This window comes from Bufo gargarizans, chromosome 2 (genome assembly GCF_014858855.1).
Source record: "Bufo gargarizans isolate SCDJY-AF-19 chromosome 2, ASM1485885v1, whole genome shotgun sequence".
Lineage (NCBI taxonomy): Eukaryota > Metazoa > Chordata > Amphibia > Anura > Bufonidae > Bufo > Bufo gargarizans.
In genome coordinates this window covers 646394620-646538798 of record NC_058081.1, presented here as the reverse complement: position 1 = coordinate 646538798, position 144179 = coordinate 646394620, and positions in this window count along the sequence as shown.

Below are 144179 nucleotides of genomic sequence, written 5' to 3'. Positions count from 1 at the left end.
TAAGATTTACATGATAAAACTCTAACATCTACCCAATGATATCTCCATGTTCTTTCTCTGTAGTGTGTCCCTAGTACAACTTGATTACTAGCTTTTGTCTGCTCTTCAATTGCTTTTTGGCAGACACCGCCACAACACATGGTTTCAGGTCTAAATTTGAACATAGATTGGCGTTCTGTTGCATTCTGAGCAGCAGGACCTGTCAGAACTCTGCCCCTAATTGGAGTCAATTAGGGCAAGCCCACGGTTTATGTGATCCTCCATCTTCTTCCTTCCTGTCCTTTTCCCTGTCAATTTTCACAGTAAAAATTGATTTGATTTAACTTTATGGTCATTACACATGTATAAATACAGGGTACAGAAATGCAGTTTGCATCTAATGAGAAGTGCAAAGAGCAGCAAGTGCAATAGAAACATGTTATATACAGATAAGGGTAGTGTAGAAGGTAGGAATAGTTATGCACAGATTATGTACAAATAAGTTAAAAATACAGGTGTTTATATTGCTATACAGAGAGCAAATATACAAATGTAATATGGATAAATATACAGATCTGCTGTTACGAACATATATACAGATATGCAGATGTGTTGATGTATACATATATACAGATAGACTGTTCTATATTGCTATACCAACGGGCAAATATACAGATGTACTGTACTATGAACAAGTATCCCAACTATAGCAAGTGTCCCAAACTATAGCAGTAACCAATGTGAACTTACAGTGAATGATGAGAATGAATGACAGTCATGATCATTATCATTGGGAGGATGAAGGGGAGGAGGAGTGTATAGGGTTAAGTGAGTGTGGATGAAAAGGTTCAGCGGGGGACTAAGTTCAGTAGGGTGACAGCTGTGAGGAAGAAGCTGTTCCTAAACCTGCTGGTTTTAGTCTGAAGGGTCCTGTAGCACTTTCTGGAGAGGAGGAGCTGTAAGAGTTTATTGGCAGGATGAGAGGAGTCCCTAAGAATGATGCTTGTCCGGCGTAGACATCTCTTCTTGTGAACATCCTCAATGGCAGGAAGTGGAGTCCCTGTGATGCATTTGGCGGTTTTCACCACCCACTGCAGTGCCTTGTGGTCAGCAACAGAGCAATTCTCATACCAGACTGTGACACAGTTGGTCAGGATGCTCTCTATCGCACAGCAGTAGAAGTTACCCAGTATGTTAGCAGACAGGTGGTTTTTCTTTAGTGTCCTCAAGAAAAAGAGCCTCTGATGTGCCTTCTTGACCAGGCTGGAGATGTTGGTTGACCAGGACAGATTTTCAGAGGTGTGGGTCCCCAGGAACTTGAAGCTAAAAACCCGTTCGACAGCCGTGCCATTTATGTGGATGGGGTCATGGGTGTTCCTCTTCTCCTTCCTGAAGTCCACAATGAGCTCTTTTGTCTTACTGGTATTCAGGAGTTATTGTAAGCGCACCACACTGCTAGGTGCTTTACCTCCTCCCTGTAGTCAGACTCATCGTTGTCACTGATGAGACCGATCACCATTGTGTCGTCTGCAAACTTGATGATGGAGTTGGATTCATACCTAGGCCTGCACTCATAGGTGAAAAGGGAGTAGAGGAACGGCTCAGCGCACAACCCTGTGGAGTGGCAGTGTTAAGTGTGATGGTGGTGGAGCAGTTATTTCCTGATCTAACATGCTGTGGTCTGTTGGTCATAAAGTCCATGATCCAGTTACAGATAGGGTTGCTGATTCCAAAATCCACAAGTTTAGCGATCAACTTGGGGGAATGACTGTATTGAAGGCTGAGCAGAAGTCAACAAACAGTATTCTTGGATAAGTATTGTCCAGGTGTGAGAGTACACAGTGAAGCACTGTAGATTCAGCATCTTCTGTACTCCTATTGCTTCGATAGGCAAATTGGTGAGGATCCAGTGTGGGGGGGGGGGGGGCAAGCATCACTTGAGGTGTGCCAGGACCAGTTGCTCAAAGCAGTTCATAAGTATAGGCGTGAGTGCTACACGGCGGTAGTCGTTCAGGCATGTTGGTGATGAGTGTATCGGCACTGGCACAATGGAAGTGATCTTGAAGAACGCTGGTACTACTGCCTGGGCAAGCGACAGGTTGCAGATGTCAGTAAAGACCCCTGCAAGCTGCTCAGCCGTCAGGGCCAGCAGCCTTGCGAGCTTGATGCTGCTCAGTGCGTTATGGACCTCTCTGATGGTGAGAGTAAAGGTATGGCAGTCATCAGAGGGTAGGGTTTTGACAAACTTCTCCTTGATGTCCTTGTCAAAACAAGCGTCGAAACCATTTAGCTCATCGAGGGAGGACACATTCATGGCTGTCTGTGTGGAATTACTGGGCTTATAGTCAGAGATCGCCTGAATGCCCAGCCACATGCGTCGTGGGTCAGAGTTGATGCCCCTCTTCAGGTCTGCCCTAGATGTACTGTAGGCCTGAGCATCACCAGATCTGAAGGCATTGTTACGTGCCTTCCTTGTTCATCCATGGTTTCTGATTTGGGTACATTGTGATCTGCTTTTCTGTGGTAACATTGTCAATTGTGGTGTTGATGTATTCCAGTACTGAGAACGTATAAGAATCGATGTTAGTGCTGGACGCTATTTTTGCGCAATTCGTCCAAAGCTAATAGCAAATTCGGATTTGTTTATGTGAAATTTTTAACAAATCCGATTTGTTTTGAATCAATTTGCATATCTTTAATATACAGTATATGCAATGTTTAGCATTTGTATCCATTTTCAGTGTGAGCGTTACCCTGTTTCACATCTGTACAGTCCATCCCACACGACGTCTGGCTTTCACACAATGCTTTTTTTTCGGCAGGAAACCCACAGACCTTTACAATATCGAAAGCAAAGGATTCTTTATGATCATGGGGATTTTCAAAAGATTTTTGCCAAAAGCATGTTTTTGGGATTAAACAGAAATCCTTTTAAGCAATCCATAAAATGGCAGGAAATTGCATCCTCTCCTGGGTCGTTAATGGACTTTAATTGAAGAAAAGATCTTGCACATATAATTCCTTGTCACCTTATAATGTTATGCGATGCTCTAAACCATACGAGGTGTTAATCTTCATGTTTCTATTTCCAGATACAGTACGGCTTCTGTAAAACCTCCATAATTAGGAGGGATGAGATTTTTGTCGTTTGTGCTTACACAGTAGAGATAGATAGCGAATAGAAGCTGACGAAGTGGAATTCGATCCGAATTTCAGGAATTATTCGATTCGCACCGAATCTGAATTTCCTCACGCTTTGTGTGAGGACATGGAGCAAGGAAAGCGGGATCACTCATAATGCCATGCATGCAGCCAATCAGCAGCCAGCCAGCCCTGTGATGTCACATTCCTATAAATACCCTCAGCCATCTTGGGTTCTGCCATTTTCCAGTGTACTTAGTGCAGGGAGAGACGTCAGCAGGCGCTAGAGACAGTGCTAGAAAAAACTTCATTGTGCTAAAAAAAACGATTTACAAGTGCAGGGAAAGATTATTCAAGGTGTAGGGAAAGGATAGGGAGGAATCATTCCACAGCATTTCTGTTGAATAGGGTTCAGTAGAGGAGGTTACAGCCTATTACACCTTGCTGCACTGACTGGGGATCCAAATTGCCATTATACAGAGCTATAATTCCAGCAAACTGTCCTTATTTGGGTGCAAGTGCTGTTTGATACAGCCATTAACAGGATTTATTACAAGGAAATATTTCTACGTCTTATTTGCCCTTGTGCGGTGCAGTTATATGTTCTAAAGCATTTCTTGGCTTGTATTAGTGGGGAAAAAAGGGCTTACTAGGCGTTGTGTGGCGAAGTGCGAAAATTACAGCCCTTTTTGCCATGTATTAGTGGCAAAGGAAAAATATATTTGCCGTTCAGCGGTGCAGTTATATGTTCTAAAGCCCTTTTTGCTGTGTATTTGTGGCAAAAGAAAAATATATTTGCCATTTAGCTGTGCAGTCATATGTTCTATAGCCCTTTTTGGTGTGTATATGTGGCAAAAGAAAAACATATTTGCCGGTTAGCGGTGCAGTTATATGTTCTAAAGCCCATTTTTGGCGTCTATTAGTGGCAAAAAAATATCTATTTGCCGTTCAGCGGTGCAGTTATATATGTTCTAAAGCCTTTTTAGTCGTGTAATAGTGGCAAAATATATTTGCCGTTCAGCGGTGCAGTTATATGTTCTAAAGCATTTTGTGGAGTGTATTAGTGGCAAAATAAACATGTATTTGCCATTCAGCGGTGCAGTTATATGTTTTAAAGCCTTTTTCGTCGTGCATCGACATGTAAGGCTGAGTTTATACTTGAGTTATTTGGTCAGTTTTGGCCCCATTACTGCTCAAATAAGTGAAGTGTGCAGTGATTCTAAGAGCGACGCCTGTCATCTGCATGTCATACTGACTCACAGTATTATTTCACTACCACACCAGACTCCCTATGCGTGTTACTGCAAGGCACAGTGTTCTACATCACTATAAGGGCTCTCTGCAGCCAGGAAATAGCCATTTTGTTACCATTTTTTTTAAGAACATTCATGAAGCAGGCCGAATCAAATAAAAAAAAAAATTGCCCATCTCTATTACACAGTTCCTAAATGATCCACAATGTTGGTGATATATGAAAGTAGAAGGAAGACGATGACATAAGAAAGAAGATGGAGAATAGATAGGAGAGGAGGAGCGGAGAGTAAACTTTCTACTAGATGAGAAAAAGATGTAGTTGTCATGACTATTCCCATTTAACTTTATATTCAAATAGTATAAAAGTAAAGCTTTTGTTTAAAGGGCTGTACAAAGAAAAACTTACATCCTATCCACAGAACAGGGGCTAAGCATGCTCAGTGGCTGCTCCATTTATTAAAGGGGTTGTCTCATCTCAGACAATGGGGGCATATCGCTAGGATATGTGGGGGACATAGGTATGGGTCCACAGCTGGGACCCCGCACCTATATCGGGAACGGAGCCCTGCAAAGTGGCTGCTGGAGGACTCCGGTCCAGCCACCACCAAACTCTCTCCCCATAAAAGTGAATGGGAGTGCTCAGTGCATGAACAGCCACCACTCCCATTCACTTCTATGAGCCAGCGTTCGGCTATTTTCGGTGGCCCCATGCATGCAAAGTGCACCCTCCACCTCTTTCAGACAATGGGGGCATATCCTAGCAATTCAGAAGACATGCATACTTAGGTGATCTAAGCATGCATGTTTATGGTTCAAATGGATAACTGCTATGTAAAATGTATGGACAGCTTAACTCTACAATAATGTCTGTTGTCCCTCACCATAGACATTAGATTCGCAGAAGATCCTACCAATACTGGTTTTATTTGCCAACAAATCTGAAGTCTTTAGCAAGTGTACTTCTTACACTATGTCTCACTCTAGATGCCAAATTCCTTCTTGCACTCCTGATCAAGTCACACCAACCATTCTTTATTGGAATGGCTACCCATACACAACCTGGATCTGAATAATTTTGTAATTAAAAAATGTAGTGTGGCCAACTGTTTGTTCTTTTCCTATTTCTTCCTCACTGTCCACCTTGCTGAGGTGGGCACACATGCTCAGTTCCATCCTTCAACTGCCACCAGCTGTATCTTCTATTAGAAGCTGTGACAGTTACAGATAGAGAGCTGCAGAAGAAAAGACACACCCACTGAGCTGCTATAGGGAGAAATCTACAGCAGGAAGGATACACCCCCCCTGAGCTGTGGTAGGGAAAGAGCTGCAGAAGAAAGGACATGTCCACTGAGGGAGACAGCTGCAGCAGTAAATTCAGACAGCTTAAAAATAAATCTAGCAGAGCAATTGGACCAATGAAAGGACAGTTCTATGGATCCATGTGAGGTACCGGTGCTGGTTCTAGTCTACTTAGAAAGATATTGCTATATACAATATTATGTCTGATTTTCAATGTTCACATTAATCATGACATAAGTGATACAAGAGGTTACGCATAGAGTCTGAGGGAATCATACAGTTTTGCTTTAAGGTATTCTCCAGGACTAGAAAAAGATTGCTGCTTTCTTCCAAAAACAGCACCACGCCGTCCATAGGTTGAGTGTGGAATGTAGCAGACACAACCTAGTGACGGGCATGTTGCTGTTTCTGGAAGAAAGCTGCCATGTTTTTCTAATCCCGGACAATCCCCTTAAAGTATTCCATCATTTATTATACAAGTCCTTCAAAAACATTTCTGGGTTACTTCTTCAATTTGATGTTGCCACTGTGCCTTTAAATATTAATCAGCAGTCAGTCAATAGCAGGAAATAGATGAAAAGCTGACAAGGAGTTGTTGTCCGTTTTGCTTTGTTCCTTATGTGGTTGAGTGCTTCTGGGTGTACTTGTTTAACTTGTCACAAATTATTTTGTGTTTATTCTTGTACCAAGAAAGCAAAACCTTCTCGAACCTTTCTCTCATCAAGTTGCTTTGTCACCTCATGGTGACCTCTCCTCCTGCACACTTTTATTTGTGCCTTTCCTCAAAAACAAAACCGGCAAAGTTTATTGTCACTTTTAGAGACAACGCACGTTCTGACTGCGGTGGAGAAATGCACTTTGTAACAATTTTTGCAGACGTTTTAGTTTCTTGCAAATACCTGTTTAAGTTATGTTTTATGCGTAAACCTCTTAAAGGGGATCTCCACTTTGAGTATAATAAGCAATTCCTATAATGTAATGACAGCATATAATTCCTATGATAAAGCTAAAGACCTCTAGGAAATTCATATATTTTACTGCTACACCATTAGATCTGCAAGCCTCATGTTTGAGATGTTTTTTAAACGTCATTGTACATAAATTTAGGCGCAAATGGCATTTCTATGCACCCCTGCTGCTTTCCCGAGGAGAGGGCATGGTAAGAGTGGGATGGAGAATGTCCCTATAGTGCCCCAGTATTAAAAATGCCCTCAGTACTCTAAGTAATACCCCTTATTGTGCCCTCAGTTGTAATAATATGCCCATAGTGTCCCCAGTAATAATTTCCCCTATAAAGCCCCCAGTAATGCCCCCTAGACTGTCCTCAGTATTGAAAATGCCCCCAGTGCCCAAATATGTGGCATGAGACACATGCGTCCTGGAGCAGGTGGTCACAATGAGATCGGGAGCATCAGATTATTTGTGTTTTTTTTGTTATGTACCTGGCCAGTAGAGGGAGGAAGGGCTCCCAGTAGGAATCTTCCTTTCTGTTCTGCCAATGATCTAAGATTAAACGTCTTCAAGGCTTTCCTCGAGCTGCACCATCTCTCTGGAATGCACTGCCCCAGACATTTATGTTCATTTCCAACTTCCTTAGCTTTAAACATACCATAAAAATACATCTTCAAAGGAAGGCTTATCACATCCCTGTACTGACTCTTCCCCATTTAACCCCCCTCGCCCCCTTATTTTTCAGCACCGAACCCCAACATCCAACACTAAGCCCTCTCAATTCATCGGTTCATGCAGTTTATCTGCACTACTCTCTTTGGTACATAGGTGGCTGGACCACTTTAGAAAACAATCAATTTTACCCTTTGAGTCACCCTCATTTCCTCATAGATTGTAAGATCTTGCGAGCAGGGCCCTCAACCCTAGTGTTTCAATTGTTTATTAGCCTATAGTCTTGTGATATCTATCTGAAATGTAAATCGCTTCAGAATATGGTGGTACTATATAATGTAATAAAATGTTTATTATTAGGGCCTATGACCAGTCAACCCTGGGCTATGAGCGATATAAACTGTATTTTCTCCAATTTGTCAGCCTTACATTATGATAAATATGCCATGTCCTCACCTGCTAAACCATAATCACAGTGCCAAGAGCTGTGTAAAGTAGGAAAAAGTGGCAATAATTGTATTTTTTTTTTTTAAAGCCTAATTGCACAAAATGTTGTTTCTTTTGTACAATTTTGTGCATAATAACTTCCCCTGAATCTCTTATCTTGATTCATAGGCACTATGTGTGGAATCACATATGGAAATAATCATACTCACATTTCTCTGGGCTCCAGTCCATCACTACCTAGTCACAGCAAGGTGGCCACCTCACAAGATCTATGGCATACAGCGATTGCCATCCCAACAACTAAGCCTGCATGCTCTATGTACAGTCAGGTCCATAAATATTGGGACATCAACACAATTCTAACATTTTTGGCTCTATACACCACCACAATAGATTTGAAATGAAACGAACAAGATGTGCTTTAACTGCAGACTGTCAGCTTTAATTTGAGGGTATTTACATCCAAATCAGGTGAACGGTGTAGGAATTACAACAGTTTGCATATGTGCCTCCCACTTGTTAAGGGGCCAAAAGTAATGGGACGATTGGATTCTAAGCTGTTCTATGGCCAGTTGTGTGTTATTCCCTCATTATCCCAATTACAATGAGCAGATAAAAGGTCCAGAGTTCATTTCAAGTGTGCTATTTGCATTTAGAATCTGTTGCTGTCAACTCTCAAGATGAGATCCAAAGAGCTGTCACTATCAGTGAAGCAAGCCATCATTAGGCTTAAAAACAAAACAAACCCATCAGAGAGATAGCAAAAACATTAGGCGTGGCCAAAACAACTGTTTGGAACATTCTTAAAAAGAAGGAACGCACTGGTGAGCTCAGCAACACCAAAAGACCCAGAAGACCACGGAATAGAACTGTGGGGGATGACCGAAGAATTATTTCCCTGGTGAAGAAAACACCCTTCACAACAGTTGGCCAGATCAAGAATACTCTCCAGGAGGTAGGTGTATGTGTGTCAAAGTCAACAATCAAGAGAAGACTTCACCAGAGTGAATACAGAGGGTTCACCACAAGATGTAAACCATTGGTGAGCCTCAAAAACAGGAAGGCCAGATTAGAGTTTGCCAAACGACATCTAAAAAAGCCTTCACAGTTCTGGACAACATCCTATGGACAGATGAGACCAAGATCAACTTGTACCAGAGTGATGGGAAGAGAAGAGTATGGAGAAGGAAAGGAACTGCTCATGATCCTAAGCATACCACCTCATCAGTGAAGCATGGTGGTGGTAGTGTCATGGCATGGGCATGTATGGCTGCCAATGGAACTGGTTCTCTTGTATTTATTGATGATGTGACTGCTGACAAAAGCAGCAGGATGAATTCTGAAGTGTTTCGGGCAATATTATCTGCTCATATTCAGCCAAATGCTTCAGAACTCATTGGACGGCGCTTCACAGTGCAGATAGACAATGACCCAAAGCATACTGCAAAAGCAACCAAAGAGTTTTTTAAGGGAAAGAAGTGGAATGTTATGCAATGGCCAAGTCAATCACCTGACCTGAATCCGATTGAGCATGCATTTCACTTGCTGAAGACAAAACTGAAGGGATAATGCCCCAAGAGCAAGCAGGAACTGAAGACAGTTGCAGTAGAGGCCTGGCAGAGCATCACCAGGGATGAAACCCAGCATCTGGTGATGTCTATGCGTTCCAGACTTCAGGCTGTAATTGACTGCAAAGGATTTGCAACCAAGTATTAAAAAGTGAAAGTTTGATTTATGATTATTATTATGTCCCATTACTTTTGGTAACTTAACAAGTGGGAGGCACATATGCAAACTGTTGTAATCCCTACACCGTTCACCTGATTTGGATGTAAATACCCTCACATTAAAGCTGACAGTCTGCAGTTACAGCACATCTTGTTCGTTTCATTTCAAATCCATTGTGGTGGTGTATAGAGCCAAAAATGTTAGAATTGTGTTGATGTTCCAATATTTATGGACCTGACTGTAGGTTGTGGTAGAAATAAGGTCTTTTCTTTAGTACACCAGCAGCCAACCTGAGGATCAAAGATGGCAGCAGTGCGACCCTGCATATAAACAAAAAAGAAACATATTTTTCACTTTTTTGGAAACTCTCAAGAAATTACCCCTTTCCAGTTAGGAATATGTGCTGTATGCCAGACAGGGTGTCAACTAACTATAAGCCATAACTAGGGTATTCAGACACTGGGCTTGAACAGTAAACTAAAGCTCTGCCCCAGATGTGAATTTTCTTTTATGCGTGTCCAAAAATATTTCCAATTAATAAATAGTTTTTAGTTGCCTCCTGTGGACAGCAAGTTCATTGACTATTGTACTACTGTGTAACTTTTCCGGTGTAGATGAAATGATCTGACCCCCTACTTGGAGAATTTTCCGCTGCCTGGTAAAGTTAAGCAGACTATCAGCTTATCAGATTAGTTACAGGGTTTTCCATTCTTAATACAGGGGTTATCTTTTAGCTCTTACTTTTCCCACACTCAGGTTCAAATACTGTTTGTTCTGGTTTATCAGGGTGGTGATTGCTAATTTCACATAATACTCTGTAATATGCAGGGTGGGGATACTACTATCCTCTATTGGTTTCCATGTAATGCATCTGCAGAGGAGCAGAAATTGAAAGTGCTCTTCATGACTTGATCATGAACCATGGAATCTCAAGGGATCTGCAACCTTTGGCACTTCAGCTGCTGTGAAACTACAACTCCTAGCATGCACACTTACGTAGCTATAGGAGTGAAAGAAGGATTCTGGGAGTTGTCGTTTCAGAACAGCTGGAGTTCTGGAGGTTGCTGATCTCTGATATAGAGCATGAATTACACCAAGCATAAAGCCAAAAGTTAAATTTTTTTTTTTTGTCTAAATAAGTTCTGTCTCATTCATGTTATACTATGTCTGTATAGCTCTTTGATTGAGAGCTTAAAATCTTCTCCATAAGTAAAGGGATATAGGAATAAATAATCCAATTCTGGCTACCTGCAACGACCACTAGAGGGAGCTCAGGAGCTTGATTCATTACTGAGTTCAAAGTATAAATAATATTAAGTATGCCCCTGAGCTTCCCCTAATGGTGGCTGCACGCAACCAGGATTTTATCATTGAACCGGTAGCGTAACTAGAATGTCTGGGCCCCACAGCAGATTTTGTAATGGGGACCTACCCCCCTAAGCAACCCATTCCTCCCATGCAACCCTCACTCCTGTGGCTAGTCAAGATAGCTTTCTCAGACCAGACCAGGCAGCCACTCCATCCATTTCCTACATGTACAGTGTCATGTCACTGTATATAGTGTCACTGTATATTATGTCATTGTATAATACTGTTGAGGGGGCTCTGACAATAAATATCTTTCAGTTCTCTGCCCAGGCAGGGCCCCTTCTGACTTTGGGACCTGTAGCAGCAGCTTCACCCACATCTACTATGCCCCTGCATTGATAATAAAAGATGAACATAATCTTGTAAAAATGTGAGTACAGCTCCAGACCAGATGTGAGGTGCATAGACAAGAATGTATGGAAATGTAAAAATATGGGCCCAGCTAAGAAATAACACTTTCATCTGTATCTTACTGCCATTCTCAAGAGGAGAGAGTAACTCTTTTAAAAGCTCGGAAAAAAATAAAATAAAAAATGATTTGCATTGCTGTATTCTGACACCAATAACTTACGTTATATTTTTGTCTACGTAGCTGTGTTATGCCTGTTATTTTTTTTGCGTGGTGAGCTGGTACCATTTTGGGGTATGTAAGACTTTTTTTCATCACTTTTTGTCCAAATCTTTTTGGAAGGCGAAGTAATAAAAAAATGTTGACTCAATTTTTTTTGGGGGGGTTTTTAAAAACTTTTTTCCTAGCCCCCTTAGGGGACAACCATTAGATAGCTTAAACCATAGATTGCAACAGTTTAGCATTTCAGTCTATAGTAAAATCACTGACAAGCAGGGCCCAATAGGAACTTTGTTATGGCAGGCCTGGGAACCCTTACAAGGCTCCCGGCTGCTGAAAAAAAATAAACGACTCCCGTGATCTCATCACGGGGAAGCTGTTTGGTCACTGCAACTGACCATGGCATTTGAGGTGTTAAAAGCATTTTCCAGGATTTTCCTATTGACGGCTTCTGCTCAGGATGGTCATCAATATGAGCTTGGCAGAAGTACGACATCCAGTACCCCCACCGATCAACTGTTTGAGGAAGCCAAAGTGCTCACCAGAGCTCCAGTGAGCGCCACGGCCTCCTCCCAGCTTACCAAGCACCATTCATTTGATAGTGGCTGTGCTTGGTATCCCAGCTCAGCCGCATGCACTAGAATGAGACTAAGCTGAGCCTATGTTACTGTATGTGACCAATGAAAATGATGTCAGGTGGCCTAGGAAGGCATAAGCTCTTACAGATCATCAATACAAAAATCTCAGAGAACCCTTTCAATCTTCATGATCGGAGTTATCTCCAATTACAGACCGTGCTGGCAGGTGTCTGTGTGGTGCCCTAGCCCAGGAGAAGCAGAGAAAATCGTGGGAGTGGCTGCAACAGTTGTTCACATGAATTACAGTGGCAATACTCACACCGATGCTCCTTTCGGCTAGAACAGTAACAGGAGGGCACACCCTTTCTTCCCTCGGGGCGCATCCTCATGTTGAGGCTCCTGCCTGATAATAGTTGGGGTGCCATTGATGTTATGAGCTTGCTATGGATGCAAGGCTGGAGATGTCGACACTTTTGCCAGTGAATGGTGCTGGAGTAAATTACCAGGCAAATTGTAGAAAATAGATAAGTCTTCCTCTACTAAAGTGCAGGATGGGAGTTGTATTACATACAATGGTATGAAAACAAAGTTCTAAACAATTTACAGTACAAATCTTACCTGACAGTAATGTATGAATATGAGAAATAATGGGGGTTGTAGTACTCCTTTCCTCTATCTTTCTCTCTCTCTCTCTGAGAATCTAAGGCTGGCAGCAAGGTCCTTGCTAAACTTGTCTGTAATTCCCAGCTGAGCGGTACAGAATTAAGATACGGCTGGCCAGGACTGTGTCACAGTGTGGAAGGGTGTATTAGCAATGTCACTCTCACTGCAGTAAAGTCTCTATCAGCCTTAGGCCAGTTTCACATCTCTGGCAGCATTTCCAGCAGAGAATTCTCCGGATCCTGCACTGCTGGATACAAATGGAATGCCTATCGGCACCATTAACTAAAATGAGTCCAGCGGAGATCCGGAAGCAATCTGTCAAATATGCTGAGAATTGGCCGGACAGAAATCGCTGTATGCTGTGGTTTGTGTCCGGCTAATTCCCAGCATTTTCTGCCGGAACTGACAATGCTAGAGATATGAAACTAGCCTTAAACAGCGAATACCTTACTGACTGACTCCAGTGCACAGCAGATTCTGGACCTTCTAGTTCTTCCTTTTCTCTCTCTGGAGTACGGTGAAGTGGAGATGGCTTTATTGATGCAAATATCTCAGAGATAGTGATTCTCTGGGACTTAAGCGTAGACTCAGGAGTGAGCACATGTAGCTCCTCTCCTCACACAAGACATCACTAAACTAGGAGTGGACCAAGGTCCATCTCTTAGCCTCCTACAAGGGCAGAGTCAGGATTGTTAACCCAGACTTATCCATACAAAACTATACAGGTACAATCGAATACATCAGAATATTACATAGAACCAAATAATATTTGATAAAAATAAACAGTTTGGCAAGTACCTTATTCTGGAATACTGCATGAAGGAGTTAAGAACCCCCTGAAGTCAAGTGCTTTAAATATGCTGCCAACTTGCTTTATGCTGTGAACTTGTAGAAGCCAAGTAACATAGCTTAAGGCTCCATTCGCACGTCTGCAACGTGTTTTGCGGATCCACGGATCCGCAAAACACGGACAGCGGCAAAGTGCTTTCCGCATTTTGCGGATCGCACATTGCCGGCACTAATAGAATATGCCTGCTCTTGTCCACAATTGCTATTTTTTTGCGGAACGGAAGTGCGGACCCGGAAGTGTGGATCCTCAATTCTGTATCCGGGCAGCACATTGTGCTGCCCCATAGAAATGAATGGGTCCGCAATTCCGTTCAGCAAAATGCGGAACGAAATTGCGGACGTGTGAATGGACCCTAACTGTATGAAAACAGGACTGTATGTGACAGGCAGGGGCATGATGTCAATGGTGCAGCAGAGCCTTGCAGAATGTCACAGAACAGGCCTCAAGCACATGACGGTATTATGACTGTGTACAACGTGTATGTACATTGCCATACTAAAGTGTGTGTTGAAGTTTATGGTGCCTTAGTGGAGTCCTTATCTCTCTGATTTCATATGGAGGCATCAGAAATTGGGTGTGGCACCTGTACCACGAAAGCGGTATTATGCATTCTACAGGAGAATATCTCCTATGTTATATGCAACCATATGGAGGCACCATATGGTGGTACACAGCGTGGCAGTATGGAGCTGCAGGGACACTGCTTGCCTCAGCGCACCCTGCTCTTCTGTATACAGGAGACCTGAGACTTGCATAGTAGAAGAAGCATCCATGAAACAGACTGTCATACTAATACAAGGAATGTCTATAATATTATTTCCATATATCACTCCTATTACTACATTAAAAGAATGTATTTTCTTGGCTAGTCTAAGTCTATTCCTTAAAGAATAACCCCACCCAATATACATTACACAAGTCCTTTATTCAGCTAAAATGGATATCCTACATTCACAGTTAATTACATTGAGAGCAGATGTACCAGAGGCGTGAACTTCCTGATGTGTGGGGTGTCCTGGGTCACCGAGGGAATATTAACATTCTGCTAGACAGTACCAGACTTCTGGAAAATCACATACATGCTCATTTAAAGGGACATCTAGGTATTTCTAGTCAATTACCATTTAGAGTTTTTTTTTTAATGGGTGCCTTATTTGCTGCAGGGGGCTATGCAGATGTAGCACTTGACATTGCATTATGTATAGCTGTATAAGGAACTGGTCTATAAGACTATGTTGTTTCTTCGCAACAGTGCCCCTGTCTGCTTAGTGGTTGAAAACTACCCTTAAAGGTACAGTATGCTTGTGGTTTCAGGCTACACTTAATGGCCCAGTACACTTGACAGTTGCTGAACAAAATTAATCGTTTCTGACTCATTGACCATGAGATACAGGTGCAACAGAGCTGGGATCCACAGTTTTGGGTCCTAGAAGACTCCCCTATACCACAGCCTGCACCATCTAGGTGTTTCACTTGAGGTTGCAACAGTCACTTTGTATTGGTCAATCCTGTGTTTTTTTTGGGTCCTCATGGCCATTGCATGGATTTGCCCAACTACTCACAGCTGTATGTGTGAAAAGTGAACAGGAATACGGTCCTGGAGTCTCATTTCAAGTCATTCTTAGAAAGGGATAGAATCTGTTTAAGGAGCACTCAACAACTACCTTGTAACCGCAGAATACAGCAGTAACTAGTAACAACAATTCCACATAGATCAATGGTATCTTGAAGCAGATAAACTTTAACTTGACACAGGTTAACATGGTGGCCCAAATCACATAGTCATTAACAATAAATAAAGACACCGACACCTTTAATTGTGGAATTATATGGCTGCAATGTTTATTAAGGATAACCTATAATAAATACACAAATTAGCATAATAAATAAATTAGCATACATTAATTAAAATTCATCCAATAATAAAACAACTATTCAACTTCAGAACACATATCCACCAGTCCACCCAGTATTAGCTCAGCGACAGATAAAATAAGGAAGGGCGGGTGAGGCGCTGATTCCAGGTCTTCTTTCTTCTTACAGGCACGAACCCCAGCGGAGCACTCCATTATAAAGGGAAATCTTCCCGCCATTAATCCTCTATCAAGATTACTGATTCTTCCCGCCTCAAAACTGGACAGAACCGGACAGAACCACTCATGCCAAGCACAGTTGACCCCAATATGACCAAGCTGGTAAGTAGCACTGCAATATAAGAGGGGGAGCAAAATAAGAGGGGGGAGAGAAGGCACAAAACTACATAGAAAACTGAGGCATAAGGAGAAGATCATTTCCTAATATTAAAATGACAGTGACTAGGCCACCATGTGTCCCCCAAGCAATTTGCTATTGGGGGCCCTTGACATTCTCTTGCAGTATACAATGCTATAGCCGAATCTTCGCTGTAATGCTTGGTTTATCTTCCGAGAGCCCAATGGGCTTGCTGCTGTCCCTCTTGAGTGCACCAGCCTGCTCTCCTGTGTTTGGAAGTTCAAGTCTTTCCCTGAGCCTCAGGGCAGCCAGTCTCTGTCGGCTGGTCTCTACATCTACAGTCATGTGAAAAAATTAGGACACCCTTTGAAAGCATGTGGTTTTTTGTAACATTTTTAATAAAAGGTTATTTCATCTCCGTTTCAACAATACAGAGAGATTAAAGTAATCCGACTAAACAAAGAAAACTGAAGAAAAGTCTTTTCAAGATCTTCTGTAAATGTCATTCTACAAAAATGCCTATTCTAACTGAGGAAAAAGATAGGACACCCTTGCCCCTAATAGCGAGTGTTACCTCCTTTGGCTGAAATAACTGCAGTGAGACGGTTCTTGTAGCCATCTACCAGTCTTCGACATCGGTCTGAGGAAATTTTACCCCACTCCTCAATGCAGAACTTTTTCAGCTGTGAGATGTTTGAGGGGTTTCTTGCACGTACAGCCCTTTTCAAGTCACCCCACAGCATCTCAATGGGATTCAAATCTGGACTTTGACTTGGCCATTCCAGGACTCTCCATTTCTTCTTTTTCAGCCAATCTTTGGTTGATTTACTAGTATGTTTTGGGTCATTGTCATGTTGCATGGTCCAGTTCCGCTTCAGCTTTAATTTTCTAACTGATGGTCTCACATGTTCTTCAAGCACCTTCTGATACACAGTAGAATTCATCGTGGATTCTATGATGGTGAGCTGACCAGGTCCTGCTGCAGCAAAGCAGCCCCAAACCATGACACTTCCACCTCCATGCTTCACAGTTGGTATGAGGTTCTTTTCTTGGAATGCTGTGTTTGGTTTACGCCAAACATGTCCTCTGCTGTTGTGTCCAAATAATTCAATTTTGGACTCATCTGTCCAAAGAACATTATTCCAGAAGTCCTGGTCTTTGTCAACTTTATCTCTGGCAAATGTCAGTCTGGCCTCGATGTTTCTCTTGGAAAGCAAAGGTTTCCTCCTTGCACACCTCCCATGCAAGTTAAACTTGTACAGTCTCTTTCTGATTGTAGAGGCATGTACTTCTACATCAACAGTAGCCAGAGCCTGCTGTAGTTCTCGAGATGACACTTTAGGGTTTTTGGAGACCTCTTTTAGCATCTTGCGGTCTGCTCTTGGGGTGAACTTGCTGGGGCGACCAGTCCTGGGCATGTTGGCAGTTGTTTTGAAAGCCCTCCACTTGTAGACTATCTTCCGGACAGTGGAATGGCTGATTTCAAAATCTTTTGAGATCTTTTTAAATCCCTTCCCAGACTCATAGGCTGCTACAATCTTTTTTCTGAAGTCCTCTGACAGCTCTTTTGCTCTCACCATGGTGCTCACTCTCACTTCAACAGTCAGGAGCACACCAAACTAAATGTCTGAGGTTTAAATAGGGCAAGCCTCATTCAACATGCAGAGTAACGATCTACTAATTATGTGCACCTGGTGTGATATACCTGTGTGAGATCTGAGCCAATTTAAGAGGGAATACATGTGAGGGTGTCCTATCTTTTTCCTCAGTTAGAATAGGCATTTTTGTAGAATGACATTTACAGAAGATCTTGAAAAGACTTTTCTTCAGTTTTCTTTGTTTAGTTGGATTACTTTAATCTCTCTGTATTGTTGAAACGGAGATGAAATAACCTTTTATTAAAAATGTTACAAAAAACCACATGCTTTCAAAGGGTGTCCTAATTTTTTCACATGACTGTATCTCTGGGTGCTTCCACAAACCCACATTTCTTCAGCTATGGCAACCACTAGTGTTGAGTAAATTGAAGTATCCAAAGTGGACTTCGATACGAAGTTCTGGAAAAATTTGAGCCGAATTTCCTAGCATTTCGTGGTAACAAATAAATTTTTCCTAAAATGGCAGCTGAAAATAAACAAATTATACTCACCTCATCCACTTGCTCAAAGCCTGAATGGCTTAATGTGAGTCACAGATGCCACAATTGAACTCGGCATCTGGGGGGTTAAAAGACCGGGGGGAAGGGGGCGGTGAGAACTTCACTCATCTCTAGTAACCACAGTCTCTCTTTCATCTCATTGGCTTCTTCGTGATGACAACAATCCTACCTAGCTGTGTCAGGACATCTGTCCTGCTGTGCATGTGTGCCTATGCGCATTCCCGGCCACCAGAGAGGCTGGTGCTTTTTCCTATGGTGTACAAACCCGACCACTGCTGATAGACTGTAAGGTGGTCCCCTGGAAATAAACAGTGTATGTGATGGAAAAATGAATCACGTCAGCAAAGGAGGCAATATGGACAATCACATTAGTAAGTGCCTTGTATTCACTTTTATGATAAATGCCTTTTGCTGAAGTGAAACAAGCTCTTGGAAGTTTTGGAATGGTCAAGTCAAAGTTGTGACCTTAAGCCAATAGAAATGTTGTGGAAGGACTTGAAGAGAGTTGTTCATGGGAGGAAACCCACCACAGCAGAGCTGAAGCTGTTTTGTATTGAGGAATGGACTAAAATTCCTCCAAGCCGATGTTCAAGACTAAACTATTTAGTTTCAGTTATTGCTGCACAAGGGGTCACGCCAGATACTGAAAGCAAAGGTTCACAAACATTTGCCACTCACAGACATGTGATATTGGATCATTTTCCTCAATAAATAAATGACCAGGTCTAATATTTTTGCCTCATTCATTTGATTTGGTTATCCTTATCTACTGATGTCGTTTTTAGGTCAAATATATGCAGAAATATAAAAAATTCTGAAGGGTTTACCACTGTCTATCAATGTGTCTTTCTCTAATAAATGCTACAAGAAAATTTAGACTAGCATATTCATAGTTGCAGGTGCACATCCATAAAGCTAGCATGCAGGAAGCAAACAAAAACAGGTATGGCAGCACACCATTACACATGCCAACAATAAAACTGGGAAATAGGGATTGTGCTAAATTAAAGTGGTATTGTACCTACTATAAATAAATAAAAAATAGAAGCTCTTTGTGAACATTTCTGATCAAACGTGTGTCGGGCCCATCTACCAGGTGTGAAGGTGGCTCCAGTGAGGCCGGACTGGGGCAGGGCTGAGAGAAGGCCAGCATGACGCTGGTTTGGTTGGTGACGGTCAGCATTTAAACAGTTAACAGCCCAGTAGCTGCTAGGAAGAGGGAGTTACTAGGGTAACTAGGAGGTGTGGCGGGAAACTTTAAAAAGGGTGGGTGTTGTAGAGTAACCGCCATTTTAGATTAAAATCAAACTCCACTCACCATGTCTGTGGATAAGCTGTTGGCCCGAATCAGGATGGAAGCAGTGGCATGGCGGAACGGTTGGTTGAGGGAGCAGTTAAGAGGCCTGTTGCAGGGGGCCCCAGTTGAGGTGGACATCCCTGAAGAGGGGGCTTGAGCCCCGACGCAACCCCCAGGATCAGGCGCTGATTGCAGAGCCCCTCTGGGGACCCTCCATGGCGGGGAGCAGCGCAGCAGGCTTCAGTGAGGCGCTCCCGCCGTGGGAGTAATCCGATGCAGCGGTGGGACACAGAGCAGAGTGGGGAGTTTACCCCTCCCCGCTCGCTGCAGCAAGTACGTCTGTGGAGCTTTCTGCCTCTGGGAGGTCCACTTGGCGTGGGAGCAGTTTAACAGGAGGATGAGCTGTGCAGGAGGCTGCCAGGGTCTTTTACAGGCCCCAAATGCTGCTGGATGAAGAAGGACACCCCCCACATGGCAGGAGACATCTTGGAGAGTGGCCTGAGCTCACCCAGTGGAGAAGAGGCTGCGATTCCAGACTACAGGGTCACCGTCGCAAGTACGTCCAGGATCCGTGACAACAGGAGCCGCGAGATACAGGAACAGTGGCTACAGGTTTCACAGCGTCCGTGCAGCCTACTGAGATTTCATGGGGTCCTATTTTATGTCTTCTTAGCTGTCCGGGGGAGTTGGACGTCCGGGGGAATTTGGAAGGGGTCTAGGGCAGCTTTTGGGCTAACTGGCAGGGTGGTAGACGGGTTTAGGGGCCTGAGGGGTGTCACTGCTACCGGCTTGGGGAATGGGTCACGGGAGTGGGGTGTCCGACGTAATTTTTGGCCAGTAGATCAGAGATGTCAGTGTCAGTACAGATTAAGGTGGGAGGGGGGAAGAATGGCAGGCCAAGGTTGGATGATGCGGCCAAGGTTGGATGATGCGGCAAAGGGTGAAGTGTACGTGTGTTTTGAGGGTCCGTTGGGGGCGCACTTGAAACAGGAGGTTAGGGAGAGGATTTGGAAAGGGGAGTGTAAATTTGTGGAAATTTGCTCCCTGCTTCCTTTGTAGAGATTTAATTTGGATAGGGGAAAGAAGGATGAGGGGAAAAAGGAGGTAGAGGAAAAGTGGCGGTATCGATTGATTTCACGCACGTTTTCAAACTGGTTGCAAGCATTTGCGATTTTGGCAAGCGTAATCGGGGAAAACACACCAAAATGTTACTCAGCGCTGTTCTGTTATATGGATGCGATAGGGGAGGCGTACCAGGTTTTTGGGGGTACAGGTTGGCTGCAGTACAGTATGACAAGCAATTTAAGCAGAGGAAGATGGTGCGGCCCAACATACGTTGGGACCACAAGGATATTAGTCTCTGGTTAAGGGTTGAGGCTCCGGTGAGAGCAGGGCAGCCCTTTCGAGGTAAGTCGGTGGGTCAGAACAGGGTAATGTTGCGGAGGTATCGGCAAAAGGATTGTGTTTCCTATTTAACGAGGGAAACTGTAAATTTGGGGAAAAGCACATCACATATTGGGGTCGTTATATTGACGACGTTCTAATACTCTGGGATGGCACAATAAATGAATTTCACGAATTTGTGAAGAATCTCAATGATAACACAATAGGATTAAAATTTACAGCTGAAATAGAGAAAAGTAAACTAAACTTCCTAGATATATCTCTCACTCTAATAGAAGATGGGAGTATATCAACTGAAATTTACAGAAAGCCAACGTCGACTAACAGTCTCCTACACTGGTCAAGTTACCATCCACAACCTATTAAAAGAGGAATCCCAGTAGGCCAGTATCTTAGAGCAAGAAGGAATTGCTCCACTGAAGTAGCCTTTGAATGTGAGAGCAAAATATTGTATCAAAAGTTCCTAGAACGTGGATATCCAAAAAAAGTATTGCATAAAGCATACCGAAAAGCAAAAGTAAGAGAAAGAAGTGATTTATTAAAAAATCGTAAAAAACCAACCACAGAAAAAATTGTGCGTTGTATAGGTACTTTTGACATAAAGCAACGCGAAGTCAGTAATATCCCAAGGAGAAAATAGATGCTTTAAGGGAATTAGACAATAGGGGGGAGACAATTCTGGAAAAGGGTCGATCGTCAATATGGGTAGAAAAGATGGCGCGGTTCCTAAATAGGTACCCAAATCAGGAGGCGAGGTTGATAGGTTGGGTTTTTACACTCCCTCTGTCTCGTCGCCGGGTGCCATTGTACATAAGAATCTGTGGTCGGCGCTAATTCATCCTGAGGTAGTGTCCGAAAAATTGGCCAAGGAGGTGGCGATGGGGCGTTTGGCGGGTCCATTTTCGGAGCTGCATCTGGCAAATTTGAGGGTATCTCTGTTGGGGGTTGGTCTCAAGAAAGAGTCGAATAAATTTTGGCTCATTCATCACCTTTCATTTCCCAAAGTGCAGTCAGTCAATAATGGTATTGATCCTGAATTATGTTCGGTGGTGTATACGTCATTTGATTTGGCTGTGGCTTGGGTAAGGATGTTGGGCCCGGGTACGTTATTAGCAAATACTAATATTGAGGCAGCGTCTCGTTTGTTACTGTTTCATCCAGAGAGTCTGCATTTGCTGGGTTGTTTTTGGGATGGGCGTTATTTCGTGGACAGATGCTCATTGTCTTGCGCCTACTTTGAGACATTTAGTTCGTTCCTGGAATGGGTAGTAGTTGACGTTTCTGGTGGTTCATTACTTTTTATGCCTTGGCCCGGCGTGTTCGCGTGTGTGTTCGTTATTGTTGCATACAGTGCAGTCAGTTTTTGAAGAGTTTGAGGTGCCGTTGGCGGTGGAGAAGACAGTAGGGCCTACGACCGAGTTATGGTTTTTGGGGATTGTGATTGACACAGTAAAAATTGAATGTAGTTTGCCAGATGACAAGTTGGAAACTTTGCGGTTAGAGGTCAGTAAGGCAAAAAGGGCGGCAAAAATTAGGTTAAGGGATTTACACTCCCTGTTGGGAAAATTTAATTTCACGTGTAGGATTGAAACTAGGAACCCTTAAACGGATGTTTCTGGAGGAGAGCCATACCTTATCTCTCGGCAAGAACTGAGGTTTTCTTCTTTTTCTGTCCGCATTCGTCTTCATGTGGGTCACTGCTTTATTGATGAAAATCTTGGTATCCTGCGAGATCTTCAAAAAATCTCTAAAAGAAGAAACCGCCCCTGGTATCCCAGAAGAAATAGGAACAGGGAGAGGAGTACGAGGATGCTGTCCAAAAATGACAAAAAAAGATGACCCCGTAGACTCACTAGTATGGGTTTTGTAGGAGAACTCTGCCCAAGGTAACAATTGTAACCAGTTGTCGTGTTGAGCTGGATCAAAATGCCAAAGGTAATTCTCCAATATCTGATTGACCCGTTCTACTTGCCCATTGGTTTGGGGGTGATAACCAGAGGAGAAGTCCAGGTCAACTTCTAGCAGTCGGCAAAGAGCTCTCCAGAGCTTGGAGGTAAACTGGACTCCCCAATCAGAAACAATATGCCACGGTAAACCATGCAGATGGAATATATGTTTCACGAACAGTTTAGTAAGCTCAGCAGCCGAGGGCAATCCAGTCAAAGGAATGAAGTTCGCCATCTTGGAGAAGTGGTCCACGACCACCAAAATCACGGTACATCCAGCCGAAGAGGGCAGATCTGTAATTAAGTCCATGGCAATGTGTTGCCATGAAGCATCAGGGACAGGTAGCAGTAACAACAGACCAGGCAGTTTGCTCCTGGAGATTTTATTTTGAGCACAGATGGTGCAGGCAGAGATATAGTCACTCACATTGGATAATGTGGGCCACAAGTAGTGGCGAGACACCAGTTCTGTGGTCTTACGAATACCTGGGTGACCGGCCAGTTTGGAGTTTTGGCCCCACGTTAGGATACATTTCCTTTTGGCAGATGGCACAAATGTTCTCCCGGGACGAATGTCTCTTACCTGGACAGGAGCCACTGTGATCAAGCGAGCAGGATCTACAATGAATTGGGGCTCCTCCTGCTGGTCTGCGAAATCAAATTACCTAGACAGAGCATCCGCCTTGATGTTTTTCTCAGCCGAGCGAAAGTGCAACTCGAAATTAAAATGAGAGAAGGAGAGGGTTCAGACACTGGGCTGTCTGCAGATATGTGATGTTCTTGTGATCCATGAATATTATCACCGGATGCTGGGCCCCCTCCAACAGATAATGCCACTCCTCCAAAGCAAGTTTTATAGTTAGAAGTTCTCTGTCACCTATACAGTAATTCCTCTCAGCCGGTGAGAAGAGTTTGGAGAAGAACCAACAGGTAAACATCTTGCCCTTGGAACCAGTCATGGTAGGAAAGATAAGGGAAGGAAACAGAACACGGCAAAGCAAACAAAACAACTGACTAGGCCCCAAATGCTAGGGAACAAAGGGGTCACCTCCTAGCAATCCCTAAAACACTTTCCCTAAGCTGCTATGCCCATGTGCATATCTCGATGGTAGATATGCACATGCCCATATAACACACTGAACCAAACCCTCAGCTGTAGGGAAGAGGGAAAGAGGCACCCAGCTCTTTCAACAACCGAAGGAGCTAGTGTCACCCTAGAGGCCTAGTCAAAATAGACACAGAAGGAACAAGGAAAAAGGACTTATCTAGAGATGTGTAGAAGCAGACGATCCACCAAACTTCCAGAGCTCACACAAGGCAGAACTATAACCCGCAAAGGCTATAGGGAGAGGGAGGAATAAATAGCCTCACCAATTACCTAAAGAGCATCACCTGGGAGGAGGTGGGATTCTGCTCAAACCCACAACAAAACAAACTGTCAGATTGAATCACGTGCAGCAACTCTGACAGATCTCCTCAGAACACCCATAGGGCAGGGCGTGACAGAACAGCTCTGTAGAAGAACAGCACCGGCTCCTATGGAGGAGGCTTCCACTTCTAGAAAGAATTGGTGGGAGATCGCAGATGTAAGGGATGAAAAATTTGAGATGAATTGCCGATAGAAATTAGCGAATCCCAGGAATCACTGTATAGCCCGGCGACCCTGTGGGCAGGGCCAGTCCATTACTGCCTTTAACTTTTCAGGATCCATCTGCAACCCGGCATCTGAGATGACGTATCCGAGAAACGGTACAGTAGTTTTTTCAAAAAGGCATTTATTGAGTTTGGCGTACAGACAATTTTTTCTACATAGCTGTAATACTAAACGTACATGCTTCCAGTGAGTGGTTAAATCCGGGGAATAGATCAGTATATCGTCCAGATACACTATTACACAGACATAAAGCAGGTCCCAGAATATGTCGTTTACCAACTTCTGGAATACCGCAGGAGCATTGCACAGACTCAAGGGCATGACGAGATACTTGTAGTGTCCGTCACGAGTGTTAAAACCAGTCTTCCACTCATCGCCCTTTCGAATGTGGATAAGATTATATGCGCCGTGCAGGTCAAATTTAGTAAGGACCTTAGCTCCCCAGATCCTGTCGAAGAGTTCCGAGATTAGCAGTAGAGGGTATCAGTTCTTTATTGTGAACTTATTCAGACCACGTTAGTCAATACAGGGCCATAAGGATCCATCTTTTTTTTTTGCACAAAGAAGAACCCGGCACCGCCTGATGAATTAGATTTCCAGATAAATCCCCTCTCGAGCTTTTCCTTAATGTACTCAGACATCACCACGAGGAGGAATGGTACCAGGCAGAAGGTCAATTGGACAATCATACGGACGATGAGGAGGCAGGGTCTCTGCCACTTTCTTGCTGAAAAATTCTGCAAAACTGGCGTACTGCTGCGGGAGTCCTGGCAGGTCTACTGGTACAAGAGGCGAGGAAGCAGGTCGGACCTCCGATAGACAAATGGAATGACAAGATGATCCACAATGTAGAATCTGACCGGAGTTCCAGTCCAGAACCGGAAAGTGCTAATGCAGCCAGGGAAGACCGAGGATAACCGGATTCACGGGCGCTGGCAACATGTAGAAGGAAGTCGTCTCAGAATGCAGAACCACAATTTGCAGCTTAAGGGGCATAGTCATGGCAATCCCTGGTTCTGGGAGTGGCAGTCCATTAACTGAGACCACTGACAAAGGCGTTTTTTAAGACGGATGGTAGGAAGCTGGAACTGATGGACCAGAGCTTGCTGAATAAAATTACTGGCCGACCCAGAGTCCAGAAATGCAGGCACAGACAGTGTGCCTCCCATGTGTGAAAGTTTCGGAGAGGACTTCTCTTTGTCTAGGACCACCTCTCCAACAAATCCTAGACATTGGCATTTAACGGCTTCTGGGGACAATTGCGCATGAAGTGGGCCTTGCCACCACAATACAAACACAAGTTCTCTGCTTTGCGGCGTAAAAGTTCCTGGTCAGACAATCGAAGGCGCTCTATTTGCATGGGATCTTCAGGTGGGGTGAACACTAGAGGAAGGACCAGCCTATGGAAGGATAGAGCCAACCAAGGTGGCCTTCTGGTGCATGCGACCTCCTTAGCATGTTCCTTGAAGAGCATATATATCCTTGTAGCCAAGATGATCAGGTCATTCAGAGTAGGACGGTCGCGGCCAGCTAGTTCATCCTTAATCCATCCAGAAAGGCCCTCCCAGAACACCGCCAGCTGAGTCTCATTGTTCCATGCCAGCTCGGCAGCCAGGGTATGAAACTGGATGGCGTACTGACCCACAGACGAGGAACCCTGCCGTAGACATAGCAGTGTTGAGGCAGCGGAGGAGGTGCGTTCGGGCTCTTCAAAGACCAGCCGGAAGGTAGCCAGAAAAGACTGCAGATTGGTAGTCTCAAGACATCCATGTTCCCAAACGGATTTGCCCAAGCAAGGGCCTCATCAGACAGCATGGACACAATGAAGGCAACCTTGGATCGCTCAGTGGGAAACTTCTGCCCATGCAACTCAAAGTGGAACAAACACTGGTTCAGGAATCCACAACAGGTTTTTGGATCTCCACCATAGTGTGAAGGCAGAGGGAGTTGCACATTAGTGGTACACAAATCCGAACTTACCGGTGTGGAAACTGCAGGAGTAGCAGAGTCTGACGACCCTGCAGTAGCTGGAGACGAGATGGCATCCAGATGAGCAGCAACATTTTGCAAGAACTGCATCAAGACATCCTGACGTTCGCTCTGGCGCTTTACTTCACGTAACAGTTCCTGGAAGACAGGCTTGGCATGACCAGTGGGGTCAAGGGCCTCAGTGTACTGTCACGGATCAGCGGGTGTGAACCCACTGTGCCACTGACTGGCTATACTCTGGAGGGGCGTGTCTAAGCAACTACCTGGTTTTCACTAGAGTCTCAGATGGTGAGGATTGACTTAAGGCATTAGGGTAGTTGCCAGGGGCTACTCCAGAGTAATCCCAGAGTCAGTGGCAGCTGGTCCAGGTGGACTAGGAGATACCTAGGTAGGTACCAGAAGTACACGCGTAGTCAGGCAGGAGGGGTCGTTACCAGGAGAAACAGAGCAGTACCAAAGTATGAGGCAGAGGCGTAGTCAGACAGGCAAAAGGTTAGGGCAGGCGGCACAGATACAGGTCAGGCAATCCAGATCAGCAACAGGAGAGACAAGGCAAGCAGGCAGGGATCAGATGATAAGCAGAGTCTAGGAACAAAGTATAAATCAAGAGCACACGAGAGTATCAGGAACCAGCAAACTCTAGGACCTTGACACTGAGGCCTCTGAGAAGAGGGCTGGGCCACTTAAATACCTGCAGGAGAGCCAGGGTCAACTGACCTAACTCATACAGCCCAGGGAGTGATGCGCTCCGCCCTTAGAGCAATGTAACATGAACCAGCCGAACTCATGCTGTGTCCAGCTGTGGAGCTGTGGAGCTGTGGAGTGGAATCCTCAAAAGCAATACCACCTACAGAAACAGATCCCAGGACCGCAGCGGTGAAAATGAGAAGCACCGACCACAGGTCACCGCTGAGCGCGGCGCCGTGGACCACAGCGTTAAGCGGGGAACAGCGATGTACAGTAGCTGCTGTTACAGTTGTTAATAATTTTGATTTTGAGCTATTTTGTGAAGCAGCCCGGGGGTTGGTTTTGGGGCGTACTGCCACGGGCAATTATGTGCGGGACGGTGGCCAGATTTGTGGGTGACTAAAGGATGGGTGAGAAATTTGGGTCTTCTAGAGCTTTTTCGAATTGTAATGGCGGTAGTGTTGTGGAAAGATACGTTCACAAATAAAAAGATTTGTTTCCATTGCAACAATCTGGGGATAGTGCAGGCAATAAATAGTTTGTCTGCATCATCTTCCCCGGTGGTTAAGGTGTTACAATATTTAGTGCTACAATGCTCATCCATCCATGCCTGGGTAGTGGCGGTTCATGTTCCGGGAGTTTTTAATGGCATTTTTAGATGCCCTTTCTCGTTCACAGTGGGAGTGTTTTCAACTGGCGCCAGGAGCAGATACCTAGAGGTTGAAGTGCCCAGCTTGTCTTTGGGAAGTCTTGGAAGAACAGAAATGGGGATTTTACGGGTGTCATTGAGTCCTGGCATGTGGGCTGCGTAAAGTAAATCCTGGGAGAATTGGGAGAGATGGTGTTCGTCATTATTATTATTTTTAGGTCACGTCAGGGAGGGGGGATGGTCTGTAGCACAGTTGAATTGGTGCGTTGCGGGTTTAGCGTTTAGTTTTAGTTGACGGGGTCTTCCTGATTTTACAAAACGTTTATGGTTAGGCAAGGTTGGAGACAGGGTAAGCGGACAGTGAATTCCAGAAAGCGTGTTTCTTTTAAGTTATTGGTAGACATGGGTTCAAGTTTGGGGTCGGTTTGTCGCTCGGATTGGGAGGTTAGTTTATTTAAGTCTGCTTTTTTCATTAGTGTTTTTTGGGGCATTTCGACTGGGGGAATTGGTGAGTAGCAGTGTCAGTAGGGCTGGAGGGCTGCGGTTGGAGGATGTAGATTTGTACGTAGATAGGGTGGAGATACGCATATGGAAATAAAAAACGGACTGTGAGGGCAGGGGAAGACATTTGACTTTGTTTGAGGTCCCGGGATGCGTACTTTGTCCAATTAGGTGTTTGCAGGAGTATGGAGGTGAGATCGGGAAGACACAAGGATGGATCATTTTTACAGCGGTTTCAATTCCTAGCGATTTTTAAAAGATGCTTAAAGGTATTAGGGATTAATTTGGCGGGTTATACAGGGCATTTGAGAAATATCAAAGCTAACGTGATGATTAAAAATCCCTTTATTATTTCAAATGGGTAAGGGTTCAGAAGTGCTCATAAATAAAAACGCAATGCCATATAGCTAGATACGGAAACAAAACAAGCTTCTACAAAACACTTCAATAGGATACCAGAACAATAATAATGACAAATGAATGGATGAGGGAGAACTATCCCTATTAGGCCCTGGATATTTCTGAGCACAGGGTTGCCCCCTGATGGTGGAGGTTCCCTGCACCCATTCGTAAATCTATTATATCCCTGTTAGAACCCTACATAAGAAAAGATACCTAAAGAAATAGATAAACAAAAAATTATTATTAATAATAAATTAAACCCAAAGCGTTTCACCTACGCCTGGAGGTTCATCAGGGGGTTATGTGAAGTAATGATGGGTATAAACTAACAAATATTACCAAAAATAGAGATTACCATAAATATATATATAGGGATGAAATGAAATTTGCAAATGATAGCTTGATATAAGGTAAATAACTAGAAGATGATACTTAGCTCCCGGATATGTAGTGGGACAAGATGACCGCCACAGATGCAATGAACCAGCGAAAACATAATAGCCTATGAACAAAAACATCAAAGTGACCCAGTGTCCTATATAAAATAAAATAACATAGAGTGGTTAACATAGTTAACTAGATTGCTTACTGGTGCGGAGGGCCCACTCACATACGTCCGTCAGGATGCAGAGCTATGCAGCTAATGACTTGCGCCTTGGGGATCCAGGGTGGGATTGAGACAGCCCTGAGAATGTGGAGGGACACGCAGACTTAAAGTTGCGCGTTGTTGGCAGTGGGAGGTCCTAGGAGTTGGTGGATATGGTGGTAGTTGAGAATGGGAGGGCCCCACGGGAGGGGCTGGACTCTCATGGGTGAACAGGAATTGAGTGCCTCCGAGCTGGCGTTCATCGGCTGGGGGCAAGATGGAGTTGCCAGTATATTTGGGTGAAATTATTTTATTGGGGCATCTAGAACCTCCCTCGTCATTTATTCAGGTTATTGGGGGTTAATGTTAAGTTATTCATGTTTTGGTATTTATATTTTATTTAATAAAAATGCCTGCTGTGGCGGATTTTATTCCGAACGGTTGTCTGGCTTTTATTGGTGGTGGGATTAAGAAAGGAAAGGGGTTTTAGGGAGACCAGAGCAGTCTAACCAATACTTTAGTCATGCAGATGGGTCCCTGCATGACTAACAGAACTGCCTCTCATAGGCTTGACCTAAGCCTACAATGTTCAGGGCAGTGTAGAAACCAGCTATATTTGTACTCTGCTCAGAAGCCCAGGGCAGATGGGCGGGAAGTGCTCAATCTAAAAAAGGCAGCTACCCTCAATATATACTACAAGAAAATTTAGACTAGCACATCCATAGTTGCAGATGCACATCCATAAAGCTAGCATGCAGGAAGCAAACAAAAACAGGAATGGCAGCACAACATTTCACATACAAACAATAAAACTGGGAAATAGGGATTATACTTTATTAAAGTGGGATTATACCTACTATAAATGAAAAGAATGCAAAGAACTTCTATTCTTTTTCATTTATAGTAGATATAATACCTCTTCAATTTAGTATAATCCCTATTTCCCAGTTTTATTGTTTACATGTGAAATGTTGTGCGGCCATACCTGTTTTTGTTTCCCTCTAATGAATAAACTTACATGGTGATACATAGTGTACAAAAATAATAATATGTTTATTAGTGCTATATAGGGGATGGGGGTGAAAACCTACAAAAATCATAGGACACTGAGTCAAAACCGTCTGTCCGGATGGTACCACCTATTCGCGTATTGGCAGGGATCCTCCCAACTATGGTGTGTTGGAGACCTACTGAGGTGTAACAACCAGATAGACGGACTAATATGTATGAAATAAAATTATATGTATATATCACCCCCGCACTATAAATCGGATTAGATCCTCCGAGAGACAAAGTGCTGCCTATCAATAGTAATGTGTGCTGGTGGAGTACTACAGGAGTGGTATGACCTCTGAGATTGTATTTGTATTTTTACAAAGCACTTTGTCTCTCGGACAAAGTATAGCACTAATAAAGCACTATATAGCACTAATTAATATATTATTATTTTTGCTCCCTTTTAACGTCCTTTCTACTAATATTTGTTCTGTTTGATAATTAGGGACGTGCACCTCTTATACCTTGTTGTAGTATTTTGATACATAGTGTACACCATATTTAAAAGCTTATTTTTGTATAACTAGAAGTTATATCATTTTCTAGTAGGTATATTATTCCTCACTTTTTTTCAAGATTTCTGCTTCTATCATGCTTACTTCTAGAAGATAAAAAAAATCTCTCCAGGTCATGTGATGATATCTACAGTATAGTCAAATGTGATCATCCCATGACCAGCACTAATAATCCTTCTATTCCAGGTTGCTGGTGGGGTAGTGCTTCAGCATGCCGAATATGAAGAGCCTAGAAGCAGTGTAAAGATATAAAGGCCATGTCCACATGTCGCAATATTAAAAATCATTATAAAATCACAATGTGACTGAAAGCGCCCCCCGCAAGAAACGAAAAATGGCACCTTGTGTGACCACACAGGTTGCACATAGCTGGAATGGAGCGGGGTCACCTCACTTTAGATACAAGTGGAATTTACAAACACGGACAACTTCTCTCAACTCTCTAACTCTCATTCCTTTCGACGGGGAGAGGCCAATGTGACATTTTAATGTCTGTCATAAAAGTATTCCCTAGAAAACCTCTTGAAAAGTTCTGCTTCACAAACAAGGACATTGTATGGAATTATTTCCAGTCATACAGAAGTTCAGAGAAACATCTGGAAAATGTAGATTTCTTCATCCCTAGGAGGACCTATAAAGATTTACAGTTCAAGTAGGGGAATCATAAAGCGGCTCTAGATTACGCTGCTTGTAATCTATTCTATTCTAATGTCTATATAACAGCTGAGAGGCCTTAACGTTTCCCAGAGTTTGTACTGCAGAGCAGACACCAGCAGTTCATTCATATTACATTGTCTATGAGGCGGACATTATAACATAATCTGCTTATATAATAACACACAGCTGGACTGATGTCACTAAGAATCAGTGTACTCCGACAAGGGGGAAGAAGGGGGTGGTAAACCAGATGAGCATCTAACATAACCCAAGTTTCGGTGCATGTGGACAGATAAGTTTAAAGGGAATCTGTCAGTAGATTTGTACCTATGAAACTGGCTGACCTGTTACACGTGCGCTTGGCAGCTGAAGCTCAAGTATTGGTCCCATGTTCATATGTGCCTGCATTGCTCAGAAAAATGAAGTTGTAATAGTGATGGACTTATGTCTTTTTTCAACCGTATAAGGCTACTTTCACACTGGCGTTTTGAGTTCCGTTTGTGAGATCCGTTTCAGGGATCTCAGAAACGGTTCAAAATGGATCAGTTCAGCCCCAATGCTTTCTGAATGGATAAGGATCAACGCTATATATGCCAGCATCGGTGAATACACCAATGTCGGTGTATTAATCCCTTGTATGCCACAGTCAACGCTGACCGTTTCTACTCTAGGGGTGCATCAGGGGGTCTTCAAATGCGACATGGCAATTTAAAATGATCCCACAGAAATCTGCCTTCCAAAAACCATATGGTGCTCTTTCCCTTCTGAGCCCTGCGTTGTACCCATACAGCAGTTTACGACCACATGTGAAGTGTTTCTGTAAACTGCATATTCAGGATAATAAATATTGAGGTTTGTTTGGCTATTAACCCTTGGTGTGCTACAGGAAAAAATTGATTAAAATTGAAAATGCAAAAAAAAAAAAGTGAACTTTTGAAATTTCACCTCCATTTTTCCCTAAATTCTTGTGGAACACCTAAAGGGTAAACAAAGTTAGTAAAAATCAGTTTTGAATAATTTGAGGGGTGTTGTTTCTAAAGCGGTGCAGTTATCTGTTGTAAAGCCTTTTGTGGTGTGTATTAGTGGAAAAAGAAAAAATATTTTTGCAACTCAGCAGTGCAGTTATCTGTCCTAAAGCCTTTTGTGGTGTGTATTAGTTAAAAAAGAAAAAATATATTTGCCGATCAGCGGTGCAGTTATCTGTTGTAAAGCCTTTTGTGGCGTGTATTAGTCATTTATGGGTGGTTTCTACTATGTAAGCCCCACAAAGTGACTTCATAATCTTAAAAATTTTAAGAATTGCTTCTAAAATTCTAAGCCTTCTAAACGTCCTAAAAAAATAAAATGGCATTTACAAAATGATGCCAACATAAAGATTTTATGAGGTATCATTATCTGCCTTAAAAGCAAAGAAATTCAAATTTCAAAAATTGTGATTTTTTCCCCCAACATTTTCTGTAAATTTAGGATTTTTTTAATAATATATATAAATAAAGGTAAAATATATTGATTCAACTTTTTCACTAACATAAAGTACAATGTGTCGTGAGAAAACAATCTCAGAATGGATTGGATAAGTAAAAAGTATTCCAGAGTTATTACCACATAAAATGACACGTCAGATTTGTAAAAAATCAGCCTGGGATTTAAGGTGAAAAGTGGCTTGGTACTGATGGAGTTAATCAAAGTGATGAGCGTGTGGCAGTTGCAGAGAGAGCAGAGCCTCTAGGTGTAACGGCAACACCAGTGGCATAACTAGAACTGACTGGGCCCCACAGCAAGTCTTTAAATGGGCCCCCCACCCCTTTGTCTTCATAATGCAAATCTCTTATGGGCACCTTTGTTCTTAGTGCAGCACTGTGCCTAGGCACTAACTACACTGTGACCTGACGTCACACAGCATCAGGTCATAGTGCACTCCTATGCACACTATTTCCAGTTCTGAAGCTGTGCACTGCCAGGACTAAAGAAAAGGACCAGAGAGCAATGAGTAATACCAGTGCTAGAACTAGAAGCACCATACTCACTGCTCCCTGAGAATAAATCCATTTGTCCTCCTCCTGGGCCCTTTCCTGAGTTTAGCCTCTGTAGCAGCCGCTTCCACTGCTTCCATGGTATGCCCCCATTGCCCCTAGAGGCTAATTTGCATATATTAAAACATCATTTTTTTCAGCAATGCGGACACATATGAACATGGGACCAACACAGATGCCTTCAGATGCCAAGAGCACATGCAACAGGTCAGCCAGTTTCATAGGTACAAATCTGCTGACAGGCTCCAAGGTGACTTTTTGGTGCAATGACCTGTCAGGTAAGAATCCCAAGGATTCCAACATGATCACTTGCAATTTTTTTCTGTATGGACAAACATTTATGGTATGCAGTTTTGTAAGCGAAAATCAGGAGTGGATCATAATAGGAGAGAAAGTATAAAGGACAGATACAACTTCTTTTTAACTTTCACTCTTGGTTTTGGCTTCCAAAACGGAATCAGGAAACCTGAATGTGTGCCCCTATCCTTAGATGTCTCAGCGGTTGGGGTAATGTGATATTATCATGACTCTTACGCAAAGGAATTCCCTATAGCATCTTTGTAATATATCCTTATAACCTTAATTAGCAGTTTTAGGTATTTATTCTGTGAACTGTAAAAAAAAACTACTACTACTACTAACGGAAACGGGACGGATCCGTTTTGCAGCCTATAGATTTCTATTATGACGGAATGAATAATGGAATGCCTCTAAAGGAATTCTGTTATGCATTCAATCATAGACTTGCATTATGGTCTGTGGTAACGGAATATACACCTTTTGTGGTGTGTATTAGCAGAAAAACAAAGAAGAAAGGGAAAACAGACATAAAACCACAAGAAATAATGATAAAAAACCCAAAACACAATAGTGAAAGATATTCAGATAACCCTAAAGTCAACATTGAGCCCTCTGGGTTTGAGAGTTTGTAACTCAAAGATCCAATAGAGTTCTCTTCTTTTTAAACATATCGTCCTATCTCCACCCCTTCTGGACAAAGGCACTTGCTCAAGGATTCTAAATTTCAAATCTCGCTCACAGTGTCCTGCCTCCTTGAAATGTTTGGGCACAGGTAAATCCAGCCTCTGTTTTCTTATAGTATATCTATGCTGGTTTAGGCTGGATTTACAAAGGAATCCCCTCTAATCATGTAAGAGCAGTTAACACAATTGCATGTAGAGCCAAAATACGTGCTGCAATCTATTTTGGAGGACCCAACATCGGCCCTGACTAACTTATCTCCTAAATTGCAAATCCTATGAAAGGAGCACAAAGGAGGAACCCTGAATTCCTCTATATTGTCAAACCACTGGCCAAGATCGACCAGTGTTTCCTGACAATAGAGGAGACCTGGGGACTGCTGATACAATAGTCCGTGACAAAAGGAATCCTCAACACCACAGTCTTAGGCTTCCTAGGATCACTATCCTTCATTCTGGTTATAGTTTTACTAATACTCTCAGAAATGAGGCTCCTAGGATAGCCTCTAGTCCGAAACTTAGTAGCCATTTCTGATGCTGGATTGCCATCTTGGATGTGGGCGTCTATGTGTTCTATGTGACAAGTAGTCTCGCGGGATGAGGAGTTTCCCACGCCTGCGCACTATGCAATTCCAGACGCCGACTGTGTCCTGCCGTCTCAAGCTGCATGTGAGGTTTTCTATTAGATTAATTACTTGTTTTTAATCAGCACGATCATGTACACTTTATTTGAATTATTGACCAATGATGTTGGGCACTGTAACTAGATGAATTTATGACCGGAACTTCTGACACATAGCACTTTATGATATATGATCGCTTTTTATTGATATATAATCATGTTTACTTGATTTACATTGTTTTTAATAGTGTTTTTGTATAAATTGATGTATAATTATGTAATCACTTTTCTAATCATGTTTGCTATATAAACACTTGATGTTGCACTATGTACTATGGCTTGACAAAGGCTCCATGGAGTGAGCTGAAACGTTTCTGTCTTTCACATGGGTGAATAAAAATACCTGTTTTCACGAAGACCTGAGTGCTGCCTTGGCCTTTTCATGTATTTATCTAATAAGACCGGGTCCGTGGTCTGCTTCAAGGAATTGCACTGCTGTGGATTTGTGTGCTGCTCATCAACTTTTCTACACATGGTATAAAAATCAGCTATTCCTCTCTATCATAGGGAGTTCCTGTTATCCCGCCAAGGTTGCTATGTTTTTAGAAACTTGTCATGTGTCCTATTCAACCAACTGGACAATTCCTCAAATTGACAGATTTGCTCCACTTTCAGCTTCCACCCCTGAACCATAGGGGGATTCTCATCTAGCCAATGTAGGGGTATTAGCAAGCGTGCAATTGCGAGTAAGTGTGTAGTGAAATCCTTTTTGGAGGGTGAGTATTTCTTTATGGATCTAGGCATAACCAAGATTTCCATTGAAATCTCTAAATCTTTGTGTGTAATCTTTTGTATTGCTTCCTGTACCCCGACCCAGAAGGGGCGTATTTTTGTGCAGTTCCAACATAAATAGGACAGGGATCCGACTCCATCCTGGCAATGCCAACACTGTGATGTCCCCAATAAACCCCTTTGATATAAGAATTTAGGCGTTCTATACCATCTGGATAATAAATTATAATGGCCTTCCTGCATATATATACATGACGAAAAACCATGTGATGTTGCCAAAACACTCCTGGCCTCCTCGTCTGACAACGTCAGACCTAGCTCTTTCTCCCACTCCCCTAGGAAAGTTGATCTCTCTCCCCTGGCTCCCCAGCAGCGCATAAATGAAAGAAATCTTCCTAGATTTCAAAGTTGGTGAGATGATTATCTTTTCAAAAGGGGTCAATGAGTCTCTTATGTCATATTTCTTCAGAGCAATGTGGCAGATTGTTCTAAAGTGGGACCGACAAAGGGTCAGAGAGGTTGGTGGTATTAAGTGTGCAGGGAGAGCTTCATGGGGTGGGAACCGAGGATTCTTGAAAAATTAGAGTGGTGGCCATAAAAAGATTCCAGAGTTTCCGGTATATCCCCAGAGGCGTTCCTATAAGGTCTGGTAAGAGACTAGCTGGCATCAGTGGGGAAAGTTCTTTAATATGAGCAGTGCGCAGTTTATGCCATGCTTCCCATAGACCCCTCAAAATAGGATCGCAACTCTCGGGATCAGGGTAAATCATGTGAGGCAACCACAGGTATCTCTGAAATAATGGACCTGTGACGAATTCCACTAACTTAGTTACATCAGTCTGTCTCCTTGGATCTACCATTTCTATCCATCTATTCAGTTGTATAGCCTGATATTATAATCGAAGATCGGGCATCCCCAACCCTCCCTCTTCCGGACTCCTGGTTAAAACCTAATACGAGATTCTGGATTTCTTCTTGTTCCAGAGATAGCTTGAGAAGGCACGTTTAAGGTCTAGAATGAAGCTTTTAGGTAAGCTAATTGGGACCATCTGGAGTGTGTATAAGATCTTGGGTAAGACGTATGCTTTAAGTACGTTCTTCCGGCCCATCCACGATAGAACGGAATGTCAGATTTCTTTAAGAGCTCCCTAACTGTTAATATCAGGGGAATATAATTCACCTCATATAGGTCCCTAAGATCACTAGGAATCTTTATGCCTAAGTAGGTCAATGGTCTTTTCGATATTGGAAAAGGAGAGACCTCACCCAGGCTAGAAAGTTCTTCACTGGATAGCATTATGTTTAACAGCACAGATTTAGTAGCATTGACTTTGAAGTCCAAAAATAAGCTGAACTCAATAAGTTTATCATTTAGGGCTTAGATCCCTACTCCTGGGTTAGTAACTAAAAATAGGAGGTCATCTGCGAATGCAGTACATTTGAGATCTCTCTCACCATATTGGATTCCTTTAATCAATGGATCTTGGCGAATTGACTGAATTAATGTCTCAATTACCATAACAAATAGAGAGGGGGACAGGGGGCATCCCTGTCTTGTTCCATTCGAAATCTCAAATGTGGGTGACATAATCCCATTGACTCTTAGTTTTGCATGTGGCTGACTATATAACCCAAAAATTGCTTGTATAAACATGTCAGGGATATTATATTTGCGAAGGGTTTGTCTCATAAAAAAGCCAATTAACCCTGTCAAATGCTTTTTCAGCATCAATACTTAACAGGACCAATGGGAATTTCTTCCTATGAGCCACGTGGATAGAATGAAAAATCCTGTGGGCATTGTCCCTTCCTTCTCTGCCCTTCACCAATCCTGACTGTTCACATCTTATAAGCATCGGTAGCACAGAGCTGAGTCTCAAGGCCAATATTTTTGCCCATATCTTAAGATCAATGTTCAATAATGAAATCGGCCTGTAACTACCACAGCTCATTGGATCTTTCCCTTCTTTGGGTATGAGCACCACACACAAATTCTGTGTCTGCCTGGGAGAAGACCCCCCTCTCAGCAGTCTATTACAAACTTCTGTGAAATGTGGGATCAGGCTTTCCTGAAACTTTTTAAAGTATAAAAGAGGGAAACCGTCTGGTCCTGGGCTCTTACCCGGAGCAAAGCTATGGATTACTTTCTGTACCTCTGCTTGAGTGATTGACCTTGTGAGATGAGCTCCCAGTTCTTCCGAGAGCGAGGGTAAGTTTAGAGAACTTAAAAATTGGGAAGTTAAGTTAGTTTTCCTAATCGATTCTTCTTGTGTGTTATCTTTATTTAGGTTATATAGTTATGAGTAGAACTCTTGAAAAGAGTTTGCTATAGAAGGAGTATCTAGTTGGGTGACCTCATCACAGTCCTTGATTTTAGATATGTAAGATGATTGTTTGGCTTTTTTCAAAAGAGAGGTCATCATTTTAGTACCTTTGTTACCGTGCGAGTATAATTTATGTTTTTAGTTACTCTCTGGAACAAGAGTTTTTTCAGCTCCACCCTAAGGGCTATTAAGTCCTCCTGCACTTTTATGGTAGTGGATTTTGTATGGATTCTTTCCAGTGTCGCTATTTGAGCTAAAATGGAGTCTATAGCTTTTTGCTTTTCCTTCTTAATCCTGGATCCCAGTGCTATGAAGCTACCCCTCACAACCGCTTTGTGCATTTCCCACACAATTGGATAGTTGCAACCAGGAGTGGCGTTAATGGAGAAGAAAGTGTTTAAAGTGTTTTTGATCTGCTCACAGTGTCTGGAGTCATGTAATAATGACTTGTTTAGTCTCTAATTCCAGCTCCTGCGAGACAGGGAGGACAGGGCAAGAGAGGCCACACAAGGAGCATGATGTGAGATTGTAATGACTCCTATCTTGGCCACACTACAATTCTGCAAGAGAGATGTGGAGACAAAAATATAGTCTAACCTCTGAAAAGAGGCATGCGGGATGGAATAGAAGGAATAATCCCTCTCCGACGGATTTTGGTATCGCCATATGTCATTAAGGGACAATTTTTCTTGCAATTTCTAATGTAGTCTACTCAGATGTCTTTGAGAAATGTGGGATTTTCCTGATGGGAGTCGATTTGTGGATTTGAATGCTTCTAAGGTGTCGAGAATTTTTAAAAGCCAGGTCACCGTAGAGGTATTGGGTGCGTAGAAGTTTGCTAGAGTCATTTTTTGCGTGCCTATTTCCCCTTTTAATATCAGCAGACTGCCCTCCGCATCCGCTAGTTGTTGATGGAGAGTGAAGGGAACCGTATGGTGGAAACCTATAGAAACCCTGTTGGATGCTGATGAGGGATGACAACTATGGTACCATTGTTTGAATGGATGTAGAGGACCTTTCGGGATCCTCTCTCATTTAAAGTGAGTCTCCTGTAAAAATATTATTTGGGAATTAAGTTTGCGCAACAGGAGTGCTAATTGACCACTATTGTTAGAGGAATTCATGCCCTTTACATTAAAAGTGGCGATCGGTATGTCCGCCATGTGTATTTACTTTGAGATGTTCTATCCTGCTCAGGTACAGTCTAGGCAGTGCCAGACAAAGCTCACGTCTCCAGTAGTCTCAAGGACAAACTGACAACAATGGCGGTGAGGAGGGATGGGGGTGGGGAAGGCCTAGGGCTGGTGTCTAGGAAAACTAGAGGTGAAAAATAAAAGGGGCAAAGGGTGGGAAGATGGAGGAAACTAAATCACTGGATAACATTAAATCCAATCAGGGTTCTGATGGGTACTCAAAAACGGCCTTAAGTAGGCCGCTATCCAGTACCCAAAAGCCCACCAGGGCCTAAGGCCTAAGAGTATACCCTTGAATGAGTCGGTATTATATATCAACTCCACTAAACATAACTGTGATAGGGGAGGAGGTGTTGTAATCAAGGGTGAGTAAATTAACAACTTCCTAGCTCTATACCCCAGCATATTCACCCAATATAACACAAAACAAAAACAATAAGAGTATAATGACCAACGAACCGGGAGAAGTTGATTATCACATATTAATCCTCATAGGATACATCGAAGGTATAGCCCATGAGGACATTCTTCTACGTTCAAAACCTAAGATATGAATCTATATCTCACACAGCAAGCTGTTTTGTCTCCTGGGACACCAGAGATACACATTGCTTTTCATCCTCTTTTTTTGTTTGTGCACCAAATGAAAAACAGGGCAGTAAGAAGGAAAGGAGGACAGAAAGGCAGGAATTAAAAAGAAAAGATAGAGTACCATAAGCTAAATCAACAGTCGGCTTACAGAAGGCACATGAGAAAAAAAGTCGCAGAGGATTTCTCTCTCAGGTTTCATAAAGTCAGCGGGAGAAAGGTGAAGGGGGGGGGGGAACATAAGTAGGGCAACTTAGCTTTTCGGAGTGTTTCCAGAAGTGGTTTGAGCAGACGTCTTTTGGCCAGTGTGGACAGGGCTACATCTTGATAAAACACCAGGTCAGCTCCTTCGTAGGAAATTCTATGCCTCTCACTGGCTGCAAATAGTGCCGTTTCGACATATGATAAGAGGCTGCAGATCACATCCAGCGCTTTGGTTGCGCGCGGTGAATGTGCTCAATTTCTATGGATTGTGCTCTTTCTTGACCTACCAGGTCCGTAAACAGTTTCATTGCCACCTTATGTAGGGCTTCTGCGGCCCAAAGCTCTGGGAGGCCTTTGATCCGTATGTTCCCCGCCTGCTCCGATTTTCTTGGTCCTGTATCATAAATAGGGCCCTGTTGATTTATTCCGCATGCGTATTTAGTTGGCCTGCTAGTGCTGTGGACTGCTCCACTATATCTGTGGACACATTCTCCAGGGATTCCACCCGGTTTCCTACTTGTGATAGTTCTGCCTTTATGTCTGAAAGTTCGGCTGGGACCGGTTTCAGCGCTTTTTCCAGTGCCTTTGTGAGAAAAGCTCTTGAAATATTGGTATTATCAGTGTCTTCTCTCTCCGTCTCCAGGATGCTCTCTGGATCGGAATCATCAGCGCTGTGTGGCGCCATAAGGGAGACCTCCGCCATCTTGGCTCTCGCTACATGCCCATGCTCCTCTCTTGTCTTAAGAAATTTCTGCATATCCTGCTGTTTTTTTCGGGGTCTGCTGGTGTCCAGCTGGTCAGATTTCCTCTCCTTCCCGTATTTCACCATTATTAGGCCCGGTCGCTTGCTGTAAATTGGGTATACAATGCTCGGGTGCAGAGGAGCTACAGCATCACGCGGCCATCTGCTTCTGCGGCTAGGCTTCACCCGTTGTAAAGCCTTTTTTGGTGTGTATTAGCGGAAAAAGAAAAAATATGTTTGCCGCTCAGCAGTGCAGTTGTCTGTTGTAAAGCCTTTTGTGGTATGTATTAGCAGAAAAAGAAAAAATATATTTGCCATTCAGCGGTGCAGTTATCTGTTGTAAAGCCTTTTGTAACGTGTATTAGCGGAAAAAGAAAAAATATATTTGCCGATCAGCAGTGCAGTTATCTGTTGAAAAGCCTTTTGTGGTGTGTATTAGTGGAAAAAGAAAAAATATATTTGACGCTCAGACGTGCAGTTATCTGTTGTAAAGCCTTTTGTGGCGTGTATTAGTGGAAAAAGAAAAAATATATATTTGCCATTCAGCGGTGCAGTTATATGTTCTAAAGCCCTTTTTGGCATGTATTAGTGGCACAAAAAAGTTTTTACCGTTGTGTGGTGAAGTTAGAAAATGACAGCCCTTTTTGGCGTGTATTAAAAAAAGGGCTTATTAGCCATTGTGTGCTGAGGTGAGAAAAAGTTTTTTGGGGTGTTTTAATGTTCTTTTTATTTATTAATTTTTTTATTTAGTATGTCAGACAGAGAAGTGCCAGGCCATGCACAGGGGAGTGGCAGAGGCCTAAATGTTTCTGGCGCAGGCAGACGTCGCAGCAGAGTAGGGGGGTGTGGCAGAAGGGGTCGCAGAGAGAGGCCTGAGCTCCCGGTGTCATCTAGCGGTCGTGTCTTGACCAGCAACCCAGCAGTCATCCACTTCGTCCCAAGTGACATCAGACACCCACATCCAAGAGTCGTTGGGGATCCAGCGGTGGAGCCAGCAAGTCACTAGCGTGGCCAGGAGTCAGCACGGTGGCAGCAGTGGGAGGTTGGGAGCCAAACGTGCCCGGGGTAGACTACGCGCTTCGCAGGAGCCTACCTGCCTGGGAAGTAGTGGTGCACGGGTCCACGAAGGCAGCGGCGGTAGCAGTCAGTCAGTGCGTAGTGTTGGGGGTAAAATCACCTACTGGGTGGTGTGGCAGTTTTTTGTTAAGCCGCCGGAAGAGGTGAACATGGCCATATGTAGAATCTGTGGGCAGAAGGTGAAACGTGGCCAGGGTGCCAATGTTGGCACCACGGCCCTGTGTCAACATATGCAGCGTCACCATTAAGTGGCCTCGGAGAATCGTGGCTCCCATATGGTGGTACAGCCTGCCGCAGCAACCGCTGCATCACCCAGTGGCACACACCCGGTTTCAGGCAGTCAAGTTTCCACCACCTCAGCCGAAGGGAGCTGTCTGTCATTCCCATCATCAAAAGGCAGTACCAGCCCTGCACACACATGTAGAACAGAAGGTGGGCCAGTCCTTGAGAATGTCGAGGTCGGCCAAAGTGCATGGCAGCGCCGACGTGTGGAGCTACAGTCAGGGACAATACATGTCCTTTACGGCCCACTGGGTAAATGTTTTCCCTGCACAGCCACACCAGCAACTTGGCCAGGTGACGGCACTTCCGCCTCCATGCCGTTGGTCCTGCAACAATGTCCGACTCTGCCTCCTCATCCTCCACTGTGACCTCAGCCTCCACTGAAGGGACAATTCACAGTGCCCCTCCAGCATACCACGTGCAGGGCATGGCGGTGTCACACTGTTCTGCACCTCGTCTGCCTGGGCAAAAGGAGTCACACAGGGGACGAACTGTTCCTTGTCCTTCATCAAGAAATCGAATCCTGGCTTTCCCAGCGCCAACTGAAAATCGGAACAATGGTGACCAACAACGGGAAGAACATGGTGTTGGAGCTGCGTCAATTAATGCTGAGCTATGCGCTACGGGATAACCGATATCATTCCACTGCTTCATGTCCTGGAACAGATGCTGGTAATTCTGGCTAATCAGGAGACTGGAGACGTGGTGCCTAGATCTCATGGTCATATGAGCCCTGTGGGGCTGAACTGGAGGAGGAGGACATTGGAGCACAAGCAATGTGTAGCGAAATGGGTGTTTTTTTTACATAGGTGAGAAGAGAGGAGGAGCAGGACCAGCCAGAGGAGCTACAGGGTGATGAGGCAGAGGACCCAGACACACCGTGGCAGTATGCAGTGGAGATGGAGGTAGGGAATCCATCTGAGACACTTCTGCAAATGGCCCGCTGCATGCTGACTTGCTTGGGTAGTGAAAACCAAATTGTCACCATTCGGCAGAGGGATGACTTCTGGGTCTCCACCTTGTTGGACCCTCGCTACCGGTCCAAAATGGGGGCTTTTTTTTACACCCACTGAGAGGGAGGACAAACTGAACTACTATAGAGATATCCTATGTAGTCAGTTGGCCGCTGCCTATCTGCACCATCGTCTATCCTCTCGTAGGTCTGACCGGGAATGGGCCCTCTGCGCTCAAGTTCCACTGCCATTGCTGCTGAGGAGGGATGGGGTGGCAGGAGCAGTACCAGCTCCATCAGCAGAGTCTAGAGTCGCTTTTTTCACCCGCATAGTGAGGAAACTACTTTCCACCCACCAATGTCTGATGCATCAGACTAGATCATCCATGGTGTCACACCACTTTGACAAATGAGACCAGTTTCTTCTGGCTACCTTCCTCAGCTGCTATTCTGATGCTGCTATCCACCTGATGCCACACATCTGATGCCAACTGCTCCTTCTTTCACCCACCATCTTCAGCTGGTACTGGTATTGCCACCCACCTCCACACTATGTCACCTTGCCACTCTGTGGCCTCCTGATGCTGCTGCCACCTCCACACTATGTCACCTTGCCACTCTGTGATCTTCTGATGCTGCTGCCACCTCCACACTGTCATTGTGCCACTCTATGGCCTCATGATGCTGATGCCACCTCCACACTCTGTCTTTGTGCCACTCTGTAGCCTCCTGATGCTGCTGCCACCTCCAGACTCTGTCATTAGGCCACTCTGTGGCCTCCTCATGCTGCTTCCACCTCACCACTATGTCATAGGGCCACTGTGGACTTCTCATGCTGTTTCCACCCTCCCACTTCATGACTGGGCCACTATTTTGCCTTTCGGCCTGGCTGACATCATCATTTATTTGATCCTTCTGTTCTGTCAGAAGGAAGGAAGAATTAGACGCACAACAGATCCTGTCTGTGTAGCAGCTGTAAGGCTTGTATGGTCCCATCAGAATTGGCTTGTGATTTGGTAGCCAAAAGCAGGAGTGGGTACAAAACACAGAACACATGCAAATATTCCATTCACGTGTCATCTCTGTTTTGGATCCACTCCTATTTTTTTGGCATTAGCAATACTGATGGATAACTGACCAAATGCTGATCGAGTGAAGGCGGATGCTCAACAGACAGGATCCGTTTTTTGTGGCTTATTGTTCTGATGGATCAGAGGAAGGGCAAAATTATCAGTAACGTCGACACAAACTTACTGCTGACACCCTCTCCACTCTTTCGGGGTGCTCTACTTGCATAAGCGTTTAAAAAAACAGGTTCTGTAGGCATCTATGTGGAATCAGCTGATGACGGTGTAAAAGGAGGGCGCATCTTCTTTGCGCTAACATCGACCTGTAAGGCTGAGTTCATACTTGAGTTATTTGGTCAGTTTTGGCCCCGTGACTGCACAAATAAGTGAAGTGTGCAGTGATTCTAAGAGTGACATCTGTCATCTGTATGTTATACGGACTCACAGTATTATTTCACTACCAAAGCAGACTCCCTATGCGTGTTACTGCAAGACACAGTGTTCTACACCACTATAAAGGCTCTCTGCAGCCAAGAAATAGCCATTTTTAACGCGAGTCCAAAAAATTTGGTGAACCGGAGAATCAAATTTTAGAAACATTCTCTCATCTCTAGTTGGCAGGTATGACATTAGTGATGTAGTAACCGCACAGTGGGTGCTTGTTTCTGCCATGACCTGTTCGTTTTTAATTAAATACTATAAATGCACCTTCGCTGCCAAACGGGATGTAGTTCTGCATTCAGATGATTGTGGTCTGCCCACTCTAATTAGCTGGCGTAGGAGTGTTGTCATCATCATTTCAGCATAGTAGTCATTATAAATGGAAGTAACGGAAGTGGCTATTTCTGCAGCTACATACATGAAGCCAGCCTTCTGACAATAGTATGGCTCTTGTTTTATGACGACTTATTTACAGCTGATCAATAGGAAAACATAAAGTCTATTATTTCTGTTCTTCTGTTGCTATTGTTCAAGTTTAGCATTAAACTTTGAAAATAGAAGTTTCTCTGCAGACTGACATGTGTTGTGCAGAACAAGTAGGTAAGCGCTGTTCCCTTCCATTGCAGTGCTCAGGGAAAATCTGCTCCTACACACACTCCATAGTAACCAGGCAGAGTGGTAATGGAGCACTAAACAGGTTGATGGAGCTATATTGATAAATAATAATAACTAACCAAACCTGCACTACCCTCTCCCCGCTCTGTGTAATTCTATACCGCTCACTGCTCTAGACCACCAAGGATGCTGACATGCTGACATTTAATGCGCTTTCCAAAAATATTTAATGGGTTTTCCTGCACCTTGGCTCTCATTCCGCCATCTCTAGGTCCTTGGCATGTTATCTTCTGGCTGAAGCAAGGACATACCAGTACACTGCTGTATATACTATATATCTGTACACACTGCATCTATTATACCTCCTACCTCATATATCAGTATACTGCTTTATATACCATATATCTGCACACTACATCTATTACACCTCATACCTCACATATCAGTACATTGCTGTATATACCATATATTTGTACACACTGCATCTATTATACCTTGTACCACACATATCAGTACACTGCTGTATATACTATATATACCTGTACACACCGCATGTATTATACCTTAAATCCCACATATCTGTACTCCGCTGTATATACCATATATCTGTACACACTGCATCTATTATACCTTGTACCTCACATACCAGTACACTGCTGGATAGTCTTGAGCGGCCGAATACTATGATCGGCCGAATACCAGTTCGGCTTAAGCATCGCTATGCTCGGCACATGGTGGTACTCGGCCGAGTACCGCATGTGCTCGAGCGCAATGCTCGAGTCTCCCCCCCCGCATGTTTTGCGGCTGCTATGTAGCCAATAAATGTGCAGGTAAGCACTACCCTCACTGTAATGCCAGTAGCCATGTTGGGTAATGGCATTACAGTGATTGGCTGGCCAGAACGTGTCATCGTGTGCTATATAGCTCCCGATGACGCGTGTTAGGCTCATTCAAAGTCATGGAGAGCTGAGCATAGGAAGGGAAAGAGAGTTTAGGGAGTGTAATTGAATATTATTTCTGTACAAAAACGTTTCAGAGACCCAAAAGTCCTTGTAAAGACTACAGGGAGTGCAGAATTATTAGGCAAGTTGTATTTTTGAGGATTAATTTTATTATTGAACAACAACCATGTTCTCAATGAACCCAAAAAACTCATTAATAGCAAAGCTGAATATTTTTGGAAGTAGTTTTTAGATTGTTTTTAGTTTTAGCTATTTTAGGGGGATTTCTGTGTGTGCAGGTGACTATTACTGTACATAATTATTAGGCAACTTAACAAAAAACAAATATATACCCATTTCAATTATTTATTTTTACCAGTGAAACCAATATAACATCTCAACATTCACAAATATACATTTCTGACATTCAAAAACAAAACAAAAACAAATCAGTGACCAATATAGCCACCTTTCTTTGCAAGGACACTCAAAAGCCTGCCATCCATGGATTCTGTCAGTGTTTTGATCTGTTCACCATCAACATTGCGTGCAGCAGCAACCACAGCCTCCCAGACACTGTTCAGAGAGGTGTACTGTTTTCCCTCCTTGTAAATCTCACATTTGATGATGGACCACAGGTTCTCAATGGGGTTCAGATCAGGTGAACAAGGAGGCCATGTCATTAGATTTTCTTCTTTTATACCCTTTCTTGCCAGCCACGTTGTGGAGTACTTGGACGCGTGTGATGGAGCATTGTCCTGCATGAAAATCATGTTTTTCTTACCTTGCAGACTTCTTCCTGTACCACTGCTTGAAGAAGGTGTCTTCCAGAAACTGGCAGTAGGACTGGGAGTTGAGCTTGACTCCATCCTCAACCCAAAAAGGCCCCACAAGCTCATCTTTGATGATACCAGCCCAAACCAGTACTCCACCTCCACCTTGCTGGCGTCTGAGTCGGACTGGAGCTCTCTGCCCTTTACCAATCCAGCCATCTGGCCCATCAAGACTCACTCTCATTTCATCAGTCCATAAAACCTTAGAAAAATCAGTCTTGAGATATTTCTTGGCCCAGTCTTGACGTTTCAGCTTGTGTGTCTTGTTCAGTGGTGGTCGTCTTTCAGCCTTTCTTACCTTGGCCATGTCTCTGAGTATTGTACACCTTGTGCTTTTGGGCACTCCAGTGATGTTGCAGCTCTGAAATATGGCCAAACTGGTGGCAAGTGGCATCTTGGCAGCTGCACGCTTGACTTTTCTCAGTTCATGGGCAGTTATTTTGCGCCTTGGTTTTTCCACACGCTTCTTGCGACCCTGTTGACTATTTTGAATGAAACGCTTGATTGTTCGATGATCACGCTTCAGATGCCTTGCAATTTTAAGAGTGCTGCATCCCTCTGCAAGATATCTCACTATTTTTGACTTTTCTGAGCCTGCCAAGTCCTTCTTTTGACCCATTTTGCCAAAGGAAAGGAAGTTGCCTAATAATTATGCACACCTGATATAGGGTGTTGATGTCATTAGACCACACCCCTTCTCATTACAGAGATGCACATCACCTAATATGCTTAATTGGTAGTAGGCTTTCGAGCCTATACAGCTTGGAGTAAGACAACATGCATAAAGAGGATGATGTGGTCAAAATACTCATTTGCCTAATAATTCTGCACGTAGTGTATTGTGTGTGATAGCAGCAATATATGTTTGTACCGCAACCTGCGCTAAATTGCTCAGTGTTAGGAAGAGCTGTGCATAGGAAGGGACAGACAGTGTAGGGAGTGTAATAGGAAGATTTGTATACAAAAAACTTTTCAGAGACCCAAAAGTTATTTTAAGGACTATTGTGTGTGACAGCAGCAATATATATTTTTAGCACATCCTGTACTAAATACCGTGTAATAGGTAGCTGCGGACCATTTCTCGAACCATTTCGGTGATGTTTCCATCAATTTCTGACATTTTCCTATGAACCAGGCACCCTCCCCACTTCAGAGCAGGGGGTACCTGGTTTAATGCTCAGGTTCTCCCATTGACTTCCATAATCGGTCGAGCACCCGAACATCCCGATGTGTTCAGCCCGAGCCCCCGAGCACTATGGAGCTCGATCAACACTACTGCTGGATTTACTATATATCTGTACACATTGCATCTATTGTACTTCCTACCTCAAATATCAGTACACTGCTGTATATACTACATATCTGTACACACAGCATCTATTATACCTCGTACCTCACATATCAGTACACTGCTGTATACACTATGTATTTGTCAACACTGCATCTATTATAACTCATACCCCGCATATCAGTACACTGCTGTATATACCATATATCTGTACACACTGCATCAATTATACCTTGTATCTCACATATCAGTACACTGCATCTATTATGCATGTCACAAATGTATATCATCCCCTCTTCTTTTAACAAGAGATTTAGGAGACAAATGTTGTCCCATTCTTGTCTGTAGGATTCTAGCTGCTCAACAGTCCTAGGCGTGGCAGGCGCAGCACTAGGAAGTTCCTTTTGCGCTGTGGCATTAGCAGTATTCTGATATCTCTGACTTTTTAGTCTAACCAGACTGTCTATTACTCTGTAATTCCTCTAGCGCCGTTCTATGGAAAGAGTAGGTTTAAAGAGCACACCAAATGCTTGAAATAACTTCTTTATTAACTTCAACTTTTCTTTAGATATAACACTGCCACCTCCGCAGTAGATAGTCCATGTACAAAACACGTGTTGAATAAAGTATCACAAAATGGCGGTATGCATAAGATGGTGGTTCAACTGTTCAATCTTGTTATTCAACATAAAATGGTGTATATATTTCTATCTTGAGTATCTGTACTCTCACTTTAAGTTATTTAACCCCTTAGTGACCACCCATACGTGTTTTTACGGCAGTCACTTGGGCTGGAGCGCCGCCTTTTTACGGCGGCACTTCAGCCCGAGTTAACGCTAAAATCAAGCGTTGTAGCTCCGTGCCCGCAGCATCACCGAAAATGATGCCTGCACTAAAACTTTCTCCCTCCTCTCATGTAAGAGAGGAGGGAGAAAGTCTCCGGTGCTAGGATCGGGTCCCCCAGCAGTTCTGTCCCTAAGCTGGGTCCCGATCCTCACCCCACCCCCCCCCTTACCCTCAAGGAAGATGGCGGCGGCGGCCCGGCGCATGTGCAGACTGAAAGCCTACCGCCGCCGCTCACTGTAAGGTCTCTCTCCTCAGGAGAGGAGAGAAAAGTTCAAGTTATGCCCCGATAGGGTCCCCCAGCACCCCGATCGGGGTAATTTGGCCCTCAGATATATTTTAATAAAGGTATTAGCGCGCCCCCCCCCCCCCCCATCTAATAAAAAGAAAGACGTGCAGGCATGCGCACTGTTACTGTGCTGAAGATCTGCCTTCAGCACAGTAACCATCAGGGACCAATAATAATGGTCCCTGATCATGTGGTCTCCATGATAAACCTATCATGGAGATCACATCCATTATATTTACAAAACAGAGCCAAGACAGGGGCTGCGCTTCTCTCTCCCCTCAGCGCAGTGGTTCTGTGAGGAGAGAGAGATCAGACTTCTGTCCTGGCTCTGTGAATAGATACTGTGAAAAAAAAATGAAAAAAAATCAAATTATAAACTGTCCATCAGTAACTGGAGGTCAGTGGGTGTCCGTGATTAGGAGTCCGTCATTAGACGTCTATTAGCTACAGTCAATTATCTTTATTAGGGACCCTGTGTCCATCTGTTACTGGCGGTCAGTGGGTGTCAGTCAGTCGGTGGGTGTCAGTGAGTTGTTGGGTGTCACTCCGTCAGTCAGTGGGTGTCACTCCGTCAGTCGGTGGGTGTCACTCTGTCAGTGGGTGTCAGTCATTTTTAGGGACGGTCAGTTATTTTAATTTCTTTCTGAGCTGTACAGAAAAAAAAAATGGCTCGGAAATTGTTAAGTGCGGAGCAGGCATACGAATTTCTCTGCTCTGACCACTCTGAATCTGGCACCGCTTCAGAGGTGGAAATATTTTCAGATAGCGGGGACTCTGATTCCATCCCCAGACCCCATAGCCCTATGGTGGTAGAAGTCGCCACCTCCTCTCATTCTCCACCCAGCGGTCCCGTCCCTTCTGCTACGTGGGTTCCTGCCAATTCATTTTCCCCCCAAGTACCCCAATTTTTATCCACTCCCCAAATTAATGTGGATGTCGGCAATTTTACCCCTTATGATTTTTTTCATTTATTTGTAGATGATAACGTCCTTGAACGCCACACAGTTTGCTGTACAAAAGCCCACGTCTATTTAAGTAAGACGGTGGACCCCTACAAGTGTCCCTGAAATAAAAAAAATTAGGGGCTTACCCTGGACATGGGCATTGTAAAAAAAAACTCTGTCCGATCCTATTGGGCTGCGAGTACTGTCCACTCAACCCCTGTGTTTGCAGCAGTTATGTCCCGTCACCGCTATGAAGCCCTAATGCGGTTCATGCATTTTTATGACAATTCCCAAGTCCCCCCCAGAACTGACCCAGCCTTCGACCGCCTAAATAAATTGAGACCCCTTATTTCCCTCATTACAGATTTATTCTTGAAATTATATACCCCTGAGAAAAAATTATCTGTTGACGAGTCCCTTTTTAGTTTTGAAAGGCCGCCTTTCCTTCCGTCAATATATTCCTTCCAAGCGTGCCAGATATGGGGTAAAGTTGTATAAGGTGTGCGAGAGCACAACCGGCTACACCTGTGGTCTGTCTATTTATGAGGGCAGAGACTCCCAACTTAACCCCCCAGGCTGCCCCGAAAATATTGGGACATCGGGAAAAATTGTGTGGGATTTATTGGCTCCATTCCTGCACAAAGGGTACCATGTGTACACTGATCATTTTTACACTAGTATACCCCTTTATAAATCCCTCCATGCTGAAAACACAGGGGCTTGTGGGACAGTCCGCAAAAATAGAGTTGGATACCCACAACCGCTGGTCTCCAAAAGTTTGGAGAAAGGAACATCCTTCACCTTCGCAAGTGACCAGCTGCTTGCTGTGAAGTGGAAGGACAGAAAGGATGTCTACATGCTGACCACCTTGCATGCAGACACCACAGTGGCAGTTAGGGAGAGGGGGGCTACGGCGGACAAGCACAAACCGGTCTGTGTGACAGACTACAATAAATTTATGGGAGGTGTAGACCTCTCGGACCAAGCGCTTCACCCCTACCTGGTGAAGCGAAAAAACAGGGCCTGGTATAAAAAGGTAGCAATCTACCTCATCCAGATTGCTACCTACAATAGTTTTATTTTATTCAAAAAGTCCCAGGGAAGCCTCAACTTCCTCGAGTACCAGGAGAAGGTGATTGAGAGTCTCCTGTTTGAGTCCCCCGCACCTGGGCAAGCCTTCGAATCGGAGGACGTTCGAAGGCTTTCAGAATGCCATTTCCCTCACCCCGTCCCTGCCACTACCAGTAAAATGTATCCACAGAAAAGATGCTGGGTGTGTAGCAAACATGGAAGGAGGAGAGACACCCGGATTTACTGCTCCAGATGCCCATCACAACCAGGCCTCTGTAATTACCCCTGCTTTGAAACGTACCATACGGTTGCGAATTATTAATTTTATTTAATACCAAAAAGAACCGGGGGGGGGGGGGGTTCAGGAATTCAATTTATTCTCATTTTCTGTTTAGTTTGTGGCCTTTCCAGGGAGGGAGGGATCCCTTTGGGATGGTTCGTGGAGCAAATTTTTTTTTTCCACCTTTTTAGCATTAATTTCTACAAAAAACTAGGGGGTCTAAATGCTCACGACACCCCTAGATGAATACCTTAGGGGGTCTAGTTTTCAAAGTGGGGTCCATTATGGGGGTTTTCTATTGTTTTGGCAGTGTGCAATGGGGCCTGAATCATTTTCAAGCAAATTTTGTGTTCTGAAAACAACTGGGTGTTCCTTTATGTTTGGGCCCTGCCGTTTGTCAAGATTAGGGCCACAATGGGGGTACTTCTGAAGACAGGAGAAATGGGGTGATACATTTTGGAGTGTACATCTTCATTTTCATGTGCTCTGTAGAAAAAATCTGTCTTTAAATTGACACTTTTGTGTAAAAAATGAAATTACATTTTTTTCACCTTCTTAGCATTAATTTCTACAAAAAACTAGTGGGTCAAAAAACTCATTACACCCATAGATAAATACGTTAAGGGGCCTAGTTTTTAAAATGGGTTCACTTTTGGGGGGGTTCTATTATTCTGACACTTATAAACCTCTGCAAACTTGGCTTGTTGCAGGAAAAAATATGTACTTCAAAAATGTAAAAATATATGTAAAAATGCAAAGTCTCCTAAATAAAAAAAATAAAAAGTAAAAATTTTTGTGAGTGCAGCCAAAATAAAGTAAAGATGTGGAAATAAATTTCTGATAAAAAAAATATTGAATAGTATTTATGTATGTATATGAAATATTGCAGTTGAAAATAGGAAAATGTGCAAATTTTTCAAATTTTCATAAACTTTCACTTTTTTTATTAAAGATACGCATATTTTATCGGTAGAATTTTACCACCTAAGTAAAGTACAATATGTGACGAGAAAACAATGTCAGAATTACTTTGATGTGCAAAACCGTTACAAAGTTATTCTAAGCTAAAATGACACATGTCAGATTTCCAAAATTTGGCTTGGTCATTATAGCCCAAACAGGCTTGGTCACTAAGGGGTTAAAGAGGACCTTTCACCTGGATATCTATAATCTAATTATTATCCTACCTTATAGTGCATCCTCCAGTGATGTCTTGGCAATTTTTTATTTTTTTATAAAGAACCCTAGTTCTTCTGCTGTGGTCCCCTTATCTTTTGGCGCCTCATATGCTAATAAGGCGACTTGGTTATACTAGCCGTGGACTTGAAGTTCTCCTGAGCGCGGTTATCTTCTCCCTGGCTGCGAGCGCATCCAATCAGAGCACCTCGCGAGAACTTGAGCTCCTTCTCCCTGGCTAAGAGCGGGGCGCTCTGATTGGATGCGCTCGCAGCCAGGGGGAAGATAACCGAGAATCGCGAATTTTAATCACGAATATCACCACTTCGAAAATTTGCAAACATTTAGAATATAGTGCTATATATTCGTATTTATGAATATTCTATATATTTTTTTTTTCATCAGTACCCTCACTGCTTCTCGCTTGTGGGCCAATGAGAAGGCTGCAATGTCTTTGTCTGAGCTTAGCAACATCCCTAGCAACCAATAGGAAAGCTGCCTACCCTTGACTATATAAGAACCTCCCCAGCAGCCATTTTCTGCAGTTTTATGGAGTTCTGAGAGAGACAGCAGTGTCATTGCTGTGCTCTGTGCTTTACTGTTTAATTACATTAGATAGTTAGTTAGTTAGGTTATATATATAATACAGATAGTTAGTAGAAGTTTCCGAGACTGGAGAAAATTGTTGACACGGTAGAACATAAAAAATGGCTTTATATGCAGTTAGAGTGCTCCAATATATTTGCAATTGCGCTAATCGGCACTAATGATGCAAATATTTTGGCGTAATATGTGAAACTTCACATTTTAGCAGGTCTGCATGTATGTATGGACAGCAGAACCTATCACACTACCTAACACACTGCACTGTAACAGCTACACTATATCACAATCTAACCTACACTGACTATCTCCCACTAACTATCTGTATTATATATATAAGCTATCTAACTATCTAATGTAATGAGTGGAAAGCACAGAGCACACCAATGACACTGCTGTCTCTTTCAGAACTTAAAAAAACCTTGTAGAAAATGGCTGCTGGGGAGGTTCTTATATAGTAAGGGGTAGGCAACTTTCCTATTGGTTGCTAGGGATGTTGCTAAGCGCAGACAAAGACATTGCATCCTTCTCATTGGCCCACAAGCAAGAAGGGAGGTTACTGATTTAAAAAAATAATAATATTCGAAATTACGAATATATATCACTATATTCTAAATATTCGCGAATTCTCGAAGTGCCGATATTTGCGATTAATATTCGCGATTTAAATATTCGCGCCAACACTAATCGTGATATAGTGTAGCTGATAGGTTCCAGTGCAGGGTGTTATAGGTTCTGCTGTCCATACATACATGCTACAGAAATAGTGCTGTGATGTCACAAGTTTACAACAATACTTAGTGCACCAATCAGTAATATGTAGTCAGACTTGCTAAATTATAAAGTTGCACGTATTGCGCAAAAATATGCACATCATTAATTGCCGATTTGCGCAATCACGAATATATTAGAGCACTCTATCTGCATCTAAAGCTATTGTAATGTTCTACTGTGGCAACAATTTTCTCCAGTCTCAGGAAACTTCTAGCAGCTTGAAAAATGTAGCAACAGTGACCCACGCCTGTATTGCGCGTGCAATACGTGCATATTAGGCTACTTTCACACTTGCGCTTGATCGGATCCGTTCTGAACGGATCCGATCATATTAATGCAGACGGAGGCTCCGTTCAGTACGGATCCGTCTGCATTAATAACTTAGAAAAAATTCTAAGTGTGAAAGCAGCCTGAGAGGATCCGTTCAGACTTTCAATGTAAAGTCAATGGGGGACGGATCCGCTTGGAGATTGAGCCATATGGTGACATCTTCAAGCGGATCCGTTTCCATTGACTTACATTGTAAGTCTGAACGGATCCGCTCGCCTCCGCACGGCCAGGCGGACAGCTGAACGCTGCAAGCAGCGTTCAGCTGTCCGCCTGTCCGTGCGGAGGCGAGCGGAGCGGAGGCTGAACGCCGCCAGACTGATGCAGTCTGAGCGGACCCGCTCCATTCAGACTGCATCAGGGCTGGACGGAGGCGTTTGGGTCCGCTCGTGAGCTCCTTCAAACGGAGCTCACGAACGGACCCACGAACGCTAGTGTGAAAGTAGCCTTACATTGTCGATTTTCATCATCAAGAAAATAATAATATATGACGAATATTCGCCCAAATATTCGCGAAATTCGAATATTGCCCCTGCCTAATGCCTAATAATAATCCGCGCGTCTGGGAGCTCTGAAGCAAAGATGGACCTCTAGACTGACGAACTTTGACTTCACCATTAAGTACCTGACTGGCAAACCTAATGACAATGCTGACGCCTTGTCCAGGCTACCTGCCCAGAAGGAACTAATTTCTAAAGATGATCAGTGGGAAGATGTGGCCAATGTTCCAATGTTCTACTCCCGATTTTCCCGGCAGGAAACTCTACACACTAGTGCCACGATAGGTAGGTAAACGGGGAAATACCCAAACACAGGAAAATAAACAGAACAACGACTAGGCCCAAAAGCTAGGGAGAAAAGGGTCATCTCCTAGCGATCCCTAAAAGCTTTCCCTAGACTGCTGTGCCCATGTGCATACCCTTATGGTGGATATGCACATGCCCTCGTGCCTAAACCTAAATACCCTGGGCAAACCCTAAGCAGCAGGGAAAAGGGAAGAGGCAACCTGCTTCTTCAAAACAGGAGGAAGCAAGCGTCTCCATAGAGGCCTAGATAAAACACACAAAGGGAAATAATGGAGAAGACTTATCTTGAGCAGAGCTGGAGCAGACAATCCACCACACATCAAGAGCTCCAAGGAAAGAACTATACCATGCACATGTGACCTCCAGACACCCCGGACCAACTTTATACGGGTGTGCCCTGTGAAAGGCCCTCACCAGGCGACTAGCACTACCATCAGTAGCCGGCACACACGTTCTTTCCTCGGGACCGTATCCCTTTCAGTGCACCAGGTACTGGAGGGAACCCCGAAGAACACATGAGTCGAGAATCTTAGAGATCTCAAACTCCAAATTGCCATCCACCAGGATCGGGGGAGGTGGCAATGGAGATGGTTCCACAGGTTCCAGATATTTCTTTAATAAAGACCTGTGAAACACATTGTGGATCTTCCAGGTCTGCGGAAGATCCAGACAAAACGCCACCGAGTTGACAATCGCAGAGATTTTGTAAGGGCCAATAAATCTTGGACCCAATTTCCAAGATGGTACTTTCAGCTTAATATTTTTAGTGGACAACCACACCGAATCAACCACACACAGGTCTGTGCCAGTCATACATCTCCTGTCAGCCATCCGTTTATATCTTTCACCCATCTTTTCCAAATTAATTTGTATCTTCCGCAAGATAGATGACAAGGCGGAAGAGAATCTCTCCTCTTCTGGCATCCCAGAAGATACAGTCCCAGAAAAGGTACCAAACTGTGGGTGAAAACCATATGCGCCAAAAAATGTGACTTATCAGTGGTCTGTTGTCTACGGTTATTCAAGGCAAATTCGGCTAGAGACAAGAACGAGGACCAGTCATCCTGGTTCTCGGCAACGAAACACCTCAAATAGGTCTCCAGGTTTTGGTTAGTGTGCTCTGTCTGACTATTCGACTGGGGATGAAAAGCCAAAGAAAAAGTTGAATTCCCAGAGGAGAGCAGAACGCCCTCCAAAACCTGGAAACAAATTGCGTCCCCCTATCAGACACCACATCAGAGGGAATGCCAAGTAGTTTCACAATGTTATCGATAAAAACCTGAGCGAGAGTTTTGGCATTGGGCAAGCTAGGTAATGGTACAAAGTGGGCCATCTTACTGAAGCGGTCCACTACCACCAAAATCACAGTTTTCCCAGAGGAACTTGGTAAATCGGTAATAAAGTCCATAGACAAATGCGTTGACGAGACGGGATGGATAAAGGAAGAAGGGATCCTAAAGCCCGCGAGCCACCTTCGCGTGTGCACAGGTCTTACAAGCTGTCACATAACCCTCCACACCCTTGCGCAAACCCTGGCCACCAGAATCTCCGGGAAATAAGATCTATGGTGGATTTGCTTTCTAGGATGTCCCGCAAGGACCGTATCATGATGTTCCTTGAACACTTTGCATCGCAGTTCAGCAGGAACAAACAACTTGTCTGGAGGACAAGAATCAGGAGCCTTCTCCTGGGCCCCCAATACCTCCATCTCCAACTCGGGGTACAGAGCGGAAACCACCACCCCATCAGCCAAAATCGGAGCGCAATCCTCTGAATCACTCCCCCCAGGAAAACTACGTGACAACACATCTGCCTTGACGTTTTTAACCCCAGGGCGAAAGGTGACCACAAAATTGAACCTAGTGATAAATAGTGACCATCTAGCCTGTCTAGGATTCAGGCGCTTAGCAGACTGCAGGTAAGACAAATTCTTATGGTCAGTATATACCGTGATAGGATGAGTAGCCCCTTCCAACCAATGACGCCATTCCTCAAAGGACAATTTAATGGCCAGTAATTCTATATCTCCTACAGCATAATTTCTTTCAGTGGCCAAGAGTTTCTTGGAGAAAAAAGCACACGGACGCCATTTGCTAGGGGATGGACCCTGCGACAGAACTGCCCCGACCCCACTTCTGATGCATCAACCTCTACGATGAACAGTTGAGACACATCAGGGTGCATCAGAATGGGAGCAGACGCAAAACATTTCTTAATAGCAGAAAAGGCCTGTAATGCCTTATCCGACCAGACAGAAAAGTCGGCGCCTTTTTTAGTCATATCTGTCAAAGGTTTTACAGTGGTGGAATAATTCAAGATGAATTTTCTGTAGTAATTGGTAAAACCCAAAAACCGCATCAGAGCTTTCTGATTCTCAGGCCGGTCCCATTCCAGTACCGCCCGGACCTTTTCGGGGTCTATACGAAAACCAGAGTCAGAAAGCAGGTATCCTAAAAATGGTAGCTCCTGGACAGCAAATACACATTTTTTCAATTTTGCATACAATTTATTCTCCCGAAGGATCGACAACACCTGTCTCATGTGATCCTGATGGGTCTCCAAATCGGGTGAGTAAATTAGTATATAATCAAGATAAATAACGATAAACCTTTCCACTAAATGATGGAAAATATCATTGACAAATCGCTGAAAGACTGCTGGCGCATTAGTTAAACCAAAGGGCATTACAAGATTCTCGAAGTGACCTTCGGGTGTATTGAAGGCCGTTTTCCACTCATCTCCTTTCTTTAATTCTGATCAGATTAAAAGCTCCAACTTGGAGAACACTTTGGCTCCGACAATTTGATCAAATAGATCAGAAATCAAAGGAAGGGGATACGGATCACGGACCGTAATGAGATTCAATTCCCAGATATCTAAACACGGTCTAAGTGATCCATCTTTATTTTTTACGAAAAAGAAGCCGACGGCCACAGGGGACTTAGATGGCCTAATATGTCTCTCTGCCAAACTCTCTGCAATAAACTTCTGCATAGCTTCTCTTTCGGGTTGGGAAAGGTTGTATAGTCGAGATTTTGGCAGTTTCGCTCCAGGGATGAGATTGACCGGACAGTCATATTCTCGATGGGAGGGCAGCTCCTGAGCTCCACCCTCCGAGAATACATCCGCAAAATCAGAGAGAAACTGAGGTAGGACCGTAGTTGACACCCATGAGATAGAAGCACAAAGACAGTTGTCCGAACAAAATTTACTCCAGCTACTGATTTGTCTTGTTTGCCAGTCAATAGTAGGGTTATGCTTTATCAACCACGGTAAACCCAGAACCATCGTATCAGGCCAGCCCTTCATAACAAAGCAAGAAATGGACTCAACATGTGAATCACCAACCCTATGTGAATCACCAACCCTTAACTGAATGTTCTGAACGATATGAGTAAGACTCTTTTGTAAGAGAGTGGAGGAATCAATAGCAAACACTGGTATCTCTTTATCTAAAGTGCTAGTTCTAAAACCAAGATTTTGGAGGAACTGAAAATCAATAAGTTTTACCACCGCACCACTGTCAACAAATACCTCAAAATCAAAATTTCCTGAGTCTAGCGCCACCATGGCAGGCAGGAGGAAACGGGTATTGCAGGGAGAATGCATATTCGCTTGCTCAGACTCCCCATTCACACTACTAAGAGCCAGGGAAGTTGTTTTTTTTTTTCTTTATGTGAATACCTCCGTAGTTTTTCATTACCGCTTTGAGGTTTAACAAAAGGACACGCACAAGCAAAATGACCTTCTTTTCCACAAAAGTAACATAGCTTATTCAGCGTCCTAGAATCCCTATCACCTGAGCGAAAGTAAACCTGGCCCAACTGCATAGGCTCCTCTCCTGCCCCAGATTCTAAAGTCATATTACTCTTGGGAACTAGGTGGGATGGATCCACTTACAGACGGGACCCCCCGCTCGAGAGGAATCTTATACCTCTCTCTAAGACGTCTATCAAGCCACACTGCCAAAGACATGGCCGTCTCCAATGAATCGGGATACTCATGAAAAGCAAGGGCATCTTTAACCTCTCAGATAGCCCCTGATAAAACTGACTCCGGAGTGCAGGATCATTCCACCCCGAGTCGGTTGCCCAATTCTGCACAATACGACTCCGCAGTACGTTCTCCCTGTAACAAACTGCGCAGCTTAGATTCAGCCATAGAGACCCGGTCTGGGTTCATCATAAATCAAACCTAAAAAATTCATCCACTGACCGGAGGGATGGTGAACCGGTCGGCAGAGAAAAAGCCCAGGACTGCGCGTCCCCTTTGAGTAGAGATATAATGATTCCCACTCTTTGATTCTCGTCACCAGAAGACATCGGCCGCAGACGAAAATACAACCTGCCGGACTCCCTGAACCAAATAAAGTCATCACCACCCCATAAGAACCTATCAGGGAGAGCAACTTTAGGCTCTAAGCAGACCTGATTTCCTCCAACGGCGCCAGACGCCAGAGCATTCTGACACCGTGCAACAAAAGGAGATCAGCAAACTCCAGCGATAATCCCTGCATGCGATCAACCAAAGCATCCATAGCCTCCATTTCGCAAACAGCAGGGATATGACAGTTTTTTTTTTAGGCGGGTTATAATGTCACTATAGGTAGGTAAACGGGGAAATACCCAAACACAGGAAAATAAACAGAACAACGACTAGGCCCAAAAGCTAGGGAGAAAAGGGTCATCTCCTAGCGATCCCTAAAAGCTTTCCCTAGACTGCTGTGCCCATGTGCATACCCTTATGGTGGTTATACACATGCCCTCGTGCCTAAACCTAAACACCCTGGGCAAACCCTAAGCAGCAGGGAAAAGGGAAGAGGCAACCTGCTTCTTCAAACCAGGAGGAAGCAAGCGTCTCCCTAGAGGCCTAGATAAAACACACAATGGGAAATAATGGTGAAGACTTATCTTGAGCAGAGCTGGATCAGACAATCCACCACACATCAAAAGCTCCCAGGAAAGAACTATAACCCGCACAGGCCACTGGGGGAAGGAGAGATAAATAGCCTCACTAACAATAAATCCCAGTACACCTGAGGGAAGGTGGATCCAGCTCTAACCCAAATCAAAACAAATAAAAAAGTCAGACATGTGCAGCCAGTCTGACAGACCTCCGCACATACACAGGGCAAGGCGTGACAACTAGGCATCAGGCCCCCAAAGCCACTAGTTCTCCAAAGCCCTGTGGTCCCTCACCGCCAGTTGAGAAAGAACTCTGGCTGAAACTACAAGCAGAGAGTAGATTCATCGAACTGTTGGATTATTTGTGCAGTGGGCGCGTACCGGAGAGAATCCGGCAGCTGAGGGCCGACTCGGAGCTGGTTCGCCTCTGGTGACAATGAAAACAACTCTTCCGACAAAGAGATCCGCTCCTCAGAAGAACGCTCGATCCAGTCACCTGTGAGCGCCTCCATTAGATAGTAGTGCCCGAAGAGATGCTAAGATGGTAATGGACATGTACCATAACATCCCCCAGAGGAAGGCATTCTAGCCGAAACGTGCGTCGGGGTACGTGGCTCGCCTGAGTTGGACACAAATGTTTCATGGGTACATTACTATATGGTGTGAGGTTGTTTTTTTGTATAAATGGCATATGTTATTGTTGCTATACTTGGTCATTTGATATATGTTACAGGAAAATCGGTCTCTGTGATCTTTGTGTTCGCTCAGGGGATGCGGCTATCTAAGTGACTGATTCCTATACATGCATATGCCTTTATTATGGCTCCACTTTCAGGGCATTGCTAGCTGCTCTCTATGCACTTATGGAGATATATACCTGTATTTTGATACGATCTGGATACTTGCGATATCTATAGGATTTTTTGCATAAGTGGCATATGTTATTGTTGTTATACTGGGTCATTTGATATACAGTATGTTACAGGAAGATCGATTTCTGTCATCTTTGTGTTCACTCATAGTGGACGCGGCTATCTAAGTGACCGGTTACTATACGTGTATATGTCTTCATTAGTGTTGAGCGCGAATATTCAAATTGCAATTTTTTTTCTCGAATATCGCAATTTTGAGATTTCGCGAATATTTAGAATATCGTTCTATATATTTGCGAAATCGAATATTCGTTTTTTTTTGGTTTTTTTTATTATTATATTTTTTTCTTTCCCACTTCCCTAAAGTTGTTCTTACCTGTCCTTTGGATTCCTGGCTTCCTGGCTGCTCCAGTCAGTGGCGTTTTCAACTTACTGCTATATTCCATATTAGCTAAATTACAATCTAATCTATATGTGTATTTTACGAAATTTCGCAAAAGTCGAAATTGCGATGCGAGTAATATAACACGAAATAATCGCATGAAGATGTCAACTTAGCACTGCTATATTCCATATTCTAGCCTAATATGGAATATAGCTGTGCTAAGTTAGCACTGCTATATTCCATATTAGGCTAGAATATGGAATATAGCAGTGCTAAGTTGAAATCTTCATGCGATTATTTCGTGTTATATTACTCGCATCGCAATTTAGACTTTTGCAAATGTTCTTAATATTGCTCTAACTTCGTCTTTTAGAATATTCGTAATATTCTAAAAGACGAAGTTAGAGCAATATTACGAAATTTCGTAAAATACACATAGATTGTATTTAAGCTAATATACTGCTATAGTAATATTTTTTAATAGTGTACATATTTGACAAAACTTAAGTTCAGAAGAGGCAAAAAAAAAATAGAGGAAAAAAAGGGATTATAGCACTATATTAGCTAAATTACAATCTATATGTGTATTTTACGAAATTTCGTAATATTGCTCTAACTTCTTCTTTTAGAATATTCGTAATATTCTAAGAGACGAAGTTAGAGCAATATTACGAAATTTCGTAAAATACACATATTAGCCTAGCCATAGTCAATTAATTAGCATAGGAACGTTGCCTTATACTATCAAGATAAATAATCGCAATACGCGAAAAATAAATCGCATATTATTCGCGATAATTGGAATAATTACGAATATATTCGATTTCGACGAATATGACATGAATATTCATTCGAATATTCGCGAAATATCGCGAAATCGAATATGGCACCTCCCGCTCATCACTAGTCTTCATTTACGGCTCCACTCTCAGGGCATTGATAGCTTCTCTCTATGTACTTATGGAAACATATACCTGTATTTTGATATGATCTGGATAGTTGCAATATCTATAGGATATCAACAGATATTCACTGTATATACTCTTAGAGACGCACACTTGCACTTTGATATGATTTAGATACTTGTGACAATCATGTGTTCTATTTTTACATTTCAGTGTATTTGATGTATGCTCTAGCTTATTATTGTTGCCTTATTGTCCTCCATCTATTTTATGATTGTGTCATGTCCCCTACATCATATACATATCTTTTATGAATTATTGAATAAAGTATATTTATATTTCGCTACCTAACCCGTTTAGTCTCAGTTTATCTTCTGTTTGTGTATGTTTATGTACACTGAGTGGGTACGTTACTGTAGGGTATTCTCTCTCACATAGGATCACTAAATGTGAACACTAATCTATGTGTATTTTGTGACTGATACAGTGAGGAACAGAAGTATTTGAACACCCTGCAATTTTGCAAGTTTTCCCACTTAGAAATCATGAAGGGGTCTGAAATTCACATTGTAGGTGCATTCCCACGTTGAGAGACAGAATTTATTTGAAAAATTCAGGAAATCACATTGTATGATTTCTAAAGAATGTATTTGTCTTGCACTGCTGAACATAAATATTTGAACACCTGGGAAAATCGGTGTTAATATTTGGTACAGAAGCCTTTGTTTGCAATTACAAAGGTCAAATGCTTCCTGTATTTCTTGACCAGGTTTGCACACATTGCAACCAGGATTTTGGCCCACTCCTCTACACAGATCTCCTCTAGATCTGTCAGGGTTCGGGGCTGTCGCTGAGCAACACAGAGTTCCAGCTCCCTCCAAAGATGTTCTATTGGATTTAGGTCTGGAGACTGGCTAGGCCACTCCAGAACCTTGATATGCTTCTTACGGAGCCACTCCTTGTTTATTCTGGCTGTGTGCTTCGGGTCTTTGTCATGTTGGAAGACCCAGCCACGACCCATCTTCAATGCTCTGACTGAGGGAAAGAGGTTGTTGCTCAAAATCTCACAATAAATGGCCCCATTTATCCTCTCCTTAATACAGTGCAGTCGTCCTGTCCCTTTCGCAGAAAAGCACCCCCAAAGCATGATGTTACCACCCCCATGCTTCACAGTAGGGATGGTGTTCTTGGGATGCAACTCATCCTTCTTTTTCCTCCAAACACGACGAGTGAAGTTTAGACCAAAAGGTTCTACTATGGTCTCATCTGACCATATGACTTTCTCCCATGCCTCCTCTGGATCATTCAGATGGTCATTGGAAAACCTCACATGGGCCTGGATATGTGATGACCTGAGCAGGGGAACCTTCCATGCAATGCATGATTTGAAACCATGATGGCGTAGTGTTCTACCGACAGTGACCTTTGAAACTGTGGTCCCAGCTCTCCTTATGTCATTGACCAGCTCCTCTCTTGTAGTTCTGGGCTGATTCCTCACCTTTCTTATTATCAGTGATACCCCACGAGGTGAGATCTTGCATGGATCCCCAGTCCAAGGGAGACTGACAGTCGTCTTTAAGCTCTTCCATTTTCTAACAATTGCTCCAACAGTTGATCTATTTTCACCAAGCTGCTTGGCAATTGCCCAGTAGCCTTTTCCAGCCTTGTGGTGTCTTTTGACAGCATTTTGGTCTTGCCCATGGTAGTAGTTGGCGTCTGACTGACTGTGGGGTGGACAGGATCTTTAAAGAGCTCAGACAGGTGCTATTAAGTTAGATTAATGAGTGGAGTAGAGGTGGACTTTTTAAAGGCACAATAACAGGTCTTTGAGAGCCAGAATTCTTGCTGTTTCTCAGGTGTTCAAATACTTATGTTCAGCAGTACAAGACAAATACATTCTTTAAAAATCATACAATGTGATTTCCTGATTTAAAAAAAAAAATTCTGTCTCTTAGAGTGGGAATGCACCTACAATGTGAATTTTAGACCCCTCCATGATTTCTAAGTGGGAGAACTTACAAAATTGCAGGATGTTCAAATACCTTTGTTCCTCACTGTATATTTTTTTATGTACCATAACAGGTCTGGTCATTTTGTAACCCATCAGGCGGCGTTTCTACTGGACTGGCATGAGAAGTGATATTGAAACCTGGTGCTGGGAGTGTCCTACCTGTGCTGTGGCCAGGGGAGAAAGACATGATCAGCAAGCCCCCCTTCATCCAATAGTGAGTAGGAGTCCTCTAGAAATTGTGTATATCGACCACGTGAAACTGGAACCCAGCAGATACAGATACACCTATGCTATGACAATCATAGACCACTACACCAAGTTCGTCGTGGCTGTACCTATAAAGGACTTAACTGCTAAAACTACAGCAGATGCCATGTGGAATGGCTTCATTTTGCCGTATGGGTGTCCTGACAAGATACTCACTGATTAAGGATCCGTATTCGAGTCTCAGTTGTTCTATGAACTTTGTGCACTGTACAACTGCAAAAAACTGAGGACCACCGCATATCACCCTCAAGGGAATAGGCTGTGCGAAAAGATGAACCAGACACTGATCAATATGCTCAAGGCTGTGCCACCTCACAAGAGAGCTGAGTGGCCTTTGCTTCTCTCTGAATTAGTGTACCTGTACAATAACACCACTCATTGCTCCACCGGGTGCACCCCATACTACCTCATGTTTGGAAGACAGGGCTGTTTACCTGCAGACCTCGCCCTCGATGCCCCTGTGCCAGACTCTGAACCACTCCTTCCTCAATCTGAGTGGGTCAAAGAGCATCAGAAGACCCTAGAGAATGCCAGAGAAATAGTGGATTCCAAAATAGACAAGGCCCAACAAAAACAGGGCTTTGATCTACAAGCACATGCTGTGCCCTTATAACCAGGAGACAAGGTCTGCCTCAGAAAAAATCACCCAGACCCAGTAAGCAAGCTGGATAGTCGGTGGGATCGCAAGCCATATACAGTAGTGGATGTCCCCTTATTGGAGGTCTATGATATCCAGAGAAATGCCTCATTTACCTTTGTGGCATTTCTTGGCTCAAGAAATGCCTGCAGTAACCTGTTCAGGAGCAGTCAAGAGAAGTGGATGAGTCACCCGAACTGCCATTGTCTTCTCCAACAGAGTTGCTTGACCCTCTTAAGTGTTTTTTTCAGCCTCAAATCTGAGTCTTGATGCCAGTTGCTGGGATTACTACATTTGCAGAATCAAGTCAGGAGCTGATCCTCCTTCGCAAGTCCTGGACTCTACCTCCACCCCCGGAAACTCTGAAGTGTCTACTCTTATGCCCTGCTTCTATTTGTGTATGCTAATATCATTTCATCTATGCATTTTTTCAAAGTCCTCCACATTGTTCATTTCCTATTTCTATGCAACTGTATATGTTCATGTAATGTACCTGGTTCACCAGTAGGTGGCAGCCAGCATGGCAGAGCTACAGTTAGAGAGAATGGAAACCTTCTTTCCATTCTAACCCTCTCTCTAAGGAAGGGTGGAGACTACTTAGTTAGAGGTCAGTCCTAGCTTACCCCAAGCTAGGTGAAGGTGTGCAGGGCCACATATCTTTGGGACGTACCCAAGCCCAAACCAAGCCAGCCAGAGCACCCTAAGTTCAGCTGGACATGGAGGCAGAAGCTTGAAGCATCAGAAGCCAGGAAGAAAGTTCCCTGGTATGATTTAAGAGACAGACTACAGAAGTAAAGTGCAGTATACAGCAAAAGCTAAATTATATAGCCAGCCTGTCAGTACAGCAGAGCCAGAGAGCAACCGATGTAGCAGAGCTGAGTTTGTTTGCCTGCCAGTTTTAATGCTAAAGCCTGCTGAGACCAAGAAGTGTGAAGACTGTTTCTGATGAACGTTTATTGAATTAAAGCTGCTGTTCAACTATATACAAGGTCTGTACTCAATCTTCAAATCCCTCAATTATTCACCCTATTTGTCTGCTTCAGAGCCAATGCCTGGGGTCCAGTCGTATCCAGGTAGGAGCACCGTGACACACTCAACATAAAGGGGCATTAGGCCACCCTATACCACTTGGCCATTCCTACAACTGGGTACCCCTGTTCCACATCTAGTTGGGCCCTGGGAGGCGGCTCGTTGCACACATAGTGATGTCACACTACAGTGATAATGTACATAGTGATGTCACAGTACATAGATAATGCACGTAGTGATGTCACAGTACAGTGATAATGTAAACAATGAGGTCACAGTACAGTGATAATATACACAGTGATGTCAAAGTAAAGGGATAATGTACACAGTGATGTCATAGTACATGGATAATGTACAGAAGTGATTTCACAGTACAGGGATAATAATCACAGCAATGTCACAGTACAGGGGTAATGTACACAGTGATGTCACAGTACAGGGATAATGTACACAGTAACATCACAGTACAGAGCTAATGTACACAGTGATGTCACAGTACAGGGATAATGTACACAGTGATGTCATAGTAAAGAGATAATGTACAGAAGTGATGTCACAGTAAAGAGATAGCGTACACAGTGATGTCACAGTACAGGCACAATCTGCACAGTGACTTTACAGGAATTATGCAAACAGTGATGTCATATTAAACAGATAATGCACATAGTGATGTCACAGTACAGAGATACTGGATACAGTTTTGTCACAGCCCAGGGATAATGAGACATTGATGTCACAGTACAGGCATAATGTGCACAGTGACATTACAGCACATGAATCATGCAAACACTGATGACATTATGCAAACAGTGATGTCACACAATAGTGGCCTAAGGCACACAGCAATGTCACAGTACAGGGACAGTAAACACCATGATAACATGTTATGCCACAGATAGCACAAAAAACAATTGATGTTACAGTTCAGGAATAAAGCAAACAGTAATCCCCCTTCCATCACCCCTAGTCAACACTAACCTTAAGTAGGTTTGAGTAGAGATGCCCCCCCACACACCCTTTGTTGTTGGGCCCCTATGCTGGGCTGCTATGTCTACTACCCTGGTAGCCCACGTGTTTGTGAACACCACAACAGAACAAGTGCATGACAATCACAGTACAGCACCCATTGTATGCCAATAAGATGCAGTACAGACCGAGTCCTGTTATGACATCACCAATACCATGACTGCTCAGTTCCACACACAACAATGACTTCTGAGTGACACTTTTAGGCATTATCCATGTAATTGGTGCTGTCACATTAACATAGCAGACAGGAGACAGATAGACCCGGCTCCTCACACTAGACAAAGCTCCACCATTACAGTATATAGTACAGATTTATTTTTGGGTAAAAGTTTTTCCCTTATGACTGAGGCATCAATCTGGGCAGAAAATCCATTACATATGCAGAGCTTTTGGTTTTGTTATATCATGACATAGTTATTTGTATTTAGAAGATTAGTCAAAGCAGCATTCACCAATAGGGCATTTACCCTCCCAAAAGCTTTTTATGAAGAACACTGAAGGCATCTCTTAGGGTAGTCAGGCAACCAAACAATAAACAGGACCCAATCACACCCATCTTGGTGGACTAGTTCCATAGACCCATACAGTGTCAAAACCACCAGATGCAACCCAAGAAGTCATACGTTCTTTTGGAACACATGTGTGTTCCTTTTAAAGGTGCATAAAACCTAAAATGTATCTTATAGGCATTAGCAGCAAGACTGAATGCAATCCACTGTCCAATTCTGAGACCTTCAGAAACATTTTCATACAAGAAAGGTTGTCTTATAACCTGTGTAGACTTAAGGTTTGGTTCTTCTAGGAAAGACCATCTCTATCAATATGCCCTAATAAGTCCTATTGCAAATATATTCCACGCACACTGATGTGTTCCAATGCATCCATAATATCCTGAACTTGAAAGAATCTCAATTGTGATATAAATGGTCAATTATATTATAAGATCCTTGTGATACAACAGAAAAATGGAAGTGCTGTTTCGATTTTTTCTCCAAGTGGCGCCAGTAGGGAATGTAAGATGGAGTGGTAAGCAGCAGGTGGACTGTAGTAGAATAGGTGTAAACAGCCCACTAAGCAGACATGGTGTTTCTGGGAGGAAAAGCCATGTCCAAGATTTTGATATTAATGGCCTATCCTCAGGTTAGGTCATCAGTTTCTGATAAGTAGGGTTCTGACCCCTGGTATCCCCACCTATCAACCGTGGTGCTCCGTGGAGCGCTAATGCCTCTTCCTAGGCCAGTGACATCACATTTATCAGTTGCAGCTCAGTCCTATTCTGCAATACCAAGCATAGCCACTATCCAATGGATGGCACTGTGCTTGTTGAGCTGTGAGGAGGCTCACCTGAACACTGTGCCCCGCTCAAACAGCAGATGGTTAGAGTCCAGTGATGGCTAACCTACGACTCATAGCATGCTTCATTCATTTCTATGGAGTTCTGAGAACAGCCAAGCGAGTGTACACCTTGGGAGTCATAGTTTTACCACAGCAGGAGTGCCGAAGGTTAGCCATCACTGGGTTAGACCATGGGATGTTCTTACTGGTGAAACTGATAATACAGGAGATCTGGCCCTATCCATAACCACACTATTAAAAGCATGAAAGAATAGCAAATAATGCTATTCCTCTAGCCAGCTTCTGGGATCGAATGTGCTAAATATCGCTTGCCATCAATTCTACCAAATGGAATTTTACATCCTCATTAGTCCCCATCCACTTTTACTGATCAGCAAGCCAACTAATCATATATTAACCAGATATGAACTGAGAATTCACAAAAGCCAGGATTAGGGTACTTTTACACTAGTGGCAAGGAACTCCTGCAGGCTGCTCCGGCGGGTGAACAGCCTGTGGGATCCGTGCTGCCGCTAGTGCACTACTGCTGACTATAATGGTGCGGGCTAGAGTTCCGGCGGCAGCATGGCAAACATGCCGAGAGGCGGCCGGAATAAAACGACATGTCGTAGTTTTATTCCAGACGCCTCTCGGCATGTTTGCCGTGCTGCCGCCGGAACTCCGGCCCACCCCCATTATAGTCAACGGGACCGGAGCGGTAGTCCGGGGACACGCATACACTAGCGGCAGCATGGATCCGATAGGCTGTTCACCCGCCGAAACAGCCTGCCGGAGTTCCTTGCCGCTAGTGTGAAACTAGCCTTAAAATAAAGGCTGTATTACATTAGAATATTTTGCAGGTTATTGTTGGAACAAAATCATTTCTTAGTAACATAGTTTATAAGGCTGAAAAAAGACATCTGTCCATCTAGTTCAGCTTGTTATCCTGGCGATCTCCTGCTCATTAGTGGAGGAGACTGCTGCTATTACATACAGCGCTCTCCTCCACAGTATAGGGAGGAGTGATCGCTAATGCCATCACTTGTCCCCATACAAGATCATTGTCTGCTGGCAGTAGATCGTGATTACAAAGCACAATCTGCTACCAGTGTAGTTCCCCAGAGCAGGCACAACATTCCTACACTGCTACTGTCTCTAATGGCTAACAACTAATGTCATCTGCGTATTTAATTCCAGGTCCTCTGATACTGTGCCCTAATAATATTTCTAGTTAGAATGGAACTTACCACTCCATTCTCCCATTCTCCCCCCTTTTGGGCAGACGTGGGTTAGTCCTGCTTCCTACCAATAGAGGGGTTGCAGGAAGTTATAGTGAGTTGAGTTGAGAACTGGAAAAGGACAAGACATGGCGCAGTGAGGTGAGCACCCACCTCCTGCAGCAGGAATCTTCCAGGTAAAGCAGCTCGTAAAGCACCTCGACTCCTTGCAGTTTATTAACTGAGTAATACGAGAGGTTCAACAACCAAAGGTATCCCACTTAAAAGTACCAGAACTGGTAGAAAGTCCAGTAACCAGACTGAAGCCACAGCAGAGAGATAAAGCAGAGTATTCAAGTTCATCTGCCAGTCTATCCCAAAACCTACTGGAACTAAGAGAAATATTATCTAAATGCAAGTTTATTCAAGTAAAGCTGTTGACTATAAAGTCTTGACTCACCTTTTTCTCCACCAGATGCGACTCTCTTGTTTGAATGCTACGGGGCCTAACCCTGGGGAGCGACAGTATCCAGGTAAGAGCACCGTGATACACAGAACTAGTAATGCCACCACTCAGCATTTCCTACACACTGGGACCCCGATTGTGCCCTGGGGGGCGGCATGTTGCACCAGCAAGTGATGATTTTTAAGCCTGCTTAAAAATCTGGATTGCCCGATAAACATGCTCATTCGTTGGGTAACCAGTGGTAGTATTACACTGCCAGACCATCTTTCATCTATCAGCAAGTCTAATACAGCCTTTAAAATAAGGTCATGATGAGACACAGCATTTAATCTGCTTGCTGATGGTTTCTGGATATCCCTATATTTTATTTGCCAATATCTTTTGAATGTATATCTTTCACTCACATTCAATGTCGACATATGCTGACTATATAGTCAATGTTAAGCAAAGGTGGAGCTTTACTTGAACCATCATTTCAAGGTCAATAAAGTATACCAGGAATCCAGTGTCAATCACAGGCCTTGCTTGGGTTTTGTTGCCTCAGTTACCATTTATCCTCACTTTAGTGGCGGCAGATTGGAGGAGCAGCTAAATAGGGTCATGTCTTCTACAAAGGTAGTTGAAATTCAGCAAATAAACTGAGTAATCCTCCAAACGAGTTTTATTTCATTTACGACTGAGCTGTGCTCATTAGATATTGTAAATGTATGCACAGCATAAAGCCTTTAACATGGGTGGACAAGGAGAAAGGCGTGACAGAAGAAGAACCTGTTTGTCACTATAATTAATCCAGTCAAATGGTAAAAAAAAGATATGTGACAGGGTGACAGGAAGATAGTGACTCATTAAACACAATGGCATCCTTTCACAGTAATCTACAATATATATTTATAGAGAAATTGTCACCAGAAAAGTACATATTGAGGAGCCAGAGGGTGGAATGGTGCCCACTAAACACCAGAGGATCACGATTAATGCTTTAATATAATTAAGAACTTATGGAGTAATTTATCAAACTAGCATAAAATAGAACTGGCTTAGTTGCAAATAGCAACCAATCAGATTCCACCTTTCATTTTTGACACCTCCTTTGGAAAATGAAAGGTGGAATCTGGTTGGTTGCAGTGGACAACTAAGCCAGTTCTACTTTACACCAGTTTGATAAATGACCCCATTAATGGGCAGATTTATCAAAACTGTGTAAATGAAAAGCTACCCTTGTTGCCTATAGCAACCAATCACAGTGCAGCTTTTAATGTGTAAGAAATGAAAGCTGAACTCTCTGAGTTGGAACACATCAAGCTGACTGGTTGCTATGGGTATTTTAGACAGTTTGATAAATTAGGCCTTTTAGTATAATAGTTTAGAATTCAGAATATTAATTTTGTAATGGAAGACATGACTTCAGCCCTCAACTCTTTGAAAAACTATGGGCGCCCTTCCATGGGCTGGTACAGCAGGTGCAGCGGCCCGCAAGGGAGGCAGAGAAGATGGTGGTTATAGTGTTCATGGTGGCAGTCCTTCTCCAGCTCTCCCTGGGCCTGGGCACACCCTTGTTCCCTCAGGCACACCCTGGTTTTGGGGGAGTCTCCTGTCTGGTGGTGGTGCTGGTGGGCATTGGGATGCGAGGCAGAGTCCCAGTTTAAAAGGAGCGATGCAATACAATGATGTGGCAGTGCAGGTGTCGGTGCAGGCAATGATGAGGCCAGTTTTACAACAAACAGTTCCCTACTGGCAATAACATTAAAATACACCAGTCACAGTCTTTATCATGCATGGTCTGGCAGATCTTACATGGATTGCACTTTCCACAGCTCTCACAGTTCACCAGGATGTAAGGGTTGTAGGCAAGCCTAGATTTTTCTTCTCAGTCTTTCCAATCACCCTTCTCTCTCTGATTTAGCCACGAGGGTGTACTAATCTTTTAGAATGCACAACTACGAGTACCCAACTGCAAGGTGTTGTCACCACCACACATCTGAGAAGCTCTGACAGACATTCTTCAGAACCTCCTCCTTGAGGTTCCTTTTGTTTTGCTTTCGTTTTCTCATCTCGTTAGCCTCTCTCAGCTGTCATGTAGTTGCACAGATTGCATCCCTTTAAATCCCTTCCCATACTGCATCACTTTGCGGTTTATAGAACTTCCTGGAGTGTGTGCATGCTGGATGCTACTACTGAGTCTTCTACAGATAAGTTTTGTTCATTCATTTGTGTTTTCCTGTTTTCTGGATCCCAGGTGACCCTGACTCCCTCCGTATCAAGTGTAGGGAGCCGGTGGTCGTGTCCCCTCACTATTATAGGGTGTTCAGGTGTTATACAGTCGAGGAACGAGGATATGCGATCATCTACCATTGAGATTTTTGCATAGGCTGAGCAGTTAGGGAGAGAGCCAGGTCTGTTGCAGGGCTCTCCCTTTGGTTCCTTAGTTTTGGATCCAGTCAGTCGGATCTTCATTTTGTGTCTTCTAGTTTTCTGTACACCTTCCGTGACAGGTGTAGTTTTCTTAGCAGATGGGCAGTCTGCCTGCAAAATATGCCAGAGCTCCAATTCTCTCAGGTAAAAATGCTATGGAGTCTAATATCTAGAGGCAGGTTATCTCCACAGTTTTTTTTTTTTTTTTTGATGCATCTTTCCTGGTTTATGGCTCTGTCTCTTAAATTGGCTGGTTGGTCTCCCCAGGACTACTCTCGTCCTCCTCGCACAATACCATAATTCCCAGGCAGTTATTAGGAAAAAACTATTTGTTTCCAGTAACTGCCTGCTCGGAGGTAAGAGCTGATATTACATTCAGCAATCACTTCCGCTGTATGGGGATGGAGAATTGCTGCTGCGATTGCTCGTCCCTTTAACCCCTTAAGGACCAGGCTCATTTTCACCTTAAGGACCAGGCCATTTTTTGCAAATCTGACCAGTGTCAGTTTATGGGTGAATAATTCTAAAACGATTTTACTTATCCAGGCCATTCTGACATTGTTTTTTCATCACATGTTGTACTTTTACACTGGTAAAATGGAGTAAAAAAAAATCATTTTAATTTATAACAAAATACCAAATTTATCAAAATTTGGGAAAAATTAGCAAATTTCCAAGTTTAAATTTCTCTACTTCTATAATACACTAGTAATACCTCCACAAATAGTTATTAATTTACATTCCCCATATGTCTACTTTATGTTTGGATCATTTTGGGAAAGCCATTTTATTTTTGGGGGACGTTACAAGGCTTAGAAGTTTAGAAGCAAATCTTGAACTTTTTCTGAAATTTTCCAAAAACCCACTTTTTAAGGACCAGTTCAGGTCTGAAGTCACTTTGTGAGACTTACATAATATAAACCACCCAAAAATGACCCCACTTTAGAAATGAATCCCCTCAAGGTACTCAAAACTGATTTTACAAACTTTGTTAACACTTTAGGTGTTCCACAAGAGCTATTGGCAAATGGAGATGGAATTTCAGAATTTACATTTTTGGGCAGATTTTCCATTTTAATTCATTTTTTCCAGTAACCCATGTCCCATTTGAAGCCCCCCTGATGCACTCCTAGAGTAGAAACTCCAAAAAGTTACCCCATTTTGGAAAAATGAGCCCCTACTTAAGACAATCGGTTAAAAATAAAAAATAAACTGACTCAGACTATGGAGATACTAATATAGTTTAAAACCTAAATACATTTTAAAAAGTAGACATATTAGGTAAGAATCTGCTCTATAAAAATAACACATGACCTAACCCCTCAGGGGTGATGCCGTTACCTTGAATTGTGGACAGTGCAAAGACATCCCTCTTGTCCTTATATCTGACCAGAAACAGGTTTCCACTGGTAGGGGCATGGGTCTCACCCCTGGGGATAGGTACCTGGAGGGGGTGGGTAGGGAGGCTGCGTTGATTTTTACGCACACTCCCACAAACGGACTTGGATCTGGTGGCGAGGGACTGGAGCAAGAGAATACTAGTATAAAAGTTATCCACGTACAGGTGGTAACCCTTATCTAGTAGTGGATGCATAAGGTCCCACACAAGTTTCCCCGCTAACACCCAGAGTGGGGGGGCATTCTGGGGGGTTCAATACGGGAATATCGCCCCTCGTACACACGAAACTTGTAAGTGTACCCTGAGGTACTCTCACAAAGTTTGTACAGCTTCACGCCTCACCTCACCCACCTAGAGGGAACATACTGGCGGAAAATGAGTCTCCCCTTGAAAGCAACGAGAGACTCGTGAACAGCGACCTCCCTTCCAGGTACAAAGGCCTCCAGAAATTTGCCCCGAAGTGATCGATGACCAGCCTGATTTTGTACAGGCGGTCAAAGGCAGGATCACCTCGAAGGGGACATGCTGCATTATCTGGCCTCAAAACGGGAACATGTCATGGCCATACACAGTAGATTGGGGTCTGGAAGAGGACGTCCCCACTCCAGTACTGCCTGACACTGGGTTTTTTGACTAGGCCCATGTGCAGTATGAGGCCCCAAAACGTCCTCATCTCGGCTGCACTGACCGGAGTCCAGCCACCGGACCTAGCCAAAAAGGAGCCCGGGTGTTGAGCAATGAACTGTTGGGCGAACAAGTTCATTTGCTCCACCATCAGATTCACAAAGTGGTCACTGAAAAAAAAACTAAAATAGTCATATTCAGTGAAGCCCACTGTGGGAATCTGGATTCCTGATTTTCCAACAAAATCAGGAATCACTGGCTCAAAATCCTCTGGGGTACACCATGCAAGTTCACCTGTAGGGGGCTCAGGTGGACTTATCTGGTGGGCCGGAAAATTAGTACGAGCCCCAGAGCTGCTCGTACTAGTGTGGGCCACAGGGTCCCTGGCATGAGGGTCCCCTTGCTCCACCTGGCGGCGTCTCCGCCGACTTGGGGGCTCATCATCATCACTAGATGATGAGGAGGATGCGGATGACAAGAGGAAAGTGAGGTCATCCTCGTCCTCACTGGGGCTCTCGGAGTTGGAGGCAAGCAGGGCGTATGCTTCCTCGGCCGAGAACGTCTGGTGGGCCATAGGGGAGTGTGTGTGTGCGTGTTGGGAAAACTTTATTTAGTGTGCGTGTGTGTGGGGGACTGGGTGCTTGCGTACTTGCCCTAAACCTAACAAAAAAAAAAAAAAAGTCCCAAAAAATGTGAAAAACATATATATATATATATATAAAGATTCAAACTTGCTGATCAGCCGTCCGAAGCTGATCAGCAGTGGGGTGGGCGATCCGCTAACAGAGGCCGGACGCTAACAGTCAGCGCACGCTCCAAAAGAAATTTAAAAAGTGCTTACGCCACAATAAAATGGGGGGGGGAGAGCAGGGGGGGGCAGGAGGGCAAGCTGCAGCAACCCTGGGGGGGTGTAGGGTCACACAGGTGGACCCCAGACACCCTATCAGGATAAAGCCGGAAAAAAATAACTAAACTCTCCCTAATCTCCCTGCCTAATCTAAGCTGTCCCACAACCTGTCCCTAAGTACCTGTGGGGGGGTGCTTGGCACAGATGAGGGGTGCTGGGTGTGCTGGGCTCCACAAGGCTCCTCTCTCCATCACCTCTCAGGACCAAAGGATGGTGATTTGTGGTGTATTATCACACCACCGATAACCATCCTATTCCAGGTTATCGGGTCACCAGAGACCCAAATAACCCGGAAACGCAGCAAACTGCAGGTCTAATTTGACCTGCGGTTTGCCATGGTCGCCGATACGGTGGGGTCACAGGACCCCCCTCGGCATTATAACAGAAGGCCTGCTGGTGGCGGGCGGTGATTAGAAATACACAGGGCATATAGGTACGCCCTGTGTCCTTAAGTACCGGGACATCAAAGCGTACCTGTACGCCCTGTGTCCCCAACAGGTTAAAGGATCATTGAGGGTTGCTATATTAGGCGTATTTCAGGTGCAGATTGAGGTGCAACAGCTAGTTGTGCTGCAATCTTCGACTTCTCCCCGCTCATGTCAGGACTAAAAAAGTGGGCGTGGCATGGGGGGTGGTCCATTAGAAAATGGTCTAAATGTATGACACTGTCTTACATTTAGAACTGGTGGTGGATCCCCCGAAGTTGTCAAAAGGCTGGTGTTTCTTCATAACTCTGGCGGAACCACTGCCAGCTTAGGGGTTTATTAAGACCGGCGTCTAAAATGCCGGTCTTGATAAATGTGCCCCATTGTTTCTGGGTAGCAGATTGCTGTTTAGACTAAACAATTGTAGCCCAGAAAATATGCTTTTGGTATCCACACCAGTGATCCTTTCACCCTTTTCACTTTCCTAGAAATGCTCTGCACCAATAATTGCCCCGATCATTGGCCTTTTACATGGGCTGATTTATGTCCATAACAAGAGTCGATGAATGATATAGTAGTTGATCTATGCTCATTTAAGCATGATTTACAGGGATAGATAATTGCTAGAACGCTGCGTAAAAGAGTGCTTTCATAATTGTCTACCGCTTGTCCATTGATTACATTGAGTGATGTCCTGACAACCATCATTCTTGATGAGCATTCGCTTGTTAATCAGCTGATAGCTGGGCACCGTTAAACTAGGCAATGATCAGGAAGGAGCGTTCACAAATGCAGTCATTCACCTCTTCATCTGTCTGTACTGTATATGAAGCCCTTTGGACAATCTTTCAAACAGGATGTCTCATCTTGACAACCTACCCATATACCCTCATTAATGGGGACCCTCTCTTACAAACCCCCATTTATGAGTGAGAGTAGAGAATGGCTAGCATTGAACTGGCCAACGGGGTGCCAATGACCAGAAGCAACTTCTTCCATTGATAATAGCTGATGCCCAGGGGTATCTGAAAGCAATCTGCGATGAACAGTTGAATGCCGAGTTGGCGTCAATTGAAGAGGAGATGTTAAGATCAGAACTCCTTACCTCTATTTTAATATAGACAGCATACAAGTAATATCATAATGATTGCAGGTCTTGGTTCTTCACATAAGATGAAAACCTTGGGGGATTGGGACAATACAGGTGTAAAAAGGCAACAGTCTATTTTGGAATCAGTAGTAGTTTTAATCTAGTAGAAGTAGTTAGTAGTGTAGTAGAACCAGTAGGAGTAGTAACAGGGTATAATATTATTAATAGGAAGGTGGTAACAATAATGCATATATAGCAGTAAAACTGCAGTTTTAGAGGTATTAGTTTAATAGTACATTAATAGTAGTAGCAGGAGTCATGTAGATATAGTTGTAGGAAATATACCAGAAATATAAACTGTTTCGCCTTGTAACACCAGTACCTTGCAAAAAAAAAAGCCTATTTTCCATGTAAGTGTGCACGGCTGATTCTCTGGACAAAACCCAATATTTCAGCCTAATGGTAAAAACATCCACCTGTTTATTAGCGGCAGATTATTGGATTTTAGGGAGTTCTGATTGCCGAGTGTAATACAGTATATATGATGCAGAGCTGATGGAGTAATATAGGAAACCACACGCGGTACATAATCTCCGTCTACACATGGAACAGTAGTTGCTGATTAGGTGCTACACAGAGATGTAGAAGAAGATGGATATTAACAGTTTGTGTGCTCAAAGCTTATACTATTCAAAACAGAAAATTCAGGTGCGACAGCAATATATATCCCCCCACCACCAAGTCCGACTCACAGAGGGGCAGGAAGCAAAGATATGAGGAGCTGTTCTACACTGAAAAACTGTTGGTCTCTTATGGGTTTCTTCTGAATAGCAATATCACGATTGGTTCTGGAGGGGTCAAAAAAAATCATATGGAAAATGAGTAGCAATCACAACCTCTCCAGCGTGAAGATCTTGGTAAACAACTAAGGGGGTCATTTATTAAACAGAAATATGCCTCAAATAGGCGTATTTCTGGCACAGGTTGCGGTGCAAAGGTCCTGCGTCTTTTCCCCACTCATGCCAGGTCTAAAAAAGTGGGCATAGTGTGGGCAGGGAAGGGGCCGGCAGGCCTGTCTCATTTACCATTTTCTACGCATGTTTTAGGTGTAGAAAATAGTCTAAATGTAAGACAGCTTGGAAGCTGTCTTACATTTAGAAGCGGCGGTGGACCTTTTCATAACTCCGGCAGATTCACCACCAGTGCAGGGCAATGTGCCCCTAAGTTTTTCTGAGCCCTGTGAGTTTAACATGGGTATGGGTAATAGATAAATGCATTTCCCTGTGTAATAATGACTCTGGAGCATCTACTCTTATAATTCTGTACCATTCCTTTTATATTCCTTCTAGAAATTATGAATGAATTGCTAGCAGTTTGCAATGAAGGTCCAGATGGGTGTGTCCCTGCACAGTCTGACACTGGCAGCACTGATTGGATAGTGTCAGACTGTGTAGGAATCTAACATCAATCCTCTTGTAGACTCTTGGCATACTGTATGTACAGGCTTTTTATACCAAATTTCTTTACAAACGTCCTAAAGACCCAAAAGTACCCTATTTCTTTCATATGCCAATTATTAAGACATAACCTTTAATATATGCTTCTTTAAAAGTTTCCCAAAACAAATGAAAAATAAAGATTATTAAAACTATCAGCTGTGTCACATGATTTTTGTGTATTTTTTTTGTCTATAATATATTTGCTCATATACCTCCAGCCATTTAGCAGGGGGCTAGTACCTGCGCGCTCACTACCTGCTCCCTACTGGCTGCTCCTACTCTATAATGTTGTTAGGGTACTTTCACACTTGCGGCAGAGGATTCCGGCAATCCGGACGCAAACGGATGCATTTATGAGACGAATCCGGACTTATCACACAGGCAGCAGTCCTTCTAGCAGAGCTGCCTCATTGGAGGAGATCCTGTCAGTGCTATTGACTGACAGCTAAAATGCTGTGTTTTTTGCAGCGATTTTATGAAAATCAGATCATATGGAAACAGCCTTACTAACCAGGAGCACTGATTACACAAAAACTTGTCAGTTCCCATGAATCAGCGCTGGTCTGGAGCACCCCTTCTCATTTAGGAAGAATTGCAGGCAGCATGCATCCCACTGTGTACAGGGGGCGGATATTATCGCAGACTGCTTCTAAGCAAGGAAGCTCAATTGCTGGTTTGGGGGCCCACCGAGGATTTCCCTGGCTCCCCGGTGGGCCAGTCCGAGCCTGGTGGTAGTAGTGGTGGATGCACAGTGTTAATAGTGGTGGCAGTAGGGGATTAGGAGTGTGGAATAGCAGCGTGGTGGCAGCCAAATGGTAAATGTGAGGCTACTTTCACACTAGCATTTTGGCTTTCCGTTTCTGAGATCCGTCATGGGCTCTCAGAAGCAATCTAAAATGGAACAGTTTTGCCCTAATGCATTCTGAGTGGAAAAGTATCCACTCAGAATGCATCAGTTTGCCTCTGTTCCGTCACCATTCCACTCTGGAGGCAGACATCAAAATGCTGCTGTTACAGTACCTGCACACCCCCCAATAACGAGACCAAGCTCCACCTTGAGGGTAAAACACAAACGCATAATAACATAAAATACAATTCTACAGACAGATTTAAGCTGTGCGGCCGGTCTGTCTTCTCCTTTAAAGTTACTATGGGCCATAATCCTGAGGCAAGAGGCCTTCTAACAGCCCCCTCCAAAACACCGTGGCGAGGTTGGTTTCGCCACACATCTCCCCCCCCAGTGAAGACTAACCAGATACCTGACCTCACGCCGGTCGGTACCTGAGTTAGTCCGGCAGCCCACCCACAACCAAATACTGGACCTGTTGAATCTTAGGGCCTGGCTCTGTTCTGTATGTCCCCAGCTGTTGAGTGGGCATCTGCTACTCCTTGCTTTGTGGTTCTCCAGCTTGGTGGGCAGAGGCCGACTGCGCTCTGCCCAGATGCCAGCTCTTCCACTGGGGATGCCTGTGGGAAGTCAGTCTCTGGACAAGAGGATAGGGGAGGGCAGAGGCCGACTGCGCTCTGCCCTGATGCCAGCTCTTCCGCTGGGAAGGGATCAGTGGGTATTGCAGGCTCATCCCCTGCCCCCAGAACTCGGTTGGGAAGTAGTTGGGAAGGGGAGGGCTCGCTTACCTCCTCCTCCTGGTATCCCTGCGGAGATGGCTGGAGATCTGGTTGTTTGAGGGGGAGACCGACTATCTCCTCTTTGGCTAAACAGCCCTGTTGCTGGGGGACAGGACCGACTGTCCCTACCCCCTGTGTTGTGGTCCCATCTGCACAGTTGTGGGGCTTACTGTCTCCCCCTGGTGCGTTAAGCTGCCGCTGGGGAGAGGGGGTAACGAGCTCCTCTCCCATACATACTTCCAGCCGCTGGGGAGGGCGACCGACCGCCTCCGCTCCCAATACAGTGTCCTGCTGCTGGGGAAAGGAGACTGGGCTCCCTATTCCCTCTAGGACACTCTGCCGCTGGGGGACAGGACCGACTGTCTCTGCCCCCTGTAACTCCGCCTGCCGCTGGGGAATGGAGACTGGGCTCCCAATTCCCAAAAAATCATGCTGCTGCTGGGGAATGGAGACTGGGCTCCCTCTGTCCCGCAACTGTAACTTCCGATGGAGGTCCACCCAACGTGGCAGCTGACCGTCACCTTCTGCCCGGTATAGTAGGGTCTTGAACACTAGACTCCTCACGAACTTCACGTATTTCTCAGCTGGATTGGGTCCGAAGAAGTTCAGCCGCAACCACATCATACAGTCAAATTTCTCAACAGAGTATCTGTACTCCACTGCTGGTTCCATCCTGGTGCTTTTAGGGTCGCTGTACTGAGACATGCGTTGCCCTTAAATTGTAGAATCCACAGAAATGGTGTCTCCTGTAGCTGTCCTTCTGGCTGTAGGAACGATCCCGCTGCTTGCCACCAATGTAACGGACCGTTTCAGCAGACAAAACACCGTGGCGAGGTTGGTTTCGCCACACAGCTGCCTGCTGCGTTTTTTTGTCCGCCATGTGGTGCAGAGCAAGACGGATCCGTCCTAACACACAATGTAAGTCAATGGGGATGGAGATGCTTTGACACAGATTTCAGACTAGTAGTTCACATTTTCAGAGATTAAAAAATGCTAATCTCTGTGTTTCAATTCCCCCCCCCCCCCCCCCCCCCAAAAAAAAAAGAACTGTCTGGAGATGCCCTGACATCTCGGAGTAGTATTTCAGGTGTGTTCACTGAGATTTCAAATGCTATCTATCCACTGGATAGTAAAAAAAACATTGTGTATAGTTTTGAGCCTATATAGAGCCTATTTAGTCTGCTGGATGACACTTCGGGACGTTTATAACAAACCTCTTTCGTTACAAACTGATTTGCTCTTCTCTACCATATATATTAATGCAGTTACCTGTAATAACTAGTCATGTGAATTTGCAGCAAACCCTTGAGGAGCTGGAGTGGTAGTGGCTCTGACTGTAGGATGTGTCACAGTGGTTTCCCTCAGGCCTTTGCTCCCTAGGTCATGTGCAGTGAGAGGGCGGTGCACCCTTTCTTCCCTCAGGGTACTCATGCTGGTTGGTGCTCATGTCTGATGGTAGTTTGGGGTGCCCTTGATTTTTGCGGTTGAATGGGTGCCTGGCAGGAGGTGTAGTAGTGCAATGGCCAGGGCCATCTTTAATGCGGGGCAAAAGGGGCAACTGCCCCGGGCCCAGTTGCTCTTGGGGGGTCCAAAGGCAGCTGCCTCTTGAGCCCCGCGGGCCAGTGGTGTAGCGTGGGGGGTGGGGAGTTGCCCTGGGCGCAAGATACCAGGGGGGCGCTAGCAGGGCCGCACTGCCAATTAGGCAAAGTGAGGCAATGGCCCCATGCGACGCGGCCCTAGTGACAAATGGGGGGTGGCGGCAGGGCACAGGGAGATGAGCGCTTTCATTGTGGAAGCGCTCATCTCCATAATCATCTGTATCGCCATCCTCTGGACAGCGATACAGATAGATGTGCTGCAGTGGGGCAGGGGAAGGAGAGGCGTCTCCCTGATTGGCTGCAGGCCTAGTGCCTGCAGCCTATCAGAGGCCAGTGCAGGCGCATCGCGCCGCCTGAGCCATACAGCGCGGGACACAGGCTGGAAGACGCCTGCACCGCATTGCTTCCAGCCTGATGAAGGTAAGTATAAGTGTTTATTTTTTATATGGTACTACTTACTGGCACATGACTGGGGGGCATCTATGGGGTACTTGCTACTGACACATGATTGGGGGGCATCTATGGGGGCTCCTGTTACTGGCACATGATTGGGGGGCATCTTCGGGGGCAGTATCAGCTTACCACAATAATTTTTTGGGGACGTTACGTTATGTTTACACTATTTGTGTCAGGGGCACTATTTGCTAGGCACAGTTATTTTAGCGCACTGTGTGCCAATAATTATTGAAGGTACTACTATTATCTGTTTCAGGCCTGCACCGCATCGCTTCCAGCCTGATGAAGGTAAGTATAAGTGTTTATTTTTTATATGGTACTACTTACTGGCACATGATTGGGGGGCATCTATGGGGTACTTGCTACTGACACATGATTGGGGGCATCTTCGGGGGTACTTGTTACTGGCATATGATTGGGGGGCATCTATGGGGGCACTTGTTACTGGCACATTATTGGGGGACATCTATGAGAGCACATCTTACTGGCACATTATTGGGGGGGCACTATGGGGCATCTACTGAGGCCACAAAGAAGGGGTATTTTATACGGGGGAAGAGGGTGAGGAACACTATGGGGGATTCTACTGAGGCCACAAAGAAGGGGTATTTTATATGGGGTGCTCTGTATAGGGGCATTATATTCCGGTGCATGGGGTACTATGGGGAAGGGGAGAGAGGAGTACTATGGGCTCAACTATGGTGGGCACTAAGAAGGGGTATTTTATACTTGCAAATTATGGGGGACACTGAGGGCATCTACTGGGGCACTATATATGGGGCATTTTATACTGGTACAGTATGGGGGGCACTAGGAAGAAGGGGATGAGGAGCACTATGGGGCATTTACTGGGGGCACTATATAGGGGTATTTTATACTGTCACATTATGGGGGCACTATGGGGACATTAGCTCAACTCAGGGCTTTAAAAGGGGGTATTTTTTGCACTGGTACATTATAAGGCTACTTTCACACTAGCGTTCGTCGGTCCGCTCGTGAGCTCCGTTTGAAGGAGCTCACGAGCGGACCCGAACGCCTCCGTCCAGCCCTGATGCAGTCTGAATGGAGCGGATCCGCTCAGACTGCATCAGTCTGGCGGCGTTCAGCCTCCGCTCCGCTCGCCTCCGCACGGACAGGCGGACAGCTGAACGCTGCTTGCAGCGTTCGGGTGTCCGCCTGGCCGTGCGGAGGCGTGCGGATCCGTTCAGACTTACAATGTAAGTCAATGGGAACGGATCCGCTTGAAGATGTCACCATATGGCTCAATCTTCAAGCGGATCCGTCCCCCATTGACTTTACATTGAAAGTCTGAACGGATCCGCGCAGGCTACTTGCGCACTTGCGAAATTTTTTAAAGTTATTAATGCAGACGGATCCGTACTGAACGGAGCCTCCGTCTGCATTAATATGATCGGATCCGTTCAGAACGGATCCGATCAAGCGCAAGTGTGAAAGTAGCCTAAGAAGAATTATTACTACTGGGGGGCATTGTGGTGGGCTTTATTACTACTGGTGGTCTATGGGGAACATGATTACTAGTATGGGCACTATAGGAGCAATATTACTTCTGGGGCAGAGTGGGGACATGTTGGGGGCACTGTAGGGGCACTATTACTACCATATGTGCTCTAGCAGAGAATTATTCCTATTGGTGGGACCTTTGGGAGCACTATTACTGTGGGGGCACCTTGGCACAGTATCAGCTTACTACAAAAAAAATTGGGGAACGTTATGGTTATAAACTATTTGTGTCAGGGGCACTATTTGCTAGGCACAGTTATTTTAGGGCACTGTGTGCCAATAATTATTGAAGGTACTTCTATTATCAGGGGGTTTATCTGTTTCTGAAGTATAGTATTGGGGAGCACAGCAGCACAGTATTGGGGGTGGTAGGATGATTTGTCCAGGAGATGGGAGGATGATGGAAAAGTAGTAAACTAAGATTTTGTTTGTCAAACTGCAGAGATGAGAAATAGCTGAAAAATGGTGGTCTGGTCTGAAGGTCTGAAAGGAGAAGATGAGGAAAGAGAACATCTACATCAAAGAGACGTCACTGGATGTAAGAGGTATGTGGCGCTATATTACCCTGTATGTAGGGGTGGATGGTTAGTAGTACAATACTATCTTCACATTGTAAAAAAAAAAAAAAAAAAAGTAATCTGCAAAATACTATATATTTGTGTCAGAAGTTGTGCTTTTTTTTTTTAATTTTTAGAATAATGATACAGCCATTTTATTTGAAACTTTTGTGCCGATTATTTTTTTTCCCCTCTATATTAAGGGATACTATAGTCACCAGAACTACAACAGCTAAACGTAGTAGTTCTGGTGTCTATAACATGTCTCTGCAAGCTTTTATAATGTAAACACTGCCTTTTCAGAAAAAAAAGGCAGTATTTACATTACTGCCAAGGAACACCTCTAGTGGCCACTCATTATTAAAGTTTACTACTCTACAAGGTGTGTCGATAATTTTTTTGTGTGTGTGTTGTGGTGGAGGATGTGATTGCATGCTAGGGTGTGGGAAGGCGGGTTCAAGGGGGCCCAAGTAAATTCTTCCCCAGGGTCCAATCAATATTAAAGATGGCCCTGGCAATGAACAGCATATGGTATGGTAGGTGTCAGGAAACCAGGCCACAGGTAGAAAAATAAATATCTCTTTTTATGATGAGTTTCTATGGCCAGAGGAAAATAACTTGTTCCTTCCTGACAACTGACTGCTCATTCAGTGGGGGTGAAATGCTACATTTACATGCAGCAATCACCTCCACAGCTTTTGTGATCACTCATACAGCTGCATTGTTTCTGGGCAGCAGACTGCGTTTAGACAGTACGATCTAAACGCAATTTACTTGCCTGCACAAACAACAGTTTCACCAGATGAACTAACGTTTCGCTCGTTCATTAGGTGAATGGCTATAACTTTAGACGGGCAGATTGTTGGAAAAGAGCATTTGTAGGAACGTTTGTCCACGATAATCTGCCCGAAAATTGGGCTGTCTAAACCCACCATTACTTGAGTACATACCAGAAGTTGTAATACATTCAACAATAATCTGTACACAGGGCAAATCCTTTTCCCAGATAGAGGCTGGCAAAGTGGCCAATAATGGCACTATTGGTATGCTATATGAAGGTCTCTCTTACTAGAATCTCTGGCTGGTAACTGTAATCTGGCAATTATGACTGTAGTGTCCACTGTGGGATACAGGTTTTAAAAAGAACATCTGGCCAGTATATGATTAAGTGTGATGAGTGTCTTAACTGTAGTTCATCACAAGCTGCAAATTCTGTATAGCTGTAGCCGCAGGTTAAGCCTAAGCCTAAACCATGCAGATTCTGAGTTCTTCTATTTCCTTATCTCTTTATTGCTGTAGCAGAAGCTGTAAATCTCACAGAGATCGGTTAGTCTCTGGATACCGAGTCCTAAGGAGAACATGGACCTGCTTCCTCACTCACTAAACTACAAGTCCCCTCTAGACAGGAAGTAGTACCAGCCCACTCCTGCCGAGAGGGGTGGAACAGGGGCGTTAACCCAGTCCCTACCAACCATACCAGGTCAAGCTGGGTATACATAAAATGAGATAACAGTACATTACATACCATTTGCAGATACCCCTGTACTAGAGTACTGCACATTGTTGACATATGAAGATTTCTTTAAGACACTTACAAATCAGTAGTCACAGAGACTATCATGCGAATAGCACTGTACACAATCCATGAACCAGGTTTGATATAATGATATTATTTGATAATTTAATCTAATTGTTTTTACATATATACATCAGACTTATATTTTGTGGGATTCATTTTTATGTCTTAATAGAGTGTAATCACTTATTACCACCCTACTGGTTTCACTTTGAAAGCCATCAATTGCTCACAATGTCGACTAGACATGTTTGTCTAACTTTTTACCAACTATTGGTTGCTTTACTTTGCAACAGAATTGTGGTACAACTGTGGCACAAAATGCTCTATATTAGACCACGTCCCTTTTCTGTTAAGTCACACACCCTTGTCAGACTAAGCACAGATAATTTCTCTAAACCACCCATTTTCAATTCATAAGTACACCTTAGTCACTTTCATTAAAACCAAAGGGGTCATTTATCAAACTGTTGTAAAGTAGAACTGGCTTAGTTGCCCATAGCAACCAATAGGATTCCAAGTTTCATTTTTGACAGGTCATTGGAAAATGAAAGGTGGAATCTGATTGGGCAACTAAGCCAGTTAAACTTTACACCAGTTTGAAAAATGACCCCCTAAGTTTTTCACAATTCCTGACATTAAAATCCTAGTACGCATCCCTCTCTTAGGTCACTCAGTATCACTACTATAATTCAAGAATGTGAAATATCAGACTAATATTAGAGACAATTATTAATTTCAGATTTTATTTTTGTCATCCCATTCCCTTCGGCTCAGAAGTATACATACACCAACTTGATGGCTTTAAATAGCTTAGAAATTTTCAGAAAACAATGTCATGGCTTTAGAAGCTTCTGATAAGCTAATTGACATCATTTCAGTTCATTGGAGTTGTATCCATGGCAGTATTTTAAGGTCTACCTGTAACATATACTTGCCTCCTTGCCTGACCTTAAGAGAAAATCAAAAGAAATCAGCCAAGACACCAGAAAAATAATTTCCAAAGGCCTGGAGTTACCACGTTTATCTATTCAAACAATAATATGCAAGTTTAAAGACCATGGAACCACGCAGCCTTCATACCATTCAGGAAGGAAGCACATTCTGTCTCCTAGAGAAGAACGTACTATGGTGCAAAAAATACAGATTAACCCGAGACCATTAGCAAACAACCTTGTGAAGACACTGAAGGAAACAGGCAGAAAAGTATCTATGTCGACAGTAAAATATTACTACATTACCCTAATATTATCTCCTACCTGGCTTAGAACAATGCCTAGTGATGTGGTGTTCATAGGTTTATAACTATTTAAATAGTTTAAGCATACTACTGTAATTCTAGCAATATTTTACAGTAAAGAATGTTCCAATTTGGTAGTGACACCCTGCTGCATGAACATAATGGAGATCAATGAGTCTGGGAATAATTAGTAAAAGTCAAGTATGAGCATATACTTTAGGTGTGAAAAAATTCCTTAAATGGACTAAATCTGTAGGGGTCAAATGTAATAGAGTTGTCTTAACAAAATTATGAAGGTTACAAATGATCGAGCAATGACCTGATCACTTTAAAGGGTGGGCTTGGATTGTAGACCTGCTGATTAAAAATTGGTTTGGTTTACAGGTTGGCATCATCACATATGTTGGAGTATGGTTAGAGTGTTTTAGGTAGATATGCCAAAATAAAGTTTTCCAACTGATTCCTTGAGGTCGAAGCTATGGATACATATGTGAATATTGGATAACTGCTGCGAATGCTAAGTAACCCAAGCCTAAAATACTTCTGGCAAATTGGTCCGGTTACATACCGTAATTTATCCCTCTTTCTGTTTTCTGAACTCAATGAGTAATAGTATTGAAAATTGGATACATATAGCAATGGTCTGAAGGCAAATATGTGATAGTCCCACTTTGTCTTGATGCTTGAGCTGTAAGGTTTTGTACCTTCCTGTGAATTGCAAAGGTGTTTTACGTGATCGTCTGTTGGCAAATTTTCTGATTCTGTATTTGACTTCTGTCCGTCTTGATTTCTCTTGATGCATCGATCTGACAAACTTCTTCCTTCCCAACCTCAAATTAAGGTAGAACCGACTGTACAACATGTGGAACACAACATTCCAGTCATTATTTACACTAGGCTACTGGGTCCTCATCTGCTGTTGCTGGTAAAGGGTATACTTTTGGGTCCTCCTACTTAAGTATCTCAGCTGGAAAGTTTTGTGTAGGTTACATATGGGAAGGAAAGGTTTCTTAGACCCACCGCCAACCCTTTAGAGACAAAAATGGCTTATATTCTGGTAAATGATAATTTTACAGCAGATCAAAAAGATAAGGGGGTAAACAAGGGTTTCTTTCTTATTGTTGAGGGTCTTAGTACCAGGTAAGCCATTAAAGGGCTTATTAGGAAATTGGCTAAAATTCTGGTAAATGGTAATTTTACAACAGAGCTAAAAGATAAGGGGGTAACAGGGGCTTCTTTCTTATTGTAGAGGGTCTCAGTATCAGGAAAGATATTAGAAGGACTTATTAGGTAAAATCCATTTTTAATACACCATAATGGTAACTCAGTCAACAGTTCTGAATATCATCGGTTAGTTGGATCAGAGAGCAGCACGTTCAAACAGGACATGGACAGTCTGTTGGTAACTGAGAACTTCATTTCTCCTGTGGTGGCGATGCAGAGAAATAGGACACTTCCAGACGGATTCCCCAATACTTGACAGTTGATTGGTGGGACAACCTTCTCTCAGCTTATTTTGGAAGACCATTCTGAAAATAGTATTGTAAAAAGTGGACAATCTACATTCTGGCATGGCAAGTCAGAAAAAAGAATACTGTGCATAAAAGGTTCACATATCCTTTCAGATGTCACAGTCAAGGTCATTCTGCCTGCCAAAAATGAAAAGCATTACACAAAATGGACAATATCTGCTTTAGAAATTACTGATTCCTAGGGCTGATGAGCATTGCAGTTACATTACAATCCGTTGTTTAATTAGGTTAGTTCATGATATAAACATTAACGGTCACAGGGGTTTTGGCAAATGTTTTTGCGATACATTATGTAGGAGGTGTAAGAGCAATGCAGTCCACCGTACATTGTACAGGAAGCAAATATGATGAAATAAAAATGTTAACCCCCCTGGGAGTTTCATTTGGATCTGATTGACTAGCAATGTGTTTACAGAATAAAATGTCTACGTATTCCCCTAAAATATAAAAATAAAATAAAAATTCACTAAACTGTCATTTTTTGTAAAGTTGTTAAAGGAGTCATCTCAAGAGCCCTCTTTAAAGATAATCAGCTGATCGCTACTCCAGGTTCTAAAGTTTATTCACACATACAGTATATATTTCTGGGTCTCTTTGTCTAATAGAGGGAAGTTCCTCTTCATTAAACTGCCCATCATCTCAGAAGACATCATCTCCTCTTCACATATCTGACTGGCAGGGGTGCTGGGTGTCGGACCACCGCCAATCAGATATTGATGAGGAAAGGTCATCAATATAAACTGTCTATAAAAGCAGGACCTGAATATGCTTATGTTTAGTAATTTAAAGAGGTTGTCCATGAGTACAAAAGTTGTGTTAAAAAACAGGCCCCTTTAACAAAAGCGAGTTTTCCTCGTGGGTGCGATGCGTGAAGTGAACGCATAGAACCCGCATTTAATCCTGACCCATTCATTTCAATGGGTCTGCGTACATGAGAGTTTTTTTTCACACATCAGTTCTGCGTTGCGTGAGAATCGCAGCATGTTCTATATTCTGTTTTTCACGTAACCCTGGCCCCATAGAAGTGAATGGGGCTTCAGTAAAAAATGCATTGCATCGGGATGTAATGCATTTTTTACTGATGGTTGCTAGGAGATGTTTGTAAACCTTCAGTTTTTTTTTTCACGTGTGTGAAAAACGCATCAAAACTGATTGCATCTGTGTGGAAAAAACTAAAACACTGAACGCAAATGCAGACAAAACTGACTGAACTTGCTTGCGAAATGGGGCGAGTTTCACTGAAGGCACCCTGAACGCATCCTGAGCCAATCCATATAGTTCGTGTGAAAGAGGCCTTAAAGAAAAAAAATGAATCATTACTTACTGATTCTCCGCCTCAAATGCTTCTTCGGTCCTTGCAGTGACACACCGGAAATGGCTGCAAATGCCCACTTAGCCAATCACTGGCCGCAGTGGTGATCCACCTGAGTGAGCATTTCCAGTCATTTCCCGACAGGGGCAGGGCCAATAATTTGGGCATTTGCCCCTCATGGTGTCCTTGAGACACGGTATTGTGTTTGTGTCTCCTTTCTCCCCCCCCCCCCCTCCTTTTTTCCCTCCTTTTATTTCTCCTCAGGTAATTCTGAATGTTAGCCGGCAACAGGACCGAGAAGTGATTGGCCTAAGGTGTTGCTGGCCAGTTGCTGGGCAAAGGACTATTTTTAACTGAACTGTGGATTGGCCAAGGGCAAGTTTCGATTTTGAGTATTTATAGTGGCCACTCACCCTTTGAAGCGCTGTCATCGGCTGAAGAAAGAAGAGAGAAGAACGTGTCATCCACTGCAGCTCCAAGCAGCGGCAACGGCAGCGGAAGAAGCGGCGTGTAGTCCGGTAGAAGATTGGCCGGCGGCTAAGCTGAAGTGGCGGAAAGCAGAGCCTGAAAAGAAGAAGAGAATCGCCAGTGAGTGAGAATCAGCGGAGCAGGGGCGACATCCGAAGGATGGCTAGCAAGTCTTCAGTGCCTGGAGGAAGCAGAGAGCCATGGAGGATCTGCTCAGCCAGCTTCTTGAAAGAGTTAAAACCTGTGGTGGTGAGGAGTGGCTGCGCAGATGCCTGTCTCTGGAGGTGGGACCTTCTCAAGCGGAAGAGGCAAGCGGCGTGACCGAAGGGGAGGAGCAACGCAGTGGACGTCATTGGAGGCCGGAGCACAGCTGAGCATGCGCAGTCGGCGCGAATCCGGAAGTAAGGCAGCAACTTGGACCGCATCATCAAGAGGTGGTGGTCCACTCTTCCAGAAGACAGAATAGGCCGAGGATAGCTTATTCTCCATCAAGGGAGCAAGGCAGTGGAGTAGGTGGGCGCCAGCGGTCCCCTCCCAGGCAGACCTGACAGAGCAGAATCTGGGTGAGAACTCATGTGGGCAAGCATTGCTGCCTACCAACACTGTATTTAATAATACTGGTGCTTCTTTTTTGCATGGTTTGGCCAAGGTTTTTTCTAACTTGGCCAAAGGAGCAGCTTGTAATGTGATTGCAGTGTCACCTTTGTCGGCTGCGGTCTGGACTGACTGTCCATCATCGGCAACAGTTGTCGCCCCTGATGGAGGTGGGCCAGTTTTTGCCAATGCGGTGGGAGTGTCAGAATCTTGTTTAAAGTAAGCAATGCCATGTGAGATCTCTCCACTGGGGTTTCATCTCATTTCAATTCGGTTAAGGAAAAAAATTGGGGAAGCATTTAAAATAGATAAAAGGGCTTATGAAAAATCAGAGGAGAATAGAAAAAGGACTGTTCCTAGATCGTTAATAATTGGATTCAGTTGTTCTGTATTTATGCATCTATTTTAGGGGCTAAGTATCCTCAGTTATGTTCACGCTTGTTTCAACATATTAATACTATACTTGAAGCCTACCGTAATTTTGGAGGTTTGTCTTGGTTTTAGTATGACAAAACATTTAGGCAGAAATTAGCTGTGCGTCCTTCTTTAAAATGGGGCACTAAGGATGTAGGTTTGTGGTTAAGTTTAATGCTTCCTCAGAAATCTGGCAGAGTGATTAGGCAGCAGGTTAATCCATCTCAGAATGTTATGAAGAAGGGACTATGTTTTGCCCTCAATGAGTCGGCCTGTTAATGGTTAAATTCTTGTAAATATAAGCACGTGTGTTCAGTTTGCTTGGGTCCGCCAGGGCCGTCTTTACCTGGTCCTCTGGTGGTCCCTTTTGCTTGGATCGACCACCAGAGGACACAGGTAGCTGTGTAATAAGTAGCACCAAACACTACACCCCCCCCCCTGTCACTTATTAACCCCTGAAGCCTTATTAAGGGTCCAATCACACGTCCGTATGTGTTTTGCGAATGCGCAAAACACAGACACCGGCAATGTCCGTTCCACATTTTGCGGACCGCACATCGCTGGCACTCTCATAGAAAATGCCTTTTCTTGTCCGCAATTGAGGACAAGAATAGGACATGTTCTATATTTTTGCGGAACGGAAGTGCGGATCCAGAAGTGCAGATCTGCAAATGCGGGTGCGGACAGCACATTCCGGCCCAATTGAAAATGAATAGGTCCGTACCTGTTTCGCAAATTTGCGGACAGGATGCGGACCCATTTTGCGGACGTGTGAATGGACCCTAAGAGTGCTGCATTTTGAGCCAGAAAATTTTGCGTCTGCCATTTTTATTTAATGCCACATTTATGAATGGTGTGTTCTTTCTTAAATTTGTTGTAAATTGTGAGTGAAAGGTGTAGGAAGGAACAAGGGGCCGTCATTGATGGTCGGTATGTGTCACTGAGGTTCCTGGCCTCGGTGAGGTAAGAGCCGGTTTCTCTCAAGTGTCAGTATTGCAGATTGCAGTCTGACACTTCAGCTGTTTATTATGGCTGTAAAGCTGATACGGGATGGCTTTCACTGGGAGTAGCCAATGTGCTGGGTGGGTGGCTACTTCCCACGTTCCAGGCCGGGTCTTGGCAGGTTTAAAAAGCAGTCAGCACTGTCAGGTGGTGTGGATTATTCCTCTCTGACAGGGGAGCGCAGTCAGTCTGTGTTTGGGATCTGAGGCTTTGTGCCATGCTGGATGGCTGAGAGCTGCATGCTGAGAGGTGGAAGAGTATTGCAAGTCTTGCCCAACCTGCCAGATAACCAGCCCTCAGCCACATTTTCGTAGTCCCCTGGTCCATCTCCCGATTATTGAGGTTCCATTTGAGCAGATTGCTATGAATCTCATAGGCCCAGTACCGAAGTCCGCTAGAGGGCACCAACACATCTTGGTAGTCCTGGATTATGCCACTTAGTACCTGAAGGCGGTGCCGCTGAGACATACCTCCGCCAAACTCATAGCAAAAGAGTTAATGGCGATGTTTTCCCGAATGGGCCTACCTAAAGAGATTCTGACCGACCAGGAGACCCCTTTTATGTCAAAAGTCATGAGGGAACTCAGTAAACTACTACAGATCAAGCAGTTACGGACGTTCATCTATCAACAGTAAACGGTCGGCCTGGTGAGAGGTTTAATCAGACCTTGAAAAACATGTTAAAGCGGGTGGTGTCTAAAGATGGGAAGGATTGGGATCTTCTACTGCCCTGTCTCATGTTCGCAGTGCGAGTGATGCCCCAGGCCTCTACTGGGTTCTCGCCCTTCAAACTGCTGTATAGCCGACATCCGCGTGGACTGTTGGACATAGCCAAAGAGGCGTGGGAACAACAACCCACACCGCATAAAAATGTGAGTCAGTATGTCACTTGGATGCAAGAGCGGATGGAGGCAGTGCTACCGCTGGTTAGGGAACATATGAAGGTAGCTCAGCGAGCCCAGAGTAGAGTCTATAATCGCCAGGCTCGGGTTCGGAATTTTTACCCTGGAAATCGGATTTTTGTTCTGGTGCCGATGGTGGACAGTAAGTTCCTGGCTAGGTGGCAGGGTCCCTACGAAGTGCTCGAAAAAGTTGGCGGAGGTAACCTATAAGGTACTCCAGCTCGGGCGGAGAAATCTGGAGCAGGTGTACCATGTAAACTTGCTGAAACCATGGAAAGATAGGAAAACTAATACGGACAACAGCCCCCGGCCGGGTTTTCTGGGGGTAGAGTTTCCAGTTCCACAGTCTGATACAAGGGAAGCAGGTACCACAGTAAAGATTGCTGACAACCTTTTCTCTAAACAGACTCAGGAGGCCAGGGAGTTCATCAGCAGGAACACGGATGTGTTTTCGGACCTCCCTGTACTCACTTCTATCATCCGACATGACATTGTCACTGAGCCTCAGGCCAGAATCCAGTTAGAACCATACCAGGTACCTGAGTCGCGGTGACAAGCCATCTCGGAAGAAGTGCAGCTGATGTTACAGCTAGGTGTCATCGAGGAGTCAAAAAGTGAATGGGCCAGTCCGATAGTCTTAGTACCCAAGCCGGACGGGATGTTACGATTCTGTAACGACTTCTGCAAACTTAATGAGGTTTCCAAGTTTGACGCATATCCCATGCCCTGAGTAGATGAGCTTATTGAGAAGTTAGGCCAAGCCCGGTATTTCTCTGTTTTGGACCCCACCAAAGGGTACTGGCAGGTACCATTGACGGAGGCTGCCAAGGAGAAAACGGCTTTCATCACACCAGAGGGACTGTATCAGTACAAGGTATTACCCTTTGGTCTACATGGCGCTCCCGCCACATTTCAAAGGCTAATGGACATTGTACTCCGTCCACATCATCGGTACGCTTCAGCATACCTGGACAATATCATTATCCTCAGTACCGACTGGGAAAGTCACCTACCTAGGGTACAGGCTGTAGTAGACTCCCTTAGGAAGGCTGGCTTGACCGCTATCCCAAAAAAGTGTGTGATTGGGTTAGAAGAGACCAAGTACCTGGGGTATTGTCATGGTCTTACCTCCTTGCTGTTCCCTTCGTTTGACATGTGCTGGCGGCCATCTTGGTTTCTGGGTTTTCTTGTAGCCTCCCACCCTGCGGCTCCTCCTTCCCACTGGGAGGAGCTGGATGCCTAGCTCATATATATAGGAGGTCTGTGGCTTCAGTTCCTTGCTTGGTCCTCCTGTGTTCACATGCTTCCAAGACTGCTGCTGCTTCTGGTTCCTGATCCTGGCCTCGTCTGACTACCCCGTTGGTTCCTGATTCCGGCTTCGTCTGACTACCCCGTTGGTTCCTGATTCCGGCTTCGTCTGACTACCCCGTTGGTTCCTGTTCCTGGCTTCGTCTGACTACCCTTCTGGTTCCTGACCTCTGTCTCCGCAAGACCCTGCTTCGGTTTAGCCATCCGTTCGGACTTTGCTACGGCTTGCTCTTCAATAAAACCTTCTTATTTTCCACTTATCTCTTGTTGTACGTCTGGTTCATGGTTCCATGACAGGTATATAATTTGGCACGGAGTTATCAAACCTCAGGTGAACAAAATTGAGGCAATTCGGAATTGGCCCCTACCTGTCACTACTCGGCAAATGGTGGGATACTATATAAAGGTTTGTCCCCCCACTTTACTACAATGGCCGCACCAGGTCTTTTAAAGGGATGCAAGTCAGTGATGGTCCACTAGAGTCAGCAGGCGGAAAAGGCTTTCTCCGAATTGAAGTCGGCCTTTGGGTCCCCGGTTTTGGTAACGCTCGACATCAAAAGGGAGTTTATAGTACAGACTGATGCCTCAGAGGTAGGTCTCGGTGCTGTACTGTCTCAGGAAGTCAATGGGGAGGAGCATCCTGTTGTCTTCCTCAGCCGGAATCTTACCCCAGCCGAGACCAGGTATAGTATAGTGGAGAGAGAGTGCCTGGATATCAAGTGGGCACTAGAGTCTCTCCGCTATTATTTGTTGTGGACAAAGTTTTGTCTGGTGACCGACCACTCCCCTCTCAAATGGATGAGCCAGGCCAAAGACAGAAATGCCCGGGTCACCTGGTGGTTTCTGTCTTTTGCAAAATTACACGTTTTCGGTGGAACAGAGGGTAGGCCGGTTACTAGGAAATGGGAATGCCCTGTCCCGGGTACACTGTTTAATGTGTGTCCACCCCCTCAACAAGGGGGGGTTGAACAAAGGGGGGGGGGGTATGTAGGAAGGAACAAGGGCCCATCATTGATGATCGGTATGTGTCACCGAAGTTCCTGGCCTCAGTGAGGTAAGAGCAAGTTTCTCTCAAGTGTCAGTATTGCGGATTGCAGTCTGACACTTCAGCTGTTTAGTATGGCTGTAAAGCTGATTACCAGGAAAGATTAAAGGACCTTAACATGTATAGCTTGGAAGAAAGACGAGACAGAGGGGATATGATAGAAACTTTTAAATACATAAAGGGAATCAACAAGGTAAAAGAGGAGAGAATATTTAAAAGAAGAAAAACTGCTACAAGAGGACATAGTTTTAAATTAGAGGGGCAAAGGTTTAAAAGTAATATCAGGAAGTATTACTTTACTGAGAGAGTAGTGGATGCATGGAATAGCCTTCCTGCAGAAGTGGTAGCTGCAAATACAGTGAAGGAGTTTAAGCATGCATGGGATAGGCATAAGGCCATCCTTCATATAAGATAGGGCCAGGGGCTATCCATAGTACTTAGTATATTGGGCAGACTAGATGGGCCAAATGGTTCTTATCTGCCGACACATTCTATGTTTCTATGTTTCTATGGGATGGCTTTTACTGGGAGTAGCCAAAGTGCTGGTTGGGTGGCTACTCCGCACATTCCAGGCCGGGTCTTGGCAGGTTTAAAAAGCAGTCAGTACTGTCACATGGTATGGAGCACAGTCAGTCTGTGTTTGGGATCTGAGGCTTTGTGCCGTGCTGGAGGGCTGAGAGCCGCATGCTGAGAAACAAGCCCCCTAAAGCCTGTTGTGGACCACTGGTGAAAAAACTGCTAACAATGTAATTTTCTTGTTCCTTGGACTTTCCATTGTGTGAATTAACACCAAGACTGCGAACTGTCATTTTGTTTTTGCCTTATGTGTGAATAAACACTGAAGTTTTGCTTTACCAACTGGTTTTTGCCTCTACACTGCGTCCACTTACCCTGTTTACCAGAGCAAATCCCCACAATTGTAACACGTTTATGTTGTTAAGATTGTGAAGATTTGTGTTTCTTTGAAGCCTTAGGCCTCTTTCACACGAGCGTGATGGATTGGCTCCGGATGCGTTCAGGGTGTGCTCAGTGAAACTCGCACGACTTTGCAAATAAGTTCAGTCAGTTTTGTCTGCGATTGCGTTCAGTTGTTCAGTTTTTTCCGCGCGGGTGCAATGCTTTTTGATGCGTTTTTTATGCACTTGCTTGTGGGTGCAATGCGTTTTTCACTGGAGCCCTATTCACTTCTATGGGGCCAGTGTTGTGTGAAAAACGCAGAATATAGAACATGCTGCGTTTTTCACGCAACGCAGAACTGATGCGTGAATTAAAACGCTCATGTACACAGACCCATTGAAATGAATGGGTCGGGATTCAGTGCGGGAGCTATGCGTTCACATCATGCATTGCAAGCTCGCAGAAAACTCACTCGTGTGAAAGGGGCCTAAAGCTGCTCATACACATTAAACTTTTGTCGGGAGAGCATGGCTGCACGACATGGCTTACCAAAATGGTGTGGCATAAGATGCACCATTTAACACAATTGTAGCATAAAATTCTGTCTCAAATTAAGCCAACCAGTAGTTAGTATAGAGGTAGACAATAAAGGGGAGATTTACCAGCTCCTGCACCTGGTTTTTGCATTATGTATTGAGACCTTATGGCAGAAGGACATCACAAGGGTAGCCCACATTACCTTCATCAACGTTACTTTGATTATGGATTCTGGCCCGATTCTATACCCTGTCTTGTGGTCTAGCTCCTCCACTTCCAGGTTTGTTCTGACCAAGCCAGCCACTTCCCTCCCCGCCTCTCTGTTGGCAATGTTTATGAAGGTAGCTGGCTGGCTGGATTATTCCAATAGCTAGACCAGTCCTTCACTTCATCTCTACCACACCTGTTATGGAGAATGAGACAGGCTTAGCTAATGGACTGAGCCAGACAAACAACCCCCATCAAACATGTTGGGTACACAGAGAGGAAGAAGGACACACTCTGCTCTGTTGGGACAAACCAGGAAGGTGCAATGCTCGAGACTGCTAGAGAGGGTCTGGAATGGGGACATTGGGGCATTCATGCCTGTCCTGTTAAAATCTTCAATCTTGCAAATTAGAACTTCAGTGCACCAAAGGGTGGCCAGAACGGGAAACCTGAGGATCTGAGATGCACCTTGGTGCACTGAAGCCCTTATCTGCATAAAAAAATAAAAGTCTTTTTTTTCTTGGAAATGCTGCAACTGATTTCACAAGACAGGCGTCATTTTAATCAGCAGGATCAACCCTATTATGCAATACGTCTGGTTTATTAGGGTTAATCTTGCTGATAGGAATAGAAAGCACACGCTGTGATGGTGACAGTTTGAAGGGGCGCCGCTTGACTAAACTCTTTGGTGCTCTTTGAATCCCTGTGTAATGCTCCACCCCATCAGGCCTCACACTAAGCATGACATAGTTTAAAAATATATAATAATAAAATATTACTCTAGTTTATAATACAGAAAAAGATTACCTGATTGTAGGAAATCGAGTAGTGAAGGAGTTAATGTATTTTCTGCAGCAATTATAGCTATCTCATTTTTTGATAATTTATTCATATGCTTTTGCAATTTTTAAAAGCAAATAAAAATGAGTCATGAAGAATGGTACTGCTGGCCAAGTGAAATGATAAGACAGGGCAATGGGTCATGATACAATTTACAATGAACCTTAATTTACTGCATTTACTGTTGTAATCTAAGTATTATAATCCAAAAGAGCAAACTGCAGTGTCACCTTATTTATGTCGATTTAAAGAGGCTATCATATAGTACACGACAGCCCTGTACCTCACATGGATCTCCCATCCATTGCTCCAATTTCTCTGTTAGATTTATTTACAGCTGGCAGTTTAGAGGAGCATGTATTTTCTCAGGGGTCATGTCCTTTCTGCTCCTTTCTGGTGTCAGTGGAAGGATGAAACTGAGCATGTGCTTCCATCAGTGAGCAGGACAGGGAAATTAGAGAAAGAGCAAACAGCAGGTGGCGCTATACAGATAGATTTCAGTGACTAACTCAGTGGCTATACAAAAACATTTATTATATGCAATTACAAAAGTATCCAGGTCATGGGACAACCCCTTTAATGCCATTAAGCCATGACTTGTTTGAACCAAGTAATTGTCTTTGTTTTTTTATCCTTTCATTCCAAGAGCAATAACTTTCTAGTTTTTTACCTTTTTTTTTTTTACACTGCACCATGCGTTTTTAAGAATGTATATATTCTGTAGTTCAGTTTCTTATGGATGCAGCAATATTTAATTTTTGTTGTTTTATTTTTTACATTATAAAGCAATGTGCAAGGCTAAAGGCTTTTTGTGTGTGTTTTTTTTAAAATATATTGTGTAGGAAGGCACAAGGGACCATCGTTGATGGTAGATATGTGTCACCGAGGTACCTGGCCTCGGTAAAGTAGGAGCCAGTATTTCAGGTGTGTCAGTGGCAGTAGGTGGTTGACACTTTGTTAGTTAGTATAGCTCTGAGTAGCTGATCCGGGACGGCTCTTACTGGGAGGAGTCATAGTGCTGGGTGGGTGACTACTCCCCACATTCCAGGCCAGGTTTTGACTGTCCTACAAAAAACAGCCAGCAGTGTCAGGTGGTGGTGATTACCTCTCTGACTGTGGAGATCTGTGTGGGATCAGAGTTTGAGCTGGAGTTGCTGTGCCTGTAAGACTGAGGACAAAGCGAGGTTCACATACACTCCATGGGGTTATGGTACTGTGCAAAACCATACCTGTGTTGTGCTATATATACGGGACTTTATTGCTTCTTTAACGCCGGCTAGAGCAAGCCGGCGTTAAGAGGAAAGAGCTCTCCTTGTCTGAACACTGTGTAGATTAAATTAAATGATCTGGACTGACATTCTGCTGTTTGGCTACAATATTCTGCAGTTTCCTAAACCCAGCTACAGACTACATATATTTCCATATTCATGAGAGGTGGAGTTACACAGAACCTGGTGAGGAAGAGAAAGAGAGCAGCCATCTTAGAGGGAGCTGAGACTGAGGAACTGTGTCAGCAGAAGATCCAACGGCATCCAGGTGTGAGAGCCTACCTCAGTGACCAGAGCAGCAGCTAACTGAAGCTAATCGTGTCCAAGACCCTGATCCTTTCCAGAGGAAGGAGGATTGCTTTCAGGAACGCTGATGAGAGCTGAGGAGCAAAGCTACATGCACTGTGGAACCGCATGCTTGTTGGAGAGGCTTTTGTTCGGTTCAGAGTCACCAGCGGATGCAGAGTAGACCCGGGACGGTAAGATCGTGCACGCACCTCATTACAGTGTTGGCGCCTAGAGACTGGAACCAGGCTGACGTTTTGCTCGGAAGGAATACTCAGGCATGTGCTACAAGCCCAGTTATGGGAGGGGGAATACTGTACAGCACTGTAAGATTGTAAGCTGTTGTGCTGCACTGCAGGCTAGCCCGCACCATGCACCCATACAGTTAGCCTTGTTTTTTTAGGGTAAAAACAGGTAAGGTGTGGCAGTATAGTCATGCCCGCCAGTAGGTAAATTGCCACGCTTTCCTCCTGCACCCATCGGAGGGCGCCGTGATGTGCAGCACAAGGGTCTCAGCCTTTGGGCTAGGTGTATATAAATCTATTGGAGGTTTCCAGCATTTTTGGTTGTGATCATTACCACGTTTAAGTAAAATTCTGTTTTGGCAAAAGCTGTGGTGGAGTTGTTTTCCTCGTTTGTGACTTCGCTGGTACACGGCTTACAAATAAAAGACAACCGTTGCTGTGCTTTCACCACTAAAAGGCTGCTGCTGTGTTCTTATCTGAAGGCAACCATTGGGGCAGATCTCTACAATTGTTTTTTTTTTTAAATATATTTTATAAAACTTTTTTTTCACATAAAAGGGCACTTCAATTTATGACACATTGATCACTGATATAACAAAATAACAGCAAAGACAGGTGCACTCTGCATTCTTACTAAACCCTCAAACTGATTTTAAAATTGAGAGATTAGTCAACATGTCCTACGGTGTAGGACATGTCTAAGCCCGGGCACCACGCCAAGGTTTCTCAAGTAGCCCGGGACCGAACACTCTCCTACCTGAGCCGTATGGGCAATACCAGGAGCCAGTGGGCAAATTACAGGAGCATGAGGCCGACTCACAAACAGCTCACCAGTTACCTCCAGCATGTAACCATGCTTGCAATGGGAGGAGGGAGGAGTCTGCGAGTCCCACTCAAGACTGGCTGATATGGCCCAGGCCTCACAGGTGCACCTAAATGTGGCCTCCCTCCTCCCATTGCAAGCATGGTTACATGCTGGAGGTAACTGGTGAGTTTTTTGTGAGTCGGCCTCATGCTCCTGTAATTTGCCCACTGGCTCCTGGTATTGCCCATACGGCTCAGGTAGGGGAGTGTTAGGTCCCGGGCTACTTGAGAAACCTTGGCGTGGTGCGCGGGCTTAGACATGTCCTACACCGTAGGACATGTTGACTAATCTCTCAATTTTAAAATCAGTTTGAGGGTTTAGAAAGACCGCAGAGTGCACCTGTCTTTGCTATTATTTTGTTATATTGTTATATTGATTATCACATCCACATAATTGCTACCTTGTGTAGGATGTCTATTGTGGTACTTGTGGTTCGCTGCGGGCATCCTCCACCGTATGCATTTTTGCTAGGGATCGCCATTAGCAACGGGCCACAAGTGCAGGATTTGCTCCCCTATATATATATGCACGAATGCATGTGGGTTTGAGCACCTCCTGCTAATACCACGCCATTCTTTTCAGTTTGTACACATTGATCACTGAAATAATACACTGCAATACTTTTCTACTGTGGTGTGTTAAAATTTAGAGGCTGGTTTCACACAAGCGAGTTCAATGCATAAAACTCGCAGCGTGTGTCTGCGAGAGTACCCGTCCTGACCTCCCAGCACTGATGGGGTTGCATAGCATTATACTGATTTAAGATACTATGTAACCCTTACATAATGCTGTCAGTGTTATACAATACATATTAGAACATAGCATAATAAATCAATATAATCCTATGCGACCCCGCCAGTGCTAGGGAGGTCAGTATGGGAGCTTCCGCAGACACACGCTGCAAGTTCAATGTGTTGAACTTGCTCTTGTAAAACTAGCCATACACTGATATTCAGCCTAATAGGTTTCCATAGATGTCATGGGAAGGGGGGGGGGGGGTAAAGGGGTTGGCCAATCTGAGGCTGATATATCGCTAGGATATGCTATCAATGTCAGATAGGTGTGGGTTCCACCTCTGAGACCCACCCCTATCTAGAGAATGGGGCCCTGGGAAGGAAAGGAGGGCACACCATGCATGAATGGTCTCCATTCACCTCTAGTTCTAAAACTAGCCAAGCAAGCGCACTTGGCTATTTTTGACAGACCCGTAGCTGTGACTACAGAGCGCACTGTGCAAGTGCGGCCACCTCTCCATTTTCCCCTATGGGATTGCCAGACATAGATGAGCCAGAGCTCAGCTATTTTTGTAACTCACATAGTGATGAGTGGAGGATGGCTGCGCATGTGTGGTGTGCTCTCTGTTCACTGATAATAATAGTAGTATCGTTAATAGTGGAACTAGTAGTACAATCATATTTATTCGTAGTATCTTCTTATTAGTAGTGGTTATTTTTATTAGTACTAGTAGTAGCATTAGCATTATCTCTACTGTTACTATAATTAATATGGTAACAATGGTAACATTATTTTTATTATTAGCAGTAGAAGTAGTAATAGTAGCAGTATCTTTAGTAGTAGTAGTAAAGTAGTTTATTAGTATTAGTAACAGTATTAATATTATTTCTCTCATTATTCTTAATATTAGAAGTAGTCTGTCACAACCAGACAGCTGAGAAGCTCTGACAGAGGCCTTTCAGAACCTCCTCCTTGAGTTTCTGTGTTGTGGTATTCAGCTCCTCCTCTCGTTAGCCTCTCTCAGCTGTCATGTGTTGGACTAATTGCTTCCCTTTAAATTCCTCCCCAGAAGGCTTTTCTGGGCGGCTTAAACTACTTCCTGGAGTGTGTGTGCATGCTCATCTGGTTCTCCTGTTTGCTTCAAAGCTAAGTGTTGTACCTTTATCTGTCATTTTCTGTTTGCTGGATCCCAGGTGACCCTGACTCCCTCCGTATCTTGTGTAGTGAGCCGGTGGTCGAGTCCCCTCACTATTGTAGGGTGCTCAGGGCTTTATAGTCAAGGTTCGTGGATATGCAAATCTCCACCATTAGGATCTTTGCATAGGCTGAGCAGCCAGGGAAAGTGCCAGGTCTTCTGCAGGGGTCTCCCTTGGTTCCTTAGCTTTTGGATCCAGCGAGTCATTTATACATGTTGCTTTGCCTTGTTTCCTGTACACCGTCCGTGACATAGTCATAGTAATATTAGCAGTATATCTATTAGTTATTAGTATTAGTAACAGTATTAATATTATTAATCTCATTATTATTAATAATAATATTAGAAGTAGTCATAGTGACATTAGCAGTATCTCTATTTTTACTGCCAGTAGTATAAATCTGAGTATTATTAAGAGTATTAGCATTATTTCCCTATATGTCAGTAGTAATACTAGTAGTATCTATTATTAGTTGCAGCAGTATTATTCTGATTAGTAGTATTAATAACATTATTAGTATTATTTCCATATTATTATTAGCAGTAGTAATAGCAGTAGTATACATATTATTAGTAGTAGTAGTAGTAGCAGCAGTAGTTGCAGTAGAAGTATTCTTTTAGTATTAGAAATAGCATTATTTCCCTATTATTATTATTATTATTAGTAGTAGTAGTAGTAGTAGAAGTAGTAGTGGTATCTCTATTATCATTATTTGTGAAAGCATTACTCAGCTTTTTCAGTAATAATATTAGTATTATTTCCATGTTTTATTATTATTATCAGCAGTAGTAATACTAGAAGTTTCATTTTTATCATAATTACTAGAAGTATTATTCTGATTATGAAATGTGGTAGAGTGCTCACCGACGTACGGCTCCATCTGCTATACCACCTAGCATGTAAAATCAAAATGAAAAACTCAATGACCGGCCCATTATAAAATATCACTATTTATTATAATGCATACATATATGGCTCATAAAACTATGAAAACCAATAGCCCTATAAAAAGAAAACATCAAATACATATAGGTAAAAATAAAAATAAATAAAAATTCCCATGAAATCACGGTCCCTCTATCCTGTTGCAGTGCGGAGCTCTCGCACTGTTCAATACAATCAATGTTCCATAGAGTTATTCTGTGCACAGGTATAAAGCTTACTGCCTTCAATTGTATGGCAGTCCTGGTATCTATAATACCCCATAATTCTCCAAACAGCTTTTCAGATTTATAGCACAGTGCAAATATGATCTATCCAGCTTGAGTGTGAAAGACATAACGGCGTCTTACCACAAACTCGATGCGTCAGCTGTTTGCAACATACATACGTGCATATGCGGCTTTTGGATTCCAATGTTCACACACCCAGGTGACTGCAGTGCGCAGGTGTCTGTGATCAGACCTGCCCTAGTGCCAGCACTTTCGTAGTTTCAGCGCATGCGGACTGTGAACAAGGAGATGCTGGATATAATCTGTTGCTGCAGATGGAATAGTACGATGGCTATATCCTGGGTTTCTTCAGCGCAAATATATAAATATCGCTATGGTGCAATAGTTTCCAGACGCGTTTTGAATCCAGAACGGTTTCTTCCTCAGTGGTGCAAAATGTATACAATAATAAAACAGGGAAATAATACTAATATTATTACTAAAAAATCTGAGTAATACTTAGATATGAGATTAATATTAGTAACAGTATTAGCTTTATTAGTCTATTATTAGTAGTAATAATAGTAGTAGTATCTCTCTTATTAGTAGTAGTATTCTGATTATTAGAATTAGTCAAGGTGTTAGTGTTATTTACCTATTTTTATCTGCAGTAGTAATAGTAGCAGTATATCTATTATCATTAGTCATAGTAGTAGTATTTTGATTATTAGTAAGTGTTAGCATTTTCCCTATTACTAGTAGTAGCAGTAGTAATGTCCTAGTTACTATTAGTAGTGCACACTGTAATGCAGCAGCAATGTAATTATAGGGCAATATTAACAGATTAGAGCCGTGTCCAGTAAATCTGAATTATTCCTCCTTCAGGCTTCCCCTCCGCTAGAAGCCATTTCAATGCTGACATAAATGCAGGGGCCTTATCCTCACAAACATCCTGACCACCAAGGTAGCCAGTGTAAAAATAATCTTGTTATCCCACAAAGCAATGAGTAATGTGTGTCCCAGAATGAGTAAGCTGCAGGACATGAGGTTTGTCTCACCAAGCATCATTGTTGGCCAGCTAACTACAGGGTAAGGGATATAAAGTTAGAATAATGGAGTATGCCCGGCTACGATGTGCCACCTAAATTACAGAGGACAATTTACCAGCACAAAATTTTGTTGTATTTTTAATTCTGCTCCTGATTGGATGATATGTATAACCGCCAGCCCCTCTCAACTGGATCATGTCGGGATACTTTTGCTCGAGGGTGTGCCTAAAATCGGTTTGCACAAGGCTCCAACCTAAGTACTGTCCTATACTCCTATGTAGTCCAGTCAATAGATTAATCCCACCAGACTTGAACATGGAGACAACCTTTATGGATTTCTAGTGATATAATAGGAAAGGAGCTGACTCACAAAGACAACCCCATCTTTAAAAACTGCCTCTCATCTCAGTTATCTCCTTCCGCCTGCCACCTTGACTTGCAGGACAGGGGTCAGGGAATCATGTTCCCCAGAAAGAAGTGTGTCCTAGAGGTGGAACTCCCACCTATGAGGCATTTATGGCATATCCTGTGGATCCCTTTAAATAAATGTAGGAAGAAAAGTAAAAGGGGTATTCCAATTGTATCACTTAGCCACAGAATAGGGGATATTTATTAGATTGATGATGGATCCGACTACTTGAACCCCCACTGATCAAGAGAATCGGGGCCACTTCGTTCACTTTCCATGAGACTGCTGGAGATAGCCAAGTGAGCATGTTCGACCTGCTACCTCATTCTTTTGATCAGTGGGGGTCCCGGTGGTCATACGACCACAGTTTAATAATTATACCCTATCCCGTGAATAGGGTATAACCAGAATATTGCTAAACTTTTATACGAGTTGTCTTTAAACTTTTCTATCATTTGTGAAGGATACCACAGATATGCTGAGACGACTTAATGGCATTCATGTGGAGGAGGATGCATTCCTCGTCACTTGTGACGTGGAGTCACTGTACACGTCTATATACCATGACCAGGGAGTGCGAGCATCTAGGTTCTTTCCATCTATGACCGACTATGATAATAATTTGGTCAAATTTATTTTGGCCCTGTTTGAATTTATGTTAACTCAAAATTATTTTCTCTTTAAGGACCACCTCTTTCTGCAGCTCCAGGGAACAGCAATGGGGGCGTCATGTGCGCCCTCATATGCTAATTTGTTCCTGGGGCTGTGGGAAAGAGAGATAGTCCATAATACCCTAGGGTATGATGCCGCAGTCCTATGGTCTAGGTATATAGACAATGTATTCTTCTTGTGGCAGGACTCTGAGCCTGCCCTAGAGGATTTCTTGGCTAGATTGAATGTCAATGATCGTAACATCAAACTGACTTGGAAATATAGCCAGACCAAGGTTGAGTTCTTGGATATCATGATTATGAAGGAATCTGATGGATTTAATGTATATCCACTAATCTTTTCTGAAAAACTACGGCTGTCAATTCCTTTCTCCACGCTTCCTCCTCACATCATCCGAAAACTATACAGGCGATACCAACGGGGCAATTTATGAGAACACGTAGGATTTGCTCCAATGACAACAGGCGTCCCTCCTGACACAACGATTCCTGGAGAGAGATTACCAACCAAACATGATTCGGCAGGGTTATGAAAGAGCAAAAAATACCACGGGAGACTCCTTGTTGGTAAGCAAAGTTAGGCGAAAAGATAGTAGAGACTCAGGGGTGAGATTTATTACTCCATTTAACAACAAATGGCGATTTATCCAAAACATCTTCAAACTGATGGGGATCTGGCAGCTTGCTTGACCCCTTATCCTCAGATTACATGGAGGAGATCGCGTAATTTACATGATCTCCTGACTAGTAGCCATTATGTAGTACAAACAGCAAAAAGTATTTTCGGCAGTAGGGGTCCTAGATGGGGATCATTTTCGTGTGGATCATGTGTAGCATGCAAATATATGGTTCATTCCACTGCCTTCTGTGATTCCTCAGGGAGAAAAAACTTTTAAATTGTTCATAACATCACATGTAACACAGAGGCAGTGGCATACCTGATTACATGCCCCTGTAACCTTATTTATATTGGGATGACCACTAGGGCCCTTAAGGTCTGGGTGTTAGAACATATAAGTAAGATCCATGCAGCCTCTGAGGTACCTGAGAAAGATCTTGATACATTGCAAGCATTTCCACTGTATTTCCGTAGGTATCATGCATCGGACCCACGGGGCCTGAAAGTCAGAGGCATAGACAAAATTTGCTTGGGGTCCAGGGGTGGGAATATTAAACAAGCTCTGGTTCGCAGAGAAACTAGATGGATAGTTATCCTGGACACCGTAGCCCCGTATGGTCTTAATGAGTCCAATAGCTTCTCCTCCTTCCTATAAGAATAATGCAAATTTTAACTGCAGGGTATAGTAATTTTAAGATGTATTATTCTTTATTATTAATTTTGTTTTCTTTTCTTTCCTTTTTGAGACTATCATTCTACTTGCTTATATGGGATAAGGTGGAAATGGATTCAATAAGTGGTCATAGGAAGATGACTCTTGAATTAATTAAAGAAGATCTGGAATCGATAAGAACATATATATAAGTGGACGTATTATATTAATGATTGCCTAGACAGGACGGGTCTCTCCCCCTTTTGTCTTTGGGGATTGTAGTTTACCCTCGGATATAGAATCATTCAAGGGGAAACCACCTGTACATATCAGTCGGTCACCGTCATATAGATATGATGGATGGTGACTTGTGGGTCAATTATGACTTGATGGGTCATGAGTGCCACAGTTGACTGTATGAGTAAATTTTTGGTTGTGGTTTTGTCCTACTCCCTATTAGGGACCGGCCACTACCCCAACTGTTTAAAGAGATATCCTGATACATGCAGGAACACCTCTGGCACTCGTGTACCACATTTGACACTGTATGCATTTTATATTACTATGTATTGAGCTTATTTTTAGCACTGGTATCCTATTATTGACACTGTACGCACTTTATAGTATTATGCACTGAGCTCACTTGTTCGGGTCCATGAGACCCAGCATATTATGTATTATATTATGAATGATGTAATGCCTTTTAATATGGATTACGTTGTAAATCACGATCTTTATGAATAATTGTTTATTTTTATCTTATTTTTTATTTTTATTTAATTATGATTATGTGTTACATCGTCACTAAGGTATCTTAAGTGTTGATTAGTACAACAAAATTATGTAATATAATTATATAACTCAATCATGTGTAATAATTAATTAATTTTCTAATACACCTGTAATGTTTTGATTGGATATAGCAATCATGTTGATACATGTACTGTCACTTTTAGATAACCTCTTTTATGGATAGATTGCATAATAAGTGTCGCTATTTTTATTCTCTTTCATTCCCCTATATACTGATAGGTATGGTGATTCCAATAAGGTCTGGCTAGTTGGCCTTATTCAATAGTGTAAAATGTGGGCCTAATATGGATTATTGTTATACAGTGATATTGAGTATACTGTATTGGCAACCCCCGAGATGTAGCTATTGCCGTTACCTCAATAGGAGTTGTTCTACCAATGCCCAGGAGCTTGCGGGTCACATGCGTTCCACTGGGTCACGATTCCACGCATGCTCTGCCCGGGCTCCATCTTAACATGCTCCATTGCGTAATTCCGCGCTGCGCATGCGCAGTCTGTTGGCGTAGACACGCTGGGAGATGGCGCCGTACATCATGGAGGTGTCGCGCTCCCTGGGTTGGAGCAGAGGTGTCCGCAATCCAGGTACTTTACTCACTAATGTTTCCAGTATATATACCCTGCAATATCCTATTCTCATACCGCCTGATGAAGCCGCTGAGGTGAAACGTGCGTCGAGGTCTTGCGCTTAGGGCTATTATATCTCTTTGGGCTTGGTCATGTCTTCAGGTACGTCCCGGGTCAGGTGTGTCTATTAAAACTCTACTATATACACTGCTATATACAACATCCATATTAGGGCTAAGTTATTGACCAGGCCGTATATATACCATCATTGTGTTGTGCTACAGATTAGACTGTGGATATACTGTTATTACGCTTGTTATATACATGTTGTCTATGGTTACCAAGGACGTAGGCTGTGGATCTCACTGACATCCTGGGAATCTTCCCTGATATAACTGTATCACGCTATATAATCTCCCACTGGGGTGCCTATATTATACACCATCTCTGCGGTACATATATTGGGTGTTTGTGAGACACAGCATTTAACCTGGTACCCGGTAAGTGCTTATCAGCCTTGTGGGGATACATGACAGTCCAGTAGAATATATGCCCTTCGCTTCACTGTATACTTTTTTCCATCTTGCCTTTTTTCTACATATTCTAATATATAATAAAATTAATATGAATTTGGATATATGATCTCCACTGGCTTTTTTGTTATGACACTGAGGGGGAAGTCTACCTGAGAGGCCCCAAGGGTTGAACAACCCCTTTAAAGGAATTGCCCTTTAAAGAGTACCTGCCACCTCTGTTGACATGTCTCTTTTAGTAACAAATTACATTCCCCATGGAATAAAAATTATGGAGCATTTATCCTTAGAACTCTATGTTTTACCATTCCTCTGTTATTCATGCTAGAAAATTATGACTAAAGGTACAACTGGGACCAGTTGGGAGAGTTTCCCAGCACACCCTGATGCTGGAAGCACAGATTGGACAGTGTTAGACTATGCTGGGATACACCCCCAATTGGTAACACCCAGTTGTAACTTTATTTATAACCTTCTACTAGGAACAATAAAGGAACATCATAACATTGTGTTATAAGAATAAATATTCCAGAATAATCATTTCATGTGGAATACAAGTATGTGGTGACAATTCCTCTTTAAGATAAGTGTTGGCACCAGAGTCAGGTGCACAACAAAGGGCAGAGTGAACATCCAAATTTATCAGGCGCTGTGTACGGGCTCAAACAACTAGGAAGCCTCACACCCCCCTAGCTAGACACTGCATTATAAATCTTTGTGGGGTGCTCAGAGTTTTGCTTTATTTATAACTGAAGCTTCAAAAGTCCTACTTTCCATCACAGAGTGATTCAAATTATGTCTGCCTGTAGCCACCACTAGAGGGAGCTCTTAGTAGGTCCCAGCATTTCAAGGTCATTTACAAGTACACTGCATAATTTAGTTAGTTTTTATGTTGGTGTTGACTTCCTGGCCCACATTGTAAGCCTTGAACAGAAAAATTCCAGAAAAGTCATTTGTTTAGATGTTCCAGACATATTTAAGGCTCCTGATTGTGAAACTGAACTTGTATGAAATTAAGTTGACAGTAGTGTAACAATAAAATGGCTCCTATAGAGATCTCTGTATGGGATAAGTCACTAAGCCAAGTGTCTATTCCATTATATGTAAGAATAGGAAGCTTTTTGCAGATGTCATGATGCATCACAGGTTATAGTTTCACTTCTTTTTATTTGCCCACACAGTATAACCGACGGAGTTACTCATTTGTGACTGACACGCAAGGGAGCTAAGTCAAGTCAAACAATATTTGCTATCTCATTCTGAAGACAACACATGTAACGTACAATTACATCTCATGTTATCAGCATGTACTTCTGGAGAGTCTGCAATCTACCGGGGCTATAAAATCAGACCCATGGACGAACTGCTCTTGGCCACCACAAGACTGATAGCATTCCTTGGATTGTCCAGGACTATAAAAGCATGGCTGCTTTCTTCCAGCAATAGCAGCACATCAGTCCATGGCTTAGCCCCACAGGAACGTAAAATCCAAAAGCATATTTGTCCAAGACAAAATCAATACAGGAAAGAGTTCTCCGCCTACTTACAACCAGGTTATGAGTAAGAGCCCAGTTTGGGCCAGAAACGCGCCGACCGTGAGATTTTTCTGCTTGCATCATTGCATTACTAGCATCTTTGATTAACAATGGAGAACTCTTTCATGTATTGATTTTATCCTGGACATATTTTACATTCCAGTGGTGCTGGACCCTCTTTTTATGTTGTTGAATTCACCCGGAGACGCCGGGAACCATGCAGAAGCAAGGGTGAGCTGATTGATCCTCTTTCAGTCCATGAGTTGTGTAGTTATTACAGCTCAGTTCCATTGAATAGGGCTCAGCTGCAATACCACACACAACCTATAGCAGTGATGGCGAACCTGTTCGAGACTGAGTGCCCTAACTGCAGCCCAAAACCCACTTATTTATCGCAAAGTGCCAACACAGCAATTTATCCTGAATACTACAGTCCAGTATAGTATATTTTTCATGTACTTTATCATTTAAGTATAATGAACTGCCTACATTCAATGTGCTGTCCGTGCTGTTCATAGTGCGCCCAGCGCTGATGAATGGCTGGTAAAATCCAGAGTATATTGGTACACCATAGACTTTTTCCAGGGTGCGGGTGCCCACAGAGAGGGCTCTGAGTGCCGCCTCTGGCACCCGTGCCATAGGTTCGCCATCACTGACCTATAGACAAGAGTGGCGCTATTTTTGAGAGAACACAATCATAATATTTATTTTTTTAATTACTGGACAACCCCTTTAACTTTTTGGGTTCTTAAAGACAGAAAAAAAAACAAAATTTTCAGTACATACACTGTATATAGCAACCAATTAGAAATGTTGAATGGGTTAAAAATCGATTGTCTCTTAACATCAGAAAGACACGTCTGACACTAAAAAGAATCCTAAAAGTACATATTTATAATGTCTTAGCCATTCCATAGACGCAATGTTCCCTGCCAGGTTACAATTCAGACAACAGTTTAGTAAGGGGTTACCAAATTGTCAGTCACCACCCATAATCAGGAAGTATTACTTTACTGAGAGAGTAGTGGATGCATGGAATAGCCTTCCTGCAGAAGTGGTAGCTGCACATACAGTGGAGGAGTTTAAGCATGCATGGGATAGGCATAAGGCCATCCTTCATATAAGATAGGGCCAAGGGCTATTCATAGTAGTCAGTATATTGGGCAGACTAGATGGGCCAAATGGTTCTTATCTGCCGACACATTCTATGTTTCTATAATCAGAGTAAAGCAAAAATCAGTTTAGATACATGAAATAATCAATAAAGATATAGTACAACGGAAATTAGCTTTTTGAAATGAATTATGGCTACAGGTCAGAAAGGTTCACCTGGCACACAAACACTTTTTTTCTTGAATTACTTGAACCAACTAAAATTAAATTATTATTGATTATAAAAAATATGTAAATTACAGTATGTGGTACGATTATTGGTCATTACCAACAACGTCCAGCACTGAACACCATCATGATTTTATTCATCTAAATAGGTCCATCATTCTCTGCTGAATAATTTCTTTATATCTTTATGATAAAAGTTAAATGATAAAACTTAAGCTGCCTGCAGCCACCACTATGGGGAGCTTATGAGCTTACTGCATCCTGGTTACACATTGATTCCAATAATAAAACAGTATACAGTAGGCTCCCTCTAGTGGTGACTTCAAGAAACGTGAATTTTATTAGGACAATGCATACAGAGTTCCAACCTCAATAAAGTTTGGAGCTAGAAACGACATGTAGTGATGACGGACCTTCACTTTAAGATGATGTAGCCAGACCTTCATACATTTAATCATCCAATGATCTGAGAAATGTAATCAGCTTATTCTTTACTAGAACCAGCATTCCTGAGTACAGGGATTTTACAGTATTTATGAGTTGCATTTTAGGTTTCGCTGTGAGATCAGTAAAAGAATTTATTATTACATGAAAATATTCTCCTACCTTGTGGGAAAATTCCTTTAATTTGCTCTATGAAAGGACAAAATATATATAAATACTAAATAATAGGTTGCAACACCACACAGATGTCTGAGGAAGCCTGCTGAGGTCTGCACTCCATATCTACAGGATATAAATAGATCACAGGAGACACTATCATCAACATAACAGGAAAGACTAAAGTACTTTAATTGGTCTGTCCTGGGAGGGTAGACATGTTTGAGCGAGATGCATGAATGAATCATAGATGTAGTAGCATTTTCTGCAAAGTCTGCTCAATGTTATAGCACAGCTCCATCAGTACTTACAGTAAAAGGGACTTATACAGGGCTCGTAGACATTAGTCATTTTAAAGTGGAATTCCCATCTTAGAATGCTAGGATGTGTCACACTTATAATGTTGAGATCAGTGGAAGTCCAACCCCTGGGACCCCCATTAATCCATAGAATGAAGAGACTATGGTGCCTTCAGCTTTTTCCATGACCAGTGGACCTCCTAACCACCCTCCATGATGGGCACGGCAATATGACTTTGTTCAAATGAATGGGGCTGTGTTGCAGTTCTGAGCCAGGGAAAAGACTGACAAAGCCAAGGTGCTGAACTGCAGCACTGTCATTCTAATCCTAAAATTCAGACCCTTCAAGGGATTTTACAGAGTTAACCGTTTTTTTATTACTTCCCCCCCTTGCTCTAGACCTGGCATAGAAATGATACTTACTAGAGAGGAGCTAATTTTCTAAAATTCGTTCTCATCCGAATTTGCCATGAACCTGAGTTCAGTAATGAAGCCATTCTACCCAAACTACAGTGCTAAATGCCTGCAAAATCTCACTCTCACACTCTCCCGTCCTGGCTCTCACTCACTCTCTCTCTATTTCTATCTTTTATCCAAACAAATGTAAAGAAATTCTGATTCTACCTAATCAGAATTTTTTTCAAAAATTCAGGCAAAATTTCAATTCTAACAAATTCATTTGCTCATCTATAACAACCATTTATCGACGCTCAGTTCCCTCTCTGTGGCTCCCTTGCTGGACTTTGGCCCTGCGTGTAAAATTCCAGCATGGATGGAGGACACATCTATGCTGCGTCCAGTCATTGATGGCAGCAGTGCAAGTTGCCCCTTTCCATACCACAATGTTACATGCGGGGCTGAAGCACAACAAAGACAGCAGTGGAACCCCGGAACCAAGCGTCAGTACGCTTCCCATGACTGGTGCCGCTTGGGGTGGGGGATCATAAAAAAAAAAAAAAACACATTGAAGTTGAAAAACCCCTTTAAGGATGAGGATGGAATTGTTGGCCTATTCTAGTGATCGTGTCTAATGTAGGAAAAAGCCCTTTCGTAGTGGGATTTCCACATGGAAACTCTCTAGCGTACCTGCTGGAATTCTGCAGGAGCAAAAACCGTACCATTTGTGGCAGAATTCATAGCGTAAATGCTGCGGGTTTGCTGCAGATTTTACCTTCTTTTGCACAGGGTAAAATCTGCAGGAAAACCTTGACATAAATGTCAATGCTGTGGATTTAAAATACACAGTACAGGTCAAATTGTCTGCAGATTCGGCTGCTGAATTTTTATTTTTCTTTTTCTTTTACTGTGGAATGCTGCAGGCAATCGTCAGAAGACCTGCAGCTTGTGGACATACCCTTCAGGTGGATCCTACAATTCGATATCTATGACACCATATCTGCCACACCTGCAAACATTTTTCCCATTGGGGTGATAATAGATCACATAATGTAGTTGACATCTGTCTATTTCTTTGCATTCTTCTGAGAAAAGTGGCGCCATGCAGCTGCTTATCTTCTCTGCTTTATGAAGCATACATGTTCATAGGGACATCAGATATCCTAAACAGTTTATGAGAGTGTACTGGAATCATGTCCGAATTGTATTATGACTGGTTGTTTCCTCCTCAATCTGCAGTAAAGTCGCAGCGCGCGGGTTACCTGAGGACACACAATCTCATTATCTATTTATCCCTGTCCGCTCTGTTAAATGTGTCAATGGCTTTGTGTGTCTAATCACTGCGTTCTGCATCCATTGTCTATGTTGTTTCACAATCCAGTACACTTGTTAGGCTCAACTACTTAACCCTTGCCTGTTATTGGAGATGAGCGGTTTTGAAAAGTTCATATCGGCTGCTTCTCTGAACTTCGACAAGAAGTTCGATTTGTGACGAATTACTTTGTCACAAATCACTTTCTATTGTATGGAGAGGGCACAATGACAGGTAGAAGGCCGATCGTGATGCCCCCCCCCCCCATCATTTAACCCCTTAGATGCCGCATTCAATGCTGATCGTGGCATCTGTGACTCGCATTAGGTTTTTCAGGGATTAATCGAGGGTTAAAAAATTTAATGTATTCACCTCATCCACTTGCTCATGGAGAGGCCATTCGTTCCCATCTGATATTGAAGAAAACCCGCCAAAGGACCTGCAGCGAGCATGATAACATCACCGGGTTTGCTTCAATCAAGACAGGAGAGGACGGCCTCTCTGCAATCAAGTGGATGAGGTACGGTAAGTATAATTTTTAGTTTTTTCAGCCATCATTTTAGGAAAAATATATTCATTACCATGAAGCAAATTCGGCTTTGAGACAAATCAAATTTTTCCTGAAATCAAAGTCTACTTCGGGTGCTTCTATTCACTCAACACTAGCTGTTATGTCTATATGTACAATTTGCTATAGTTAGTTTTATAGACCATGGGCAATTTTTTGAATGTGTTTAGAAAATGTTACATGTAATAAATGGATGCCCTCTTGAAAGTAATCACAAGACCTATCTTTATTGTTTCTGTACGCAAAAAAAAACATTGACAGGCCCCAGAAGTCCTTTGGCCATACTTAATGGCCATTGTTTTCTATACTATTTTTCTATTTTGTATTCATTCATATAGTGCTTATACATTCTGCAGTGCTGTACATCACTCACAATCTAAATTTCAATCTAACGTTTGTTTTTAGGTCTAATAAGAAGGTGCAGTGAAACCTCCCAAAAAGGTCACCTCTTTGAGAAGACCATGTCAAAGTTAGATTAGATTTTGTGAGACAGATCCAATGTGTGCTGGCTCTCTTCTTTGAAAGCATTTCCCTTCGACAAAACCATTTTTCACTGATAGGTGACCAAGGGCCAGGGACAGAGTTGGAACTTAAAAGTGGCCCAGGAAAATAAAAATATAAGTGGCCCCAGATTATAGGCAGGTGCAAATTGAAAGAAGGTGGAACAACAAGTAGACAAGGCCAGCAATACCATAATGCAGAACAAAATACCTGCCTAGCAGAACCAAATACCACAGTGCAGCACAAAATACTGCTGCCCATGCCAGAGTATTAAACTGTGTTATCGTCCTGAGGATGGCAATACAGTTAAATTCAGGAGGGCACCTGAGGCTGTTGGCCAGAAGCATAAGTGCCTGATGCTCCTACATTAATTAATGCTGAGAATATCTGTCTGGTGGCCAAGAGGAGGGCTTGGGTGGCCCCCTGGGCATCGGCCCACCTGTAAAGTTCCCTGTAGGGTCTATGGCTAGTCCGCCAATGGCATGGGTGGTTTTATAAAAGAAAGGGTCAGCACAATAGGATTTCTCTCAAAACAATCCGATATACACAATGGTTGGTCCTCCTAAACAGGTTTCAATGGGCAAGCAGCTGATGTATATCTGCTGAAATAGTTGATAACTGGTGAATCTTGGTGGCTTTTATTAAGCAATGTGAGCATTTACATCATTAGCACATGGCTGGGGATCTATACAACCAAGAGTGGAGAAGATCAGTTTAATTGTTAAACATTGGAAGATAGCAACTTAATTGACCAGGTGTGGTGACATCACTAGCCCCAGTCTAGGATCCCAAAGTCTTCTTCTTATTTTGACTTCTTAAAGTCAGTCTTCTTATTTTGAATTTAAAATTTAAGTGACTTGAAAGACCGATTTCTGAGAACATGCTTTTTTATGTGGAAACATGAACACTGTACACTTTAAACAATAACCCAGACAGTTACTTAATATAAGTGACTCATCATTGAAAGGGTCCCGCTTTTGGAGTTAAAATTTATTCTATCAGAAGACTCATTCACCTATCAATTATTGCTCCCCCCCTCCCGGCTCCTAGCAGATGCATAGCCGCTCACATGTAATCATAGATTCACACAGATGATGCAATGGTCTTATCCTCTTCCGTCAGTCACATAGACAATGCTGATGATGATTTGAGCAGATTCCCAATCATTGGTGAGTCAGGGGAAAAGGAATTGCAACCCACCACCTTACTTTACATTGTTCTGGTAACAATACCGGAAGACATTTGGCAGCTTGAGAAAGAACTGAAGGAGATAAAGGCACCTCGGGCTATGTTATCCAAGCTGGAGGTTTTCCATTTCAGATAGAAAGAATAGTAGAGATGAAAGATGATTATGATGAGTCAGTGAACGAGAGGAAGGATATAAGCCTGCACATGCCTTACACAGTGCAGATAGACCTATAGCTTTATCAGTTCTGCCTGCAGCACATTGGTTACTAGACATATAGAAACCAAGATAGTGAGACGCAAATCAGACAAGAAAAAAGGTGACTCACAAATGTGAAGTTCCCACCATAAATGCTGTTCCAGAATGCAGCAGTATCTCCAACCCTATGGTCAATATAAGCCATTAGTGCTCCATACTACATCCAGTCCTCCTTTTTCTTAGTTATCAAAATCTTGATGGTCCACTGGTGAGCAGTTTGACCTGTATACACTTATATATGGCTTCTATTCAGGTCAAAGCACTTAAATATATTATCAGGATTCCAAAACATACAGATGCGGGTGTGTACTTCATTAGCTTTCCTCTTGGTTCAAGATATCTTAAGATGAAAAAAAATATATATCAGGCGTCTTGAGTAATAGAAAATGTTTAGTTCTTCCAAAGCTGCTCATCTCATGCCCGTCATATTGGTATATCTAAAGCCAAGAGCAGAAATAAAGGCCCCATTACACTGGCAGATTATAGAACCAATTAACGTTTGGAGAGATCATTCACAATAATTGCTCTGCACAGTGACGCCATCGATCACCCGACGAACAAGCTAATATCTGTTTACTGGACAAAAGCATTGGCGGTGCAGCAGCCTAAATCATTGGCCATAGCTTATCACTCCTTCAATCCACAATTCTGGCCTCAAAAAGTCGCAAAATAGGGCTTTTGCGACTTTTTTGACCTACTGGCTCCAAAATTTTGTGACATTTTTACTCCACTTACTCGAATTTTATAATATAGGTGGAAAAGTGGGTGTTGTTAACTATGTTAATGAGTTTCACTCCAGATTTTTTAAAAGTCTCAATCTCACTCCAGTAGGTAGATGGAGTAGGGAACCTGGAGGAGCTTTTCTAGACAAAATTGTTAGGTTTCAGGATGAGACAACATGTGACATTTGATAAATGTGGCTTCATGTAGGCCAACACACTCAAGCAAAACTGACTGAGTCTCCTGCCCAGAGACAATGAATCTGTATAGGGCGAGCAATGACCGTATCGATCGCTTGTTCCCACAAAGTTAAGATAATTGCTGCATGTAAATCTCCACTCACACAATTATTGGTAACAACTGGTTTGTTTCTGATAATTGTCTGGTTAGTTGGCCCCTTTAAAAGTGCCTTAAAGAGGACCTTTCACCGATCCTGACATTGTGAACTAAGTATACAGAAGTGGAGAGCGGCGCCCGGGGATCTCACTGCACTTACTATTATCCCTGGGCGCCGCTCCGTTCTCCCGCTGTGCCCTCCGGTATCTTCGGTCACTAAGTTATAGTAGGCGGAGTCTGCCCTTGTTCTGCTGTAGCGCTGGCCAATCGCATCGCAGAGCTCACAGCCTGGGAGGTTATTTTCTCCCAGGCTGTGAGCTCTGCGATGCGATTGGCCAGCGCTACAGCAGAACAAGGGCAGACTCCGCCTACTATACCTTAGTGACCGAAGATACCAGAAGGGCATAGCAGGAGAACGGAGCGGTGCCCAGGGATAATAGTAAGTGCAGTGAGATCCCCGGGCGCTGCTCTCCATGTCTGTATACTTAGTTCATATTGTCATAATCGGTGAAAGGTCCTCTTTGAAGAGGTAATACCACAAATTATGCAAAAAATAAAAATCAGCCATCATATAGTACATGACAATCTCTTTCTGGCAAAGCCAGAACCAGCCCTGTACCTCACATGGATCCAAAGATGTCTCCATTTAGTGCTCCAATTGCTCTGCTAGATTCTCTTCAGGATGGCAGTTCAGAGGACGTGTTCTTTCTCAAGGTGCAGATCATTTCTGCTTCTTCTTTCTCCGTATCATAGCTCAGGGGGTATAGCTTTTAGCTGTAGCTCACCCCCTGTAACTTTTACAGTTTGTATGAGAACATCCAGCTGGTGGCAGTTGAAGGATGAAACTGAGCATGTGCAGCCACCTCAGTAGGTGGACGTGCACATTACTATACAGATTAAACACCAGGGGGCAAAATTATTGTGAAGAAAAGAGAATATCTCACAACTGTAGCATATTTGCAACAAAAAGTAAATTACCAAAGTAACTAGCTTTTCATGCTGAATTGTATCAAAATAAAATTTAATGGTGGCACAAACCCTTTAAGGAGGGACATATCCACATGTTTTCTATGCAAAAGTGACTGCAGGTTTAAACCAATAAGGAAAATGGAGGGTGGTACCTAAGGGGAGATAGTGCGGAAACACTCTCCCGGGATGTACTGCTCTGTAACAGAGATAGTAAGTAGAAATGAGGGGCAGTAACGTATTATAAAAAACTAAGGTTTATTAGAATTAATTAAGATCCCAAATTGGGAAAACAAGCCCCTACCAGACAAAACAAAACAGACAACAATGTGGGGCCCACGTGGGTGAGTCCCCGCAAGGTGGGTCCCTCAGTCAGAGCTGACCACCAGTTAAACACAAAATTGGGGTCTTTGGCGGGTGCCGTAGACCTAAAATGATGCCATAAGGCAAAGTAAAGGATAGATCTTACCGGGAGTGCCAGTCAGGACAGATGTACTCCAATGCACAGGAGGTGGAGGAGCTTCTTGTTTTCTGAGACACGTCCTCTTGTCCGTGATACCAGGGTTCCAAGGGGCTACAGGGAAGAGTCTATCCCTGTTAATGCCCTACTTGGCCTGTGAGTCCCTATGGTATCCTCCTAACACGGGGTCCTGTCCCCGCAAGGGGTGGCCACGTCCGGAACCTAGCCCTATTGAGTCGCCCTAGGTAGCCCTAAAGGGACAACGAATTGGTCCTGATGATGATAAGGGCTGCCAGAGTGAGATGGGGGAAATGGGTATGATATATGTATATAAAGTCCAGTGCCTACGCGTTTCGTTATTTCGGGAATATATCAAAGTATAAAGGGTGCCTCCACTTTACTAAAAATAGACACCTTAACTCTTCAGGGGACAGGGGTCAAAAAGTGGAGGATAATATCCCCACTCCTGCCACCCTACGATAGTATATCTAGATCAGAAAGGAAAGAAAAGGGCCTGTTGGTTAAAAAACCTGACTCGACCGGTGTGGTCCAAATCAGCCCAGATACAGTTCTGATCATGAAGCATAAGGCATAAGAGACAGCGCTCTCAGCCCAAAGTGGTAAATATCTAGGTTGGAAGGAGGGGTAAGCAGGGGTAGCCCTGTGAGTTGCGCAGACCTGATTGGACTGGTATAGTCCAGAACAGTCCAGATACGATTTTCAACATGGAGCGCGTATGGCGAATGCCATGTGAAGCAGTAGTGCAGGTAGACTGACCGGCTTCTGTATCGGCATTAACAGGGATAGACTCTTCCCTGTAGCCCCTTGGAACCCTGGTATCACGGACAAGAGGACGTGTCTCAGAACACAAGAAGCTCCTCCACCTCCTGTGCATTGGAGTACATCTGTCCTGACTGGCACTCCCGGTAAGATCTACCCTTTACTTTGCCTTATGGCATCATTTTAGGTCTACGGCACCCGCCAAAGACCCCAATTTTGTGTTTAACTGGTGGTCAGCTCTGACTGAGGGACCCACCTTGCGGGGATTCACCCACGTGGGCCCCACATTGTTGTCTGTTTTGTTTTGTCTGGTAGGGGCTTGTTTTCCCAATTTGGGATCTTAATTAATTCTAATAAACCTTAGTTTTTTATAATACGTTACTGCCCCTCATTTCTACTTACTTAAACCAATAAGGACCAGAAGAAACCAGTAGGACCAGTAGGAAGAGACATCAATTGAACCATGCTTCTGGGAATGGGTGGGTGCTAGCAAAATATTTAAGGGGATGCTTAAAGCTGGCTATGCACAGTCCTCTCTGAAATAATAACTTTCAATATTTCTCAATAGAAATTTAAAACGTGTTGTAAAAATGTGAACCCCTGCTGACTAATTGAGTATCAAACAATACTGTATTATTATAAGGCACACTAAAATACACTTGCCTTTAAAGCTGTGCATAACTGCACGTATCCCTGATGAAGGAATCCAAGTATTCTGAAACGCGTTAGAGGAAGTGTGGACTCAGGAGGCACCCGTAGAGCGTGTGACGTCACAGTGAATACCCATCTTCTTGGTTACAGAGTAGCTTCTCCCTGCACGTGCATGCTACCGGCCGGAGCCGCACGTTGAGGTTAGAAGAAGCTGAAACTTTTGGATCAGTTCCTATATATCTCTTTGGAGGAGATAAAAATAAATAAAAGACTCACCCTACAGCTTGAAAGGCAAGTGTATTTTAGTGTGCCTTATGATAATACAGTATTGTTTGATACTCAATTAGTCAGCGCGGGTTCATGTTGTTGAACTATTTATATATGTATATTATAGGGCAGTGATGGCGAACCTATGGCACGGGTGCCAGAGGTGGCACTCAGAGCCCTCTCTGTGGGCACCCACACCCTGGAAAAAGTCTATGGTGTACCAATATGCCTTAGACTTCTCCTGTCAGTGATCGGCGCAGGGCGCACTATGAACAGCACAGGCGGCGCACTGAATGTAGGCAGCTATTATAGATAAATGATAAAGTACATGGAAGATATACTATATTGGACTGTAGTATTCAAGGTAAATTGCTGTGTAGGCACTTTGCGATAAATAAGTGGGTTTATGTTGCAGTTTGGGCACTCGGTCTGTAAAAGGTTCGCCATCACTGTTATAGGGGGTACTGGTAGTCTAACCAGTTATTTGTGTACCCAGCAGCGACAAAATTGAATCTTGTGGTTCCTGAGGATGGCAGTGTCGGGATCATCTAACTCTTTGTAGTTTGAATACGTTTTTGCTTTGTGAATTACCACTATGGAGGACTAGTGTATATAGTCGGTGCTGCCCAGGTGTACATCTATATAAATATTTTCTAATGCTATTTCTTTAACTAAAAATACTCATTGTTGTATTTGGCCCAATTAGTGAGGTAAAGAAAGTATTCACCATTATTAAACCATTACTTATATAATTTTTTATTTAACCCCTCAGTGACCAGCTTGTTTTGAGCCATAATGACCAAGTTAAAGTGTATGTGTGTGTGTGTATATATATACAGTATACACACACACTGACGAGCAAAAGGGTAACAATGTTTTGAACTTTTGACTTTCAGGCTCTATATCTCACCATCCACTACAGCTTCCAACGTGAGACCACCATCATTTTATTGACAATTCTCTTGGCTGTCTCATACATAAATTGGACTTTCAACTATTTAGCATATGATTAAGTATTGTCATGTAACTGCATTGTCACTGTTTTGCTTCTGAATTTTTTTTTTTATTATTTAGCAAATCCACCTTTGGCTTTCACACTGCCTGAATCCTGCTGGGCATGCTCTCGATCAGATTAAAGCATTTCTCTGTCATAGTCTCCCCACTTCTTTCTCCTCCAAAATGAAACAAGTCATTGGGCAGAATGGGACATTCATACCCCAAACATCTTCCTCGCAGAAGACCAGAGTGCCTGAGAATGAACACAGCTCCACAAGCCATAGACCAAATCGGTGTTTGGAGTCAGGCATTTGGGGCTATTAGTCAGGCACTCTGGTCTGCTCGATGCTAGCGGCTGGTTGAAGGCATAGATGGCATTATGCATGATCCTGAATTAAGTATCCCTCTAGGACTCAGAATAAGCCAAAATGTTCTACATACTGTTCAATTAATACTACTATACAGTGGCCAAATTATGGGGTTCAGACCTACTAGAATCCCCCTAAAAACTGTTGGACCCTAAATCTAGATTCATGTTTTAGGATGGCCTTTTATGTACATAATGGCTAAAGGGTGGCATGTGGACCTAAGGCAATTACCCTATTTACCATTCCTATAACCTCCCTGTAAATTGCAATGTTTGGGCTATCCTAAGATATTTTAGGTGTTTTTCATTGTTTTTCAGTCATTCTTTCATTGTAACAAGGGGTGATTATGGGTAGATTATAGATTCTGTAGATTGTAGATACAGATAGATTATAATCAAAGGTCGGCTGGATGGAGGTCAAGGGCCATTTGTACTATTCACTGTCTGAGCTTTTCACTATGTTTCTCTATTGCTCTAATGGTTGTAGTACATAACTGCCAAGACTCTTGGGGCCCGGAAGTCAAATAATCCCATAACGAGCATAGAGAGTAAGAGGAGACTTTCCCGCTAATAACCTCAAGTAGAAATGCCAAACTGCCAGTTCTGGCCTGTATCCCTTATATTTTATGGTATCGCGTCACTGCTGAGAAAACTATTAAAGAATAGAAAAGCATGGATTTTTTGCTGCGTATGATGACTCATCACTCTGTTTCAAAGTGTTCAGGTGTCAATTTTCATTCAAATGAATGTAATTATAGGGGTTTTATAATGTGCAAGTGTTTTGTGATTCATCTCTATTTGCAGATAAATTAAAATGATGAAGAAGCTTATGGGAAATGGCTTACTGGAAGTTACATGGACTGTAAAGTGACATACTGTAACAGTTGCTAAAGGGGGTGTCTCACAAAGCCAATTCCTTGTCCAGCTGTCATTGCTGGGGGAAGCCACATCTGAGTATACATTCTACATTAGGCTTCTTTCGCACTGACGTTAGGCTTGTAGGGCAGGTGGTTCCAGCAGGGGAATAGCCTGCCGGATCCGTACTAACACAAGTCCGCCCTGGCCTCATTCACTATAATGGTGATGGGCCGTGCTGCGGTTGTTGTCCGGCTGCCTCTCTGCAGGTTTGCCGTGCTGCCGCCGCATCTCTGACCCGTCCCCATTATAGTGAATGGGGCCGTGGCGGACTTCCGGCAGCACACGTGTGCAAACATTAGTACGGATCCGGCAGGCTGTCCCCCTGCCGTGACAGCCTGCCGGACAAGACTAACGCCAGTGTGAAAGAAGCCTTACATAGTTTAGAATTTGATGGTTGGCCATCCAAATTAGAGGGTTTACCACATGAATAAAAAACAAAATACCTGGAGTAATGTGTGTCATTATTTGAACTATAAGAATTAGAGATGTGAGAATCGAAGCTGACAAAGTGGAATTTGTTTAGAATTTCAGGAAAAGTTTAATTCGCAACGAATGCAAATTTCCTCACGCTTCATGGTAACGAATCACATTTTTCCTAACATGGCAGCTACACGTGTTAGGACGGAGGACATGGGGCAATGAAGTTTGGGAAGGCGGGATCATCCAGATTGACATGCCTGCATGCAGCCAATCAGCAGCCAGCCCTGTGATGTCACAGCCCTATAAATACGGCAGCCATTTTAGATTCTGCCATTTTCCAGCGTTCAGAATGCAGGGACAGATGTGTGAAGGCGCTAGGGATAGCAATTGGAAAAACCTCATTGTGGAAAAAAAAGACAGAAAAAAACAACTTATAAGTGCAGGAAAAGGATAGAGAGAGACGTCAGAAGGCGCTAGGGACATTGATAGGAAAGCTATTTACAAGTGCAGGAAAAGATTATTTGGGGATCCAAATAGCCATTATACAGCTCTGTCATTCCAGCTATTTGTTATTGGGCTGCAAGTGCTATGTTGAAAAGCCTTTAGTGGCTTATATCTTAGTATCTTTAGTATCTTATATCAGTACTACAAGAAAAATATATACGCATTTCACTTCTGCAGTTATTTCTGGTGAAAGCGTATAGGAGCGTATTTCAGTAAAAAAAAAATATATATATATATATACACATTACACTGTTGCAATTATTTCTGGTGAAAGCGTATAGGGGCATATTTCAGTACTACAAGAAAAATATATACGCACACACTCTACTTTTTTTCCGGTCAAAGCGTATAGGGTAGAATTCCAGTACAACAAGAAAAATATATTCTCAGTGCATTTCTGCAATTAATTCTGGTGAAAGCATATAGTGGCCTATTTCAGTCCAACAAGAAAATATATTCTCAGTTCACTTCTGCAGTTATTTCTGTTGAAAGCGTATAGGGGCGTATTACAGTAAAAAAAGTAAAATATATACGCACTGCACTGTTGCAGTTATTTCTGGTAAAAGCATATAGGGGCCTATTTCAGTACTACAAGAAAAATATATACGCACTTCACTCTTTAATTGTTTTCTGGTCAAAGCTTATAGTGGCCTATTTCAGTCCAACATGATATATATCTTCTCAGGTCACTTCTGCAGTTATTTCTGTTGAAAGCGTATAGGGCAGTCATAGGCAAACTGCGGCTCTCCAGCTGTTGCAAAACTACAACTCCCACCATGCCCTGCTGTAGGCTGAAAGCTCTAGGCAGCCATTGCATGCTGGGAGTTCTGGATCAGCTGGAGAGCCGCAGTTTGCCTATCACTGGTATAGGGGGATATTACAGTAAAAAATAAAAATATATAAGCACTTCACTGGTGCACTTATTTGTGGCAAAAGCGTTCAGTGGCCTATTTCAGTACATAAAAATATATATACGCACTTCACTGGTGCATTTATTTCTGCTAAAAGGGTTTACTTAGTTTTTTCTCTTTTCTGTGATTTGAGTCTGAAGGGTGGCAGCAGTGGGAGGTCGGGAGCCTTCGCAGCAGACTACCTACCCGGGAAGTGGTGGTGCAGGAGTTCACGGATTTATTGGCGGTAGCAGTCAGTCAGTGCTGCGGTTATATTTGCTATTTTGTATTTCAGTACAAAAAGAAAAATACATTCTCAGTTCATGTCAGCGGCGGTTATATGTCTTGAATGTGTTTAGTGGCCAATTTCAGTACAAAAAGAAAAATACATTCTCAGTTCACTTTGGCGGCGGTTATATGTGTTAAAAGCGTTTAGTGGCCTATTTCAGTACAAACAGAAAAATACAGTACATTCTCAGTCACTTCGGCGGCGGTTATAGTTGTTGAAAGCGTTTAGTGGTCTATTTCAGTACAAAAAGAAAAATATATTCTCAGTTCACGTCGGCGGTTATATGTGTTCAAAGCATGGCTGGGAGTCAGCATAGTGGCAGCAGTGGGAGGTCGGGGAGCCAAACATGCCCGGGATAGAGCACCTGCTTCGCAGCAGCCTACCTACCCGGGAAGTAGTGGTGCAGGGGTTCACGGAAGTAGCAGCGGTAGCAGTCAGTCAGTGCAGCAGTTATATGTGGTAAAATCTTTATTGAAGTATTTCGGTCAAAAAACAAAATGTATTCAGCGGTCATCACTGTAGTTGTATGCGGTAAAATCTCCATGATGTCTCCATGATAAATCTGCAGAGTGGGGGCCCCGTGTGGCTTCTACAGACTTTCAAAATCATCCTTCAGTGGGGCGAATAGATGCCGGATGACCAGGATGCTCCAGGAGCTGCTTTCGGGAGCAGCGGTTTATTTCTGAGACGTCCGTATAGTGCGGGGGGGGGGGAATCCGAACATCTTCTCTATCTCTGTGCTCTGTTATATGTGGTAAAATCTTAATTGATGTATTTCGGTCGCAGTTATATGTGAAAAAACCTTTTTGGACGTATTTTGGTGGAAAAACTAATTGTATTCAGCATTCAGCGCTGCAGTTTTATGTGGTAAAATCTTTATTGACTTATTGTAGTCGAAAAACAAATTTTATTCAGCGTTCAGCGCTGTAGTTATATGTGTTAAAATCTCCATGATATCTCCATGATAAATCTGCAGAGTGGGGGCTCCGTGTGGCTTCTACACACTTTCAAAATCATCCTTCAGTGGAGCAAAAAGATGCCAGATGACAGGGGCGCTCCCAGACCTTCCCAGGAGCTGCTGTCGGGAGCAGCAGTTCATTTCTGAGACGTCCGTATAGTGCGGGGGGAATTTCGAACACCCTCTCCATTTCCGTGCCCTGTTATATGCGGTAAAATCTTTTGTGACTTATTTTGGTGTAAAAACTAATTTTATTCAGCGTTCAGCACTGCAGTTCTATGCGATAAAATCTTTTGTGATGTATTTCGGTGGAAAAACACATTTTATTCAGCGTTCAGCGCTGTATTACTATGCGGTAAAATCTTTTGTGATGTATTTCGGTGGAAAAACTAATTTTAATCAGCGTTCAGCGCAGCAGTTATATGTGATAAAATCTTTTGTGATGTATTTCAGTGGAAAAACAAATCTTATTCAGCGTTCAATCTTTATTGAAGTATGTCGGTCGAAAAACCAAATTAATTCAGTGGTCAGCGCTGAGGTTATATGCGGTAAAATCCCGCATGCATGGTCCCATCAGAATTGGCTTATGAATTGGTAGCCAAAAGCAGGAGTGAGTATGCAGCGTCCCACATATGTGTGTAAAAGGGACTCTGCCTATTTATCTAATGTATTTGCAATGTATGGTATTTCCTATTTATCAGGCTGGCAATGTCATTACACCCATTCGCCCCTATGTGGTGCTGACGCCACATACTATATATAGTCTGGATAATAAAGTTAGTTGAGTTTAGAGTGTAGTGTATTGTAGAGAGGAGGAAAGCAAGTGTATGGAGGAGAGGCCTTATCCTCGATGTAGCTGCAATTTCTTTCCTCCGGGACCTGATCAGACCTGGAGAGGACAAACTAAGAGTAGTTACAGCAGTTTAGCACTGGACAGTAAGTCTACGTCTAAATATAAAGGAAGCCTAGTGAAGGTTAGAGCTGAGTCTGGCCTATGGACTTTACAAGCACAAGTGACCAAGAGAAACTTTCCAAGTTCCTGGACATGACTGGATGATTAAAGGACATAATTATCCTTATTCACTAGAAGCCTTCCAGGATATAGTGAACCTGAATACATCAGGATAGCATCCTGCAAATAATGTCGCAGAGAGTTTGCCTGCCGCGAGGGAGAAACGCTCTTATTGGATAGCTCAAGATAAGTAGAAAACAGTAGGCACAGGGAGACTCTGCTAACCATGAGTACAAACAACAATTACCCACCGTAGCCTCATGTCTTTCCCCTGCGGACCGGCTTGCTGCAGGCAAAAAACACAAAAGACATGCAAATATTCACGTGGCATCTCTGTTTTAGATCCACTTTTTGTTTTTTGAGCATTAGCAATTACTGATGGATTATTGACCAAATGCTGACCGAGTGAGGGCAAATGCTCAACAAACAGGATCCGTTTTTTGAGAGGCTATTGTTGTGACGGATCAGAGGGCAAATTAATCAGTGACATCAACACAAACTTACTGCTGACACCCTCTCCACTCTGTCGGGGGGGGGGGGGGGCTCTACTTGTATAAGCGTTTAATAGAACAGGTTCTGTAGACATCTATGTGGAATCAGCTGCCGATGGTGTAAAAGCAGTGCACTTCTTGATGCTAACATCCACCTGTAAGTGCATACTTGAGTTATTTGGTCAGTTTTGGCCCCGTGACTGCCCAAATAAGTGAAGTGTGCAGTGATTCTAAGAGCAACGCCTGTCATCTGCGTGTCATAGTGACTCACAGTATTATTTCACTACCACAGCAGACTCCCTATGCGTGTTACTGCAAGGCACAGTGTTCTACACTCGCTCATCTCTAATAACAATATAAAAATGCAGCTTTCCAAAAATGCTGTTTTCCAATTTTCACCTTTGTTAGCTTTTTTTTACTCACCTCTCTGCAGCTCTGGTATTTATTTATTTTTTTCCTGTGGGTGGGCAGCAACTCTCCCAGAAGTGTACTGCAGACAGCACTTGTTAACCCCTTCTCCTGTCTCCCTCCACTGCATAGACAATAGTCCCTCATACACTGCCCCAGTGATTCCACTCAGGGGCATAGCTAAGGGCTCATGGGCCCAGTTGCAAGAGCTCAGCTTGGCCCCCTTCCCTCAGTGCTTTGTGGCAAGGGGCAAGGGAACACATAGCCCTCCTGCAGCCTGAAGAAAAAATTTAAACAGCACCCCCCATGCCAAATTCTTGACCTAACCTCTTCCTTCCAGCCAAAGGTGTAACTTGAAGATTATGGGCCCCAGTGCAAAATTTATAACAGAGCCCTCCCAGCGTGCAATTTCTATAATACCGGTGTCTTATTTTTTTTTTAGGGAGAAGGGTCTTTGGGCCCCTCAAGCTCCTGGGCCCAGTAGCGACTGCTACCTCTGCACCCCCTATAGCTATGCCACTGAGTATTATACAATGGCATTACATACAGTGACCATGACATACAGTATATACGTGTAAGAAAAGAACGGAGCGGTTGCCTGGTCTGAGAGAGTGATCTTATCTAGCGTCAGGAGTGAGGGTTGCATAGAAGGAGGGGGTTGCTTCTGTGGGGCCCAGTAAGTTGTAGCTACCCCACTGAACAGCACTATGGTTTGTAATGCGCAACCTCCACTCTCTAGATAGAGCTATAACTATACAGCACCAGTCAAAAGTTTCTACACTCCATGGCTTTTCTTGTCTTTTTATTTAATTTTCTACATTGTAGATTCATATAGAAGACATGAAAACAACAAAGGAGTGATTTGTTAGTGCCCCTCATAGCACCAGGTACCCAGGGCACATGCCCTACCAGCTCCCTCCCCTAGCTACCCCCTGTCCAGTACAGCAGAGCAAATAAGTCTGAACTTCCTATAACAACTCAGAACACATATTTACATGTATTGAAATGATGGTCACCCCAACAGTACCACCTTTTCAGTATGAGTTACATATAAACATACATAATATATGAAATATATTTCATCTATAATAGTATTTCTTTCGATAAACTAGACATGCTGAAGGGCAGAGGCCATAGTGTATATAAATACTGATAACATCTATGGTGTATGATGCTTCACAACCTAAATGGGGATGGAAGATAGCTTAATCCATAAGTTAACTATGGTTAATGAAAATTCAATGGTATCATTAATCACAGGATTTGGACAGCTCAATTATACAACTAGTATTATGAAAACTTATTGACTCACGACACCTCTTACAGTAAGATGGTGAAATCCTAGGTTAGACCACTCACTTCCATGGGTTCGACATCAGGTTCTGCAATCAGGGGCATAACTACTTTAGAGACATCCCATCTAACTGCCATATGGCACATAAATAATGGGGTGCCCATATCATGCCTTATCTTAATCAGTGGGGAAAACCAGTCAACCCTTGGATTATAGAAACGACAAGGAGGAAAACAAATATAAAATCCTCCTGTTTCGGGTAGCCAGTGCTAAGACCACCGATGAATACACTGGTGGAAAAGTATTCTCAGTCTATACAAAAGTAATTTCAAGAATATCAGGTTGTCTTTGTTTTTAAAGGCCACATTTATTAAAAAATAATAATCTGCTCCACTGTTGTACAATAGTTGTTTCTGATACTGCAGCTCATGCCTATTCAAATACCAGATGCATCCCATGGACAGGAGTGGCAATGTTTTTTTAGAGAAAATTGCCTAATTCTTGATGATCCCTTAATTTATAAAGTGAAGCTTTGTCAACTGTTGTTTTTTTTTTACTTTACTTTTCAGAAACACTGAAGATATCCAGTATTCTGTATATCGAACCAAGCTATTGTTCAATAATAGTAATTGATTGTCCACAGACGTATCTGTTAGGTGCCTTCAGGTTCACAGTCCTGCTTCAGTTAAAAAGATAAAGTGCACCTCTCCCAGGGAGATTTATTGAGGATCTTTTCAAGTAAATATGACATTCATGTTATATATTGACTAGGCTTCAACGTAGAGACTCACAATGATGATTTACAGCCTGAAAATAGCACCACACTACACATACCATGTACACAACTCAACCAGTAGAAATTAAAAAACTAAAGGGTTGTATGGATAGCAAAACGTATTAATACCTTACTAGCAATGACAGACTGGGGTTCTTGGAGCCCACCAGAGAAAATTATTCTTGAGGCCCAACCTCTATATCATCAATAAAGTTTAAAAGGTTTTCGCAGAAATAGACACTACTGGCAAGTAAATGGCTTCCATCCGAACATTTTTTCTCCTGGATCTCTGGGCCCATTATGGTATCAAAGCCTGGGCCCACCAGAGGATCATCTGGTACTCAGGTAGGCCAGTCCAACCCTGCTTAGTAGGAAATTCTGAGTTAAAGGTCATGTCCAGCTCCTTAAGGTTTTTATTTACCAAAAATTTTGAATACTATAACATAACAAATGAAGTAATACTCACATTACCAATCTCCTGCCACTCTCATGCCACCTCTTCACTGGTACTGACCCAATCTCTGTATCCTAGCCTCTAGTGATGACTTTTTGACATAAAAAAAATATGCAGTATAACATAAACTCTTGCCCCACCACATCCGGGGTGCACTGCTAGCCTCTGTATTCTGACCTCCAGTAAAGATATTTTGATATAGACATCTGACACTAGGAGACACCACTAAGAACACCCTTGGAGCCGGCAATTAGCTGCAGCAGTCACGTTTCTATAACAAAACATCATCACTGGAGGCCAGAATACAGAGACCAAAGGTGGAACAGAGAAGTGGAAGCAAGGGAGTGGTGAAGGATTGGTAAAGTATTCATTTTGTCATTTCTAAACTTTTGTTAAAAAAAAATCAAGGGGCTTAATAATCCCAATACAGAGTGGACACTAGTGAAAGATCTGCATCTATCAGCCAAGGCACTGAGGTATAGAAAATATCTTGTGCTGTGGAGGACCTGTCCTATCCTGCACTACAGGGACAACCCATTGATTTCAGTGGAAACTATAAGGCATCATTCCTGAACAATTGCTTCAGTGTTCCCCCACAAGCTGATCCCTGGGGGTCTCTATGACTAGTTTATTGTCAGGAAAACCTTGTAACAATCAGAACATGGAAACTAAAATACATATTTTAATTTCCACTTACTTCTGCTGTAGAAATACAGTTCAGTAATAGGAAATAAGGGAAAACTTCCAGCGAAATGGCACGAACCAGCAACAATAATGATAACAGTGACCACTAACCAGTAGACCATATTCATACAGACTCATACATAATCATATGGCTATTTCCATATAAGAAACCACCAAATTATGAAACCATGGGAAAATAGACTAAATGTGAAAAGAAAACTAATATCAGGTCTCCCAGTAGACCCAACAACAAAGACTAATTGATGTATAACTGGGTATATGTTGTGGTGAAGGTGAAGTGAACGGTAGATGTGTGGTAGGGATGTCCACACCCCTAGTCCACTACAGGTGTTCAACTGGCCTGAGGTGAGGCCAGGTGCAATAATCACTTGAGGATATAGCAATCCTCAGAGTATATGGAAGGGAGAATTTGAAAAGGAAGCCTGCAGAGGCTCTGTGTGGTCCCAGACAGAAAGGCTGGGGAGCAACAAGGCTGAGGAAGAGTTTTGGGGGCCCAGCAACGCCTGAAGAAAAGAGGTATCGCACTGTCAGAATCGGGAGGACTGTTGGACCATATCCCCCCAATGTATTGCGTGGTCACCCTCAGGTGGACCGAAACCCCAGTGGGTTGCATTGGTCACAGCTAGGAAGCTGTCTGACCGCATGGCTGAGTAAAGCCGAATACCGCAGTGTGAACACTGACCTAGAGGTGAGTTAGGGAAAACCTTGGTATAGTGAGTGCTTAGCTGGGCAAGGATTTCTTGTTTTGTGTTGATGTAATACGTTGTGATGTGAAGCTGCGACTTCATTGTGCCAAGTGATCCCAAACTTGGAAGTGTGATGTACTGTGTGACAAATAAAGCACTGTTTAAGCTTGAAAATCCCCTGTTTGATGAGAAGACAGTTATTGCAGACCCTCTGTGAGAGGGCGAACCCTTTAAAAAAGGATTGTGGACCATACCGCAGGCACAGCTGTATCCTACAGTGAAGTACAAGTAAGTCCATTTGCTTCATGTTCCTTGCATTGTTTAAATAGCGAGTCATTCCTGAGTCAGTGAAAAGCACTGAGGAAGCTCTGTATGGCAGGGTCTCTCATATGTTTGCAATAGAGGATGTTGGAGTTTAATTACTCAGTCAAGCTCTAACAGCAGCTGTCCCTCAGAGTTAGGGGAGCACAGAACCATAAGAAATAAGTCTTTCTGGTCAATTCATTATTGCCTTCAATTTGTTTTTGTGGCTGTCGCAGGCTAGGGCAGTTGTACAACCAGAAGATCCATGGTGCCTATGCCTCAGATTTTAATCCCTGGTGTTCCATCCTGTATCTGACACAATGCATTTGTATATGAACTCACCACATCATTGTATGCGTTCTAGGATTATCCCCAGGGGTGTTTTTTTAGAATCCATAGGGCCCTCAATAGGGGCATAGATGGTGGGGGGAGAGGGCATGCGCCTCAGGTCCTGGGTGATTGGTGGGGTGCCTATAAGCCACTCTCCTTTGGCAAAGGTATTTTAGAAAAATGGCTAGAGAAAGGAACTGTAAACGTTCTCCCATGTCAAGTAAAGTCTAGTTATGACTTCGGCTCCCTAGCGAAGTCAGAAATACCCCCAACTTCACACATAGCAGAGCTAGACAGCTGTTTCATCATCACAAAAAGAAAGACCATCTGAGTGCCCCCTGAGCTCTGAACTCCTTATCAATTTCTATGAAAGGTTATGGTTCTGCCAAAAAGGCTCCTGCTTCCTTTATTATCTCCCAGTCTTTCTTTTTGACTCTTCCTTTATATTATGGCAGTGTTTGGCATAATATGCATTATTTTATAGCTAAAGGACCAAGTGCAGAACAAGAGTCCAATTTCATACAACAATCAAATATCTCAATTTGCCAGAAGAAAACTTAGCTCTGAGCTCTAGTGGAAATTATTATGTGGTCAATAAAGTCTAATCGGTTTTGAATCACGAAATGGACACTAGTGGCGAAAAAATGTTTGCTGCTTGATGTACTTGAGCAACTGCTAACCGGTGTTGCTACTCTCAGGTGATCAGCTTCAACATGGCGTGGCAACGTTTGACTTGACATATGTGATAGAAGGAGGGGTAGTGTGAGCGATGCTGTGCCCTGCTGCTTTTGTGGACAGGACTATGTTCAGGGAGGAGGAGATGGGGGAGGAAGATACTGTAAGTACCTGCTGTGGTGCCAGCCCCATGATATGGTGAGAGGGGGTTAAAAGGACCTGGCCATGTTGCTGGGGTGCTGCCTTTCTACTGCCACAAAAAATATTGACCCAGTGGGCTATGAAAGACGTGTACTGTCCCTGCCCATAACAACTACTCCAGGTGTCCACCGTGGAGTGCAGCTTGATGCACAGTGAGAATCTCAAGGAGTGGCCTGCATTCTCTGCCACATGAGAGCACAAGGCTCTACTACAATGGTACTGCAGCGACTGTACCGCCAGGAACGTGGCCAGGTGGGGGTTCAGCTTGTAGACAACCTGATTTCTGGTGGAGAAAAGATTTGTCATGGCTAAACGTTCTGTTATAGAAGGAGGAGTCTTAGCAGAAGGTGATGATGATGACAAAGATATCATACTGGCTAGGGGTGTGGGTTGGCTGCCACAAAAATGAAAAAGAGGGGGAAGGGTTGTCCCTTTAGGGGAGAATGGTGCATCCGCACCTCTCACCAGGATACTGCTGAAAAACGTATTATTTGAAAATTAAAGGGGCAGTAACGTTCTAAAATATTCAGGTTTTAATGGTACGACTAAAAAACACATGTAAACCCCTTACAAACAAAAACAGACAGACACGCGTGGGACCCCACTTACGCGTGGGCCGCCGAATAGGCGGATTGCGGTAGATGAGGCCCCTCGGGCTGACCCTTATTAACGTAGAGTGAGCCCCAAGGGTCAGGGGGAATTACACTAGGTGGTGAGAATAAACAGAAATGTCCTGAGTTCTGGGAAAGAGACACCAGGACAATGCCTAATATTGGTAAGAAAACAGTGGGTGGATCTTACCGGAACCAATGTTGGTAGGCGCGTTTATTCAGCAAGCTCAAGAGGTCACCGGAAATGATGGTCCTTTCTCAGCGCCTTAAGCGGTGTCCTTCAGGATTGGGTTGTCTTAGACAGGGTCATGTGTATGTGGAGTACCGCAGGGAGTAGATCTATCCCTGTTGCACCCTACTTGACCTGATATGACCCTGATACCCTAACACGGGATCCGTGCCCCGCAAGGGGTGGTCCCGTCCGGAACCTCGCCCTGGTCTAAGGTCCCTATAAGACCCTGCCGGGGTGATGAGGAGGACACCTAGTAAAGTGAAAAATGAGAAACGTGGGTACCAAGAGTAGGCTATGTTCACCTGTCCCTACGCGTTTCTTCGGTAGAACATACTGTAAAGTAATTATAATAAACCCCTCGAATCATCAGGGGACGGGGGTTTAGTGCAAGTGGTAGTTGTCCTTAGTGGCACGATGGCAAGATTATTGCTGGGCGTGATAGAAAGGGCAAACTAAGTTCAACCACTCGTGGTACATGATGTATTAACACTGGGGTTAGCCTCAACTGCATCTAATATAAAGATAATGATAGGCAGTTGCGGTGAAAAAAGCGCAGACTCGCTCTAACCACTAATGGATGTGCGGTGAGGTAACTGTATACCCATAATGCGTGTGGCAAAAAAAGGGGGGGTCCAGATATACCTGTAACACATAAACAAACAAGGGAGCGCCCGCTAGACACGTCTCTAATGATGAAGAGGCTTGCCGATCCCCTAACACAGGTAGGGGTCGGCAGGCAATACACTAGTATACAACTAAATATACAAATAGCTGAGAGTGTCGTTACTTACGTACAGCCTGGGGTGCGTATGGCAGCCTTCTGGCTGGGCCCGCATCAAACAGTTAGTGTGAGGCCGGGTCGGTGGCGTCTGGCAGCGCTATGTGAGGCGCTGATGCTGTTTTGAAGTGAGGGGGGGCGGAGATTTAATCCGCGCATGCGCGCACGGGACGCGGTCGCATTGTGATGAAGAGGCATCACATGTTGCGTCGCGCGTCACGTGAGTGCGCGTCATTAGTTGTTTGAGCACTGAGGCTGCCCCATTCAATGCCTTCCGTGGGCGGACACAATGGAGATCCGTGGGCGGACACATCGGATAGGCACGTGGTGGGCAGATGCAGCGATTTGCTCAAAGGATAAGTGGGTGAAGCGAGGCAGAGATACACTGTCCGGCTGCTACAAACCACTTTAATATAGGATGTGTGTGGAGGGTCATAATCACAGATCCTACAATAAGGGCAACACAGTGGACATTAGAGGCAGGGAAAAACCACGGTGACTGAGAGTGGGACACCGGTGGGAGTGGGATACGTAACGTCACAGACTCCCAGACCTCGTTTGAAGAGATTTGCTGACTGCATATATGACTGATGGAGGGAAACCTATAGAGATATTGTATCATAGGGCAGATACAAGACTAAGGGCCCTGTCAGAGAAAACATTCAAACTGTAATTGGTCATTGAGGCCATGGGGATTGGTGGTTTTAAGTTTAAAAATCCACCAGCACTCGCGTTGTAATATGCGTTTGTCCCAATCACCCCCACGTTGAGGTTTTTGGACATGTTCGATGCCCATAAAGGTCACAGCTGAGGTGCGTCCGCCGTGGTCAGTGTGGACATGTCTGGCCACCGGGGTATCTCTATCATTGCGGATATCTCCGATGTGCTCCCCCATCCGCTTGTGCAGTTCCCTACTGGTCTTACCTACATACCTCTTGCCGCATTCACAGGTGAGAAGATAGATAACACCCGTGGTGCGGCAATTGATGAAGTCACGTATGTGGTAAGACTGACCCGCAGGGTCCGGCGCAAAGGATTTCCCTTGGGTGAGATAGGAGCAGAAGCTACAGTGTCCGCATTTATGGCAGCCCTTCACCGGGCTATCTAGCCATGTACGTTGTTTTTCTGGTGGGCTATAGTGGCTATTGACCAACCTATCTCTTAGATTGGTTCCTCTCCTGAAAGTAACGGAGGGTTGGGGGCTCAGGACTGCAGCTAAATCTGGGTCCATGAGGAGAGTGCCCCAGTTCCGACTTAAGATTTCCCTTATTCTCGTGGCTGCTGAGTCGAAAGTCCCTACAACCCGTATCAACTTCTGAGGAACTGTACTAGAGTTTTTGGTGGGGTGTAAAAGGGTAGTGCGCGTCTCGGCACATGCTCTTTGATAGGCCTTTTTAAGTGCCCTATCGGGGTAACCCCGTTCCTGAAAACGTGGTCGAGGACGCTATCTTTGTGTCGAAACAACTTAACAGACCAGAAGATATTACCAAAAATTTATCAGGATCCGAGTTTCAACAGTAAGGAATTCCACTACGCACCGTAAGGAGTGAATTCAGGTATGGACTTAAGGGCAAGCTAGGAGTTGTACGGAGACACTGCGACTTAAGATAAAAGGAAATCATTTCTGACTAATGGTGCAATCCCCACGAAAATGACCAAGTAATCAACTGAAATGAAGATCTAGGTAACGAGCAAGCAAATCCAAAACGCTGGGCCCGGCCGGGTGGATATCACGTGTAGGCGACCGGGGGCGAATAATCACCAATTCCCGTCTTGTGTTGTCCCACAATCGTCCTCTTCTCGCCTTTTTTAGACCATGGGATGCATTACCCACTACGGTAACCGTCCCACGCAACCCCCGACAACACAACATTGTGCCTAACGTGATGACAGGTTGGTGATTAACTGTCATCCCGCCCCCTGTCCAATACAGAGACTAGGGTCCTTAGACGTGGCCTATCGTTTGTGCCTACCACAGGTTTTGACTCATTTCGCTGGACCAAGGATCTCCACCTGTTTGCTCGTAAATTAAAGTGGCACAAGCACTTTCAGCTAAAAGATAAAAAAGAAAGCCGAGAGCTAGGGATACCGGTGGAGATCCTTGGTGACGTCCGCTTTCTGTATAATCTGGACAATATACCCAGTAACCTAGAGGGCATAGGTCCCTTTACGGGCCTCAAAAATCGAAGCACCAAAATGCCACCAATAGGGGATATTTCGTGCATTGATGTCTTCTTGAAACATACCCTCTCTGAACTCTCTACCATGGACCCCATTTCCATGAGGTTCAATTGTAGTAAAGAAGAGAGGAGTGCACTCCGGGTCCTGGAAAAAGACAAACAAATAACGATCAAACCCTCAGATAAGGGGGGCAACGTGGTTGTTATGAATACCCCAAGTTATAAGGAGATGTGTCTAGCGATCCTCCAGGACAGCCAGGGGTATGAAGTCCTGTCCTGTAATCCCACCCCCAGATTCCAAAAAGATTTACTGGAAATACTTACAAAGGCGAAAATGGACAAACTCATTAGTGCTGACGAATTTGAGTTCCTCTATCCCCTTCACCCAGTAATAGCAACGTTCTATTGCTTGCCAAAAGTCCATAAGGAGACTCTTCCTATCAAAGGGCGTCCTATCGTCTCAGGGGTGGGGAACCTGTCACAGAACGTAGGCATTTATGTAGATCACATCCTGTGCCCCTTTGTACAATCACTGCCCTCATACGTGAAGGACACAGGAGATCTCCTCACGAAACTGGAGAATATAGAGATGGAACCACACTGGTTCCTAGCATCAATTGATGTTGAGGCCCTATATTCGTCCATCCCGCATGATAAAGGGCTCGAGGCTGCGGCACATTACCTGAGAGCAAGGGGCCTACAGTTTATTGCACATAATAACCTGGTCTTGAATCTACTCAATTACGTTCTCCGTAGTAATTTCTTCCTCTTCGACGGCCGTACCTACCACCAGCTCAGGGGCACCGCGATGGGCAGTTCATGTGCGCCATCCTACGCGAATTTGCTCCTGGGCTGGTGGGAGGAGACTGTGGTCTTCGGTGACACACCAAGACGGCACTCGGAGCACGTCGCCCTCTGGTCCCGCTACATAGATGATATCTTCATCTTGTGGAGCGGGCCAGAGGACGCCTTCATGGAATTTGTTAATAAACTTAACCATAACAATCTTAACCTTAGATTCACTTCCATTATCGTGCGGGACCACCTACCGTTTTTGGATATCTCCATATCCAGGGGCGACAGTGGCGGCCTACAGACCACCATTTACCGAAAGTCCACATCCACGAATTCCCTCCTTAGGTGGGATAGCTGCCATCCCACCCCTTTGAAGCTTGGTATACCGGTTGGGCAATATTTGCGGCTTAAACGTAACTGTTCGGAAAAAGGGGAGTTTAAGCGTCAGGCGAACGACCTGAGAAGACGTTTTCAGGAACGGGGTTACCCCGATAGGGCACTTAAAAAGGCCTATCAAAGAGCATGTGCCGAGACGCGCACTACCCTTTTACACCCCACCAAAAACTCTAGTACAGTTCCTCAGAAGTTGATACGGGTTGTAGGGACTTTCGACTCAGCAGCCACGAGAATAAGGGAAATCTTAAGTCGGAACTGGGGCACTCTCCTCATGGACCCAGATTTAGCTGCAGTCCTGAGCCCCCAACCCTCCGTTACTTTCAGGAGAGGAACCAATCTAAGAGATAGGTTGGTCAATAGCCACTATAGCCCACCAGAAAAACAACGTACATGGCTAGATAGCCCGGTGAAGGGCTGCCATAAATGCGGACACTGTAGCTTCTGCTCCTATCTCACCCAAGGGAAATCCTTTGCGCCGGACCCTGCGGGTCAGTCTTACCACATACGTGACTTCATCAATTGCCGCACCACGGGTGTTATCTATCTTCTCACCTGTGAATGCGGCAAGAGGTATGTAGGTAAGACCAGTAGGGAACTGCGCAAGCGGATGGGGGAGCACATCGGAGATATCCGCAATGATAGAGATACCCCGGTGGCCAGACATGTCCACACTGACCACGGCGGACGCACCTCAGCCGTGACCTTTATGGGCATCGAACATGTCCAGAAACCTCAACGTGGGGGTGATTGGGACAAACGCATATTGCAACGCGAGTGCTGGTGGATTTTTAAACTTAAAACCACCAATCCCCATGGCCTCAATGACCAATTACAGTTTGGATGTTTTCTCTGACAGGGCCCTTAGTCTTGTATCTGCCCTATGATACAATATCTCTATAGGTTTCCCTCCATCAGTCATATATGCAGTCAGCAAATCTCTTCAAACGAGGTCTGGGAGTCTGTGACGTTACGTATCCCACTCCCACCGGTGTCCCACTCTCAGTCACCGTGGTTTTTCCCTGCCTCTAATGTCCACTGTGTTGCCCTTATTGTAGGATCTGTGATTATGACCGGACAGTGTATCTCTGCCTCGCTCCACCCACTTATCCTTTGAGCAAATCGCTGCATCTGCCCACCACGTGCCTATCCGATGTGTCCGCCCACGGATCTCCATTGTGTCCGCCCACGGAAGGCATTGAATGGGGCAGCCTCAGTGCTCAAACAACTAATGACGCGCACTCACGTGACGCGCGACGCAACATGTGATGCCTCTTCATCACAATGCGACCGCGTCCCGTGCGCGCATGCGCGGATTAAATCTCCGCCCCCCCTCACTTCAAAACAGCATCAGCGCCTCACATAGCGCTGCCAGACGCCACCGACCCGGCCTCACACTAACTGTTTGATGCGGGCCCAGCCAGAAGGCTGCCATACGCACCCCAGGCTGTACGTAAGTAACGACACTCTCAGCTATTTGTATATTTAGTTGTATACTAGTGTATTGCCTGCCGGCCCCTACCTGTGTTAGGGGATCGGCAAGCCTCTTCATCATTAGAGACGTGTCTAGCGGGCGCTCCCTTGTTTGTTTATGTGTTACAGGTATATCTGGACCCCCCCTTTTTTTGCCACACGCATTATGGGTATACAGTTACCTCACCGCACATCCATTAGTGGTTAGAGCGAGTCTGCGCTTTTTTCACCGCAACTGCCTATCATTATCTTTATATTAGATGCAGTTGAGGCTAACCCCAGTGTTAATACACCATGTACCACGAGTGGTTGAACTTAGTTTGCCCTTTCTATCACGCCCAGCAATAATCTTGCCATTGTGCCACTAAGGACAACTACCACTTGCACTAAACCCCCGTCCCCTGATGATTCGAGGGGTTTATTATAATTACTTTACAGTATGTTCTACCGAAGAAACGCGTAGGGACAGGTGAACATAGCCTACTCTTGGTACCCACGTTTCTCATTTTTCACTTTACTAGGTGTCCTCCTCATCACCCCGGCAGGGTCTTATAGGGACCTTAGACCAGGGCGAGGTTCCGGACGGGACCACCCCTTGCGGGGCACGGATCCCGTGTTAGGGTATCAGGGTCATATCAGGTCAAGTAGGGTGCAACAGGGATAGATCTACTCCCTGCGGTACTCCACATACACATGACCCTGTCTAAGACAACCCAATCCTGAAGGACACCGCTTAAGGCGCTGAGAAAGGACCATCATTTCCGGTGACCTCTTGAGCTTGCTGAATAAACGCGCCTACCAACATTGGTTCCGGTAAGATCCACCCACTGTTTTCTTACCAATATTAGGCATTGTCCTGGTGTCTCTTTCCCAGAACTCAGGACATTTCTGTTTATTCTCACCACCTAGTGTGATTCCCCCTGACCCTTGGGGCTCACTCTACGTTAATAAGGGTCAGCCCGAGGGGCCTCATCTACCGCAATCCGCCTATTCGGCGGCCCACGCGTAAGTGGGGTCCCACGCGTGTCTGTCTGTTTTTGTTTGTAAGGGGTTTACATGTGTTTTTTAGTCGTACCATTAAAACCTGAATATTTTAGAACGTTACTGCCCCTTTAATTTTCAAATGCCACAAAAATGACTAGGAGAAGATGGCCAGGCTTGTTCTAATTGGGAAATCTGGCCAGTTGTATTTTTCCAAAGGATCTGGTGATGACGCTTCATGTGCTGCAATAGACCTCTGGTACCTATAATTGTGTTTGAATGGCCATGGCTTATTTTAATTCTGCAGATCTTGCACACTTCTGTGGGTTTGTGTGCCGACCTTGTGGAGAAAAAGCCCCATACGGGAGTTGCTCCTACAGAGCTACAGGCAGCCAAGCTGTCTTAGCTCTGGCACGTTTTGAGCCTAACCCACCCAAAGCATCCACGGCATCACCAGATCCCAAAGCAGATGTGGCTCCGGCTGTTGTATTTGAGGTACATGGCCTCTGCTCTTTATTATTGCCACCACCGCCCTTCTCCACTAATATTTTCTCCTCTTCAGCACCCTGATCCATCACCTTCCCCCACCACTTTTATTAGACTGTGAGATATAGTGGGCTGCTGGGACCCCATCCCCTCCTCTGCATTTTCCCTGACTGCCACTGTTGCTGTCCCCACCGAGAAAGTGCCATGGCTACAAGTGCCACTAGTGCCACTATTACCACCACCATCAACACAGGTATGTATCGGGTCTACGGCCTCCTCCTTAACCTCCTCCTCAGGGCATCCCAAATGGGTTAAGGGCTCTCACACAAGTCGTCAACAGGGAGACTCTCTTGACTATCTGTCGTAGGGTGTGATGGGGCTTTCTTGCCACCTTTAAGGAAAAATGAAGGCACCTCACTAAGACTTCACTGTGGGGCTGCAAGGAGGAGGAGCAGGATAAATGCTGTGACCACTGGCTCCACGGCACGCTGTCAGACTCTGAAGTCATCTACACATCATCCTACTCTTTCTCCTCATCTATAATGTTGCGCCTTTCCGAAGCCAGCAGTGACAACTGCGGCTTACTACTACTACTACTTCTGGCTGGATAGTCTATGCTGCTACTATCCACATTCTGTCTCTGGGTCTTTTGTTTGGATCCTTTCTGTAGCCCGGACATTTTTGGGCCTCTCAGATAATGTTGTGCACTACCTTGTGTATTGCTGTAGTAATCACGTATATATGCTGCTAGTTTGAATATAATCAAACCACGTGGAAACTGAATATACATAAACAAACGATTGAGTCTTGACACTCAATTTCTTGTTTATACACACCAGTAGACTGCTGATATACCTTGTGTCTTGTGGTAATCACGTATGTATGCTGGTTTAATGACATTTAACAATCCCCCCAAAAAATTATTCCAACCATCTGGAAACTGAATATATGGAAAAGGGAGGATTTAGGCTTGATGATCAATTTCCTGTTAATACACACAGGTAGATTGCTGCCACAACATGGGTATTGCTGCAGTAATCATGTATATATCTGCAGTAGAGATGAGCGAATCGAATCAGACGAAGTGGAATTCGATCCGAATTTCAGGAAAAATTTGATTCGCAATGAATGCAAATTTCCTCGCGCTTTGTGGTAACGAATCGCAATTTTTCCTAAAATGGCGGCTACATATGTGAGGACATGGGGCAACGAAATCTGGAAAGGCGGGCTGACCCATAATGTCATACATGCAGCCAATCAGCAGCCAGCCATCCCAGTGATGTCACAGCCCTATAAATACCGGCAGCCATCTTGGATTCAGACAGTTTCCGGGGTTCCCCATAGAGAATTAATGGGTCCACACCCGTTCCGCAAAATTGCAGAACGGATACAGACCCATTTGCGGACGTGTGAATGGAGCCTTAGTGGCCTATTTCAGTACAAAAATGAAAAAATATGTACGCATTTCACTTCTGCAGTTATACACTCACCTAAAGAATTATTAGGAACACCATACTAATAGGGTGTTGGACCCCCTTTTGCCTTCAGAACTGCCTTAATTCTACGTGGCATTGATTCAACAAGGTGCTGATAGCATTCTTTAGAAATGTTGGCCCATATTGATAGGATAGCATCTTGCAGTTTATTGAGATTTGAGGGATGCACATCCAGGGCACGAAGCTCCCGTTCCACCACATCCCAAAGATGCAACTATTGGGTTGAGATCTGGTGACTGTGGGGGCCATTTTAGTACAGTGAACTCATTGTCATGTTCAAGAAACCATTTTTCCAGTCTTCAACAGTCCAATTTTGGTGAGCGCGTGCAAATTGTAGTCTCTTTTTCCTATTTGTAGTGGAGATGAGTGGTACCCGGTGGGGTCTTCTGCTGTTGTAGCCCATCCGCCTCAACGTTGTGCGTGTTGTGGCTTCACAAATGCTTTGCTGCATACCTCGGTTGTAACGAGTGGTTATTTCAGTCAACATTGCTCTTCTATCAGCTTG